Source organism: Xenopus laevis, chromosome 8S (assembly GCF_017654675.1).
Source record: "Xenopus laevis strain J_2021 chromosome 8S, Xenopus_laevis_v10.1, whole genome shotgun sequence".
NCBI classification, from domain to species: Eukaryota; Metazoa; Chordata; class Amphibia; order Anura; family Pipidae; genus Xenopus; species Xenopus laevis.
Window position 1 is genome coordinate 88,423,566 of NC_054386.1, and position 144,179 is coordinate 88,567,744.

The following is a 144,179-nucleotide window of genomic DNA, read 5'->3' on the forward strand; positions in this document are numbered from 1 at the left end:
TTATTCCTAATCTTTCAGTTTGGAGTCTCTCCTGTTCATCATGCAAAAGTGCGAACAAAGGGCAGAAAGAACTGTATCCAGTTTTTGCCTTCATAAATGTATAAAGGTGTCATTTCTAATTCATTTAGTTTATTTACTTCTCTATTATCAGCTGATCCTGTTTGCTTTCATAACAATAGTGCCATATAAGGCAGCGAATCATTCCAGAAGGCAGGGGTCAATTGGGAAGGCTGATGATTTGAGCGATTTCCACCTTTAAGCATCAATGTCTGCCATTGGCAATACTCCCTCCATTTAGGTAAATGCGACTAAGCTGCCAACAGAGGAAGAAGCTTTGATTGGTCTACGTGGAGAATCAGACTAGGGATGGACCGAATCAACTATTTTGTGATTCAGCTGAATCCCTAATCCTTCATGAAAGATTCGGCCAAATACTGAACCAAATCCGCATATGCAAATTTGGGGAAAGGAAGGGTTAAAGAGACCCACACTGTTACACATTTTTAAACTTCCTTGCTGCTGTGACAAAAAGTCGCATGGTTTTTAGGATTCACATTTGTTTTGGCCAGGCACTTGGATCCTGCTGAAAAAGGCAGAATCTTGGCCAAATCCCAAACTGAATCCTGGATTCGCTGCATCCCTTCATCAAACTGCTTCAAACTAACTTGCATTTATCTTAAAGGCGGAATTGGGATGTTTACAAATGCCTTTGGTAGAAGGAAAAATATCCAAAAAAAACTGGATTAACGGTTTATTTTTAGCGGGTCTTGGGAAATTGTGCATCCAATTCTGGTTACGCTTTAGTGCCCGTGGCACTTCCCATACATTGTGTATGAGTTGTTACAGTGAACTTTGTTAGATAAGTGTGGGTTGTGGGTTTAAAAAACAATAACACTGAAACATGTTTCCCTGATGTACAAAGCAGGTGTAATGTATATGTATAACACTCTAACACTTTACTAAATACCCAAGCTCTAAGGTGTTTGGGTATTTAGTTAAGTGTTATAGTGTTTTGTCTGTAAAAAGAGGCGGGGATGGCAATGTATACAGTACTGTGATACTTGAATGTAAAAATTGGCTTTTAATGGCCAGCTGTGAGTTTGGTGTGCATTATAGTAGATGGGTTTGAGTAAGTAATATTATGTATGTGTATGCTTTGTGCTCCAAAATGTCTGGTGTTACAATATATGCACTTGCATACAATTACACGGCACATAGGGACCATGTCTGTATTCATGGAATTTATTTTTGGCCATAATTATAAACAAGTGGATCTTTCCCCATTCAAGGAAAAAACGTGGCCTGGGTGCCAGCAATCTGATCTGATGTGTGCCCAGGACCTTATAATGCACCAATGCAGTCCTCGCCCAACAGGATATTCAAACCTGCCTGATAGATATGTGGGCAATTTTTACCCAGATATCTGGACCATTATTAGCCAGATATTGGTCAGGTTCCATACACAGGCCTATAAGTTCCAACACTGGAGAGGCTGTGTCAACAGCTTTAACCAGCCTGCATTCATCAAGAAAGGCAAAATCAACAGTTGTTGTATACCTTTGTATGAGCACCTTAAAACTGGCCAATCACAGACTTATAAAAGCTGTTTAGTTGGACCTTCCAGACCAAGTCAACAACTTATAGGCCCATGTATGGAGCCCTTGAGAGGTCCTACCCAGTTGATATTGATTGGGCAGAGTTGAAAATCCCATCAGAACAGCACTGATGGGTCCCCTCTTGACGGGTCTGCGTAGGCCTCCATAATGATCCAGTTTATTTGTCCTAGGGCCAGATGATTGGATCAGCCTATTTTCACCCATCTTGTTGGTGGCCAAATAGGCCAAAAACTGCTACAGGCGGACATGTATTTTCACCTTTAGTATTATAATTGCGTATTCTAAAGAATCACACAGATTTTTACAGGGTATAAGAACTGAATAAATGTACATGTACAGAGTATATGAAGCTTTTTTCATTTTTTGGGTGTTTCTGGTTGGAAACTGGTTAACCTTCTGCTGGGCAGGTTAGAAAATCCTTTTTAACACTGGCAAACTCATGAGATCCTCTCCTGATGGTTCTCTTTAGACCAAACTGTATGATCTGTTTGTTGGCCTAGGGACCAGTGGTCAGACCTGATGGGCCCAGGGCTTGGGTGCCCAAATTGAGCAAAAATCAACTAATTTGGTGAGGATTCCACTTTAGCCTATTCTTGGCATCCCACAAGCCAAATGAGGCTAATGTGATCATTTTGCCAAAGAAAACGTATAGCAACAATGTGCTATGGGCTGGCAGTATCCATAGTTGTGTGATGAACATAAAAGCAGCAGGTTCTGCAGTTATTTTGTTATGATATGTGTCCCTATTGTAAATACAAGCCCAATACAAGTGCGTAAGACATTCAGCGTGTGTAAGAAGGTGATTGAGTTGGTGTGCATGAAAAAGTGTATTTTGTTTATTTTATGTGTAAAGTGAATGTGAGTGCTGTGAAATGTTGAAGTGATAGAGAAGTGTTAACAGCACATGCACAGTAGATGTTAAGGGGATGGGTAGATTAGGGATAGTATATAAAGGGGTAAAACACATTCATGGGTGTTCAGTGGATGCTTCTGAAGAAAAGTAGATAGTGATAAGGCTAAAGTAAAGTATAAGGCTAAAGTAAAGTACTAGGTACTGTAGATAGTGAGTTGGACACTAGCATGGGTAGCCATCACCCCAACAAGGAGTTAGTGGCTTAGGAGCCAAGGCTTTGCCAGTGAGGGCCGGAGTGTTAGGGGGAACACGGACATCCTGAAGGAGGGGCGCATGGAAAATCCTATCTGGAGTAGGCCAGAGGGGCATAGGACGTATGCCGGACTGGTAGGACCAGAAGGTGGAAAAGTCCTACCCTAAAAGGTCAGTGGTGCACTGCTGTGGTGTCAGCCCGACTGAAGTAGGGAGGTGGTAAGTCACCCTGGAAAGGGATGTTCCTGTGTCTCCAGTTACTCTGTGTGATGGGTTCGCTATACGAGAAGTGATTGCTCTGCAGGAAAGGCCCTGGAGCTCAGCCGTGGGTAAAAAAGCAGCTTTAGAAGTCTGTAAGCAAGTACGGTGCCCAAAAATATAATGTGCCAAAACATTCTTTTTGGGTTAGAGAAGTGGGTAGAGTCCTGCAGCTGGTTAGGTACCCGTGGGTCACCCGCAAAAAACGGGTACCTTTGCAAGATGGGGGTAGGATTTTCTGGTGCAGGTCTGAGGATTTGCGGGTTGGGTTGAGGATCTCATCTATATTTCTTATTGTATGTTATGTTCTCTATATTTTACTCCTTTTAAAATTTCAACAAAATATTTTTCTGTCTCCAACCACTTCTGATGATGTCACTTCCAGTTCGCGGGCTGTAGGGTTGGGTCCGGGCCTCGGCCTCAAAAATTGGTTCTGTGCAGGACTCTGGAAGTTGGCAGTGGAAAAAAATGAATCAGTTTTGTATTCTGTGCACACCAGCCCCTTGAATAACAAGTCTGACGCACGAAGCAACCAAGCACCATGCTTCTCATTGAGAAATGAATAGAATGTTGCAGGGATGAACTTGAATGAAACACAGCAGTGCATGTTCCTATATGTTTGCACACATCGCTTCTCCTCTTTCTTTCTCTGCTGGCTGCATCTACACACAGTGGCTAATCTCCCATTGAGCCTTTGCTATTTAGGTAACAGCCGGTTAAAGAAGATCTCCCATAGATTATAGGATTGTCTCAGCAGGACCTACCCTTCATTATCCTCATTAACTTTAACTCTTCTTCTTCTGGAGTGGCACCTGCTGAGGTGCCAGATAGTGGCTGATATTGGGTTGGCCAAGTCATTCTGGCACTAAGGGGCCGATTCACTAACTTCGAGTGAAGGATTCGAAGGTAAAAAACTTCGAATTTCGAAGTTTTTTTTGGGCTACTTCGACCATCGAATGAGCTACTTCGACCTTCGACAACGACTTCGAATCGAATGATTCGAACTAAAAATCGTTCTACTATTCGACCATTCTATAGTCGAAGTACTGTCTCTTTAAAAAAAACTTCGACCCCCTAGTTCGCCATGTAAAAGCTACCGAAGTCAATGTTAGCCTATGGGGAAGGTCCCCATAGGCTTGGCTAGCTTTTTTTGATCGATATTCGAAGTCGAAGGATTTTAATTCCTAGTCGAATATCGAGCGTTAATTAACCCTTTGATATTCTACCCTTAGTGAATCGGCCCCCAAGTGTATTGCTTTTAATTTAAAGAGATAGTAAGTTTGTGACTAGTGCCACATTAAAACCAGTTTTGTGAAGGAGAACTACCCTTTAAAGCAGGGGTCCCCAACCTTTTTTGGCCCAGGAACTAGTGACGCGCCGGCGTCCAGTTCGGAGGCCCAGTGGAAGACTGTCCGCGGCCCGGCGGTTGGGGATTTGTTTTTTATTGCACATTTTTATATGTATTTAAGGTGTGCTGCATGTAAGCAGAGCTTTTTGTACAGATGGAGGTACAGCATACTACAAATGGGACCAAGGTAATAGGGCAACCTACTATGCCAGTACAATTATATCTGGTTAGGTATTTACTAAAGCACGGATGGGATATATACAAGGTGTGAAGTATACACATTTCCTTCAATGCCAGATAAACCTGCTTGGATGACAGCGGGATTTAGCACTGTCTTCTAACACCGTCTCATCCCTTTTTACTCCTGTTAACTGCAGTTATTAGCAGAGGGCTTTAATTATCCGGTGGCAGTTCAGTATAGGTGCTGGCTTGTTTTGTTTGTGCATCTGACAGCTCTGCTCCTCCTTCTAGTAGTAGAAACCTGACAAACCTTAAAGGGGATCAAAACCCCCAAAAAATGAATTGATGTAAATGTACCCTATTTTTAGTGGTTTCTGAGATATTAGCAGATTTAGACCATTTGCTACTGCTGTTTGGTTTTAGACCTCTTTGATAATTGTACAATAAGGAGCAAGATCAGCATAAAGCTCTTTGGAGTAATTTAAAGGGGAACTATTGTGAAAATTAATATTTAATATAAGCTTCCTTATACTGAAGTAAGAAACTTGCTAAATTCAATCAATTAAAAATTCTGTACTGTTTCTGAAATAATAAAGTTTATCTTCACTATTCCTATCTCAGTATCTGTTTCTCTTCATTCTGTCTTCATGCAGTAGTTGGGTGATGATGAATGATCCAATATATCTTATAGGGGGGCTCCTTTCCTAGCAGATGAATTAGAGCGTATTCAAATAACTGATTCCAGTACAAACAAAATCTAACAAAATAACTGCCTTTTGCACAAATTCTGCATGTAGAGAGACATGATGTCTGGTGATTTTAATAGAGTGAGCTCTAATACATCTTCTAGGGCAAAAGGAGCCCCCCTATAAGATATATTGGATCTAACTGTCAATGAATATCTGACGCCAAACTGCTGCATGAAGACAGAATATAGAGAAACAGATGCTGAGAGAGGAATAATGAAGTTTAACTTGATTATTTCAGAAACAGTACAGAGTTTTTAATTGATTATATTTAGAAAGTTTCTTATTTCAGAATGCTAAAGCTAATATTAAATTTAAATTTTTGCGATAGTTCCCTTTTAATGACATTACAGAGATGTTAGAGATCACACTGGGTTATAAATTTTTTTTTTTTTTTACTATGTGTCCTTCTAGTGTCCCTCTGCCCTGCAGCAGCCGCCTGGTTAATTATTATCAAAGTCTGCAGGTTTCACACACCTGAATATTCCTGTCCAGGAGTTTCTGTTTTCCATTCACTGGGTGCAAGCGAAATGTCTGGCAATGTCACAAGCTTTGTTGTCTGTGGGAGATTTTTAGGGGATCTCCCCCCAGAATTTAAATCATAAAAGTACAGTACATATAGATTAGAACAGCTACAATATATTCCTTCTTCTAATCACCCGACAGTGTATGTTTGTTACATCATAAGCTCCTTAGAGCCATTGTCTATATCCCACGTGCTCAGCAGTGCCCAATTTTATTAGCATAATCATTGAAAGATTAAAGGAAAATTATACCCCCAAAATTAATACTTAAGCAGCAGATTAAGCAAATATTGCCCTTTTACATCTCTTGCCTTGAACCCCAATTTCGTGATGGTCTGTGTGCTGCCTCAGAGATCACCTGACCAGAAATACTGCAGCTCTAACTGTAACAGGAAAAAGTGGATCATGTGACCTAACATGTAGGGGCACATTTACTTAGCTCGAGTGAATGAATAGAATAAAAAATACTTCGAAATTCGAACTTTTTTTCGACCATCGAATTGGCTACTTCGACCTTCGACTACGACTTCGAATCGAACGATTCGAACTAAAAATCGTTCGACTATTCGAAAGTCGAAGTACTGTCTCTTTAAAAAAAACTTAGACCCCCTACTTCGCCAACTAAATCCTACCGAGCATCAATGTTAGCCTATAAGGGAAGGTCCCCATAGGCTTTCCTGACAATTTGGGATCGAACGAAAATCCTTCGATCGATGGATTAAAATCCTTTGATTGAACAAATAGAGCTAAATCCTTTGACTTCGATATTCGAAGTCGAAGGATTTAACTTCGAGGGTTAATTAACCCTTGATATTCGACCATTAGTAAATGTGCCCCGTATAGTTTGTGTGCACCGTGAATCATACGATCCCACGGTTCCTTTTTTTTACATTTTTTTTGAAAATGATTACCTATTTACGATATTTATGATTACCTACTATTTAGAATTATCCAATGGCACATAACTACTAAAAAAGTATATTATTATGAAAATGGTTTAGTTACATGAAGCAGTGTTTTACATATGAGCTGTTTTATGCAATATCTTTTTATAGAGACCTACATTGTTTGAGGGGGTATAGTTTTCCTTTAACTAGGACTAAGAAAGTGAAAGAATGAACTAGTTGGACAGTACCAATGCCATGTTGTAGGGATACAGAAGGGACGTGTGCCAGGGAGAAAGTGCAGCAGAAGAGAATTGGTTTCCTGTATAAGGGAGGGGGGAGAGCAAATTCTCAGCACTGGGCTCCAGTCTCACTGTTTCCTCGGAGTCTCCGCCTGCAGGGAGTTGCTCTTACGCCCAGTACTCTCAGCAAACGGTCCTCACTGTCTGTCTCTCTGTGACACTTCCTGCTTCTCTCAGGGGAGAGCGTGTGAGTTCTCTTCACCATTAGGATTTATGATCATCTAGGAGACTGTGGACACCTGTTCGGCAGAAGAACTGACCATTACCCTGTAAGCTTTATTGGATCTCCCAACTGTAGGTAAATCCTCTCTCATCTCTCCTTTTCCAGCTTACATTTATTTATCCTTTTTCTCCTTCTTCTGAGTGGTTTGTTATTTGATGTATCCCTGAAATAAATCCCTATGATTGCTATGAAACAGACTTTACTATTTACTATATGTCCAGCCATTTACTTAGCCCTTCTAGCCAGTCTGGGCTGAACCTTTGCTCGGTTTGGTCCTATAGAACCTCTGTCAGGACCAAAGCCGGTCAATACATCATCTGCATTTTTTAAATTTGCCTAAAGGCGCGGCGAGTGACGTGTGCTGGGATTTGCTCTATTTGCAGAGGTGTTTTTCAGGTTCCGCCGTCAGCCGGGTCTTTCTCTTTTGAGATACTGTTTGTGTTGTGGGCAGGTGTTTCAAAGAACACTTTGATTCTGCTAAACCACTAGATAGGGAAGGTAGAACCTGCTTCTCTCTGACTGGGGTGTAATTCCCAGCCTCCTCCACTAACTAATGACACTGACAGTAGTAGTTTGTGGCAGTTGGAGAGAAATCCATTGGTGTAACTAGATGTTACTGGGCCCCATAGCAAATTCAATTTAGGGCCCCTACACTCCTGGGCCCCATTGCAACCACAGGGTCTGCTTCCTCTGTAGTTACACCCCTGGAGAAATCACTACAAATAGGGTTTCCACCTTCACTAAAAAATATTACCGGCCAGTGGGGGCGGGAACCTTTTGGGCGGTCCGTGACGTGGAAAGGGGGTGGGGCTACGTGGCGTGCCGCAAAAGAGGCGGAGCAACATCGCAGAGATGTCCACAGCGCTGGAAAAAAAAGTAAATTCTGTGCGAATTGGGGGCAGGCCAGGGGCTTTTTTAAAGGGTATTACAAATTACCGGCAACTGCATTGCTGGTAAATTTGTAATACCGGCCCCGGCCTTGGCAGGTGTTTTACCGGCAAGGCCGGTAAAATACCGGCCGGGTGGCAACTCTAACTACAAGTCCACTGAAAACTTGTGAATTCCTGCTAGGAACCCAGAGGGTTATACGGTGGCACTAGCAGACTTACTCGAATGTGGATACATACACAGATCTATGGGCATGGGGTTAGTAACAGGTGTATGTATATCCTGCCTTTGTCTCTTATGTTGTAGATGTTGGCAGGGAAGGGATGGGAGGGTATTAAGGGAAGAAAGGGCACTTGTTTGCAGGAACACAAACCCATTAATGGTACTTAGCATTTTGTACAGTAGTTGGTTAACCCTATGTTGTCACGTGACCAACGTTTGCTTGTTTATTATTAACTCTGTAGCAATTAAGTGGCTGTAGCCTTGTGTCTTGGCAGCACTTAGTAATCCGGTGTCACTGATAGTTGTTCAGTCCTTAAGGGGATACTGTCATGGGAAAACATGTTTTTTTTAACTGCTGCTCCAGCAGACTTCTGCACTGAAATCCGTTTCTCCAAAGAGCAAATAGATGTTTTTATATTTAATTTTGAAATTTGATGTTAGGCTAGACATATTGTCAGTTTCCCAGCTGCCCCCAGTCATGTGACGTGTGCTCTTATAAACTTCAATTACTCTTTACTGCTGTACTGCAAGTTGGATTGATATCACCCCCCCCCAGCAGCCTAACAACAGAACAATGGGAAGGTAACCAGATAGCAGCTCCATAACACAAGATAACAGCTGCCTGGTAGATCTAAGAACAGCACTCAATAGTAAAATCCAGGTCCCATCGTGACACATTCAGTTACATTGAGTAGGAGAAACAACAGCCTGCCAGAAAGCAGTTCCATCCTAAAGTGCTGGCTCTTTCTGAAAGCACATGACCAGGTCAAAATTACCTGAGATGCACCTACACACCAATATTACAACTTCAAAAAATACACTTGCTGGTTCAGGAATGAAATTTTATATTGTAGAGGTAATTATTTGCAGTGTAAACAGTGTCATTTAGAAATAAAAACGACACCATAAAAATCGTGACAGAATCCCTCTGCCGGTGATGAGCACTTGGAGAGCCTCCAGACTTTGTTGAACTTTATACTTCCATTAAAACTTCCATTGCCCTTATATTGTTTGAAAAACAAGTATATTTTATTGAATGTATTTAATTTCATTTATTTATTCAATGTTTTGTAACATCATAATGGAACACATACAGGTCACATAAAACATTTTTAATCTGGCCTGATCAGTGTCCAAATCAGAAATCTGTCAAATTGGGCAATTGTTTTGGTTCCTTAATCATTGATAATTCAGTATAAAAAGGGCCAAAGTGGCACCTATGCTCTGCCTATGTCTGTGCAGCGTTTTCTTAGCTGCCATTCTCACAACTGTGCTTACACTGAGCTACTGAGCCCAGCTTCGTCACATCAGTGATTTTTCCAATTACCTGCATCTCCCCATACTTCAATTACTCTTCTCAATCACTGGCTCGGATGAAAGGTATTTAAATTGCATAACAAGCCACAGGGGGTCCTGGTATATAGGGGCTGGCTGTGACATCGTCATTTTTCAGGTCTACGGGTCAGGGCACACGCTCAGATTCGCAGAGATTAGCTGATTCTTCAGGGGGACTAATCTCCCCGAACTGCCTCCCCGACGGCTATAATGTAAATCGCAGGCGAGATGGCACTTGGAGTGCTTCGTTTTCCGAAGTTGCCTCACGACGAAAGGCAGAGATTTGACGCCATTACTTTCTAGCCGGCAGGAGGCAGTTCGGGAGATTAGTCGCTCCGTAGAAGAGGAGATTTGTCACCGGACATTATTATGCTTTATATATAGGGCTGACTATTTATATTACAGACAAAATGAATTCATTTCACCCATCCCTACCCCAGTGGAGCATATCATTTCCATATCACTGACGCACAAGATCTTTTATCCTTTTCTCTTTTTCTTTCTTTTGTTTATTTTTTTTAACCCTCTTTATTGACGACGACATTCGCTAAATATTTCTACCATTTCACCTAAATACCTTCACTCTTGCACATTCAGCCTGTTTAGCTGGGGATAATTAATCATGTGCCTCACCACACTCTATTGGTCCTGCTTTCCCTCTGTGGGCTGATTCACATCCTATACATTTGCTGATGTGCCAGAATAGTTTGGGCAGGCGTTTCTACTGGCTGTTGAGTTGATTGTCACCGGTATTTTAATAATTAACTAATCAGATTTGCTGGAGAGATATTCTAAGAAAAAACAGACTGAAATAATTATTTAAGCTTAAAATAGTATTTGTATAGTAGTAAGTTAAAATAGCATATTAGAATGCTTTCATATTATTCTAATGGTCAGGGCACACAGGCAGATTAGTGGAAATTAGTCGCCCGGCGACAAATCTCCTCTTCTTTGGGCGATTAATCTCCCCAAACTGCCTCCCGACTGGCTAAAATGTAAACTGCCGGTGGGATGGCACTCGGAGCGATTTATTTTCCGAAGTCGCCCAAGTTGCCTGACGAGGAAACTTCGGGCAACTTCGGGGAAAACGGATCACTCTGAGTGCCATCCCGCTGGCGATTTACATTTTAGCCGGCGGGGAGGCAGTTCGGGGAGATTAGTCACCCTGAAGAAGAAGAGATTTGACGCCAGGCGACTAATCTCCCCGAATCTGCCTATGTGCCCTGACCCTTAGCTGGCGGGGAGGCAGTTCGGGGAGATGTCGCCCCGAAGAAGTGGAGATTTGTCACTGGGTGACTAATCTCCCCGAATCTGCCTGTGTGCCCTGACCCTAAAGCTGTAGTGGCACACACATTATTTGGCATTACTTGCATTACCTGCAAATGGCTACCTAAATTATACATTTCTTTCCACAGACAGCACTCCAAATTCTTGATTAAAATTCGCCTTTATATATTCCATAATATGCTTGATAAAGAGTGGAGTGCCACTCGAAACGTTGCATACCTATGCTGCCCTAAGATGGAATAAATAAAGGCGAATTTTAATCAAGAATTTGGAGTGCTGTCTGTGGAAAGAAATGTGTTCAAGCTATAACCTTGGTGAACAGGTTATTTGACGTGCACCCATACCTTGGAAAAAGTAAACTACAAAGTAAGTGCGGTTTGCCTGGAATTTTCATACCTAAATTATACTACAGAGGAAACTCTTGGCCAGGCAATGGCAGCAACCGCTAATGGTCTTTGGTGCAATTATTTGGATCCTTGCCTAGCAATCACCCCAAACTATTCGTGCAGTACGTGTTATGTTTGCCTAGGGATTAGAGCAGTGATCCCCAACCAGTAGCTCGTGAGCAACATGTTGCTCTCCAACCCTTTGGATGTTGCTCTCAGTGGCCTCAAAGTAGGCCATTATTTTTGAATTTCAGGCTTGGAAGCGAGTTTTAATTGCATAAAAACTAAGTATAGTGCCAAGTAGAGCCTCCTGTAGGCTGCCAGTCCACATAGGGGATAACAAATAGCCAATCACAGTCCTTATTTGGCACCCAAGGGACTTTTTAATGCTTGTGTTGCTCCCCAACTCTTTTTACATTTGAATGTGGCTCACGGGTAAAAAAGGTTGGGGACCCCTGGATTAGAGGATGGCTGTAGTATTGTCTAGCAGCTGTGCATTATTATCTGTTATTAGAGGTCATTGGACATGTTATTAGAGGTGTGAGACAGGCCTGTGCAGGTGCATGCTTGCTTTTGCTTTCACTTGTCCTCTGTCTGACACCGCAGATCAATGTTCTTTCATTAACACAATAAACACAAAGCAGACGGGGACTTGTCCAAGGGCTCAAGGTTAAGAAACAGAGCAGGATGCAGGAAATGTTCTTGTGTAATTCAGTGTCTAGTTGTGCCCAGGAAACAATGATATACTTGTATCTAGAGCTCATGTGGGACTCTCAGAGATTTTATGGCACCCAGTCAGCCTACTCCATATAGACAATTGAATTGAACTGACAAGGATTGAGTGCGTCACTTATGCTATTGTTGAACTACAAATCAGGCACCTGAGGAGGTTTTTGTGGAATGCTGGGTGTAAGCTGACAAAGACTGACGCAATAAGAGATTCTTTGCACCGCCTGCTGAATTACTATCCCTTATATTAGCTTCTTGGAAACCAACCCATTCAGTAGACTGTGCTGCCATGTAGCATGATACTGTAACGCTGTCCATGTCTCACATTTGCTCCAGAAGAGAAAGACATGCTGCAGGGTGGAACTGGATGATGTGTTAACTCTTTGCCTGCCAGCAACATTGAATCTACTTCACTGGCAAGAATATTGTTGTGACGCGGAGTCCGTTTCCACATTCCATTTAAATGAATGGCAAAAATACATTGCTAGCCTAAAGCCTAACTGAAAAAGTAGGATAGAAATGTTGTACATTATGTTTTGGGCTTCTGTACCAGCCCAAGGCAACCATAGCCCTTTAGCAGTAAAGATCTGTGTCTCCAAAGATGCCCCAGTAGCTCCCCATCTTCTTTTCTGCTGATTCACTGCACATACTCTGTGCTGCTGTCACTTACTGAGCTTAGGGACCCACTCACAATATACAGTACACATAGAATAGAAATGTCACAATATAAGGCTGATTAGTAATTAATACACATAATTACTACATGGCAGCACAGAAACCAGTGCAATTAGCATCAGAATTTAATAATCAGCCCTGTAGCATCATCTTATATTACAGGGGAAGCTCATTTTCTGCTGGATAATTAGTGACGAGCCCTAAGCTTAGCTTCTCAACAGCCAATCAGAGCCCACTGAGCATGTGAGTGTCACAGACACTTTCCAAGATGGTGACCCCCTGTGACAAGTTTGAAGTCCTGGATCATTGCTGCTATTGACAAGCTCAAACTTTAGGCTGGTGCAATAAGTTCACTATATAAAATATGGCATTTCTAGCCACATTAGTTTTTAGGGTTTAATGCTCTAAATTAAGAGTGCTAAAAAAAAAGTGCATTAGGCAATGTTTCTTTTTTAAACTTGTTCCAGTTTCATTTGCTCCCCCCTCCCATTATTTGTGTAGTGATGCATAGAGTAAGGGCAAGAAGATAGGGGGTGGCATATGAGCGCCCCCAGAATATTATTCAAAAGGAGCTAGTGAGCCCTACACTTGCCTCCAACTTATGATAAAGTACAGCCATGTGCCTGAGCATTCTGAACTCTGCAGCAGATGTGATGTAGTATTGCTGCTCAAGGGATTGTTCACCTTCAAATACTTTATCCATTTCAGTTGGTTTCAGATTGTTAAACAGAAATAAAGACTTTCCAATTACTATTTTCTATTTGTGATCGTTTTTCTAATATAGAAGTGTAAAGTCTCATTTTTCACCTTCTAAAGCAGCTCTGGGAGGGGGGGGGGGTCGCCGACTCTCTAACTGTTCTAAACTGATACATTTAGTTAATACATTTATTATCTTTGTCCCTGCTGAATCCTTTAGTTCCAGCTGTCAGAAATGATACAATAGTCGGTAATATTCCCCAGATACTGCTGTAGCAATTCATTGTATCGATGAAATGTAGCAAATTCCAACAGTTCAGGATCTGCTCCTGGATCACTGAGCTGACAGACTAAAACAACAGAGCAGGGCCGGAACTAGGGGTAGGCAGAGTAGGCACATGCCTAGGGCGCAAAGCTGGGGGGGCACCAGGCACGCACCTCCTCTGTCGCCTACCCCCAGTCCGGTGCCCGACTCTTTGTGGTTTTTACGTCTTCTTGCGCTCCTGCGCATGCGCGCAAATGCATTTCTCGGCAATTTGAGCATGCGGACATTCATGCCAATTTGTGCATGTGCAGAAGCGCAAAAGAAGTAAAAACCACTACTTTTCTTGTGCATGTGCATTTGAGCGCCGCGTCGGCCAGCTTGCCTTGGACGCCTGTGCGGCGTGGCCCGGCCCTGCAACAGAAACAGGAACTTTACATTTTGTGAAAACGGTAAAAAATAAAAGATGGAAAGCAATTGTGTATGGGGAACAATCTGAAAACAAATGATCTGAAAGGTATCACTCTGATTCAGACTCATCTTCCCAGACTGTGGCTTGAGCTGCATCCCCACTCCCTGCCTACAGATGGATCACCTCTCCTGCAGGTTCTCAGCTTATGGGAAATACTTTGCCTATGAGTGGAAACCACACCCTGCGGCCCCAGTGTTATCATATACACAGTGATACTGTTCAGACAACTCCACATTCTTTCCCTAGAAACCCCCCAAGCAGGGCCGGATTTACAAAGCGGGCAGCCCTAGACCCACTACGTTCGTCGCCCTTGTCCCCTCCCCTTTATTCGTGCAAATCATCTGGACTGGAGCAATAGGGACTGGCACACAGGAAATTTAAAAAATCATTGTATTTCCAGTGCGTCCCCAGTGTCTTTGAACCAATGTGGGTGTGGTGGAGCAGCATGCTGCCCCCCTAAAATCCTGACGCCCTAGGCCCAGGCCTAGATGGCCTTTCCTCAAATCCGGGCCTGCCCCCCAAGATCTGCACTAACAGACCTGGGGATTTATAGTTTGCAGAAGCAATACTGAAGAAGTAAAACCTTTTTTTTTTTAAATCTATCATAACATTGTCTCTGCATGCTATTTATGATTATGCCATAGAAGTATTTGCCCAATGCTTTTACACTACCTATTGGATCCCCCATGTTCTTCTATGAGGTGGCTGCCATATTTGTGCAGCAGTAGTCTGTTTGTATTAGGTTGGCAAAACAGTCAAGTTTAGAAATTTCAAGTAACAATTACTGACATAAGTAGCCTTAACAGTGAAAAACGCATACCTCCCAACATTTTGAAAATAGAAAGGAGAAAATGATTTTGACCCGCCTATTTTTGTGGCCACACCCCCTAATGACTATGTTCATTTTACAAAATTTGAACACATTTCTGGGGTTTTTATATGTTATTAATGTTTTGCTAATGAAGGTGAATGTTATAGAATAGTGAATTCTAAGCAACTTTTCAATTGGTCTTCATTTTTTCTTTTTTTTTTATCGTTTTTGAAATATTTGCCTTCTTCTGATTCTTTCCTGCTTTCAAATCGGGGTCACTGACCCCACTGGAAACAAACAAATGCTCTCTAAAGTTACACATTTATTGTTATTTGCTACTTTTTATGACTCGTCTTTCTATTCAGGCCTCTCCTATTCATATTCCAGTCTCCCTTTCAAAGCAATGCATGGTTGCTAGGGAAATTTGGACACTGGCAACCAGATTGTTGAAATTGCAAACTGGAGAGTGGCTGAATAAAAAGCTAAATATCTCAAACCTCAAATAATAAAAAAATAAAACCAATTGCAAATTGTCTCAGAATATCACTCTGTACATCATACTAGAATGTCATTTAAAGGGGTGGTTTACCTTTAAGGTAACTTTTATTATGTTATCAAATAGGAGAAGGAAAAAGTACCCCGCTTAATCAATCTAATTCAGCAGTCACTTATATATATAAATTATTCCAATATTTTAGTGATAGGGAAATAGAAAAGACCTGCCTATCTTAAATTGTTACAATTGTTTCTTTGCTTATCTTAAATTGTTACAAATGTATCTGAGTGCACCTGCCACTGATTCTGGGCTCTCTGCCAAAAGCCAATTAGGTTTTAGAAACTTTGTATCTTTTTCTGGCTGTTCAGTGCAGGAGATCAAAAAGAAAGTCTGGACATTTCAGTAACAATTCAGGAATGCGGGCTGAACCGTTCAAAATCTGAACTGTCCCGTGAAAAACAAGACAGTTGGGAGGTTTGAAAACGATCAACATGATCTATAGGCAACTGTCAATGTACATCAATATTCTGAAGAGTAGTCTGTATCACTTTAATAACTGTGCACATTAAGTTGGTGCTGTGTGCAAAAATGGGTCCTGGCCATAGACCCTTCCTGCGCACCTGCTCCCTGCCTGCGCACCTGCTCCCTGCCTGCGCATCTGATCCCTGCCTGCTTTGAACCTGCTTTGTAAATGAGCTAAATTAGCCTAGGAAGTGGAATGAATACGTCTGGAAGAGATTTGTGGATTAGGAGACATTCGCATGAGAACGGGGGGCTATTCTGCAAATGAATTGCCCCCAGTTTGCATTACAACACACAGTATTTAATCTTCTGTGTAAATGAAGGATTTCCATGTCAATCCTCTGCTGCCAAAACAAAGCTCTCTGGTTAGAGCTCACCCATACCAGTGTGACCCTGCGCTGCCTAATATGCCCTTGTAGATTTTTCCTCTAGTCTTATGTAACACTATTATTTTGTGTAAATGTTTTGCCAATATGAATCATGATTCTGTGGGTTTTGCTGCAGCTCGTTTAGCATTTCCTCTTTTGTACAAAGCACAATGTAATATATATATATAATACACAAAAGCCATGAATATCCTGTAAATTATATCCTTATAAACGGTGAGTTCTGATGTAATTTCTGTCACATGACTCACTTAAATTTGTGTATTATAATAAATAAAGTACCCCCAGTTGCAAAATATGAGGATATTAGAAGTTACCTCGGCCTTCGGTCTTGTGTTTTTATATGGTCATGAAACTCCTCGGTAGCTTATAATATCCTTATATTTTACAAGAGGGGGTACTTTATTCACTATATCTGTGTCTTTTCCTTCCATGGCTGCCCTCCCATCACTGGGAATAGTTGCCAAGAACTTGTATGACAGTTTGCTGCACCCGCCTGATTTATGGTTCCTCCCCATATGCGATATTGCTATGCCTGCTAAAAATAACATTAGTTATAGGTGTAACAACAGAGAGAGTGATAAGTGTCTCATCCTTTATCTACAGACATCACTTTATTAGTGTGGATAATCCCAGGTCTCAGCTGGCAGTTTGGCAAGAGAGAGCCTCCTGGAAACTGAGCCGGCTCCACCCCATTGCTTCATTACATGCCAAGCACTTTGTTTTCATGCCCAGCTTATTAAAGAGGTGGTTTACCTTTAAGTTAACTTTTAGTGTGTTATAGAATGGCCAGTTCTAAGCAACTTTCCAATTGGTCTTCATTATTTATTTATTTGTTATAGTTTTTTTTTATCATTTGGGCAGAACTCCACGAGTCTTTTTCGTCGGATCGACGCCCGCTGACAAAACGTACGTGGCAAGTCAGATGGAGTCGCACGCATCAAGATTCTAAGTGGACTGAATAAAAAGTCGCAAGTAAAAACTACATCACATCCGATGCGACACGACTGTCGGATGTGGACGCAGAAAGCAGCGTCTTCATCCGACAGTCGGACCGTGTAGTTGTTACCTCCTAATTTTCATTCAGTCTAATTATATTTTGATGCGTGCGACTCCATCCGACTTGTCGCGTGAGTAGAAGTCCAACACTGTTTTTCGTCGGATCGACGCCCACCAACAAAACGCACGCATCAAGTCGGATGGAGTCGCACGCGTCAAGATATAATTGGACTGAATGAAAAGTCGGAGGTAACAACTACACGGTCCGACTGTCGGATGAAGACGCTGCTTTCTGCGTCCACATCCGACAGTCGTGTCACATCGGATGTAATGTAGTTTTTACCTGTGACTTTTTATTCAGTCCAATTAGAATCTTAATGCCTGTGTCTCCATCCGACTCCATCTCCGTGCGGTTTGTCAGCGGATGTTGATCCGTCGGAACTCGCGGAGTTCTACCCAAATAATTAAAAAAGAACTATAACAAATAAATAATGAAGACCAACTGGAAAGTTGCTTAAAACTGGCCATTCTATAACATACAAAAAGTTAACTTAAAGGTAAACCAATAAGCTGGGCAAGAAAAAGAAAGTGCTTGGCATGTAATGCTCTGATGAAAAATTCTCGTGGAGTTCAACCCTTCGTTTTTTAACTATTTCCTGCTTTCAAATGGGGTCACCGACCCCATCATAACACAAATGCTCTGTAGGGCTACACATTTGTTGTTATTGCGTCTCCTTTTATACAGGCCTCTCATATTCATATCCCAGTCTCTTATTCAAATCAATGCATGGTTGCTAGGGTAATTTGGATCCCAGCAACCATATTGCTGAAATTGCAAACTGGAGAGCTGCTGAATAAAAAAGCTGAATAAGTCAAAAAACACAAATAATAAAAAATGAAAACCAATTGCAAATTGTCTCAGAATATCCATCTCCACGCCATACTAAAAGTTAACTCAAAGGCAACTCCACATCTGTTACCCAAGCTCTAGAATGCTCCATGGGTAATATATCCAGAGACAGAGCATGTGATTAGAATGTTATGCACTTGAGCCTAGAGAAATAATGTATGTGCTATGAACTGGTCCCCTCCAAAAGTGCAACTGAAACTCCCAAGAGCTGTAAATTGCAATCCAAAAAAACAACTACAGGGCTGCCAGCACAAATTGACTATTCCCTAGAAATAAGGGACTGCAGGCTGGGACAAGAGAAACCCAGTTTATTGCCTGGGAATGTTGTATATCTTATGTAATTTGGCAGTGCTGACTTGTATAGTATGTGTGAGTAATGGTTACGCCTGTGTGAGTATTACACAACAATGCAGCATGCTACAATAACTGACCTGCTTCCACTTGGTGCCAGAGCATTGCTGGTTGTGACCGCTGATCACTATACTTGTGTGAGATCCCAGTGAGGTTAAACACTGCTCATGCCTGGGGCCTTTTATAATAATACCAGAGCATTACCACCGGGATTCCAGAGTGTGGCCTTTTTAGCTGCTGTGTGCTACAGATACTAGCATCTTTTAGCAGCTTATATTGTAGAGGATGCTGGGAATTGTAGTTATACAGTGAATAAAGTACCACCTATTGTAAAATATAAGAATATTATAAGTCACCGAGGAGATCCATACCCATATACAGGTCATGGAACTCCGAGGTTACTTCTAATATCCTCATTTTCCAACAAGGGGTACTTTATTTATTATAATACACAAGTTTTAGTGAGTCATGCGACAAAAAAATGACATCACGACTCGCCGTTTATAACTGATGACATCACTAGTCACCGTTTATAAGGATATAATTTACAGGATATTTATGGCTCTTGTGTATTATATAGTAAATAAAGTACCCCCTCTTGTAAATTATATAGTGAATAAAGTACCCCCTCTTGTAAAATATAAGGATATTATAAGTTACCGAGGAGTTTCATGACCATATAAAAACACGAGGCTGAAGGCCGAGTGTTTTTATACAGGTCATGGAACTCCGAGGTAACTTCTAATATCCTCATATTTTGCAACTGGGGGTACTTTATTTATTATAATACACAAATTTCAGTGAGTCATGTGACAGAAATGACATCAGAACTCACCGTTTATAACTGATGACATCAGAACTCACCGTTTATAAGAATATAATTTACAGTATATTCATGGCTTTTGTGTATTATATAGTGAATAAAGTTCCCCCTCTTGTAAAATATAAGGATATTATAAGTTACAGAGGAGTGACATGACCATATAAGGCCGAGTGTTTTTACACAGATCATGGAAATCCGAGGTAACTTCATGGAAATCCGAGGTAACTTCATGGAAATCAGAGGTAACTTCCGAAGGTAACTCCTAATACCCTCATATTTTACAACTGGGGGTACTTTATTTATTATAATACACAAATTTCAGTGAGTCATGTGACAGAAATAACATCAGAACTCACCGTTTATAACTGATGACATCAGAACTCACCGTTTATAACTGATGACATCACTAGTCACCGTTTATAAGGATATAATTTACAAGATATTCATGGCTTTTGTGTATTATAAGAGTATATACATATACCTTGTACAAAAGAATGGTTTATAACATTAGCAGACAGGAAACGTTACTCCTCCAGTTTTCCCTCTACTCCCTTTGCAAACTCCTTGACCTTTCCCAAGAAAATTCTGTGCATAGACTTTCTATGGTTCAAGACACACACAGATAAGTGCTGTAAAACTTTGGTGACTGCACTGAATATTAACAATATTGCACTAGGTTCTGTTATTTGTTTTAGTTCAGCGAGTGCAGCCGAATCACTGGTTGGGGATTGCTGTTGCTAAGTGATCAGATTCTGTCTTTTTTGAGAAGCAGAAGGATTTGGGAATGTGTGTGTTTGTGGGAGGGGGCTGAATTGAGTCTGTTTTGGGAATATGAATGGAAGCACATGAAACCTTTTGTAGGGAGACACCATGGAGCTGCCGCAACACTTGCCTGTGTGATATTAATGGGTGGGACGGAGAGGGTGCCCTGACGTTTCCTGTAACACGAGGGGGAGGAGCGAGAGCATGCAGGTGTGTAAATGTATCCACACCTCTCCTGGCTCACAGCTCCCATGTAAGGACAGGGTACTGCAGATGAAACTGGAAGGGATCAAAATGTTTGATGAACGAGGGGGACGATTTGAAGGACTTAACCGCAGGCTCTCAAGGTTATTTGGTAAGTGATATTTGTCCTGGGATTGCCTCTAGCAAGCGGATGGTAGGGTTTAACTCCCGTCTCAGACAGCTGACAAGCATGGGATTTGCTATAATCCTCTAAATAGACATTGTGCCGACCAGTTATAGTCCTTGGAAGTTATAGTTGTGCGTGGCCTTTGCTTTTGTGCTGCTGAGTCCAACACGGTAGAACCATCATCGGAAACCCTTAAATTGGATCATAATACTTTTGTAAGGAAAGTGCTTATTGGTCAGATTCCCCTATACCTCCCAGGCCCTCAGCAGCTGCAGTATTTTATCTTCTTATTCCACTGAAGCCTGCAGAATATAATTCTCCTTTTTTTGGAAATGTAATATGGCAGCTTCTTTTCACTACTGTAATAACAATCCACTTTTTCTACTAAAATAGAATTCTCTGCCCTCTGGATAACTTGTATCTCTTTTCATAGATCTGGAACAAAACAGTGTAATCACTGCCATAAAACCATCTCTGAACGGCAATAAAAAGTAATAAGTAACCTGAATGCCATTTATGTCTGATCACGAGACATACGGGAAATAAACTGCTCCATCAACGGGAAGCAATTACCTGTTGTCAGGTTTTATTATAATGATTTTATTTAAGATGCAATCCCATTTATTGTAGTGGAATTGTGTTAAGTTTCCTGTACTTCCATTCTCTCTCGTTCCTTGGAATTGTAACAGACTGTCGGAACCTCAAAACGAGTCTGTGGGCAGAACTTCCTTCCATTGAATAAACTCTTTCCTCTATACATTTATAAGTGTAGCTACCTGTGGGTGCTGCCATACTGTTTATCTGAGCACTGTCTGTCACTGAGGAGTCATAAATAGAGACTGTAAGTGCTACATACCTCCCAACTGTTACATTTATCCAGGACAGTCCTGATTTTGACAGCTGAATCCGCAGTCCCCTAATGTTACTGAAATATCCCAACTTTCTCTTTGATCTCCTGCACTGAACAGCCAGTGCCATATGCAAATTAGGGGCAGGAAAGGATAAAGTGGAAAAAATTCATCTTTTGTGATGAAAACTCAGGTGATTTTCTTACCCGCCCCTAATTTGCATATGCAAATTAGGATTCGGTTCGTCCAGGAACAAGGATCCCGAACCGAATCCTGGATTCGGTGCATCCTTAAAGGGATACTGTCATGAATTATATTCAGTTTTGAAATCTGACATGGGGCTAGAGATATTGTCAATTTCCCAGCTGCCCCAAGTCATGTGACTTGTGCTCTGATAAACTTCAATCACTCTTTACTGCTGTACTGCAAGTTGGAGTGATATCACACCCCCTCCCTTTTGCCCCCCAGCAGCCTAACAACAGAACAATGGGAAGGTAACCAGATAGCAGCTCCCTAACACAAGATAACAGCTGCCTGGTAGATCTAAGAACAACACTCAATAGTAAAAACCCATGTCCCACTGAGACACATTCAGTTACATTGAGAAGGAAAAACAGCAGCCTGCCAGAAAGCATTTCTCTCCTAAAGTGCAGGCACAAGTCACATGACCAGGGGCAGCTGGGAAATCGAAAAAATGTCTAGCCCCATGTCAGATTTCAAAACTGAATATAAAAAAATCTGTTTGCTCTTTTGAGAAACGGATTTCAGTGCAGAATTCTGCTGGAGCAGCACTATTAACTGATGTGTTTTGGAAAAAAAACATGTTTTCCCATGACAGGATCCCTTTAATATAATTACACCAGTAAACCCTCAAAGTAATGCTGCTCTGAGTCCTTTGTAAAAAGAAACAGCACATTTCTTTCCTTCTATTGTGTACTCATGGGCTTCTGTATCAGACTTCCTGTTTTCAGCTTAAACCTCCAGGGTAAATGCAATTATACTGCAGTTAAAAGGGCACAGGGTTTGCTGTTGGAACTGGCAGTAGACATTGAGAATATAGATGTTTATATTTGGCAGGTTCTGCTCTGTTTTATTGGTAGTGGAACAGAAAGGCTGTCAGTGTGCAGGAGTTGTAGAGGCCCATCATACCCTGTAAATGCTGTGCTGGCACTGGCACACACTTCTTGCTTGCACTTGCCCTGTTCCCTCATGTATTTTCCTATACACAAGGTGACGTGAGTGTTCCCTTTCGTTGGCCAGGCACTAAAGCAAAAACTGGTTTGACTCTACAGTATTCATTAGGTGTTTCTCTCAGGGTTAAACAATGTTCTCTGCCACCATATTTTGGATATGGAACTCTGGTTTTCTTGCTTTTCAAATGCTATTAAAGGAATGCTGGGGAGGGGTGGGGGTATTCAAACAAACTCCAAGTAATATTATATATGTTGCTGCTAGAGCTTAATTAGATGTGCTGTATTTCCGCCTTACAGAGGTAACCATATTGCACTATTATTCTCCTAGGCAGGAAATCCCACCCTAATAATTCATGTCCAAACTCAGAGAGAGTAACTTCATGTATCTGTCTCAGTTATTGACAGTGGGATCTGCCTCATAGACTGTACACCCCGTTGAGACAGCTCAGGGCTTATTTATAAACAATGGGCAAAATTGCACATGGGAAGTAAGCCATAGCAACCAATCACTGATTAGATTTTTTAAGACAGCTGCAGGTTGAACACTGAAAACAATCATCTGATTGGTTGCCATGGGTTAATGCCCAGGTGTAAATTTGCCCCTTGTTTATAAATGAGCCCCCTCATGTCTAATGAACTACTAGTTTTTAGATTGACCAATACTAGATATACTAGTTACAGTTTTCTTTGGCAAACCACTGGGTAAAATGCCTGTTTACTGTGCTAGATTCTCCTGGAAGCCTGTATTGAAAGTTCTTTAGTGCAAAACTTCACATGAACACTTATTCAATAAAATCAATCTTTATGTATATTTGTAACCTTTGGGGTCAACCTTAGCCAAATCTCAGACCACAGCTTTATGGTAACCATGATTTCATGTACAATGTTATTTTTGACCAATACCATGCATCAAGATTCACTTGAAAGCAAAGAGTTAAAGGAACAGCAACACCAAAAAAGGAGGGACAGTCATTCAAGCACAGGATACACAGTAGATAACAGATAAGAACTACTGGCTAATGGCTGCCCCCATGGCTACACAGCAGCTTGTATATATAAACTATAGTAGTACTTATCTGTTATCTACTGTGTATCCTGTGCTTGAATGGCTGCCCCCATAGCTACACAGCAGCTTGTTTATATAAACTAAAGTAGTACTTATCTGTTATCTACTGTGTATCCTGTGCTTGAATGGCTGCCCCCATAGCTACACAGCATGCTGCTCCTGGTACTTTAAAGGGGAAGGAAACCTAGTTGGCGCAAAAACCCTCCCCCCTCCCATGTGTTACCCTCCCTCCTCCCCCCTGGTCGACCCGTCCCGCTGGGCAAATGCCCCAACTTGTTACTTACCCTTCTGCGCAGGTCCAGTCCAGGGAGTTCACAGACGACATCTTCTTCCACGCGATCTTCTTCCTGCTTTGAACGGCGCATGCGCAGTAGTAGCATTTTGCCGGTACGATCTACTCCGCATGCGGATCTGCGGTGCATGCGCAGCAGATCCGTACCGGCGAAATGCTCCTACTGCGCATGCGGCAAAACGCCGTTCAAAGCAGGAAGAAGATCGCGTGGAAGAAGATGTCGTCTGTGAACTCCCTGGACTGGACCTGCGCAGAAGGGTAAGTAACAAGTTAGGGGCATTTGCCCAGCGGGAGGGGTAGGCCAGGGGGGAGGAGGGAGGGTGGGCAACACACGGGAGGGGGGGGAGGGTTTTTGCGCCAACTAGGTTTCCTTCCCCTTTAAGAGCGAATTTCCAGGGGAGGGGAGGCAGCAGCAACTGCTGCTGCCTCAGGCGGTGGAGGGGCCCGGATCGCCCCTGGATGCATAAAGCAAATTTGAAAATGTCTATAATGTTGGTATCTGTAACCCTATTGGAAACACTTGGTGAATTCCCATAATACACATACGCACTGGCTGCCTTTGGCATTTCTGGGCCCCTTTAGTCTGGAGCAGTGGGCTGAGAGTGTCTGAATCTGGCCCAATGTATTAGTTATGTGTATATGTCAGCGTGGGTAACGCACACAGAGCAGCTTCAGTAACAAACTAAGCCCACAGCTTGGGGATCTGGCCAGTTCAACGCATGCTTAAAGGGGAATATAGGGAATAACTTTGCTGCCTGGTCTAATAATGGAGAATCTAACGCAGCACCTGCAAGGCCTTATGTCCCTGTACTGGGCGCTGCTGTACAGTGTATGTTATGTAGCAGCTCAGAGGAGAAGTAGTTTCACTTCCGAATTCGATCGGTGCCATTTGCCTCTGTGTGCCCTGCTGCACCATATGGGGTGCCACAAAGGTGATAGACCATTTTAATACAGAATTCATGTTTAGGTTGCTTTCTTTGTTCAGGGAAAAAAAAATCTTAACCAGACAAAGATTACTCTATACAAATACTCATGGTCAGGAAGAAAGAGCCGGGGGGTTGTCCTTTTGTGGCTCCTGCTACAGAACCAGCATTGTTTCTAATGGCTAGCTAACATCCAGTCAATGCTGATTAAATACGAGGCACTGACAGTGGGATGGTCTAAGTGGTAAATGTGGGTTTTTTATGTAAACATTGGTTAAATTGTACGGCTTCTACTGCTGGTTCCTTAAAATTGTTTGTTGGTCTCCGAATGATCTGATCTTTGTATGATCCGGTTGGGAGCATGGACAGCCAACCTGAGTTTGTTTTGAGCAAGAATAGAATGGGTGAAGGGGACAGAAGACATGGCTCCATAGATCCACTAATGCTTTTTTTTACATTTTTTGTTTTTTTTTAAAGCTACTGCACATAGAAAATACCCTATCTGTATAATAATTAGGGATGCACCGAATCCAGGATTCTGTTCGGGATTCAGCCTTTTTCAGCAGGATTCGGATTCAGCCGAATCCTTGTGCATGGCCAAACTGAATCCGGATCCTAATTTGCATTAGAGATGTCGCGAACTGTTCGCCGGCGAACTTGTTCGCGCGAACATCGGGTGTTCGCGCTCGCCGGAAGTTCGCGAACGTCGCGCGACGTTCGCCATTTTGGGTTCGCCATTGTTGGCGCTTTTTTTTGCCCTCTCACCCCAGACCAGCAGGTACATGGCAGCCAATCAGGAAGCTCTCCCCTGGACCACTCCCCTTCCCTATAAAAACCGAAGCCCTGCAGCGTTTTTTCACTCTGCCTGTGTGTGCTGAAGAGATAGTGTAGGGAGAGAGCTGCTGCCTGTTAGTGATTTCAGGGACAGTTGAAAGTTTGCTGGCTAGTAATCGTTTTGATACTGCTCTGTTATTGGAGGGACAGAAGTCTGCAGGGGTTTGAGGGACATTTTAGCTTAGGTAGCTTTGCTGGCTAGTAATCTACCTTCTACTGCAGTGCTCTGTATGTAGCTGCAGTGGGCAGCTGTCCTGCTTCTGATCTCATCTGCTGACTGCTGCAATAACAGTAGTCCTTGTAAGGACTGCTTTTATTTATTTTTTTGTTGTTTTACTACTACTACTACTACTACTATAAGAGCCCAGTGCTATTAGTCTAGCAGTGTTGGGGAGTGGGACTGGTGTGCTAATCTGCTGCTCCTAGTAGTTCAGCAGCACCAACTTTAATTTTTTTTTTTTAATATTCATTTTTTTTTATTTTACTTTTTTTTATTTTACTACCGCTGTAGTAGTGTATAAGTTGACCTTTTAGGCATTATTTGCCCTGTAGGCATTATTTGCACAGTGTTTTCTTCAACCCGCCATCTAGCTGTGTGACCTTGTTCACATTCTGTCTAAATATCCATAATATTACCGTCTCCAGAAAAAACACCGGAGTGACTTTTTTCAAGCAGCCATAATATATTTTACGTAATCCGTATCCACCGCTGTAGTAGTGTATACGTTGACCTTGTAGGCATTATTTGCACACTGTTTTCTTCAACCCGCCATCTAGCTGTGTGACCTTGTTCACATTCTGTCTAAATATCCATAATATTACCGTCTCCAGAAAAAACACCGGAGTGACTTTTTTCAAGCAGCCATAATATATTTTACGTAATCCGTATCCACCGCTGTAGTAGTGTACACGTTGACCTTGTAGGCATTATTTGCACAGTGTTTTCTTCAACCCGCCATCTAGCTGTGTGACCTTGTTCACATTCTGTCTAAATATCCATAATATTACCGTCTCCAGAAAAAACACCGGAGTGACTTTTTTCAAGCAGCCATAATATATTTTACGTAATCCGTATCCACCGCTGTAGTAGTGTATACGTTGACCTTGTAGGCATTATTTGCACACTGTTTTCTTCAACCCGCCATCTAGCTGTGTGACCTTGTTCACATTCTGTCTAAATATCCATAATATTACCGTCTCCAGAAAAAACACCGGAGTGACTTTTTTCAAGCAGCCATAATATATTTTACGTAATCCGTATCCACCGCTGTAGTAGTGTATACGTTGACCTTGTAGGCATTATTTGCACACTGTTTTCTTCAACCCGCCATCTAGCTGTGTGACCTTGTTCACATTCTGTCTAAATATCCATAATATTACCGTCTCCAGAAAAAACACCGGAGTGACTTTTTTCAAGCAGCCATAATATATTTTACGTAATCCGTATCCACCGCTGTAGTAGTGTATACGTTGACCTTGTAGGCATTATTTGCACAGTGTTTTCTTCAACCCGCCATCTAGCTGTGTGACCTTGTTCACATTCTGTCTAAATATCCATAATATTACCGTCTCCAGAAAAAACACCGGAGTGACTTTTTTCAAGCAGCCATAATATATTTTACGTAATCCGTATCCACCGCTGTAGTAGTGTATACGTTGACCTTGTAGGCATTATTTGCACACTGTTTTCTTCAACCTGCCATCTAGCTGTGTGACCTTGTTCACATTCTGTCTAAATATCCATAATATTACCGTCTCCAGAAAAAACACCGGAGTGACTTTTTTCAAGCAGCCATAATATATTTTACGTAATCCGTATCCACCGCTGTAGTAGTGTATACGTTGACCTTGTAGGCATTATTTGCACAGTGTTTTCTTCAACCCGCCATCTAGCTGTGTGACCTTGTTCACATTCTGTCTAAATATCCATAATATTACCGTCTCCAGAAAAAACACCGGAGTGACTTTTTTCAAGCAGCCATAATATATTTTACGTAATCCGTATCCACCGCTGTAGTAGTGTATACGTTGACCTTGTAGGCATTATTTGCACACTGTTTTCTTCAACCTGCCATCTAGCTGTGTGACCTTGTTCACATTCTGTCTAAATATCCATAATATTACCGTCTCCAGAAAAAACACCGGAGTGACTTTTTTCAAGCAGCCATAATATATTTTACGTAATCCGTATCCACCGCTGTAGTAGTGTATACGTTGACCTTGTAGGCATTATTTGCACACTGTTTTCTTCAACCCGCCATCTAGCTGTGTGTATTATCGTTTCCAGAAAAACCAACTGAGTTTTTGTTGTTGTTGTTGTTTTTTAAAAAATAATGCCAGGCAAAGGCAGGCCGCCACGCAGAGGCCGTGCTAGGGGCCGTGCTGCTATGCAATCCTGTGGCCCTAGCAAATTGCCCAGTTTTAAAAAGCCAATGACCCTGAACTCCCAAAATGCTGAAGAGGTAGTTGACTGGCTTACACAGCACACCCCATCCTCTACCGTTTCTAACTTTACCACAACATCCTCCTCATCCTCCACTGCTATGGCCACCCCACGTAACACTTCCTCCACCACCGGTGCCCCTTCTTCACTGGGGTCAGAGGAGTTATTTTCCCATGAGTTTCTTGAACTGAGTAATGCGCAACCATTATTGCCAGAAGAAGATGAAGGAGATGAGGACCTTACACCAGATTTAATTCTGGCAGAGAACACGACAGAGATGGACATAATGAGTGATGAGGAGGAGGTCCCCGCTGCTGCTTCCTTCTGTGATGTGTCAGAAGAAATTGATGCATCTGAGGAGAATGATGATGAGGAGATTGATGTTTTGTGGGTGCCTAGTAGAAGAGAGCAAGAGGAGGGTAGTTCAGATGGAGAGACGGAGAGTCAGAGAGGCAGTAGGAGAATAAGACTTAGAAGAAGCAGGGAGGACAGCCCGCAGGGATCAGTAGGGCAACAACATGTATCGGCACCTGTGTTCAGCCGGCCAACGCACCCGCCATTGCCGCCAATGCCGCCAACTTCTACTGTTACCGCCAGATCGCACACTTCCAAAAAGTCAGCAGTGTGGGATTTTTTTAATGTGTGTGCCTCTGACAAAAGCATTGTAATTTGCAATGAGTGCAGTCAGAAACTGAGCCTTGGTAAGCCCAACAGCCACATAGGTACAACTTCTATGCGAAGGCACATGAGCGGCAAGCACAAAGCACTTTGGGAGCAACACCTCAAAGGCAACAGGCAAACTAAAAGCCACACTCCTTCTGGTCCAGCATCTTACTGCTCTACCTCTGCTCTCCTTGACCCGTCTGAACCACCCTCCACTCCGCCTTCCACCTTGACCACCTGTTCCCATTCCCAGTCATCTGCCACCAGCCAAGTTTCTGTGAAGGCCATGTTTGAGCGTAAGAAGCCAATGTCTGACTGTCACCCCCTTGCCCGGCGTCTGACAGCTGGCTTGTCTGCACTCTTAGCCCGCCAGCTTTTACCATACCAGCTGGTGGACTCTGAGGCCTTCCGCAAATTTGTAGCAATTGGGACAACCGCAGTGGAAGGTACCCAGCCGCAATTTTTTTTCTAAAAAGGGAATACCACACCTGTACCAACATGTGCAGAGCCAAGTTTACCGCATCTCTGTCACTTAGTGTTGGGCCAAAGGTCCATATGACTACTGACGCATGGTCCTCCAAGCATGGTCAGGGCAGGTATGTCACCTACACTGCCCACTGGGTGAACTTGGTAATGGCTGGGAAGCAGGGAATGGGTAGCTCAACAACAACAGTGGAGTTGGTGTCACCGCCACGGATTGCACGCGGTTCTGCCACCACCTCTACTCCTCCATCGCTCTCTACCTCGTCTTCTTCTTCTTCTTACTCTGCTGCTGGGTCCTCCTTCTCCTCCTCCACACCTGTGCACCCCCAGCTCCCCCTAGGCTATTCGACGTGCCAGGTACGCCGTTGTCACGCTGTCTTGGGGATGACGTGCCTGGAAAGCAAAAACCATACCGGATCTGTACTCCTGTCATCTCTGCAGTCACAGGCCGATCGGTGGCTGACCCCACACCAACTGCAGATCGGAAAAGTGGTGTGTGACAATGGAAGCAATCTGTTGGCAGCGTTGAGACTAGGCAATTTAACACATGTGCCCTGCATGGCACATGTGTTAAATTTAATAGTCCAACGTTTTGTCTCCAAGTACCCAGGATTCCAGGACGTTCTCACCCAGTCCAGAAAGGTGTCGGCCCATTTCAGACGTTCCTACACAGCCATGGCACGCCTTGCTGACATTCAGCAGCGCTACAACATGCCAGTCAGGCGTTTGATTTCTGACAGCCAGACTCGCTGGAATTCAACGCTCCTTATGTTGGAACGTCTGCTGCAACAACAAAGGGCCGTCAACGAGTACCTTTTTGAACTGGGTGGTAGGACTGGATCTGCACAGCTGGGGATTTTTTTCCCCCGTTACTGGGTGCTTATGCGCGATGCCTGCAGGCTCATGCGACCTTTTGAAGAGGTAACAAATATGGTCAGTCGCACCGAAGGCACCATCAGCGACCTAATACCCTTCGCTTTATTCCTGGAGCGTGCCGTGCGACGAGTGACAGATGAGGCTGTAGACCAGCGTGACGAGGAGCTGGAAGCGCACGATTTCTGGTCGGAATCACCAGAACGAACCCAGGCACCTGCTGCAACGCAGGGAGAGGTGCCAGAAGTGGAGTCAGAGGAGGAAGGTGGCTTTGTGGAGGAGGAGGAGGAGGACCAACAGGAGCAGGCTTCCCAGGGGGCTAGTGGTGACCTTTTGGGGACCCCTGGTCTTGTACGTGGCTGGGGGGAGGAGACCGTGGATGATGCAGTCCTTGATAATGAGGAAGCGGAGATGGATAGCTCTGCATCCAACCTTGTGAGAATGGGGTCTTTCATGCTGTCATGCCTGTTGAAGGACCCCCGTATCAAGAGGCTTAAGGAGAAGGACCTGTACTGGGTCGCAACGCTACTAGACCCTCGGTACAAGCATAAAGTGTCAGAAATGTTACCAACATACCACAAGTCCGAAAAGATGCGGCATTTACAAACCAGCCTGCAAAACATGTTGTACAATGCTTTTAAGGGTGATGTCACTTCAGGAACTCATCAACATTCCAGGGGCAGAGGTGCCAGTAATCCTGCCACGAGCACACCTGCAAGGACAAAGCCCTTTGGCCAGTCTGTAACGTCAGACATGCAAATGTTTTTCTGTCCAAGGCAGCGCCACAACCCTTCTGGATCCACCCTCAAAGAACGCCTCGACCGGCAGGTAGCGGACTACCTGGCATTAACTGCAGATATCGACACTCTGAAGAGCGATGAACCCCTGGACTACTGGGTGCGCAGGCTTGATCTGTGGCCAGAGCTGTCACAATTTGCCATGAACCTCTTGTCTTACCCAGCCTCAAGTGTGCTCTCAGAAAGGACCTTCAGTGCAGCAGGAGGGATTGTAACTGAGAAGAGAACTCGCCTAGGTCACAAAAGTGTCGATTACCTGACCTTTATTAAAATGAATGAGGGGTGGATCTCGGAGGGTTACTGCACGCCGGAAGACTTGTTCTGACTTCTATGCAGCTGTCCTTCTCTTCAAGCCTCATGACTCCACACACAGCTGTCCTTTAGCGTCCTCCTCCTCCCTCCGCCACCGTTACAAACTAGGGTGCAAACCCTACTGGTTTAATTTTTTCTGGCCTCTGTGCTTCAGTGGCTGCAACCAAAAAAACTGGGCAAACAATGTCTACAAGGTCAACGTATGGCAAAAAATGACTATTTTCAGCATTTATATGGCATATTTTTTCTGGCAACTGTGCTTCAGTGGCTGCGTCCAAAAAAATGCATATTTTCTGCATTTATATGGCATAATTTTTCTGGCCTCTGTGCTTCAGTGGCTGCAACCAAAAAAATGCATATTTTCAGCATTTATATGGCATAATTTTTCTGGCCTCTGTGCTTCAGTGGCTGCAACCAAAAAAATTTATATTTTCAGCATTTATATGGCATAATTTTCTGGCCTCTGTGCTTCAGTGGCTGCAACCAAAAAAATGCATATTTTCAGCATTTATATGGCATAATTTTTCTGGCAACTGTGCTTCAGTGGCTGCGACCAAAAAAATGAAAAAACGACGTTGACCTTGTAGGCATTGTTTGCCCAGTTTTTTTGGCCGCAGCCACTGAAGCACAGAGGCCAGAAAAATTATGCCATATAAATGCTGAAAATATGCATTTTTTGGTTGCAGCCACTGAAGCACAGAGGCCAGAAAAATTATGCCATATAAATGCTGAAAATATAAATTTTTTTGGTTGCAGCCACTGAAGCACAGAGGCCAGAAAAATTATGCCGTTAACGACGTTGACCTTGTAGGCATTGTTTGCCCAGTTTTTTTGGCCGCAGCCACTGAAGCACAGAGGCCAGAAAAAATATGCCATATAAATGCTGAAAATAGTCATTTTTTGCCATACGTTGACTCAACGTATATGGCAAAAAATGACTATTTTCAGCATTTATATGGCATATTTTTTCTGGCAACTGTGCTTCAGTGGCTGCAACCAAAAAAACTGGGCAAACAATGCCTACAAGGTCAACGTATGGCAGTTGTTTAAAGAGAACAGTAGATTACTAGCCAGCAAAGCTACCTAAGCTAAAATGTCCCTCAAATCCCTGCAGACTTCTGTCCCTCCAATACAGAGCAGTATCAAGCAGATTACTAGCCAGCAAACTTACTATCATCTGTCCCTGAAATCACTAACAGCTCTCCCCCTACACTATCTCTTCCAAGCACACACAGGCAGATTTTTCAGATACATTTTTGCCCTTGATCCCCCTCTGGCATGCCACTGTCCAGGTCGTTGCACCCTTTAAACAACTTTAAAATCATTTTTCTGGCCAGAAATTTTTTTTTTAGATGTTAAAGTTCGCCTTCCCATTGAAGTCTATGGGGTTCGCGAACCGTTCGCGAACCGCTCGCGTTTTTGCGCAAGTTCGCGAATATGTTCGCGAACTTTTTTTCCGACGTTCGCTACATCCCTAATTTGCATATGTAAAGTAGGGGTGGGAAGGGAAATCACAGGAAACAAGGTAGTAAAAACATTTTTTCTGCCCCTCTCGGATTCGGTTCGGTATTTGTCAGGATCTTTCACAAAGGATTCGGGGCCAAATCCCAAAAAGTGGATTCGGTGCATCCCTAATAATAATGTGCCTAAAACCCTAAATATCTCTATCTTGGATAAATTGCTCCATTATTGTATAATATACTAATATAGCTTGAGATATGAGTATTTTACTATTTAACTGGAAATAAATATTTTTTATTTCAATAAATTGTATTTTTATTGATAAAGATTGGGATTTTTTTAAGAGCGCTATTATCAAGTTTATTTCATTTTAATTAATACCTATCTTTATATCCCGACTGGTTTAGATACAGGTATGGGACCCGTTATCCAGAAACCCAATATCCAGAAAGCTCCGTATTACAGAAAGGCTGTCTCCCATAGACTCCATTTTAACCAAATAATCCAGATTTTTAAAAATGGTTTCCCTTTCCTTTCTCTGTAATAATAAAACAGTAAGTTGTACTTGATCCCAACTAAGATATAATTAATCCTTATTGGAAGCAAAATCAGCCTATTGGGTTTATTTAATGTTTACATGATTTTCTAGTAGACTTAAGGTATGGAGATCCAAATTACAGAATTACCCATTATCTGGAAAAACCCAGGTCTGGAGTATTCTGGATAACAGGTCCCATACCTGTATTTGGCAGCTCAGTAAGTAATTCATTTTCCAACTTTCAATTCATATGTCCAGTAGTTTATTTACCGGCTAGTTTGCAAATTCCTATACTTGTGGGTCAATAGCTAATGTAAATTGTTAAAATGACTAATATGTAGTCCTGTGTTCGGCCAAAGCAGCCGGAATCCCTCTGAGATATCTGTCATACTTTAACTGTCAGAAACAAGCCATGTCATTTCCCCACCGGAAGAACCAAGAACACTTTACTCCCGGCTCATACCAGACTCTCAGAGCCCTGGGCAGTAGCGGGATTACAATGCACGCAGCTGGGCTTCTCCCGTACATTTAGAGGAGCCAAAAATCCTTACATAAAGACACCCATTTAAAAAGTGTGAACTCTTCTAGTCAAAAAATCTTAAAGTGCACTTATGAATTTATCCACATGATTGGGAGCTGCCATGATAGCAGCCTCAACAATGGCACTTTTCTGTGCCGGCAGCAAATTCTGCAGAGTTGCTTTGGCATCAGATAAGGCAAGAAATGTGTCCTGCATAAACAGACATGGAATGTTTTGTGTACTAAGTAGGTTATACCCTTAGGGGCAGATGTATTAAGGGTCGAATATCGAGGGTTAATTAACCCTCGATATTCGACTGGCGAATTAAAATCCTTCGACTTCGAATATCGAAGTCGAAGGATTTTGTGCAATTCGTTTGAACGATCAAACGATTAAATCCTTCGAATTGAAGGATTATCCTTCGATCAGAAAAAACTTGGAGAGCCTATGGGGGCCTTCCCCATAGGCTAACATTGACTTCGGTAGCTTTTAGGTGGCGAACTAGGGGGGTCGAAGTTTTTTCTTAAAGAGACACTATTCGACTATCGAATAGTCGAACGATTTTTAGTTCGAATTCTTCGTTTCGAAGTCGAAGGTCGAAGTAGCCAATTCGATGGTCGAAGTAGCCAAAAAAATACTTCGGAATTCGAAGTATTTTTTATTCTATTCCTTTACTCGAACTTAGTGAATGGGCCCCTTAATGTCCTCTGTCTAATTAAAAGCAAACACTTGAAATATAAAGCCTGTGTAGGGAAATGATATACATGGATGGGATACGTTATCCGGAAACCCATTATCCAGAAAGCTCCCAATTACGGAAAGGCCATCTCCCATAGATCATTATAATCAAATAATCTAAATTTATAAAACAAAAATGTCCTTTTTCTCTGTAATAATAAAACAATACTTGTACTTGATCCAAACTGAGATATAATTAATCCTTATTGGAAGCAAAACCAGCCTATTGGGTTTATTTAATGTTTACAAGATTTTCTAGTAGACTTAAGGTATGAAGATCCAAATTACGGAAAACTCCAGGTCCAAGCATTCTGGATAACCGCTCCCATACCTGAACTGGATTTCCCTTTAATAGCTGCCAGGACTACAGGCACTCAATGTTTAAAAGGACAGCATGTCTAGCCCATGAATTCTCAGTAAAGTCACTAAACTAAAAGCCAGCAGACAGGTGAATTAATGAAACTGTCTGCTCCTCGGGCAGACAAAAATGTTGATTACTCAGACTGAAATTTTTTTTTGCTTGTCTGTTATTAAAGTATCAGGGGGAAATGAATGTTCCTCAATGCAGCACTTTCTTGCCCGGAGCCTATGCAGAGCACCCAGCAGATCCACTTGCACCTCCACCACCTCCTGCCATGGGCTTTTGAAGGCAAAAAGGATAATAAGAGCAAAACTGTTCAGCCTGTCCTGTCAGGATTAAAGTGGTTGTTCTCCTTTGAGTTACTTTAGGGTTGTGACACACGGGCAGATTCGGGGAGATTTAGTCACCTGGGGACTAATTGCCTCTTCTTCTGGGCGACAATCTCCCCGAACTGCCTTTGCGTGTCTTCCCGTCGGCTATAATGAAGAGTCGCCCTCCGCTAAAGCACACGCGGTGCTTCGTTTTCCGAAGTCGCCCGAAGTTACCTCACGAACAATCTCCCCAAACCTCAGTTTTGTCGCCCAGGCGAAGAGGCGATTAGTTGCAAGGCCACTTAATCTCCCCGAATCTGCCCGTGTATCACAATCCTTAGTATGATGTCGAGAGAGATATTCTGAGACAATTTGCAATTGGTTTTCATTTTTTATTTGTGTTTTTTTTAGTTATTTAGCTTTTTTTTTTTTTATATAGCATCTGTCCAGTTTGCAATTTCAGAAATCTGGTTACTAGGGTCCAAATTACCCTAGCAACCATGCATTTATTTGAACAAGAGACTGGAATATGAATAGGAGAGTCCTAAATAGAAAGATGATTAATTAAAAGTAGCAAAAACAATACATTCGTAGCCTTACAGAGCATTTGTTTTTTATACGGGGTCAGTGACCCCCATTTGAAAGCTGGAAAGAGTCACAAGAAGAAGAAGGCAAATCATTTCAAAACTATAAAAAAGAAAAAATGAAGGCCAGTTGAAAAGTTGCTTAGAATCAGACATTCTTTAACATATTAAAATTAACTTAAAGGTGAACCACCCCTCACATTCTTGCTCTCCTGCCCTGACAACTGCTGCATTCACCTCGGACTTTCAGACACATGGAAGGATAAAGATTGATGGGAAGATACTTTGTGTAGCGCACTTGCTTTGGTATTCCAAGGCTGAACTAATAAAAACATTTCTTTCCAGTTATTACATAACATGTTACTGGATTTGCATAACTTTGTCCATAAAAACTGTGTACAAAACAAGCTGGTGTCCTTGGTGTAATGCTTGGCTTTTTAAAGGGGAAAAAGTACATTGAATGAGTTTTTAGAATTATATAGAAGCCGCAATGACTGCCCTATACATAACGGGTGGAGCTAACTGAGCTGCATTGTCCGTTCCATAATTCTTGTCTATTTTCTTTCACCTAGAATCCCCACGTCTGTCTGCCACATCCTCAAGCAGTAATGAAAAGCTCTCCAGTTCATCTTCCATCTGCTCTGATTCAGATAGGCCCCTGAGTCTCTTCTCTACAGAGTCCACGGGCTCTTTACGTGAGAGCTGTGACTCTTTTGAAGATAACAGTGACGCGCCGCTGGGTAACGGAACGTTGGTTCACAACATGGAACTGGTGACCACAGCAGCAGAAAGCCTACAGGCCACCTACAGGGAGATGCAGAACGGTCTGAAGAGCAACCACTCACCCAACAATAATTCTGCGAATCGACGTGCCCGCCAGGGGTCTAGGTCCCTTTCTCCATTTGGTAACAAGGTCAACGCCATTGCTCACAAACTCAGCTATGTGGAACGGGTGGTTCTGGAGATCAATGACACTGAAAGGATGTATGTCCAGGATCTGCGCAGTATTGTGGAGGTATGTGCAAAGATCCAGTAGTGACTTGGGTGATGATATTTTGATGGTTTGGCAGAATAATTTAGTTATTGTTATTGACTCTTTCTCATTATTTGGCCCTATGTTTGTGCAACAAGATCTTTAGCTCGTTCACATTACTGTAAAAATAAATAAAACTGTGAGATCAACCCATGGGCTTCCGCTAGAATAGGAATCTGCTTTTAATGCAGTCAGAATTAGTGGAGAGTGGTAAGCATGATTGCTGTGTAGATACATAAGGGTCACAAGTATGTAGAGTAATAGTCCGTATAGCCATGGACTGAATTAAACAACCAAAGTAACACCAAAAAATGAAAGTTTTATAAAGTAATGAAAATATAATGTAGTGTTGCTCTGCACTGGTGAAACTGGTGTGTTTGCTTCAGAAACTCTACTATAGTTTATATAAACAAGCTGCTGTGTAGCCATGGGGGCAGACATTCAAGCACAGGATACACAGTAGATAACAGATAAGTACTACTATAGTTTATATAAACAAGCTGCTGTGTAGCCATGGGGGCAGCCATTCAAGCACAGGATACACAGTAGATAACAGATAAGTACTACTGTAGTTTATATAAACAAGCTGCTGTGTAGCCTTATGGGCAGACATTCAAGCACAGGATACGCAGTAGATAACAGATAAGCACTACTATAGTTCATATAAACAAGCTGCTGTGTAGCCATGGGGGCAGCCATTCAAGCACAGGATACACAGTAGATAACAGATAAGTACTACTGTAGTTTATATAAACAAGCTGCTGTGTAGCTATGGGGGCAGCCTTTTAAACACAGGACACACAGTAGATAACAGATAAGTACTACTATAGTTTATATAAACAAGCTGCTCTGTAGCCATGGGGGCAGCCATTCAAGCACAGGATACACAGTAGATAACAGATAAGTACTACTATAGTTTATATAAATAAGCTGCTGTGTAGCCATGGGGGCAGCCATTCAAGCACAGGATACACAGTAGATAACAGATAAGTACTACTATAGTTTATATAAACAAGCTGCTGTCTAGCTATGGGGCAGCCTTTTAAACACAGGACACACAGTAGATAACAGATAAGTACTACTATAGTTTATATAAATAAGTAGTTGTGTAGCCATGGGGGCAGCCATTCAAGCACAGGATACACAGTAGATAACAGCCCAAGCTATAGGGGCTACTCAGCTTTTATATAGTGTCAGTACAAGTGAGCCATCAATACATAGATCTATAAGTAACTGACCAGAGCCATTGCATCTATTATACAATGACTCGTATGCCTTTTGTTTCTATAGGAATACCTGGGAGCAATCATAGACAGACAGGAGGATCTCCCCATAACCCCAGAGCAAGTCAGTGCCCTCTTTGGAAACATTGAAGATATTTATGAATTGAACAGGTGAGAGGTTTATTTGTCTTCCTCTGTCCATTACCTCCATCAGAATAAAACACTTTGTGACATTGAATAAACAGTTATTTTGGGAAAGATTATTGATTAAACATTTTATTTTTCAAAGAAGAAATATATATTCTGGGAGTGACGTGATTCTATCTGTGATAATAATTTATGAGCAGTTCTTGGATCTCATTGTTCAGTTGTGACCTATGGAAGATTTCTAGGGTCTCTATGAAGGAGCCACGTGGAGGAGGAGTTTAGGGCAATGGTACACTGTGGGCGTGGCCACTGCAATTTCTAGTTCAAGGCCGAGTGACAAAACACCCACATAAACTCATTCGGCTAAACTTGTAATCACTCTGACCCTGCCAGTGTAAGGTATAGGTGTAGTGTAATGGCATGGTCAAAGTGATTACACAGCTTTATTGAAGGGTTTTTGCAGGCACTTTGGTGCTTGTCCATACAACCTTTGCTTAAAGGAGAATTCAACCCGTAGTTTAAAAAACCCTCCCACAGCCTACCTGCCCCCCCGGGCAAAGTGCACAAGGTAAGGCATAGTCAGTAGGGACAGGACTAGGCTAATGTTCTAGTGGTCCAAAGGTAGACTCTTAGTTTTTTCTTGAAGAGATTAAGAGAGGATTCCTTACGGAGGAATTCAGGGATGGAATTCCAGAGTTAAGGAGCAGCAAGATAGAAGGGTTTGAGACGAGAGGTGGCAGTGGAAGTGGATGGTGTGAAGAGAAGGTGGCTCTGAGAAGAGCGGAGAAGAACCAGGAACGTATAGTGAGACAAGAGAAATAATGTAGTGGGGAGCCGGCGCGCTGCGTGTGACGTCACCGCCGGCGCGCTCCACACCAGTCTGCACCTGTTGGGGGTTCAAGTTGAATTTGAAAACCAGGTGAATTAAATAAATTCCCATTGGATCTGCCTGGTTTTGGCAGGCCCTGCCCTGCCCCCCCCCTCTGGCAGCTTTAGGGCTCTTACTGACGAGTGTTTTCACCTGCGCTCCCCTGCATTCCGTTTTTCTGCGTTCATCCGCAGGGGAGCGCAGGAATAGACGCATTACATTTTTTCGATTGGGGCTGTTCTCACACAAGCGCATGTAGGCGCCGAACGCAGGTTGAGACGCAACATGCTGCATTTTTCCTGCGTTCGGCACCTACACGCGCCTGTGTGAGTACAGCCCCATTGGAAAAAATGTAATGCGTCTATTCCTGCGCTCCTCTGCGGCTGAACGCAGAAAAACGGAACGCAGGGGAGTGCAGGTAAAAACGCTCGTCTGTAAGAGCCCTTATAATAGAGGCATTCAGGACTATGAAGTGCACTTATCACTATCACCTGGCGGCACTTACACACAGCAGACGTCAGAGCAGGACACTGGGACAGCAGAGAAAGAGCAGCTGCAAGGAAGGCAACAGAACAGCAAGTATCTCTGACCCACCCTGCACTGCTTGTTCATTGGTTTACTATGGTTCTGGGGTTATTTATACATGGAATTGCCACGCGCCATTTTGATATAAGTGCTGGGGATATTTATACTTGGAATTGCCACCATGCTATCTTGTTATGAGTTCTGGGGGTATTTATACATTGAATTGCCACCATGCCATCTTGCTATGAGTTCTGGGGGTTTTTATACAAAGAATGGCCACCATGCTATCTTGCTCATAGTCTGTACAGAGAGATCCCAGAAAACTATGGCAGCATAGGTATTCATTGAAATATCTTCCTTTAGAATTGGTTAGAGTCACAGCACAACAGAGTATTGGGTTAAGAATGTCAATAATGTCACGTGTCCCCTATTTAATCAAATGCAGCTATATCTACTTACTAAAGCTAGTTATATTGACTGGCAGAGAGGAGTATTGATGCAGTGATGGGTTTACATATAAATACCATAGGTGCATGAGAGGATTATGGAAGGAAGGAGCTGTGCTACAGTAAATTCTGTAAGGGATTAAAATGGGGTTTAAGCGGATTGGCCCAGGGAGACAGAAGAAACGACTGGGCCCTGGTTACACATTCCTTTCCTGGGGGATTAGGCATTTAATTCAGGTGAGAATTAATGGTTTTTTCCCCCATAATACAGCATGATTTAGGGTAGGACTCCAAGGGCGATTTCTGTACAATCCCACGCGCTGCGCAAAAATGCCAGCGTCACTTCGGATGCGACGGAAGTAAGGTAATAGATGGAAATGTCGGAGGAAGTGTCGCGTCGGATCAACGCTGCAACACCATCTGACAAAGCTATTACTTACCTTATTTCTGTTGCATCTGACGTGACGCCTGCGTTTTTGCGCAGCGCATAGGATTATGCGGAAATCGCACGAGTCCTTCCCTTAGGGACCAATACTTAGGGAATCTGCCTGATCGTCCCACTAGCTGACCAGGCAAATCTATTCCAATTTTCCCATTAATGTGGATGGCCATATAGCATTGTTCTACTCATTTAGCCAATGACTCAAGCAGCCAGATATGAACGTGGCAGCTGGGGAGCCTCTTGCTCCTTGGCATTGCCTTGTACAGGTATGGGACCTGTTATACAGAATGCTAGGGACCTGGGGTTTTTCATATAATGGATCTTTCTGTAAATTTGGATCTTTATACCTTAAATCTACTAGATTCATATAAACATTAAGGGGGTTATTTATTAAAGTCTAAGGGGCCAATTCATTAACTTCGAGTGAAGGATTCGAAGTAAAAAAACTTGGCTACTTCGACCATCAAATGGGCTACTTCGACCTTCGTCTACGACTTCGAATCGAAGGATTCGAACTAAAAATCGTTCGACTATTCGACCATTCGATAGTCGAAGTACTGTCTCTTTAAGAAAAAACTTCAACCCCCTAGTTCGCCACCTAAAAGCTACCGAACCCAATGTTAGCCTATGGGGAAGGTCCCCATAGGCTTGGCTAACTTTTTTTGGTCGAGGGTTAATCCTTCGATCGTTGGATTAAAATCCTTCGAATCGTTCGATTCGAATGATTTAATCGTTCGATTCGAATGATTTAATCGTTCGATTCGAATGATTTAATCGTTCGATTCGAATGATTTAATCGTTCGATTCGAATGATTTAATCGTTCGATTCGAAAGATTTAATCGTTCGATTCGAATGATTTAATCGTTCGATTCGAATGATTTAATCGTTTGATCGAACGATTATTACCTTCGATCGAACGATTATTCCTTCGATCGAACGATTATTCCTTCGATCGTTCGATTGAAGTATTTGCGCAAAATCCTTTGACTTCGATAGGATTTTCATTCCCAGTCGAATATCGAGGGTTAATTAACCCTCGATATTCGACCCTTGATGAATTTGCCCCTAAATAAACCCAATATCTTAGTTTGGATCATGTACAAGCCAATGTTTTATTATAACAGACAAAAAAGAAATTATTTTTATAAATTTGGATTCATTTTTTTATAATGGAGTCTATGGGAGACAGCATTTCCGTAATTTGGAGCTTTCTGCATAACCGCTTTCCGGATAAGGGATCCAATACCTGTACAGAAAGCAGGTGTTCTTATGTTGAATTATCTCCCCACACAGGTTTTTGGTGGGATCAATTGATCCAGACTTTTTACAGTGGTCAACATAAATGGACCATGAATCTGATTTTGGGACCCAGGTCAACCACTGTCTATAGTTTAAAATCAGGTGAAATTTGCATCACTGTGACTTTCTTTGTGGGACTCTAATTATCTACATTTTTTTTAATTACTTTTGCTCCAAGAGGTCCAACTTAATGGACTGGTAGCCAGGTAGGTAACAGAGGAGCCGTTTAATGCACTGCAGTGCAAATCATCAGTGGAATATAACAATGCATGTATCTGTGTGTGGTTTGATAAAACAGCTACCGTTTTGTGTTTTCTATCTTTCCCTGTGGTTCCAGATTATTATAATCGCTTATATTTGTGTTCAGAACTGTTTGCATGGCTGATCTGCACTTGTTCCTTGGTCTTTTTATAATGCATGGACTGTCTGTATTTCATTTGCTTTAAAGCCAGTGGCACATTGTGATTTCCAGCATTTTGTTGCCTTTAATGATAAATATCATGCGTTTACTTATGCAGCAAACGGCTGCAAGTGCAGGTGCAATTCGTAATGAAAGGCACATAGAACTGCTCCGACTCACCGCAATTCAATGTGTTGTAGCTGACAGGGTCCGAAGATGCATTGGCCGAGTGCAGGCGTCCCACACAAGTATGGAGGAAGAAGATGGAGTTCCGAAATACCGGGCAACCAAAAAAACCCAGTATCTTTATTTATCAATATTAAAAGAAGGGATGCACCGAATCCAGGATTCGGTTTGGGATTCGGCAAGGATTCAGCCTGTTTCAGCAGGATTCGGTCGAATCCTTCTGCCAGGCCGAACCAAATCCAACCCTAATTTGTATATGCAAATTAGGGGCGGGGAGGGAAATCACGTGACTTTTTGTCAGAAAACAAGGTAGTAAAACATTTTTCCCCTTCCCACTCCTAATTTGCATATGTAAATTAGGGTTCGGATTCGGTTCGGTATTCCGCCAAATCTTTCACAAAGGATTCGAATCCGAAATAGTGGATTCGGTGCATCCCTGATTAAAAGACACGCAGCATACTTGGCTTGACACATTTCAGGCGCTTCCACCTTTAATCACAAGAATATTGTCTATGATTAAGTGCGGAAGCACCCGAAACACGTCAAGCCAAGTATGTTGCGTAACTTTTAATATTGATAAATGAAGATTATGGTTTTTAAATTTGCCCAGTGTTGCGGAACTCCGTCTTCTTCCTCGATGCAAATGCAGGTGCAAAAGCTTGTCAGGCAAAATAGGATCATCACATTTGTTCCCCACCATCCAATCTGTTGACTGCCGCAGTAGGAAAAATATTGGAAATTGCCCCCTGTGCCATAGAATTACCCCAGTCTAGCAGGCAAAAAAGCAATGGGATTGTTATATATATATATATATATATATATATATATATATATATATATATATACATACACAAAAGGCCCTCAGCTCGGGGGAGCAGACCAATCCGTATACAGAGAAAATAGAAGCTTTAGGGCACTCTAGGAAGCCACATATAGATCAGACCAAAAATAGGTTAATTAAAAATAAAGAATTTACAAAAAAAATAGAAAAAATCTTTATTCAAACAATTTCAAACGCATATCATTTCCCTAAAACATTGTTACACAAACCTAATATTTGACTTTTGTTTATTCTTCACTAGTGCAAGTTGTGCTGTTTTGGCCTGTATATTCTTTAAGCTGTAGCATTTTAGTCATATTGTGTGTATATTGTAATATACAAATAAAATGACCTATAGAAGGAGTTGCATCACTATTCAGTGCATGTTCCATGGTATATGTTGTGTTTAATATGCTTTATATAATGAATAGAGAGTCCTACGTCCAGACACCTCTTCTTAAGGAGCAGATTTGAATTAGAAGTGTATTCAGTCTTAAAGGGATTCTGTCATGATTTTTATTTCTAAATTACACTAGCACTGCAAATAATTCACTCTACAATATAAAATGTCATTCCTGAACCAGCAGGTGTATTTTTTTTAGTTGTAATATTGGTGTGTAGGCGCTATCTCAGGTCATGTGGTTTCAGAAAGAGCCAGTACTTTAGGATGGAACTGCTTTCTGGCAGGCTGTTGTTTCTCCTACTCAATGTAACTGAATGTGTCGCAGTGAGACCTGGATTTTTACTATTGAGGGCTGTTCTTAGATCTACCAGGCAGCTGTTATCTTGTGTTAAGGAGCTGCTATTTGGTTACCTTCCCATTGTTCTGTTGTGAGGCTGCTGGGGAGGGGATGATATCACTCCAACTTGCAGTACAGCAAAGAATGACTGACACAAGTCACATGACTGGGGACAGCTGGGAAACTAACAATATGTCTAGCCCCATGTCAGATTTCAAAATTAATTATAAAAAAATCTGTTTGCTCTTTTGAGAAATAGATTTCAGTGCAGAATTCTGCTGGAGCAGCACTGTTAACTGACGCGTTTTGAATTTTAATTTTTTTCCCATGACAGTATCCCTTTAACATCACAATTTATGTACATGAAGAGTAGACCTGAGTTACTGTATGTGGATGGCTGTTCAGTCTACCTCAGGGTCTTTGAGGCCAAATGATGCCCATGAGTTATTGCAACTTTGTCACAGGCAAGCTCCTTTATAGAATGTAGCGCCATACTAAGTAATTACCCATCTAGTGCCTCCGGTATTATCCTGACTCACACAGCAAAGCCATCTGTACAGGTCAAGCCCTTTAGACACTTCACATGAATTATAGGGGAGAACCACTACAGCTGACCTGCTTTTCATGTTGACTTTTATATATATTGCAGTGAGCTGCTTCAAGACCTGGATAACTGCAGGAATAACCCCGTGGCCGTGGCCAGCTGCTTTGTTGAAAAGGTCAGAGTGGGAAGAAATGACATGAAAAAGGACTCGCAGCTCCATACAATGCTGCCTTAGTTTGTGTGCTTTGTGTGTAGCTGGGGTAACACAAGCAAACCAAAGAATCCATGCAATAAGAAAAAGAACATGGCTGATTCCATATCTGAGGGATGCTTAGTATTCAGGCTCAACAAATCCTAATACATATCATTCATTTGAGTCTATAGTCTGCTACTAGCAGTTTAGTTCCTTCTAACCATATCCCTGTTATGTTATGGCTGCTAGTGATTTGTATTCTAAAAAAAACCTAATTTTACCTTCTTTGCAGAGTCAGGACTTTGACATCTATACCCAGTACTGCACCAACTATCCCAAGTAAGTGTGTGCTTCTGTACAGTATATTCACTGTATATGCAGGACCGCCATCAGTAATCGCAGGGCCCCATACAACAAAATTTCCTGGGCCCCCTGGGCTGTGCCCACCGCAAGCCCCACCAACAGGTCCGCCCCTCCCCACTCCCACAGGTCTGCCCCCCACCACACAGTAAAAAAACAAAAAAAATATTGGTGGCTAGGGTTCCCACATGTTAATTAAAAGATTTGTGGCCAGGGCCCCCCCATTAAAAAATATTGGTGGCTAGGACCCCACATGAGAAAAGAAAAATTGGTGACCAGGGCCCCCCCCACATTATGAGAAAATTGGTGGCCAGGGCCCCTTAAACATCCATGCCTTCCTGAAGTCAGCAGCTCTCAGAAAGATGGGGGCCCAGCTAATCAAGTAAGTGTGGCGTGGCAGGGCCCCCCTTACCCTCGGGCCCCCTACAACTCTCCCCCCTGTCCCCCCCTGATGGCTGCCCTGTGTATATGGCAATGATCCAACATGGCCTCCTTGAGCAGAATTCAATAGGGGTAGCAGAATTAAACCCAAACCCTGATCAACCCTCTCCATTCCCTCCATCTTCTATTTTGTATTTAAGTAGATTAATCCAAGACTAAGTGGTCATGTGGTTTCTATTAGACAGTCAAGGGTGTTGCAGATACAAAGAAAGGGTGTGGGAGAGATGTTTCACTTGTCTGGACAGGCGTTGGGCAGACAGAGAAACAGCGTTTACATTTCGGGAGAATCTGGGAATCATTTATCAACACTGGGAAAACTTGCCCATGGGCAGTGACTCATGGCAATCAAATTGCTGCATTCATCGTTCTACTTTCAGCTGCTATGGGTAACTGCCCATGGGCAAATTTGCCCAGTGTTGATAAATAAGCCCCATAGGTTCACTGGGAAAAATATCAAGCAAAATTTGTCATGCAAAAGTGTCAGGTGAATGCCTTGTATGCTTTCTAATTGCAGCTCCACAGATTTAAGGTTTTTACAACTCTTAAATCTAAAAGCAACCTTGTTTATGCCCTTATCCCCATGTTCCTTGCATGTGTGGGTGGAGAACCAACTTGTGGATTGGTTAAAATGGCAGATAATGACTGTAGTCCAAAGTTCAGTCCCCCCAGGTGCTATTGAGCTACAGTCTCAACATCTGGCATGCTGGGAGTTGTAGTTTATCAGGAGTCCTGGAGGTGGGCATGGGCCATTGCTCAGGGACATTTCAACCTCTGTCACATGGAAGCCAATGGCTCTCCTGGGCAACTGCAGGTTCTGGTGCACCAGTGGGCTGTATGCTGTATTGTAACATTTGGCTATAAGGCATTATTACATTGATAACAACTCTATATTAAATACAGGGCCTTTGGCTGGAAGTCATGCAGTCAGTGTAAAGCTTCTCTCCTTCATGTTTCCATCTCTTTCTAGTTCTGTGGCCACCCTGACCGAGTGCATGAGGAATAAAACCCTGGCCAAATTCTTCCGGGAGAAGCAGGAGATGCTGAACCAGTCCCTTCCTCTCGGGTCCTACCTCCTAAAGCCAGTGCAGAGAATACTAAAGTATCACCTCCTACTGCAGGTACTCGGCACCTCGGAGCTTCAAGGGAAAATATATGGCAGGATAAGCTGGCGTTACTAGCAATGCACCAAATCCTTTGGGATAGATTTGGGCAAATACTGAACTGACTCCTAATTTGCATATGCTAATTAGGGGAGGGAAAGGAAAAAAGCGTGGACAAAATATTTGACTTCATTGTTTTGTGATGAAAACTCACGTGATTGCCCTTCCCATCGCTAATTTGAATATGCAAATTCGGATTCGGTTCGGCCAAGCACAAGGATTTGGCCGAATCCTGCTGAAAAAGGCTGAATCCCGAACCGAATCCTGTATTTGGTGCATCCCTATTTAAAACGGGACACAAAGCATTCAAAGCACATTTTCCCTTTTGTACGGACAGTTAGGTCCATAAATATTTGGACAGAGACAACTTTTTTCTAATTTTGGTTAGGCTGCATGAAAGTAAATACAGAGGGTGCACTGCAAGGTGCAAGTCACTCATAAGCATCAAGAATAGAAAGGCGAGATTGGACTTTGCTTAAAAAAACATCTAAATAATCCAGCACAGTTCTGGAAAAACATTCTTTGGACAGATGAAACCAAGATCAACCTCTAGCAGAATAATGGCAAGAAAAAAGTATGGAGAAGGCGTGGAACAGCTCATGATCCAAAGCATAGCACATCTCTATAAAACATTTGGGAGGCAGTGGGCTGTAATGGCTGCCAGTGGCACTGGGACACTAGTGTTTATCCATCATGTGACACAGGACAGAAGCACAAGAATGAATTCTGAGCTGTTCAGAGACACTGTCTGCTCAAATCCAGCTAAATGCAGTCACATTGATTGGGAGGCGTTTCATAATGACCCAAAACATACAGCCAAAGCAACCCAGGAGTTTATTAAAGCAAAGAAGTGGAATATTATTGAATGGCCAAGTCAGTCACCTGATCTGAATCCAATTGAGCTGCATTTCACGTGTTGAAGACTAAACTTGGGACAGAAAGGCCGACAAACAAACAGCAAGTGAAAGCCACTGCAGTAAAGGCCTGGCAGAGCATTAAAAAGGAGGAAACCCAGAATCTGGTGATGTCCATGAGTTCAAGACTTCAGACTGTCATTGCCAGCAAAGGGTTTTCAACCAAGTATTAGAAATGAACATTTTTTTTTCAGTTTTTTTAATCTGTCCAATTACTTTTGAGCCTCTGAAATGAAGTGATTGGGATCAACTGGGATCCTGTTTGTCATATGGATGAAATGCTTGTATAGACTGCCCACTGCAGGAGTAAATCTGCACTGGATGCAGCTCAGTGGGTTTGGTCTGTGTAGCTGCACCTGTATTGTTTGGAAACTTTCTGAACTGACTGACATGTGACATGGGGAATGTCTAAAATACATTTCTCTGATCATAACAGTGATAATTGCAAATGGTTTCCTGAGACAGAGGGGCCCCACGTCTAAACCTTCACATATCTGACTTATAAATTAATTGCATATGATAAATGGCTGTAATAGTTATTTGCTTTCCTTCACGATCATCCTAATTGAGGTTTGGAAAGAGGACTCTGATGTAGGTCGGTGCAGCACAGATGGTGTAAGTCAGGGATGCCTAAAAAGTAGATTGGGATGTACCTGTATATACCAGTAGACCTTTAGCTGGTGATCAGTAGATCAAAAAACAAATTGTCTAAATTACCCTTCTGTTTCATGATTTTTATTCAGATATTTATTATGTTAAAGGGATACTGTCATGGGAAAAAATTTTTTTTTCAAAATGAATCAGTTAATAGTGCTGCTCCAGCAGAATTCTGCACTGAAATCCATTTCTCAAAAGAGCAAACAGATTTTTTTATATTCAATTTTGAAATCTGACATGGGGCTAGACATATTGTCAGTTTCCCTGGTGCCCCAAGTCATGTGACTTGTGCTCTGATAAACTTCAATCACTCTTTACTGCTGTACTGCAAGTTGGAGTGATATCACCCCCTCCTTTTTCCCCCCAGCAGCCAAACATAAGTACAATGGGAAGGTAACCAGATAGCAGCTCCCTAACACAAGATAACAGCTGCCTGGTAGATCTAAGAACAACACTCAATAGTAAAAACCCATGTCCCACTGAGACACATTCAGTTACATTGAGAAGCAAAAACAGCAGCCTGCCAGAAAGCATTTCTCTCCTAAAGTGCAGGCACAAGTCACATGACCAGGGGCAGCTGGGAAATTGACAAAATGTCTAGCCCCATGTCAGATTTCAAAATTGAATATAAAAAAATCTGTTTGCTCTTTTGAGAAATGGATTTCATTGCAGAATTCTGCTGGAGCAGCACTATTAACAGATTCATTTTGAAAAAACTGTTTTTTCCCATGACAGTATCCCTTTAAGGTTACACAAGAAATATATGTTTGTTAAATATAGCAATATACAGTACAATGTTTACAGTACTGTACATTCTCTCAATATAATATTTAAGTAATATTTTCCATGGAACATAATGCTAACAATGCTTTTATGGCTGTAGAACAGGGGTCCCCAATCGCCAGGCCATGGCCCAGAACCGGGCAGCGGACAGTCCTGGACTGGGCCGCCAAACAATTAACGAATTGGACGCCGACCCCCTCCCTGACCCCCCCTCCCGACCCAGTCCTTGGAAAAAAAATTGGCTCTTTTTTTGGGCCAAAAAAGGTTGGGGACCCCTGCTGTAGATCATAATGGGACAACATCACTAAAAGTAGATCTTGCATTAGTAAAGTATCTTGCATTAGTAAAGTATGGGCACTCTTGGTATAAGTGTTGTTGTTGTTTCACTCTGCAGGAAATAGCAAAACATCTTGATGTGAAGGTGGAAGGGTATGAGGTGGTGGAGGAGGCTATTGAAACCATGACGGGAGTAGCCTGGTACATCAACGACATGAAAAGAAAACATGAACATGCTGTGCGACAACAGGTACACTCCCTGTAGTCATAGACTGACCTTTGGGCAAAGTGGGATACTACCAGGAGTAGTAGAGACAGGTGTCTTGTGCCTCTCTAATTGCTACCTTTATAACTACTAGTATCCTCTACTAATTAACAACTTGGGGATGGTGGGAGATGTAGCTCAACAGTAGGAGACTATAGGTAGCCATACACTATAAGATCCGCTCGTTTGGCAAAGTCGCCAAATGAGTGGATCTTAACCCAATATGCCCACTAACGGCTGGGCGATATCGGATGAATCCGAACGATCGGATTCCAATACTATGAATGGGCTCCGACGGGTCGCAGGATTGCATCAACTAGCCGATGCGGTCCTAGATTATACAAAAAAAATCAAACTTGACCGATCGATATCTGGCCAATTTTTGGCCTGATATCGATTGGGAGGACCCGTGAGGAGCCCCCACACATGGGCAGATAAGCTGCTGAATCGGTCCGATATTGACAGCTTTAATCTGCCCGTGTATGGCCACCTTTACACTGTTGTTCAATGATTTGGTCCAAGTATGAATCATAAACTCTTAGCTGTATGTGTCAAAACTGGCATTACATTAGTGCCCAAGTGCTTTATGCCAGGCACGGGCAGACTAGAACCCTAAGCTTATTTTGAACAGCTTGAAGCTTCTTTAGTGGTTTATAGGGACAACCACTAAAAGTTCCTCCAGAAAATAAAGCAAAAGGTAGTTAAAATTACAAGTACATTTATTAGGACATTAATAGTGGAGGCCTAGTGCATTTCGTGCCTGTTGGGGCTCACTCATAACCCTAAGCTACTTTTGAACAGCACGAAGCTTCTTGATTGGTTTATAGAGACAGTATCCAAGGTGAGCAACTTAGACCTACTGTATATACTAACATATTGCCCCTCTGTGTGATCTGACAGGAGATCCAGTCTTTGCTGTTGAACTGGAAGGGTATAGATCTCACTGCATATGGAGAACTGGTGCTGGAGGGAACATTTCGGATCCAGCGAGCCCGTAGTGAAAGGACATTTTTCCTTTTTGATAAGGCCCTGTTTATCACTAAGAGACGTGGAGAACACTATGTCTACAAAACACATATCCCGGTGAGTAATTATTGCTTTTCTTTTCAATGCTGCAAGTTCTTATCTGCTGGTGGAAAGCAAGTTCCCATCTGTGCATCTAAATGTACAGTCATATATTGCTGTCTATCAATTAAGGGCCCAAACGCTATTCCTACAGGCAGCAGTTATTTGCTTGGTTATCCCTAGCTTTCCTATGTTAATAACTATATATTGCAGTGTTCAAGCTTGATGCTGATTGACAGTGCCCGGGACTCCCTCTGCTTCAGTGTAACTCATTACAAGAACAGCAAACAGCAGCATAATGTGCAGGTAAGCATTTGCATTTGCAAAGATCAAGAATGTTTAATAGCACCAGCTAGCCCTATTCAGCAGCTGTGTAAATTATAGGGATGCACCCAATCCACTATTTTGGAAAGATTCGCAAAATATTTGGCCGAATACCGAATCCTAATTTGCATATGATAATTAAGGGTGGGAAGGGGAAAACACTTTTTACTTTCTTGTTTTGTGACAAAAAGTCAGGCGATTTACCTCCTGCCCCTAATTTGCATATGCAAATTAGGATTCAGATTTGGTTCGGCCAGGCAGAAGGATTCGACCGAATCTGAATCCTGCTGAAAAAGGCCAAATCCTGGCTGTATCCCAAACCGAATCCTGGATTCAGTGAATCGCTAGTAAATTACAGCTGCTAAGGCAAAGGATTGGAATGGACAAAATATCAGGCTCCATTGTGTTACAATATAAAGGTGTTTAAATGCTTCTGCACTGGGTTTTCATTATTACCAGCGTGGGGAAAAAGGTAGTTTTTATAAGCTATAAACTATGGTGGAGTGTGTATAAATTAGGGATGCACCGAATCCGAGATTTGGCCTTTTTCAGCAGGATTCGGATTTGGCTGAATCCTTGAGCCTGGCCGATCCGAATCTGCATATGCAAATTAGGGGCGGGAAGGGACTTTTCATCACAAAACAAGGAAGTAAAACATTTTTTCCCACTTTTTCCTTTCCTGACCCTAACTTGCATATGCAAATTAGGATTCGGTTCAGTATTCACAAAGGATTCAGCCGAACCCATAAAAGTGGATTTGGTGCATCCCTAGTAGAAATAAATACCCTATAAAAGTCCTTAGCAATGAAAAACCTTGCCAGGGTCTGAACCAGGCAACCACAGAGAGCCTCACAACAGTCACTGTGGGAGTGGGAAATACACGGGGGGCTTTGAGTAGTCCTCTGCTTAATTCTCTTGCACGGCCACTGAAATTGGTGATTGCCCCCAACGTGACGCTGCTGAGCTCCTCTGCCAATGCTCCGCTGATACAGGCTAAGAACATTTGTGCAGTTACTCAATCTCTCATCTCCAGGCCAAAACCGTTGAAGAGAAACATGTCTGGACCCATCATATAAAGAAACTTATTTTGGAGAACCACCATGCGATTATCCCCCAAAAGGTAATGTGTCTGTTTCCTTATCTTTCGGAAAGCATTAACCCTTTAACAATTGGGTATTTTTTTCAGTTCATCTTATGTTAAGGGGAGAGGCTTTAAAAGACCTTTTTAACCTCTTACAGCTCCTTAAGGATTTGTCTAGACCAGTGGCTCAGGGGTTAACCACCTGTGCTAGATGCTTCTTGGGTCAAAAGGAGTTTCTCCTGCCCCCAGTAACTCTGGGACTATGGGAGAAAACAGCAGCATCCCTAATCTTAGCACCGTGATAGGATGCTCCACTAGATCTCTAGTCTATACCCTAGAGCCCAGGGCAAGGACAGTAGTAGAACATAGGACATAGACATGATTCTGATTGGTGGAGACACTTGTATAGGAAAATAACCCCTGAGCGACACGTCCTGCATTGACCCTTTCTATGTTCAGGAGCTGCTTTTTAAAACTTTTTTTTTTTTTACCTTAAAATCTCTTATTTCAATGTTTTAAAAGATGGAGTGTTTATTTGTGTAACAGTGTTGATTCGAATCTCTCCATTTATTTCAGGCCAAGGAGGCAATACTGGAAATGGATAACGTGTGTAAGTCTGATCAATCACCCTCTTGCAGCTCAGGAGCCTGTATGAAATGGACTTTGTCTTGTTTGGATTTTCAGCCAGGGCAACAGGGTTTTTTTTTCTCCATTTACTCTGGTGTCTCCCACACTCCAAAAATAAAGTGGCAGATTAATTGGCTATCGATAAAATTGATCATAGTGCATGAATTTGACAGGGCCATATAGGAACCGGATGCTTAGGATGGCAGCTTTAGGGGGGAATTCCTCTGGGGTATGTATGTGTATATATATATTATAGGACCCTTATCCCGAAAGCTCTGAATTATGGGAATCCCATCTCCCATATCCAAGTAATCCAAATTTTTAAAAATGATTTCCGTTTCCTCTGTAATAATAAAACAGTAGCTTGTACTTGATCCCAACTAAGATATAATTAATCCTTATTGGAGGAAAAAACAGCCTATTGGGTTTATTATGCTTATATGATTTTCTAGTAGGCTTAAGGCATGAAGATCCAAATTACGGAATGATCTGTTATCCGGAAAACCCCAGGTCCCGAGCATTCTGGATAACTGGTCCCATACCTGTGTGTGTGTGTGTGTATATATGTATGTATATATATATATATATATATATATATATATATATATATATATATAGAAGTAGTAGAGATCGCACTCGCAGGTCTTAGGTATAATAAATAACTTTTTATTGTGAACAATGGCTGACGTTTCGGCTGATACAACAGCTTTTTTCAAAGTGAAAAATGTGTCAAACAAACGGAAATAAATACACAGTGGCGGGAACAAAATCAAAAAATGTAAAAAAAAGGGCCGAAGGCAGAGGAAGTGACGTGTGAATGGCAGCATAAGTGAAAAAACAACATACGTAAAAAACAAAGGAAAAAACAAATGAATGGGAAAAGAGATCAAGTGTATATAGTGTATCAAGTGTATATATACATATATATATGCACCTGTCAAATAATTCCTGCTGTGGAGCAAATTGTATGAGGTAGAAGCAATTTATTTGTTTTTAGTGTTCTCATTAGTCTGCACTGTGCCATAGCCGGGTGTTTTCATGTGTTTCTCAGATAAAGGAAGGTACAAATACAGCCCGGAAAGGCAAAGGAAGACCATTGAGCCCTCGGTGACCCAGCGCTCAGGACGCAGACAGTCTGGTAGGATCCCATTTCTAATCTTTTTTTTTCTTCAGCACTATAGACTCCTGAGCTAAATGTACCGCCCTACGTAAAACTCTTCTAGGCTCCATCAACCAATTATATCACTGTGCAGCCTGTAATCGCTAATTTATGGTTGGACCATTAAGAATTGTAGACTGACATATTTTCATATAACTTCCTTTAAACTGTTGCAAAAGTTCAGCAAATATATACATCTGACTGTGCAGACTTCCCACCCAGCTTTTTTTGGCTCTAGGGATTTTTTATTGTACAGAGAGAATAGAAAATATTAGATTTTGACCCAGTGGGTTACAGTGCCACCTTGTGGCATACAGATAGGCCCATATAATGATTGTTTAAAAAAAAAAACAACTAGAATGTAAAAGTGATAGGGATGCACCGAATCCAGGATTTGGTTTGGGATTCGGCTAGGATTCAGCCTTCTTCAGCAGGTTTCGGATTCGGCCGAATCCTTCTGCCCTCTGAACCGAATCTGAATCCTAATTTGCATATGTCAAATTAGGGAAGGGGAGGGAAATTGCGTGACCTGTTTGTTAGAAAACAAGTAAAAAATGTTTTCCCCTTCGGTTCGGTATTCGGCCGAATCTTTCGCAAAGGATTCGGGGGTTCGACCGAATCCAAAATAGTGGATTCGGTGCATCCCTAAAAAGTGAGCCTATATTTCATTTCCGCAAACTAAAAATAATATTCTGGTTGAAGTAAGATCATGTTTGTGCACTTATTCTGTATTTTCCATAGAATAATGTTTTGTTTTGTGTTTTTGTACTTAGAACCTTCTAGGGATGCACCGAATCCACTATTTTGGATTCGGTTGAACTCCCGAATCCTTCGTGAAAGATTCGGCCGAATACCGAACCAAATCCTAATTTGGATATGCAAATTAGGGGTGGGAAGGGGAAACCATTTTTTACTTCCTTGTTTTGTGACAAAAAGTCTCGCAGTTTCCCTCTCCGTCCCTAATTTGCATATGCAAATTGGGATTCGGTTCGGCCGGGCAGAAAGATTCGGCCGAATCCTGCTGAAAAAGACCAAATTCTGTCTGGATCCTAAACCAAATCCTGGATTTGGTGCATCCCTAGAACCTTCCAAGTCCGTAGAAAAGCAGTTGAATGACAAAGGTAAGTATCAATCACATGTACACTGTGTATATTATTATTATTATTATTATATATATATGATTTTTTTTAAAACATATATATATATTAGGATGGACAAAATAATGGCATGTAGAAAAGGATGATGTCTTTGAAGGAACAATATCACAGAAGCTGATACACTGGGCAGCCATATTTAGCTAATATATAAGCAGTATGTATCTGCTAAGAAGAAAAGTTCTGATGATTGGATCACTTTTATGCATGAAGCGATGGCAACTGACACGCTTCGTCCAGAATATCTTTTTTTTTTATCCCACAAAGAAAAATCTTTTCAAGGAATCCTCCTTTATGCCACTACAACATTGTTCAGGACTTATATGACCAAATTTCAAAATAAGTTGACACAGTTCAGAAAGATCAATATATTTTTAGGTGTTTCCATGATTTTGTCCACACTATACTTACATTTGATACCCACCCACACAATTGCATGATGCAGTGTAACAAGTTACAATTTCCATTTCTAAATTATTTTTTTTTCTTTTTCTTCTTTGGGGGTCTAAAGCAGGATTAAAGGTAAGAACCATTTTCATTCCATTGTTTTAGAATAAAGGGACACAAAATATAAAATAATGTAGGCACTAGCCGAAACAACAAAGCAAAACCAAAAACCTACTCCTGGATGAGTTTCCATCTCCACTGGTGAGATATACTGTATATTGGGGGCAATGGAGATTTAATATGTGATGAATAATAATAATGGAGATTTAAAATGTGACTGTCCGAGATCTTATGACTTACATTTGGTTGGATATTGTATCTTCCGATTAAGACAATGTAACTTATTGTCTTAATTATATTGTGTCTTTGTATAAGTATTCCTTTGGGGTTATGGTTTCGCTACTATTTGTGATTGTTGCCAAGTGATGGTAACTATGTCATGGAAGATTTGTGTTTTTTTGTTAACTTCCGTTATGTGCTGTCTCTGTCTAATGACATGTTACTCCCTACACTGTCCCATGTTTATTAGACACATTGTGGTTAGTGTTTTTTCACTTTGATGAAAAATTAATACATTAGTCTCCTCAATAAAACTGTTCTTCTGCTATTTCATCATTTGTTCTTTTACATTTTATACACACACACACACTCACACACACACTCACACACTCACTGTCACTCACTCACTGTCACAAAACTCCCGGTGGGCCCAGGTGTCAGTGGGCCTCTTGCTTCTAACCATTTAGCCTATTTCATGGTCATCCCCTATTTCTTTATGGGAACAAAGAGGTTTAATAATGGAAGAATAGAGTATAGTTTGTAGAGAAAAGAGACTAGGAGAATAAAGAGGTTGAGTGAGGTTCCAATAGTTTAGAATATGGGCCCTCAGCCTAAGGTTTTCTGGTGGGCCCCTGGCATCCCAGTCCGACACTGTGTTTTTAATGTATTAAATAAAAATATGGATTCTCAACTTTTGTAACAAATCCTGGTGTGCACCTATTTTTTTCCGAAGACTAAATAATACAGCTTTTTATAGAAGCACACGGGTTGACTTCAGTGAACGGTGTGCGGAAGGTTCAAGGATTGTGTGTATATGTGTATGTATATCTATATATATATCTATATATATATCCTGCAGGTGCTTTGCATTATCCAGCAATACATATGCACATAGGTGTAGTTTGGCGGCATCTGTTGAACCAATGGTAGAAAATGCCTAATTCCATTCCTTTGGTTCAGTAGGCTATAGGAACACAAAAGGAACATAAACTGTTTTGTCATTCTGTGCTTTATATTCAGGGGCAATTCTGGCCATTTTGCAGCCCGAGGCGGCCTTCCTTCTGTGCTCCCCCCCACATCATTCACCTTTTCAGCTATGGAGTCGAGTCGGGGGGTCCACAACGCAGTGCAGAGAATGCAATTGCGCTGTCTACACTAGAAGAGACGAATTTCCAGGTTGAGAAATGGAAATTCGGCTATTAAAGTTACCAGGAGCGGTATTTTTGCAGCCCCTGGCAACCAGGGGGGTGCTGCGGCCTGAGGCGAGTTTCTCAACTCGCCTCATTGGTGAAGCACCCCTGTTTATAATTACTGCTGATTTCAAGTGTATATTGTAATTTCAAGTGTACAATTTGTAATTGAAAAGGGTAAGGGCAAGAGAAATGTGATTTTGGGGACCATAATCATTGCCATTGGTTAGTCTACAAGTTAGAAGTCCTTGCCTTGTTGGTGCCAGAGCATTACATCAAAAGGGCAGGTAGGTTAGACCATTGTTCTCCATGGTAGGGATGAGACAGTGGCACTATATCATGGGGGTCACTTTACATGGTGTAAAGATCTAGACAAGAAGAACCTGACCTACATGGTGGATATCATAGCAGAGTTGTGTGGTTGGTCAAGGCCATTGAGAACTGTGTATGACCTTCTGCAACTGGAACAATTTGTATTGTGCAATATCTTGGCCCAATACCTAAAAGAAAAATCCACTTTGTGTGTCCAGCATGCAGGCAGTGATGGAGATCTTGAGGACATCTCACAGCCTTGTAATGGCAGCTTTGAGCAGCCGGAGGCTGAGGGAGAGAAGGAGAGTCCTGTCCACACACAGCTGAGTAGAAGCTCGGTGACAGAGTTCAGTGCCTCTGATGAGGAGGAGATACAGTTGGGAGATGATGATGATGATGATGAGCAGGTAGCTGATTTTGCCAGCTCCCTACTGGCTGTCATACATTGCTGGCACTATAGAGCCAAGACTTTGCTTTATACTTGGGGCACTCCTATGGTGAGGGTCTTTCTGTTATCTTTCTCCTTGTCTAGCCATCCAGTAACTTAATTCAGCCTTTACAGTGAGCAACTGACCTAAATAAAACCGTAATTCGTGCTAAAAGGAACCTGCATGGCTTTTTTAGTTAATTAGACGGTTCGTATCATCTGGTGTGATAGATTTCTGCATGACTTTGTGTATCCACATAAAGAACCGCAAGTGTCAATTAACCGCATGACCTTAACAGCTAAAGAATTGTGAAAAAAAGCGAGGCAAGTTTGTTTGCTTCATTAAATAACCTTGTGTTTCATTTCCATATAACATACAGTCACAAACCCCTTTCATACCATATGCACTAGCTTGCCACAATGGGGCAAAAACATTATTTGGGCATGAGAACATAGATACAGCCTTATTTCTAGTCTTTGATTCAGCAGTACCATATAACCTGTCCTACATTACTCCATTGGATGGCGATTCCCATAGACCTTGTTCAGAGAACATTCTTACCATGTCCTTCCTAATTATAATATTGGCGTCAAGATGTTTGCTCTCCCAAGTTTTGGACCAAAAAGGAGAATGTCTATCATTTTCTATCATAATATTCAATAAACTCTTCCATGAGAAGTTGAGGTGCTCTGATTTGCTTGATGCAGGATACTGTAGCCATCATTTGCCCTGGCTTTGTTGATAAGCAGTGCATATGGGTATAATGAGGACCTCTATTGACCAGCTTAACACAATTCTTATTTGTTTTTCTTACAGACTAAAGATCCTGTGCAGAGAGAGGCACCAAAAGGCTGCAAGAGACAAAACAGCCAGTCATGTGGGAATGCAGAGAAGAGGAGGAGTGTGGACGTTTCATCTGGGCATCAAGAAGTAGGTTACTTAAAGGAACATAATCACCAAAAAACTGGTGGGTTTGCTTCAGAAATTCTCCAATACTATTTATAAACAGGCTGCTGTGTTTGGGGCATCATGCAGCGAAATGTAGGGTGCTGATTATATGTAGCTGTGTCTTGGAATTATCATAATTCATATGTGATACTGTATTTTGGGTGGCACAGTAGAGCTAAAAGCCATAGAGCAAGTGGTTGGAGCTTGTTAACTGAGAACATAAGAACATCCAGGCTCAATAAATCGTTGGACTAGATGGTTGATGGCTTTCACAAACAAGAACCAGCACCGCCCCAGTAGCTTTCCCTCTTACTGTAGACTTATTGATATGCAAGGAACTCCTCAGCTTATTATTGCAGTATGCCATTAATATAAACCCATCCCACGGTCAGCCATTTTTCTTAGATAAGTACAAAGGCAACAAGAATGGCTTCAATAGGGCCAGCAGTAGGGGTAAGCAGCCGAAGCAAGTTGCCTAAAGGCCCCAATACACGGGCTGATAAAAGCTGGCGACAGACCGAGTCGGCAGCTTATTGGCCCGTGTGTGGCGCCATCCGACGGGCTTCCCTGATCGATATTTGGGCAAAAGTCGACCAGATCTCGATCGGGCGGGTTAACAAATCCCGTTGGATTGCGGCCGCATCTGTGTGTTTATGCGGTCCCCCTAGGGCCCACGATCGGATCAGCCCGATATCGCTCACTTCAGTGTGGGCATATCGGGGAGAGATCTGCTCGTTTGGCGACATCACCAAACAAGCAAATCTCTTGGTCTATGGCCACCTTAAAAGACACAAAGGTAGTGGAGGGCTGGACCCTGCATTTTAGAATCCATGATTTTAGAATCCTTGAGCAGTGTGTGGGGAGAGTAGGAATAGAATAAGGAGGTGGCGCACAGAGGGGTCAGATGAGTGCAGAAGACTTGCATTGGGCCAGGCTGTGGTATTCAAAGCTAGAAGAGATGTGACTTTACTTCTCTGTAACATTGCCACCAAAATTACTGTAAAGAATGCAGGTAACTGTAAATATCACTAGATATTTTGCTTTATACTTGGGGCACTCCTATGGTGAGGGTCTTTCTGTTATCTTTCTCCTTGTCTAGCCATCCAGTAACTTAATTCAGCCTTTACAGTGAGCAACTGACCTAAATAAAACCGTAATTCGTGCTAAAAGGAACCTGCATGGCTTTTTTAGTTAATTAGACGGTTCGTATCATCTGGTGTGATAGATTTCTGCATGACTTTGTGTATCCACATAAAGAACCGCAAGTGTCAATTAACCGCATGACCTTAACAGCTAAAGAATTGTGAAAAAAAGCGAGGCAAGTTTGTTTGCTTCATTAAATAACCTTGTGTTTCATTTCCATATAACATACAGTCACAAACCCCTTTCATACCATATGCACTAGCTTGCCACAATGGGGCAAAAACATTATTTGGGCATGAGAACATAGATACAGCCTTATTTCTAGTCTTTGATTCAGCAGTACCATATAACCTGTCCTACATTACTCCATTGGATGGCGATTCCCATAGACCTTGTTCAGAGAACATTCTTACCATGTCCTTCCTAATTATAATATTGGCGTCAAGATGTTTGCTCTCCCAAGTTTTGGACCAAAAAGGAGAATGTCTATCATTTTCTATCATAATATTCAATAAACTCTTCCATGAGAAGTTGAGGTGCTCTGATTTGCTTGATGCAGGATACTGTAGCCATCATTTGCCCTGGCTTTGTTGATAAGCAGTGCATATGGGTATAATGAGGACCTCTATTGACCAGCTTAACACAATTCTTATTTGTTTTTCTTACAGACTAAAGATCCTGTGCAGAGAGAGGCACCAAAAGGCTGCAAGAGACAAAACAGCCAGTCATGTGGGAATGCAGAGAAGAGGAGGAGTGTGGACGTTTCATCTGGGCATCAAGAAGTAGGTTACTTAAAGGAACATAATCACCAAAAAACTGGTGGGTTTGCTTCAGAAATTCTCCAATACTATTTATAAACAGGCTGCTGTGTTTGGGGCATCATGCAGCGAAATGTAGGGTGCTGATTATATGTAGCTGTGTCTTGGAATTATCATAATTCATATGTGATACTGTATTTTGGGTGGCACAGTAGAGCTAAAAGCCATAGAGCAAGTGGTTGGAGCTTGTTAACTGAGAACATAAGAACATCCAGGCTCAATAAATCGTTGGACTAGATGGTTGATGGCTTTCACAAACAAGAACCAGCACCGCCCCAGTAGCTTTCCCTCTTACTGTAGACTTATTGATATGCAAGGAACTCCTCAGCTTATTATTGCAGTATGCCATTAATATAAACCCATCCCACGGTCAGCCATTTTTCTTAGATAAGTACAAAGGCAACAAGAATGGCTTCAATAGGGCCAGCAGTAGGGGTAAGCAGCCGAAGCAAGTTGCCTAAAGGCCCCAATACACGGGCTGATAAAAGCTGGCGACAGACCGAGTCGGCAGCTTATTGGCCCGTGTGTGGCGCCATCCGACGGGCTTCCCTGATCGATATTTGGGCAAAAGTCGACCAGATCTCGATCGGGCGGGTTAACAAATCCCGTTGGATTGCGGCCGCATCTGTGTGTTTATGCGGTCCCCCTAGGGCCCACGATCGGATCAGCCCGATATCGCTCACTTCAGTGTGGGCATATCGGGGAGAGATCTGCTCGTTTGGCGACATCACCAAACAAGCAAATCTCTTGGTCTATGGCCACCTTAAAAGACACAAAGGTAGTGGAGGGCTGGACCCTGCATTTTAGAATCCATGATTTTAGAATCCTTGAGCAGTGTGTGGGGAGAGTAGGAATAGAATAAGGAGGTGGCGCACAGAGGGGTCAGATGAGTGCAGAAGACTTGCATTGGGCCAGGCTGTGGTATTCAAAGCTAGAAGAGATGTGACTTTACTTCTCTGTAACATTGCCACCAAAATTACTGTAAAGAATGCAGGTAACTGTAAATATCATGATAATATGCAATTTTATATGCAGGCAGCAAGGTGACCACTTGGGCTTCACCAACTGGAGCACTAGAATGAGAGTTAAAAACAAAAGCTTTCCTACCCAAAGATGGAGGAATTTTGAATTACATAGATTTAGTGAATGTTGATCAACTTGATTAATCCAGTTGCTGCTAGTTACACAATGGCTTACAGATTCTCAGCCAGTCCTGTAGGTAAGATCCAGGTGCTTGCTTTAGGATTTTGAGGGGATCGCTAGGTTTCTAAGACTTTATGTTACTAATTTATCCATATTTGTCTCTCTCATTACTTCTGTATATGAAATGAATAAGGAGAATTCAGTGCCAGAAGAGATCTACAAAGCCGTGGTTATCAGCTCTTCTGAGAATCAACAATCCGTCCCCTCGGAAAATAGAGAGACAGAGAAAGATGAAAGCTCAGCTCACCCAGAAGTCCATGAGCAAGTGGAGAATGAAGAAGCTGAAAGTAGAGAAGACTCAAAGACTTTCAGCAGTGAAGAAGAGGAAGAGGAGGCACCAGCCCATGAATCGACAAGTATCCTCCCTCCTTCTGTTTTGGACCAGGCCAGTGTCATTGCGGAGAGGTTTATAAGCAGCATATCCAGGAGGAGCAGCATGGCTTTGGATGATGGGAAAGTCATTGGCTACATTACCCCCAGATTAACCAGCCGCTGCAGTAGTTTGATCAATCTGAAATGTACTGACACCATTATTTATCAGAATGGTACAAGTGACTTCCCAGAACATTCTAGTGATACTGTTGTCGATATTCTCGACGCCACTCTTAATAAGGCAAACTCTGCAAGCACGGAGAATGTGTTTGAAGAGAGGCCCGCATGTAAGAGAAGGGACTCCATTCTCTCCATCCAAGACAGACAACTCCTTGACAAAATCAAAACTTATTATGATGATGCAGAACACCAGGATGCATCTTTTAGCATCAAGCGCAGAGAGAGCTTAAACTATATCCCCACTGGACTTGTTAGAAACTCTGTATTTAAGATTAACAGCCTGCCCCGATTTGATACTGCCCAGAGTTCTTTATCAAGGCAGAGAATGTCTAGTTCTTCTAGTAATACCAGTAGACACACTTCCTTGACAGATCCAATATCTAGTGAGCCAGAACAGGTAGGAACCCAAAGTGAACTGATGGTGGAACCAGCCACAAATGGTGTGTCAGACCATTCAGCACCCATTACTGATGAAGAGTTCCGGGCACCAGATGAAATGATTAAAGTCTGGGACGAGATTGAAAAGGTAAATGCATGGAAAGAGGCCTCAGCTGTTGCAGAAGCCAACGGTAGTGAAAGCAAAGCACACAATGACCTTGAAAATCGTGTGGAATCTCATGAACCGCTGCTTATACTGGAAGACAGTGATCTGAGTACTATAGCAGAGGAATCCCCTCTTCCTACACCAGAAAGCACCTCTCCTAAACATTTCGGATCTGTTCTGAGTAACACAGGTTTCAATGAGTATAAAACACCTGGGAAGTTACACTCCAAGATAATGCAACTGGCCAACTGCATGGACGAAGACATGTCGGAGAAGATGAAGAACAAGGTGTATCAGCTGGCCAGGCAGTACAGTCAGAGGATCAAATGCAACAAGCCAGTACCACAAAGGCAACTGAAGGAGATCGAGGAGGATCTCAGAAGGAACAGTCTGCCTGCTGTGCAAGAGGAAAAACAGAATAAGAAAGGTGAGACTAATGCCTTTATATGGTGGATAACACCAAGGTTTAATAAGGTAAATATAGGAAGCTTCTGTGTCTATATGGATGTGTTTAACATGATTTGAATATAAGATCTGTCAGAATGCTTAAGACCTGGGCTTTTCTGGATAAGGGGTCCTTTTGCAATGTGGAGCCTAATGCCTTAAGGCAGGGATCCTCAATCTTTTGAATCCGTGAGCAAAATTCAGAAGAAAAACTAGTTGGGGAGCAACACAAGCATGAAAAATGTTCTTGGGGTGCCAATTAAGTGATGTGATTGGCCATTCGGTAGCCCCTATGTGGACTGGCAGCCTACAGGAGGCTCTGTTTGGTAGTACCCCTGGTTTTAGTACAACCAAAACTTGCTTCCAAGCCTGGGATTCAAAAATAAGCTCCTGCTTTGAGGCCACTGGGAGCAACATCCAAGGCGCTGGAGAGCAACATGTTACTCACGAGCTACTGGTTGGGGATCACTGCCTTAAGGCAACTAATAAAGATGTAAAAACACACTAATAGGATTGATTTATAGGGAATAATGGAACATTTTGTAAAGTATAAGGATGTCTGAAGTCACCTGGGAGTTTCACGATGTATAATGTCGAGATATTCTGATACAATTTGCAATTATTGTTTTCATGTTACACTTTTAAGTTTGCCCTGTAGCAGTAACCAATAAGATGTTTGCTTTTGAACAGGTGACTAGTTGATTCTACCTGCTGATTGGCTGCTATGGGTTACTGCTCCTGGGCAAACTTAGTGCCGTTTATTACATTACCCCCTTAGTATATTTACACTGAGACTTAGGTGTACATTACTAGTAGTATCCCTGCGGGCTTCATTTACATGGGTAATTCCCCCAAAAAGGCAACTTTTCGGCTGTAGCACTATTGTGGATCCCCCAACAATTTTAACCAGGGTCACAGAGGACTTTATTCGCTGCATTCTGTACTAACTGATTACTTTCTTTCTCCTCTAGAGAAACGCAAGGCAATATTGTCACTCCCCACCTACGATAGCGTTATACTCCACGAGCATGCTCCTACAACTCCAACATCTGCCTTGAGCAGTGACAAATCCCCCAAGCATCTGTCCTTTTCTACATCCAGTGATAGCCCAGGGGCCCTTTCCCCAGCGAGGGCCGACTGCAGGAGCCCTCTGAGTCCAGTCAATGCAGAGAGATTTCATTGGCCCGACGTCCGAGAGCTGAGATCAAGGTACACAAGTGCAGCCAGCTCTAGTAAGGCACCTCCAGTCAACAGGAACCAGTCTGTGCCAGAAAGAATAACCGTGCCCAATGTGAAGGGCCCTCGTGAGGTGCAACGTAAGGATGGAATGAGTCTCTCTTACAGCATGACCATGAAACACATGGAGAATATCAGTGGCAACACTATGGACTCAACACACAATAACAAAGTACAGACAAAAACTGAGCCTCCTTTACTGAATAGTAAACCTGACCCACTACTGAGCTGCGCAAAGGCTGGGTATTATGTCAGTGCCGAGGCTCCGCTGGACAATAACAAAAAAGTTATCGTTATGCAAAAAATCTCTGTGCCCACAGACTCCAACGGCTCCTCCACTAATGACCTGGAGAGCAATGTATACGTTCAGATCAGGTCTCCCACCAGCAGACAGAAGATCTCTCTCAAAGCTGTGATTGAGCGATGCAAAGCCTACCAGGAGTCTGAGGAGTACCGATCCAGGGAAGAGGAAACCACTGAATGCACTCAACCAGTTCCTCACCAAGGGCCCAACCCCGAGAGACAAGTGGCGTCAAACTGCGATGGAAACCAGCAGAACAGAGTCAAGAACTTGAGAGAAAAATTTCAGACTCGGCACCACTCGTGTAGCTTGAAACAGTCGGAAGTTCACTAATCTGTACGGAACATTTCCATGGATAGTTGGCTCTGGTATAAAGTTCAGAGAAGAACACAAAATTCCTTCTAGCCACTACCCCTCTCACATGGGGGTATATTTATCAAAGAGTGAAGTTCCGCCACTCTCCATTCATTTCTATGGGATTTTAAAAGGTGTTTTAACCAAAGGGTGAACTTTCACCCATTGATACTCTTTTAAAAATCCCTTAGAAATGAATGGAGAGTGGCGGAATTTCACTGTGGCGATCTCTAACTTCACTCTTTGATAAATATACCCCCATGGTATCTGTAGGGCTGCTGACTGGCATCACTTCACTTATCCTAGCGGCACTTTATATATTGTGGATTTTAACCTCTTTATCTGGGGACCATAATAACTTCTCAGTTCACTAGCTGGAGATGTACAACAATGCCTACATGGAAATTTCTACATTCCTAATTTGTGCTTTATTGTTTCTTTTGTAATGACTATTTAACCCTCCTTTTACTGATCCCCAGCACCTCATATGTACAGCTGAAGGCAACTGAAAAGTGGGGGTTTCTCATCAGTGCTTAGAGTCGTTCTGTGTTTTTTGTGCTATTTATTATGTTGTGGTTGATCTAGATTTTAATATTTCAGGAAAATGAATTTGTAATTTTTTCTCTGTAATGTAAATATAAGTCACTATAAAGCTCTTTGCGGTAAACTCTGGCTGGGGAAATGTGTTGCTTCTTGGAAATAAGGCAGTAAATGCTTGTGCTCATGATTTACACACACAAGAATCACATATAGTTGTTGGCATATGTCTCTGCTAAGTAAAATACAGATCTGTACATCACTTTATCCCATTGAAGGCCCAAGATGGTTGGTAGCGTGTTCCAGTCCCACTCATTACAAGTAGTTTCATTTGCTTGTACTTTAAATGAAAGTACTCTCTATTCCTAAAAATGGTTTGCGTTACTTCTTTATAAAGGTTCTGTAAATCAGGAGAAAACCCTGAGCAATAACTTGGACTTTCTTCAGAGCCTCCCCCGCTACCGTACCACAAGGGAACCCCTAAATATTGTAGTTGGCTGAACCTTGTAAAAAGCAGAGTGGGGGGGGGGGTTGGTGGCCCTCATTTGTTCCCACTTCAGGTCTCTCTCTGCCCACAGAATTAATTATAAGAATACTGGTGCATATCAACATATACTATATGTAGATGTTGATATGCAACTGTATTCTTATAATTAATTCTTAGTTATTAGCACAGGAGGGGTCCCTTCTCTCACTTAGCAGCACCATCTGATTTTATTAAAGTGTTTTTAATATACCTTGTGATTCATTGGCACGGTTGTTTATAAACACTGCCATTTTATTTATATGCAGGTTGATGTAAACATTTGATTAGGATTCAGTTGGTACAAAATAATATTTTATTGGTAAGATTCTAGCGATCTGTATTACAGATCATTCTGTCCAAGTGGCTGCACAGATCATAGAAGCCGTGGGATGTGCACATGGTTATATGCTTGTAAAATACCAAGCTTGACAATAAAGTGGCCTAGTTTGGTACTCCGGTGCTAGTTTTAAAGGCTAATTATTATTTCAAAAAGAGGACAACAGGTTGACGTAATAGGTAAGGCAATGGGTTCAGGGAAGAATTGTTGCCTTGTCCTTAAAGGACAAGGAAATTTAAACTAAAGAAGTAGCTAGAAATGTTGTACATTATGTTTTGTGCTTCTGTACCAGCCCAAGGCAACCACAGCCCTTTAGCAGTAAAGATCTGTGTCTCCAAAGATGCCCCAGTAGCTCCCCATCTTCTTTTCTGCTGATTCACTGCACATGCTCTGTGCTGCTGTCACTTACTGAGCTTAGGGAGCCACTCACAATATACAGTACACATAGAATAGAAATGTCACAATATAAGGCTGATTAATAATTAATACAGATAATTATTAAATGACAGCACAGAAACCAGTGCAATTAGCATCAGAATTTAATAATCAGCCCTGTAGCATCAGCTTATATTACAGACCAACCTCATTTTCTGCTGGATAATTAATGACGACCCCTAAGCTTAGCTTCTCAACAGCTGCTCAGAGCCCACTGAGCATGTGAGTGGGAGCAGCTGGGAAACTAAAAATATGTCTAGCTCCATGTCAGATTTCAAAATTAAATATAAAAAAATCTGTTTGCTCTTTTGAGAAACTGATTTCAGTGCAGAATTCTGCTGGAGTAGCACTATTAACTGATGCGTTTTGAAAAAAAAAACATGTTTTCCCATGACAGTATCCCTTTAATGTTTACATGATTTTCTAATTGACAAGGTATGAAGATCCAAATTACGGAAAGATGTGTTATCCGGAAAACCCCAGGTCCCGAGCATTCCGGATAACAAGTCCTATACCTGTAGGTATGGGTAACTTAAAATAAAAACTTTTACACTTGTGTCTTTTTGCTCATTTTCTTCTCTTGCGGTTTATTTTAGACTGGTAAAGTAAAGAAAACCAAATGGATAATATGATATAGAGCTGAATCACATGCTACTGCAGTGAATTATAAAATGCTTACCATGAAACAAGTGAGCCGGCATCACAGAAGCAGCAATAAAAACGTAGCGTTCTCTTTAATGAACAAACTGTAAATGCCCCGACAGGACACAGAATATGTCCAGTAAAACTCCTTTACATCTGGACAAAATAACATCTCAGCAGCAGCAGCGATGCAGTAAATGAAAGTTTAACCATTTGCAGCCATCCAGCCCAGCAGGTAATGCTCTATTGTTTATTGCCAGTGATGTGGCAGGTAGACAGGGTCTGTGCTCCTTTACTGCACCCATCTCTTGTATTAGGAGGCCGACTGGTATAAGGAAAACAACTAAATCAAGTCCATTATTGAGCCGCACTGCTCTTTTTATTTTTACTCTTCTTGTCTTTCTTTTTCAGTCCATCCATATTCGCCCGGAGGAGGTTGGAGTAGGCCTAGAACATAAAACTATAAGTTACAGAGGGCCAGCACTTTAGTCTTATGTGCTAGCAGAGATAAAACATTGCTTTATGCCCTTTTCTATGCCTCTCCCTACCCAAATATGCAACCCTAGTCTTGCATACGTAGAGTACTGTGTACCAGACCTGCATTTATTAAAGGGCTACGGTCATGGGAAAACATGTTTTTTTTTCAAAACACAATCAGTTAATAGTGCTACTCCAGCAGAATTCTGCACTGAAATCCAATTCAACAGATTTTTTTTATATTTAATTTTGAAATCTGACATGGGGCTAGACATAGTCAGTTTCCCAGCTGCCCCAGTCATGTGATTGGCCAGCACTTTAGGATGGAACTGCTTTCTGGCAGGCTGTTTCTCAATAGAAAAAATCCAAGTCCCTCTGTGACTCCTTGTTAAGAGAAACAACAGCCTGCCAGAAAGCAGTTCCATCCTAAAGTGCTGGCTCTTTCTGAAAGCACAAGACCAGTCAAATGACCCGAGATGCACCTACACACCAATATTACAACTAAAAAATATTCCATACACTTGCTGGTTCAGGAATTAAATTTTATATTGTAGAGTGAATTATTTGCAGTGTAATTTAGAAATAAAAAGCATAAAAATCATGACAGAATCCCTGCCAGTTGCTAGGTGCTTAAATGTTTAAACATGCTTAAACATGCCCACTGAAATCCAAAAGACGTCAGCAGAAATTAAAATTATTTGCATCCCATCTAAACATTGTTGTTATGGTTTACTTATACACAATTATAAGCTGAGCTTTAACAATATTATAATTTGCAGCGTTCTGGAAACTTACCATTTGGAACTTGTTGACTTCTTTTGAGCTGACCTGGGGGAGAGTAAAAAGAAAGGTTACTGAAGCCTTGCTATTATGGGGCAACAGGTAGAAGGAGTAAATAGGAAGGGCTCTTACCACTGTGCTGATTTTCTTCTTTCCATCCGTCGCTCTCAGAAGGCATTTGTTATCTGCTGGTTCAAAGCTCTCAGACTGGCCTTTCCGGGGAACTGGCTTCGTTCGACCGTCATCTTTTGGAAAAATAGTCTTAAAGGGTAATTGCACCTTTAAAGGGGTTGTTCACCTTCTAAACATTGTTTCCAGTTTGTTTTCGGGGTTGTTCAGCAGAAATAAATACGTCTTTAAAATGTTCAAGTTTAAAGGAACAGTAACATCAAAAAAATGAAAGTGTTTTAAAGGAATGACAATATAATGTACTCTTTCCCTGCACCTTTAAAACTGGTGTTTTTGCTTCAGAAACACTACTATAGTTTATATAAATAAGCTGCTGTGTAGTAATGGGGGCAGCGATTCAAAGGAGAAAAGGCTCGGGTTACACAGCAGATAAGCTCTGTAGAACATAATGTGCCATATAGCCTTTTTTTCAATTTCCACCATGGCTACACAGCAGCTTGTTTATATAAACTATAGTAGTACTTATCTGTTATCTGTGTATCCTGTGCTTGAATGGCTGCCCCATGGCTACACAGCAGCTTGTTTATATAAACTATAGTAGTACTTATCTGTTATCTGTGTATCCTGTGCTTGAATGGCTGCCCCATGGCTACACAGCAGCTTGTTTATATAAACTTTAGTAGTACTTATCTGTTATCTACTGTATATCCTGTGCTTGAATGGCTGCCCCCATGGCTACACAGCAGCTTGTTTATATAAACTATAGAAGTGTTTCTTTAAATTATTACAGTATAGTGTGATGTGGACATGGATATGCTGAGAATTTGTAACCTTAGTTTTAATTCATGATCTATAATTTATTACACACAATTGAGGGTTACATTGGACTTGTCATTTACTTGAACGTTAACATTTGATTCATCCATATGTAAAGCTACTGTTACTTACATTTTTTTAGTGTAATATAAACACTCCCAGATGTCCGGCATTTCTGGAACAAACGTGTAAGCTCTGTGAGAAACTGGAAAAGAGGAGACAAAACAGCAGAGGTTAAAAGACTGAATGCACCATACTTCTGACATTTACCAACATTGGGGGGCTTCTGCTTCCATATACTGGATCAGAGACAATCCAGGCTCCTGTCTAGGTTCTGGGTTAGAGTCCTACACGGAACCAATTTCTAAGACCCGGACCCTGCAATCCGCAGCCCAAACCGCGACCCGCATATTTATCCACTTTGAAACGCTAGCCGACCCACAACTGACTTATCCGCAACCCGACCAGCAACCCGCCGGCCTCCATCAAACGTGAGGTGATGTTGCGGCAAACCAGAAGTGACATCATCAAACGTGGCCGATAGTCGAGAGGGACAGAAGCGCGCCGTGTGATGTAAGAGAGCTGTGCTAGAAGTCAGATGGGAGGGCGAGATGAGTGGAGGGAAAGCTGCAGGGAGAGAAGCTGCTGCAGGAATAGACCTGCAAGCTGACGCGGCTGAAGCGACTCTTGGCTAGTTTTGGGCTGGTTTTGTAGCCGACTTTGGCTTGTTTCGAAAATAAGACCTGGCCACCCTGAAGTGCATAGTTGAGAAAAAAGATTCACCTGACACAGCCAGTTAGTTCTCTTATAAAACTGCCACACACATGTCCATGTATAAGCAACAAGGAACTGGACTATAGTGAGGCTGCCCATAGGGAAAAGGACTATTTGATCATGAAACTCAGCACTTTATTTATATCTCTATAAATATATGGGGTTTAGTTATCCCTGAACTGCACAAGTGGGAATTCCATATACTGAGCCCACACTAGGCTGTGCCCTGGTTACCCCAAAGCCCATAGTAGTGAATATAGGACAGAGGCTTCTCTGTGGGCTCCACTAGGCACCAGCCCCCAATACAATCCCAACTGGCACCACCATTATTATTATTATCATGAAGATAAATATGAACAAGATTCACACACTCCAGCTTTCTGAGCGACACAGGCCTCAAACCTGTTGAGAGACCAGACCCTACCAGTACATGTATGTAGGTATGTATGTATGTTGGTAGGTAGGTATGTATGTAGGTAGGTATGTATATAGGTAGGTATGTATATAGGTAGGTATGTATATAGGTAGGTATGTATATAGGTATGTAGGTAGGTAAGTATGTATGTATATATGTAGGTAGGCAAGTATGTTGGTAGGTAGGTAGGTATGTATGTATGTAGGTAAGTATGTTGGTAGGTAGGTATGTAGGTAGGTAGGTATGTACGTATATATGCAAGTAGGTAGGTAGGTAGGTATGCAAGTAGGTAAGTATGTTTGTATGTAGGAATGTAACCAGTACCTGTAATTCCATCATGTTCACATTCTGGCCCTCCCACAGCCATGACTTCTTCTCACAGCAGTTACTGATAAACTACAACCCCCAGCATCCTCTACAAACAGCGGAACAGGATTTCAGCAGCAAACATAAAGCAGACGGTTCTCTGGCAATTATCTATTACGCAGAGCTCCGACTCTATGTCTGTTCCTTTCTTCCCTCCCCTCACTAACAGAAACCCAGGGCCCTCTCCCAGACCTGCTCACTCTCCAACAGAACCATCTTGTCTCAGCGATGAGCTCAGCATTCACCGGCGCCGGAAACACGTATCCCTTTAGCCGCACTCACGGACCATAGAGGGGAGCCGGGCAGTGTAGAGCGTCCGGTGATAGAGCGTGCGGCTAGGAAATTCCAACGCAGCCCTAATCAAAGTTTTCCAGCGCCCTCTGGCGGCCGATAGAGTCACGTTCGCAGCCGCTGGGACATGGCCCTTTGCAGGTAGTGGCAAGTTTAACATCTCCTGCAGCTTCTTGATACTTGGAATTTCAGCTTTGGCTTATCCCATGTTCACTTACTGAGGGGGGAGGGGAATGTCGGTGGTCCTGGCAACAACTTGAGCTGAACGCGCGTCATTAAAGACGACTTGGAATAACAAATAATGTCAAACGATTCTTCTGTGAGTGCTCTCTGGAGTCGTTTTGCAATTGACATTCATTATTCTTTTTCCTGGTTTCTAGTCAAGCGAAGAGCAGTTTTTACAGTGTTGCTATGAGGAAAGTGTAACAACAGCGCCCCCTGCTGTTCATTTCAGTCACTGACTACAGTAGAAAAGTGTGAGACCTCAGAGACGTGTCCCTTCCTCCAAACACCCACATTATCACTGGCTCCTTCCCTATCCCAGTGTCACACTCAGGCAGCTAGGCAAGGAAGGCCAGTATCTGGGGAAAACCCAACCCTACCTTAAAGGAGAAACAAACCCTCCCAACATTTTGGAAATGAAAAGAGGGACAAGCCAATTAAGTTAGAAACATTGTGTCTTTTTCTGGCTGTTCGGTGCAGAGAAAGTTGGGACTTTTCAGTACAAACGGAGGACTGCGGGTTGAGCTGTCAAAAGCAGGACTGTCCCTATGAAAACGGGATAGTTGGGAGGTATGTCTTAATTATAAAAACTACCCAGGACCGCCATCAGGGGGGCACCAGGGGTACTCCTGTATCGGGCCTGGGCCTGAAGGGGGGCCCGGCTGTGCTGCACTTTTGAAAAAGCCAGGCCCCCCTTAACTGAGCTGAAGCCGTGCCGCCTCTTCTGTCCCGAAAAGCCTAACAGCTGAGGTGCCGAACAGCTGAAGTCCCGAAAGCGGCAAAAAGACTTGAAGTCCCGAGGCGGCGAAAAGATCCGAATCGGCGAAAAGACCCAAAGTCGGAAGGGGCGAAAAGATCAGAAGTCCTGAAGTGGGGAAAAGCCCTGAAGTCACAAAAACAGCTGAAATTGTAGTCTTGAAGCTGCGAAAATACCCAAAGCCACGAAAGGAGCCGAATCTGAAGTCACAAAGCCATGAAAAGACCCGAAGCCACGAAAGATGGCAAAGTTGAAGCCCTGAAGCTGCCACTAATTTTTTTTAGAAAAAAAACTTTTATAGGGGCCTTGGTGCCACAGTTTTTTTTTAACTTATAAGGGGGCCCTGACCATCAATAGATTTTTATAACTTGTGTGTGTTACCCCATTTTAGCGCTGTGTGTAACTGTGGTGTGAGTGGGCAGAATCTGGATGGGGTTGGCAGGGCCAGGGGGCCCCAAAAATGTCGTTGTATTTTCTAATGGTGGCCCTACCCTACATAGACTCCCCCCTCCCTGCTCCCCCCCCAACCCAGCTGTTACATTCGGTACTCTTTACTTACCTCTCTTTGCAGATTCGGTGCAGCGGCGCTCACTGGCACCATCTTCTGGCTCTTTGGTAATCTCCGGGTCTTCTTCTGGTGCTTCGGCAATTTCTGTCAATTTCGACGCATACCCAGTTGTCAAAAACCCGAAGACTGCTCCAACTGTGCATGCGCCGATATGGCACTTACTTCCCAAAGAAGAACGAAGAGAAGAAGATGGTGCCCTTGTGCTCCGCTGCGCTGAATCTGCAAAGAGAGGTAAGTAAAGAGTTAGGGCCATTTACTAAAGGTAACAGCTAGGCTGAGGGGAGGAGCAGGGAGAGGGGTTGGGGTTTTTTTAATTAAGGGTTTGGTTCTCCTTTAAAGGTGGCCATAGAGGCACCGATAATATCGTACAAAACATATTTTCGTGCGATAATCAGTGAGTATATGTTTGGAGACGATCCAACCAATATCAGAAGAAAACTTGGTTATCAGTCAGCTCGTCGATCGGGCTGGCTGGAAAATTTTGATCGGCGCCTTTGAAGGCACTTGTATATCAGCCATTGTTAGTGCTGAATCATCAGATAGAGGTAGACTGGCTTTGGAGTGGCTGCTGTAAAATGCGTTAGACACTCACTATTTAATCTATTAGATGTGGCTGCTACTAAACGGATGAGGCTGCTGGTCACAACCATACTAGTGTATATTAAGGTACCACCTAGTTCCAATAGGAATAATACAACAGATAGTGCTCTGCTGTAATCTAGGCAGTACAACGGTAAAACTGACAGTATACGTAGTCCATAGCTTCAAATATTGCCCAGATTGTTTGCTTGAAGTCTGTCCTCATATGCAGCAGTTTTTCATGCATTATACTTGGTTGCCACCAGATGTCACTCTGTATCTAAAACATGATCCGTCAGCACAGATACCTGTCATAGGTACAGTTCCTTGAAATGAGAGTGGCAGTTTTTTTTTTTTTTTTTTTTACTTTCATGGATTTAATAGCTGATATGTCTTAGTGTAAATTACAGACGCTCTTATAGGTGCGGAGACAGTAACCCAGAACCTAGACAGCAGCCTGGATCTATAGAATATGGGAGCAGAAGCCGACCCTCAATGTTGGTAAATGTCACAACTATGGCGTATGGAACGCATATTAGGACATCATCAGGGGAAATCCATCTCCTGTATGCGATTTCCTATGCTAGAGGAATGCAACGTCGCCTGCTTTTTCACTCACCCCTCCTCAAAGCAGATGTCAAACCTGGCTCCTCCCTTCTCAGCTGTCAGGTCCTGCTCCTCACCCCTCCCTCCTCAGCCATCCGTTCTGGGTCCTCACTCCTCCCTCCTTAGCCATCTGTCCTCGGTCCTCGGTCCTCCCTCCTCAGCCATCCGTCCTGGGTCCTAGTTTCTCCCTCCTCAGCCGTCAGCTGTAGCTCAAATTTGACTGCTGCAATTAAAAAACCTAAAACGCCTATTGGCTAAAAGGAATGGCAAGAACAAGCAACTATAATCAGGGCACAGGGCTGAATATGCACACCCTGAGGAGTGAGGAGCAAGAGCTGATGACTGAGAAGGGAGAAGCTAGGACCCAGGACGGATGGCTGAGGAGAGAGGAGCGAGGACCCAGGATTGATGGCTGAGAAGGGAGGAGTGAGGAGCAAGCGAGGTGTGACATTAGCCTCAGAGGATGGGTGAGTAAAAAAACATGCCATGTTGCATTCCCCTTGCCTAGGACAGCGCATACAGGACAACGATTTCCCCATACGATGTCCTAAAATGCGTTCCGCAATGGTGCATTCCTGTAAAGTCAGCACTTGGATTTCGGCAGGATGGGTTAGTGACTGTCAGATTGCAGATTTTGAGACTGGCAAGTGTATTGCAAGCTCAGGGCCTTTTGCTGATATGTGCAGAGGCGAGTGCAAGAGAAGTCGGTGGGGTAGCCGAGCGGCACAGCCTGGAGGAAGCCGCTTCCTGTTATGTAGATACTCACTGCCACTGAACAATGAGGGGAAGGGAGACTTGCTGCTGCAGACTGCACTGTCTGCCTTTATAGGAAATGTAGTTGTTTTTATTATACAGACAGGGGCTGTATCCCCAAATTGTGTACACATTACAAATTCAGTTTTGGCAGAGGACTAGTATAATTGTTATGAAACAAATATGTTGCAAAGCTGATTAAAATACTCACTATTGAGATGCTAAAACTTTAGGCTGTGCAATAAGTTCAGTATATAAAATATGGCATTTTCAGCCACATTCGTTTTTAGAGTTTAGCTCTCCTTTAAACTTAATTGCAAGTACATTGTCTGTAAATTTGTAATACCAGCCCTGGCCACATCTGTATTTTACTGGTTAGACAGAAATACTGGCCAGCGGGCAACTGTACCTGGCACTGAGACGGTATAACTGCTTCCCTGCTTGTGCCAATGACATCCGAGTAGCTATTAATTCGGTATCATTCGTGAGTTAGACCTTATGGGAACAGCTGTAAGATATATTGTGTGCCTCAGCAATAAATTAGCTTTGTATTTTTAATAAACACTGGCGCCCACATTTATTGAGCACAGCAAATGCATGTGAGAATCATTGTGGAAGCGCCACTCCAATCTAAAAGCGAGAGACAGAGAGAGAGTATGCACTCCTTGTAACACACGCTCTGCTGGAACAGTCCAAAGAGACACGTCCTGATAGAGCAACTGGCTGCCTCTCTAAGGCTCTCTCTTTGGCTAACCGTTTTAGGCTAACAGGTAAGAGACACCCAAACACAAAGCCAGAGGCAAAGCTGCCTTCCAGCCTACAGGGAAGCAAAAATCCTGGGGAGTCATGTCAAGAAGGAAAGAGAGAGCATAAATCTAGGATGTGCTTTGCCAATGGTTATTGGAAAGAATGCTCATGCTCGGAAACCATGTGTAGACAGGGCCGCCATCAGGGGGGCACATGGGGTACAAGTGTAATGGACCTGAAGGGGGGGGCAGCAGTGCTGAACTTTTCGAAAGAGCCGCCCCCCCCTTGACAGCACCAAAGCCGTGCCACCTCCTTCCGAAGTCCCGAACAGCCAAAATGTGGAAGTGCCGAAAAAGCCGAACAGCTGAACTCCCGAAGCGCTGAAAAGACCCAAAGTCATGAAAACAACCCAAAGCTGAAGTCCTGAAGTGGTGAAAAGACCCGAAGTCACGAAAACAGCCAAAATTGAAGTCCTGAAGCGCCGAAAAGACCCGAAGTCACGAAAACAACCAAAGCTGAAGTCCTGAAGTGGCAAAAAGACCCAAAGTCACAAAAACAGCCAAAATTGAAGTCCCTCTGAACACCAATGTGTGTTTTTTTAGTTTTTTTGACTGTATTTTTATGTATTATTTTAATATTCTATAGGCCCCTGCCACCAATGTTTTTTTTAACTATTCTTTGGGGCCCCAATTTTTTTTAACTTTTGTAAGGGGGCCCTGGCACCAATGTTTTTTAAAAAAAATATTCTTTGGGGCCCCATTTTTTTTTGACTTTTAAGGGGAGCCCTGGCGCCAATGTTTTTTTAAAAAATGTTCTTTGAGGCCCCAATTTGTTTTAACTTGTATGGGGGGGCCCTGACACCAATGCTTTTTAAAAATAAACTTTTATGGGGGGCCTTGGCACCAATATATGTTTTTTTTCACTTATAGGGGGGCCCTGGTCCCCAATAGCTTTTTAGAACTTGTGTGTGTGGAGGGGTTACCTTTTTTAGCGCTGATGTCTGTGTGGTCTTTTTTTTATTTTTTTTTTATTTATCAAACGTTTATTTGACATGTAGATAATACACGAAAACAATAAAGCTGTGAACATTCACATTATACATATCATCGCAAAAAATTACAATCCTCCAGATAGGTAGAGATATATTCAAGCAAATAGTCAAAGGAGGGTATATACATGTTATAGTAAGTAAAACTACTGCAAATAATAACATATTGAAATTATAACAACAGTGCATTCCTGGCATGAATTAGTACTCCAATCCTATTCCGTGTCGGTCTGTGTGTGTGACTAGGTCTCCCAAAAACTGAAATCCCACATAGGGGAAATATGGTCAGGTCTTATCGTATCCCTAGCAGGCAATATTAAGAGGTATTGTCTGAGGCAGCAAGAAATTGTTTCCACGGCAGCCAAATTGAGGCATATTTGAGATAACTATCATGCGAAAAGGCAGTTAACTCCTCCATCAAGCATATCTCATTAACAAGCGTATACCAGTTAGAAAGCGTCGGCGGAGCTTCCTTCCTCCAATGCATCGGAATAAGGGCTTTGGCTGCCATCAAGAGCTGGAGAAGGAGGATTTTTTTTGTCGTATCTTGTGGTTCATATCTATAATATAGGAGTACAGAAGAGGCATCTAAAACTACTGGACATTTAATAATCAATGAACATGTATCTGCTATTTGTGCCCAAAAGTTCCCAAGTTTTGGACAGGAATACCACAAATGCTCCAGAGTACCGGTACCTGCACTACATCTCCAACATTCAGCAGACGGTATCAGGTTAGCTTTATATAGCACTACTGGTGTCCTATACCATCTTGCCAATAGTTTAAATGAATATTCCTGGAATCTATTGCTGATCGAGCATTTAGAGACGATAGTAAAGATTTTGCCCCACTCCGCAGGAGTAAACTGCATGCCCAAGTCCTTTTCCCATGACGATGTGTATATTGGTAATTGAGCATATTTACTATCTCGAATCATCCTATATAACAGTGATAGAGAATGTCTAAGATCCATATCCAAATTGCACAACCTCTCAAAAGCAGTTAGCTTTCGACAAACAGCGGAAACATCAATCTTCAAGGATTTCAGAAAGTGTTCCACCTGTTGCAACCTCCAAACATCCCCCTGTTGCCACAAGGCCCGATTACTTCTCACTACAGGGACAAGATCTCGAGCAGAAGGAAGGAAGCTCCGGACGATTAGATTCGAACAGCCAAACGCCGTCCTGTAACCAGCATCAAGCATTCCAGGCAAGAATTCAACATTATTTCTCAAAGGCAGCATCGGTGATGGATAGGGAGCAAAAGTGTATCGCTTATTAAGATGTTGCCATATATCTAAACAATTGTGAATTAATAAGTGAGATTTAGCCTCTTTAGGAAAGTTGGTGCCCTTATTCCAGACAACACCTCTCAATAAGCCGCCTATCCATCTATCCTCCAGGTATCTCCATTGAACCATGGAGTTAGTCCTAGTGTATTCTAAGACTTTAGCTAAAACACCGGCTTGATAGTAAGTTTCAAAGTCAGGCACATTCAGACCCCCCTGTAGTTTTGGCCTATAAAGAGTAGAGCAGCTAATCCTACTTCTCCCACCATTCCACACATACAGCGAAATCGCTGCGTTAACTGCTTTAAAGTAAGAACGGGGGATAGGTATAGAAAGCGCATTAAATAAATATATAAATTTGGGCAGGATCGACATTTTAACCGTATTAATTCTTCCATTCCAAGTTATACGTTTCATCTCCCATGATTTCAACAAGCCAGAAACCTCAGTCAGTAAGGGTGGATAGTTCCTCTCAAATAGCTGGTGTGGGTCCGGTGTAATTTTAATACCTAAATATGTAATAAAGTCTTCCTGCCATTTAAATTTATATCTAGACCTCAAAGATGTGAATAGCGGGCGTGAAAGTAAGATAGGTAAGGCCTCCGACTTTTCCATATTAATTTTATAATTCGAACAGACACCATATGTCTCTAATTCTGTTAAAATAGAGGGAAATGACTTAAGTGGATTAGTAACCATCAACAGTAGGTCATCTGCGAAGGCCGCCGCCTTAAATTCCCTACCATCGACCTTCAAGCCTTCAATATTGGGGTTATTCCTAATACCTATAAGAAGGAATTCCATGCAAATGACATACAAAAGTGGCGATAAGGGACAGCCTTGTCTAGTACCATTTCTAATATCCCACGTCGCAGAAGTTAAACCATTCACCCTGACTTGTGCCGTCGGGACCGTGTACAGTGCCATAATTTTAGATATGAACTCTTCAGGCAAATTTATAGCCTTCAGTGCTTTAGTTAAAAAGGCCCAATCAATACGATCGAAGGCCTTTTCCGCATCAGTCAATAACAATATGGAGGGTATCTTCAACCTCTTGCCCCACAACAACCAATTAATCACCTTATTTATATTTTCCTTAGCTTCCCTACCCTGAACGAAACCAACTTGGTCTCTATGAACAATTTGGGGCAATAATGGTTTCAAGCGTTGGGCCAGAATTTTAGCGTAAAGCTTAAGATCCACATTAAGTAGGGAGATGGGTCTGTAACTACTACAAAGCGATAGATCCTTCCCAGCCTTAGGAATGACTGATACATGGGCCAATAAAAATTCTCTATTGGGAGGGTGGGAAAGTGAGAGATCGTTAAACAATGAATGAAGTAGGGGGAGTAGGTCCGCCTTAGTAAGTTTATAAAATTTGGGAGTATACCCGTCAGGGCCCGGGGCTTTACCTAATTTGAGAGATTTAATGGCTTCGCCAATCTCGTCAACATCAATTGGTCTAGTGAGCGTGTGAAAGCTATCAGCGGAAATGACCGGAGGGCTATTCCGTGACAGATAATCCTGAGTTGTTCTGGATTTCGTTTGCATACATAAATTCTCAGAATCCTGCAAGTTATAGAGTTTTTCGTAGTAGCGTTTAAATGTGTCAGCTATATTTTGAGGGGTCATCTGAGTTTTACCTTGGGAGTCCCTAATTTGGCAAACAAAGGCATTGGCTTGTTTCCTTTTCAAAGCCTTAGCTAAAAATTTCCCCGGTTTATTACCAAATTCAAAATACTTTTGCCGAATTCTAGAGAGGAAGAACTTGGTTTGATTGTTCGAATAGGTATGTAGCTCCAACCGAGCTGTGGTAAGTTGAGTTAAGAGATGTTCTGTTTGATGGCGTTTATGTTCCAATTCAAGGACATGTATACGGTCTATCAAAGCTGCCGTACGTGCATATCGCTCCCTCTTCAATCGTGCCCCATGTTTAATCAATAATCCTCGCACAAGACATTTCAGCGCCAACCAATTAGATAAGGAAGAGGTTCCACCTAGTGTAACATTTGCATTGTATTCTTGTATTGCTTGTTTTAAGTCAGAAATACATTGTGGGTCGTCTAATAGAGTATCATTTAACCGCCATTTCCATGTACCAGATGGTTGGGTAGGGAGTGAAATCTGCAGTTGCGTCATCGCATGATCCGACCAAATGATATCATGGATCTTAGCCATTTTCACCATAGCTAAGTGGAACTGGGAAATAAAAAGATAATCTATCCTTGAATAAACATTCTTAGCTGCAGAGTAAAAAGTGTAATCTTTATCAGAGTTATGGGTATATCTCCAGGTATCTATTAGGTGGCATTGATGCAATTTCTTTTTAGCCTTATTTAAGGCCGAGTAAGGTAGATATGAGGCACCCCTGGAGTTATCGATAGTCGGATTTAAAGTAAGATTTAAATCCCCACCCAAGATAATCAATCCCTCCGCAAAGGCTTCAATTTTATTTAGGAGTTTGATTAGGTAATTAACTTGGTTGGTGTTTGGCAGGTAAAGACAGCCCAAAGTACATTTCTGTTGGTGTACTGTCCCTTTAACAAGAACGTATCTCCCCTCGACGTCTTTCAGTTCATCCTGCAATTGAAAAGCCAATGATTTATGTAAGCCTAGAGCTACTCCCTTAACCTTACCCTGCGGGTCATTGCTATAAAACCAATTGGGAAATTCACTATACTTCTGTAAGAAAAAATCAGTGCCTGCAAAATGGGTTTCTTGCAACATAACAACATTAGCTTTTTTATGCACCATTTCCCGCATGATTTTACTTCGTTTCCCAGGGCAATTCAACCCATTAACATTAAGGGAGCATACATTTATCACCTTCGCCATCGCATAGGTACAGGTGTGACCAAATGGGGGAACCAGCCATGACCATTATGCTGTGTATAGAATCGACATCCAGCCCACACAAGCCGAACAACAGGTGTTCCAGGAATAAAAGCAACATAAAAACACATCACCAATAACATCAACTAAAAAAGAAAAAAAATAAGCAGTGAAAAGGAAAAATATAAGGGGGAAAACAGTGGTAAAACGTATGGGGCAAACTACTTGACTCCCTAAATAGGGTCAAAAATCGGCAGGTACGCCCTGTACAAGTGAAGTCCCGCAACTCAGACCTTCGAAGCATATAACAAGAGAAATATAAAGATATAAAATATAAAATATACCAGTCCCGAAGTTGAGAAACTTTAACCATTGAACAATTCACGGGGAAATTCCAAAGAAAGAGTCAAGTGTCCGTTGTAACTTTCTTCTTTTCCGGTGTTTGTTTAACTTTCTTCTTCTTATTTTTAGGCGAGGAGACCAAGGACCAGGAATCCTTCCTCACGAGCTCTGGAACTGAAGGAGAGTGGCAGAACTGCTTCCATTCTTCAACATCAGGTTCATCAATACCACACGCTTGGCAAAATGTATGCAGATCTTCTGGGCCCGTCAGCGTATTCGTCTTACCCTCTTTCGTAACTTGTAATCCAAACGGATACATCCAGCGAAACATGAGGTTGTGTTCCTTCAACTGTTGCAGCACTGGCCGAACCATACGCCGTTGTTGAAGGGTGTGCCAAGAAAGATCTTGTAGAATAATAATCTCCGATCCTAAAAACTTAACCGGCTGTTGTTTCCTGGCCTTTGTCAAGATCTCCTCTTTAACTTGAAACCGCGTCAGGCAACAAATAATGTCCCTGGGTTTGTCAGTGGGGAGGCCTTTTGGTCGCAGGGCTCTATGTGCTCTTTCCATGTCAATAACATGGGTATCAGATACATTCAGTATTTGTTGAAAGAGGGTCACAACCGTTGCATGCAGGTTACTCCCATCAGGCAATTCTGGAAGGCCCCGGATACGGAGGTTATTCCGTCTCCCTCTATTGTCAATATCCTCTAATCTGCGTTGCAGAGAATAAATCTTTTTGGCATAATGAGCATTCGCCATAGCAAGCGCTTCAATAACAGTGTCTGCAGAATCACTCCTGTCTTCTATTTCTGCGACCCTAGAGTTAAGCGCAGTCATCTCAGTTTTAATACCGCAACCTCCTCCTTAACAGTACGCTTTATCTGCGTCATCATATCCTGCAAGTCTGCTTTCGTCGGCAGTGATTTCAAATAAGTCAGAGTAGTTATATCAGAACTCACCGACTCACTATCTGAATCAGTTGCAGAGCCTCTGGCGGGATGAGACGCCATCTTGGAAACACCCGCAGCTTTCTCACACTCCGATGGCGTAAAGAATTGCTTCAGTAGGCGTTGAGATTCGGTATGTTTCTGCGTTTTCTGTGCCTCCCCACTTTGGTCTTCCGGTTTACCGTGTTTCCCCATGATAGACGACTGGACCGGATGCTTCGAAGGAGTCTGCGACACGGGAGCTCCTTCACATTGCTTCCACCTCGCTCGGCAGTTGGCTCCGCCCCCCGTCTGTGTGGTCTTTTAACTGTGATGTGGAGTGGGCTGGATCTGGGGCGGGCCCCCGGAAATTCTGTTGTATGGGGCCCCGTGATTTCTAACATCGGCCCTGTGTGCAGATCACCAACATGTCAGATTTGTACCTAAAACTCTTTTGTAGCTGTTGCTCCCTGGCAATCAGTGTGAAAAATGAATCAGGCTCAAAGTAATGTCCTGATATGTTGATACTTTAACGAACTTAAAATAAAAAAGAAAACATACTCTGAACTGTTTTCCATTTCTGGAGTATGTTACCCTCCCCTGTGCCATACAGCTAATGCCCTCTTGTCATACAAAAAAACGAAGTAAATAGCATAGAAAGAAACCATGTCATTGCTGTCAATCTTGACCTGTTGGCTTAATAATTAATTCTGCAAAAACAGTAGGAAACTGACACTTTGTATGTAGCCAGCGCATATGTTTTCAGTTGCAGGTTGGTGATCTGCTTTAACTGGTTCCTTCCCGGTCAGCAGGATAACATCCATCAGCTGCTGCTTTTATTTGCACAATTCTGTAACATTTAACTACCTAAATACACCAGTAAACCCTCAAAGTAGTGCTGCTCTGAGTCCTCTGTCAAAAGAAACACGGCATTTCTTTGTTTCTATTGTGTACTCATGGGCTTCTGTATCAGACTTCCTGTTTTCAGCTTAAACTTCCTTGCCCCGGGCGTGAGCATGCTCAGTTTGCTCCTCTCTCCCCCCCCTCCTTTCTCTGCTGTAATGTGAGCCAAGAGCTATAAGTGAGCAGGGAGAGACTCAGGCAGGAAGTGATGTCACACCAAGCTAATACTGCAGCTGCTATCCTAAACAAACAGAGAGCTTCTAGAGCTTTTTAATTTCCTTCTCCTTTAAACCTGCAATTTATCTGCCTGTATATGGGGCACTCTGATGGACCTACCTAACTAATGTCTGGCCAAAAATTGGCCTGATATTAATCGGACAGGTTTCAAAATCTCTTCAGGGCAATGAGCACATCTGCTTGTTGATGCAGTTCTCATTCCAGCAGCCTGTATCCCCACCATGATCCAATTGTTGGCCCTAGGGCCAACCAACTTTATCAGTCTAATGTCATCCGCCTCAAGGTGGGCATATAGGGGAAAGATCTTTCAGTGTTTGGCCAGCTTAAGTGTCAGAATTGATGTATGGGGCCCTAGCCTATGAGCTGCCATGTGCAAAACTGCATAGATTTGCTGTGAGACTATACATATCATAATAACCAAACAGAGATGATTACAATGAGCTGCCATGTGCAACACCGGTTAGACTGGCCGCGAGGCCATGCATAAAAAAAATATTGCTCTGTAAGGCTACAAATTTATTGTTATTGCTAATTTTTATAAATAATCTTTCTATTCAGGCCTTGTCTATTCATACTCCAATCTCTTATTCAAATAAGTGCATGGTTGCTAGGGTAGTTTTTGGACCCTAGCAACCTGCAAACTGGAGAGCTGCTGAATAAAAAGCTAAATAACTCAAAAACCACAGATAATAAAAAATTAAAACCAAAGGCAAATTGTCTCAGAATATCACTGCCTACATCATACTAAAAGTTAACTCAAAGGTAATTAACCCCATTTTCTGAAGCCAGATGTGCGCACTTACAAGAATTGCCCAACTCTGGTAAGTCATTTTACAAGCTGCAGTTTTGCCTAATCACCCATATCACATACACATTGCCATCACCATTCATTTGGCTACACAATTAATAATCTCCACTTGTTATCAGCAGATGTGCTCTCCATGTGAGAGGTGTTATTTCACAGTTCATATAGGCTTAATCATTTTACACTCACGCTGCTGTATTTTATTTTATTATTAATCTCTCTTCTCTGACACTGCGAATCTCCTTCTTTTTATTGTGTCTGCTGATTGGATTGGCTGGGATTTGTATCTGGCACACAGACAGCACACGCTGTGCCAGAATTAGTGTTGGCACATTGCTCCGTATCAGAAGTGGAGGGGCTGATCAGCATTGTGGATCACATTTTGCTTGTGCCCTGCAAATTGGCACTGAGCTCCGGCACCACTCCACTGAAAGCTCCACTCAGTATGGTTTAGTGATTAGATATATGGATAACAGCCTCCTCCCCACCTGTTTCAGGCTCTGTTTATTAAGGTTTAAACTCACAATTGTCACTAAAAATAATAATCAGTTACTGCTGCCAGAAGATTTTAACACTGCCAGTGACTTGATTATATGGGGTAAATTTTAACCATTTACAAGCAATTTCATAATTTTATTAAGCCAATATAAAATAAAGTTCAGGTATGGGATCTGTTATCCAAAAAAGCTCTGAATACTTGCCATTGGGTCCTGTTTAAAGGATAAGTAAACCTTTAAAACAAGTGAATGTAAAATTGACGAGAGCTCTTTTGTCATTTACCTTCATTATTTATTTACTTTTTATTCCAAGATATTAAGGGATACATGCAAATATCAGAAACCTTTCTCAAATCTTTCCTAAACAGAAGAACATCAAAGCAGCCTCTTTCTTTCTCCTGACAACTTCTCTGACTACTTGGTGGTCGGAATGTCAGAAACTGACCAGCAGGTGGCGCTGTTGTAAAAAAATTCATTCATATTAACAGTAGGGAGCCCATTTACTTAGCTTGAGTGAAGGAATAGAGGAAAAAAACTTCAAATTTCGAATGTTTTTTTTTGGCAACTTCGACCTTCGACTTCGACCTTCGACTTCGAATCGAACGATTCAAACTAAAAATCGTTCGACTATTCGACCAGTCAAAAGTCAAAATACTTAAGAAAAAACTTCAGCCCCCTAGTTCGCCACCTAAAAGCTACCAAAGTCAATGTTATCCTATGGGGAAGGTCGAAGAAAAATCGTTCAATCGATGGATTAAAATCCTTCGAATCGAACGAATTTTTCGCTCAATCGTTCAATCGAATGAATACCGCTAAATCCTTTGACTTCGATATTCGAAGTCGAAGGATTTAACTTCGACAGTCGAATATCGAGGGTTAATTAACCCTCGATATTCGACCTTAAGTAAATTTGCCGCTACATGTATCCCTTAAAGGAATAGTAACGCCAAAAAAACGTTTTAAAGTTCTTCAAATACTCTACTATAGTTATGCAACCAAGCTGCTGTGTAGCCATGAGGGCAGCACTGAATACGCAGTGCCCTTTCTCCTTTTTCAGCTTGGAATCACTGCCCCCATGGCTACACGGCAGCTTATTTATATAAACTTTAGTTGTGTTTCTGAAGCAAACACACCAGTTTTACCAGTGCAGCACAAACAGTACATTATATTATCATTCCTTTAAAACACTTTAAATTGTTGGTGTTACTGTTCCTTTAAAGAAGAAGGAAAAGCATGTTATACTTGGGGTGCCAACCACACATTGAACCCTTTTTGAGTCATTTTGCTGTTATCCAGAAATCTCCAAATTATGTGACGGCCATCTCCCATGTTAAGGAAATTATTGTTTTTTTAAATGTTCTTTTTCTGTAATAATAAAACAGTACCTTGTACTTGATTGTAACTAAGCCACATAAATCCATATTGTTGTTGGCAAAACTGTTGGGTTTATTTAATGTTTAAATTATTTTTTTACAGAAAGATCCCTTATCCAGAAGAACCGAAACAGGTTCGAAACATTCTGGAAAATAGATCCTATACCTGCATTATTATGTCATTTTTGTAGCACCAACATATGCTTTACATTGCTTTATAGAGATAGTATATAATTCCCTGCTCAATAAAGCTCAAAATCTATGGTCCTTATTGCATTTAAATACAGTTTGGCCAATTTTATCAGAAGCCAATACCTGTATAGTTTTGGACTGTGGGAGGAAATTGGAGTACCTGGAAGAAAACCCATGCAAGCAAGGGGAGAGCATATAAACTGCCTTGAACCTAGGGCCCCAGCCAGGGCTGGAACTAGGGGTAGGCAGATTAGGCACAGCCCTAGGGTGCAAAGATGGGGGGGGCATGCACATACCTTCTCTGCCTTATGGTCTTGCTCCCAGCTGGTCCCACCGTGTACCTGTATTTGACGTAAAAGAGACTACTGCCCTTATAGCAGAATTATACTAGATTTTTCACATGATCCGCTATCTAGATCCTAAAAATATTTTAGCAGAATATTAATCAAGTTTGCATGTGGAGGATAATAATTATGCAAATAAATATTTGTTTGGTGTTACAGGTTCTTTCATTTACTCAGTAGGCCCACTGGCGTAACTAGGTGTTACTGTGCCCCGCAGCAAATTTAATGTAGGATCCCAAAATATTAGTAAGTTGACTTTTTGTAGCATGATATATTGAAAGTGATCATTACTGATGGCTTTACTGGACTCTTTATACTCCTGGGTCCCCCTGCTTCACTTCACTTTTTAATAAATATACCCCCAAGTTTGCTCAGGAGCAGCAACCCATAGTAACCAATCAGCAGGAAGCATTTAGTGGTCACCTTTTTAAAACAAATGGGTTACTGCTCTTGGGCAAACCTGAGGGGTTATGTTATAAAAAGCACTAAGTTTGCCCAGGAGCAGTTACCTACTGTATAGCAATCAATCAGCAGGTAGAATTAGCTTGTCGGCAAACAAACTTAGTCCCTTTTACTACAAATGGGGTACAAGTGTATTTTATGTTTAGTGTAGTATGATGTGGCTAAAGGGGTCACAGACCTCCATTTGAAAGCGGGAAAGAGGCATAAGAAATCTACGAAAAAAAACGAACTGAAATGATGCCCGGTATAGAAGATTCTATTAACATACTAAAAGTTATCTTAAAAGGAGAAGGAAAGCTAAGGAAGCATTTTATTGCCAATAGATTAGTTGCAATAGTGCAAGCTAGAATGTTATATTTATTCTTGGAATGTTTTACCATACCTGAGTAAAAAGCTCTAGAAGCTCTCTGTTTGTTTAGGATAGCAGCTTCAGTATTAGCTTGGTGTGACATCACTTCCTGCCTGAGTCTCTCCCTGCTCACTTATAGCTCTGGGCTCATATTACAGCAGAGAAGGGGGGGGGACGCAAACTGAGCATGCTCAAGCCCTGCCCTGGAGGTTTAAGATGAAAACAGGAAGTCTGATACAGAAGCCCATGAGTACACAATAGAAGGAAAGAAATGTGGTGTTTCTTTTGACAGAGGACTCAGAGCAGCATTACTTTTTACTGTTGTACTTAATTTCTCATCATTATAAGGCACCATTAAGGGGCACGACAGTTTGCCAACCATAATCTGCAGTCTTGCTCACTCCTTGAGAGTAAGGAGTGAGCATCTATCCTGTACAGCACTGTCCCTTACCCCTCTCTCCCTCTCAGCCAGGCTGCCTCCAGATAGAGCCAGTGATTAGTTAGTGCTGACTCTGCAGAGCTGTCAGACTGTAACCGAAGCAAGAAGCTTTCCAAGAAAAGGCTGCTTTGTGTTCCACTGACAGCTGGAGATGCGATTAACTGCAGGGGTCTCACCTTTAGGTCAGAGTCAGGGAACTGTACTGCTTAACCCTTTGCTGCCACCGAGTTTACATGCAAACGCCAACCACATGTGTGTGACTTGTCAGCATTACTTTCTGTGTGATTCATATCCCCTAGGGCCCCTTGTAATTTTCTTCTTCATGAAGAATATCCTCTGTGCTGCTGCTGCATCTGCCAAGGCATAAAAGGCATTGCTTCCAAGCATGTCCTCAGTGCACCCCAGCAATGACGAGCTCAGTGAACCCCCACGGGAGCAATACTGACAGTTTCACCTGTGCTAATAAAGGTTACCGCCATGCACCTATCCATGTATCTCTTGGAAACCTATTCTTCTGGGGGCACGGCCGAGGGCAGCTTTGGAAATTACTGAAGTGTTCATTCCCATCAGAGAGTTGCATGGCCTGAAATAAGGTAAAGGGATACACTACACTAAATGCCCTTTGGCCTGTTACAGCAACGAGAATAAAGGGCCACAGCACCTTAGTGTGTTATATACTTTCACATTTTCAATATTCCCTTGTACATAGATGAAAGAAGGTGTTAATCTCTTTATGAAAGCTCAAAAGACTGATTTAAAGGTAGTTAAGGGTACTGGCAATGAGGCTGGATCTGGGCAGAACTTTTCATACCTACCAACTGTCCCTTTTTTGGAGGGACAGTCCCTCTTTTGACAGCTCAACCCGCAGTCCCTCATTTGTACTGGAAAGTCCCTCTTTTCTCTGCACTGAACAGCCAGAAAAAGAAACAAAGTTTCTCACTTAATTGGCTTTTAGCAGAGCCCAAAACAAGTGCAAATAAGATACTTTGTAACAATTTTGAGACACAAAAACACAGTTTAGATAAGGAGAAATATTTTCAAACTTTAATAACCTGCCAAATTTTGTAAAACAAACATGGTAATTAGTGGGTGAGGTCACAGAAAGGGGTGTGCTCAAAAAAATTGCTGCGCTACGTGCGGAAAAAAAAATTGTCCCTCTTTTTACTTTCAAAATGTTGGGAGGTATGCAATAGGGGTGAGTGTTGATGAGGATGTGTATGTATTTACTGTGTATTACTCCCTTCCCTTTAGACTGTATGCCTATGCATAGGGCCTTCCTCACCTTTTTGTACCTGTATTGATTGTGTATATAACTCCATATGTTCTATATATGTAATTCATGTGATTTAGTTGTATAATCACATTTACTTTACAGTGCTACGCAATATGTTGGTGCTATATAAATACATGTTAATAATAATAATATACAGCATATCAATGCTCTTAGATATAGCAGATGGTAGGGCTCAGAAGGACCAAGCTGGGGCCAGTGACGAAACTACGATTCCACCAGGGCCCTCACCCACTCAGGGCCTGGCGGATGCTCACACTGGTGCAAATCTACTAAGGGAATTGCATTCGGAGGGGGGTACCTGATACATGGTGTGCACCTGGGCTCAGGAACTACTTGTTCCGTTAACGCATGCAAGTAAATGTATCATCTTCTAAAAGGCTTTGGGTGATGGTTCAGCTGTCATGGGTTTACTGCACAACTTACATGGAGTAGAAAACGTTTTTTGTCAAATTCCCTTTCTCATATAAAGGGTAAGTAAGTAAAGCAATAGGCTGCCCAGTCCTGTTTGGGGTTCCTGAGTTTGAAGAAGCTAGATCTATTGTTCATGAGAAGTCTGAGGTTTGCTATAAAAAGGGATTAAATACTAACTCAGTGCGCAGTTGGAGAAATTTTCTGCTTGGCGACAACTGCGCATGCGCTGAAACTCACGACAATTGCCGAAGCGCCGGTCTCATTCTGAAGGTTACCAAAGCGGCTAAAGATGGCGCCCATGAACTCCGCTGGACAGAATCTGCATGGAGGGGTAAATAAAGATTTAGGGGCATTTTCCTGGAGGGGGCAGCTAGGCTGGGGGAGAGGAGGTAGGGTGGGGGGTAGAGTTTGTTTTATTAAGGGTTTGTTTCTCCTTTAATGAAATCTGTCAGTAGTAACAGACATTTTTAAAATATGCAAACTGCACTGGTATCTGCAGAATTCAGATGCAGCCCATCAGTGTTGTTCATTATAAACTCTCCTGCTGCTTGCAAGGGCTTCGTAGAGTAGATATATCAGTTGATAAATGAAAGCCTCTGTTATGTATGTAACACTATAATTCTATTACTCACTAGTGTTTTCTCCAGAGAGCTTCTTGATGGTCTTGCCTGGTACTTTTTGTTTGATTGAAGACAGGATTTCTGGATCTGTTCCTCGCCAGATGTTCATGTGTGTGTGTGTGGGGGGGGGATCACAGGTCGTGTTTGTGGAGCAGGGGCCCAAATATAGTTTTTAAAGTCCAAGAAGCGTAGATTAGACTCCTGAATCTAAGAATCATAAGTTCTATACACAGGCCCTCCTGTGCATTCTTTGCACTAAAAAAATCAAAATTGTCATTTAAAAAACAGAAATTCATCTAGCAAAGGTTAGGCTTTTTGTTAAAGTGTCACCTTGCCTTATCTAACATTTGGGGCATGACGGTAAAAACACTCCAATTTTGCATTGGCCTGGTCCTGACATCATTATCTCACTGCCTACCCTGACCCTTTGCCTGGTCCTGACTACCTTATCTAACATTTGGGGCATGATGGAAAAAAACCTGCAATTTTGCACTTGCCTGGTCCTGACTTCATTATCTCACTGCCTGCCCTGACCCTTTGCCTATGTCAGGAACTTACCGAGGGGACGACAGGGACGCCTGTCGCCCCCTCGACGGGGACGCCCGTCTCTCTCCTCCGCCGCCGATGCGGCTAGGCCTCAGGCGCCGGCTCCTATGGAGCGCGCCGCGCGCATGCGCAGCAATTAAAGGGCCAGTCACGCTGGAGCGATTGCGCAGGCGCTGGCGCTGATTCGCCAGCGTCCAATGGCGCCAAATTCAAATCTTTAAATGGCCAGCAGTCCTTTTGTGCCTTGCCCAACGTAGGATCTGTTTATTGTTCCTGGGTGTGATTATTTCTGAGATTCTTGTTGTGACCTTTGGCTATTCCTGATTACTGTTTGACTTCCGCCTGCCCTGATCCTTTGGCTTGTTCCCGACTACTCTTTGGATTCCGTTTTTGTACTTCGACCCTGTTAGTTGCTGACCTGGCCTGTGACCTCGACCACTCTGCTGTTTACCGATTTTGTACCGCATTCCGATTGGTTTCGACTTGGCCCGTTCCTGGACTTTGTTTAACTTTACGTTTAGTTCCCTTGCTCGCCCAGAGTTCTTCCCTCAGTCTCCTCACTATTAAGTCCTGGCGGCATCCGAGTAGCGGAGGGCTCCACCCGACGTGAAAGGCGGCGGTTATAGGCCGAAGCGTGAGCCGAGCCCGGGACATTGGGGTTTACTCTGGGTTGTGGGATACCGAACGTTACAGCCTAGTCCTGACTACCTTATCTAACATTTGGGGCATGATGGAAAAACCCTGCAATTTTGCACTTGCCTGGTCCTGACTTCATTATCTCACTGCCTACCCTGACCCTTTGCCTGGTCCTGACTACATTATCTCACTGTCTACCCTAACCCTTTGCCTGGTCCTTACTACCTTATCTCACTGCCTGCCTGACCCTTTGCCTGGTCCTGACTACATTATCTCACTGCCTGCCTGACCCTTTGCCTGGTCCTGACTACATTATCTGGTCCTTAGTACCTTATCTCACTGTCTACCCTAACCCTTTGCCTGGTCCTGACTACATTATCTGGTCCTTACTACCTTATCTCACTGCCTGCCCTGACCCGTTGCCTGTTGCTGACTCTGCCTCTCCTCCTCTAATTCTTGTCTTTTCTTCCTTGTGTTGGCAGGGGTCTACTGCTTTACTAAAGCAGCTCCTGATATATTTTCTAAAATATATATTTCTTCTAATTTTAATTGTTGAAATATGATTGCTGATATATTATCTTTCTGTTAAGATACTTGTAGGATCTATGCAGCATGTCCTCAGTCCCCTTTTCTTTGATGCAGAATGTATTCTTGGTATTTACTAATCCCCAGCCACTGATCAGGTGCAAATACAGTTGAGCACTATTAAATAACTAAGGCCCATTGAGTGCAGTGGCTTCAGATCGCCAGCTGTCCCTGCGCGCTAACTCCTTGTTTTGAGTACCACGCAAAGTTTACACAAGGTCGCTGTAGAGTTAAACATGCTCAGCCTGAGTCAATACAGCCATGCTGAAGTAAATAAACACGCAGGCCAGAGCCCAGACAATGGGGCTCACGGTGAATTAATAAACTCGAGTTCAGTCAAGTGAGACAGAATCTGGCTGCTGTCCCTGGCTCCCAGCCACAAACAATTATTAGTAGACAGAGCCAAAAGCGACTTGGCATGAGGAGCCCACAGCTGTAAGTGATGTGACTGGGCCAACACAAAACTCAGAACACACTAGCAGTGTTTGAAAACACCCGTGAGGATAATGTAACAGCACTGCCCTGAAGAGCTGACAATCGAATTGCTGCATAGAAAGGGCAATGGTGTAACTGCATACAGTAGAAGATGTGGGTTACACTAAAGAGGCAAAATGTACAAAGAGCCAACCAAAGTACATTGGTAATTGTAAGTTATCACATACATTCCTTAATAGGAAACTTGACTATTTTAAAGGACAGTTGTTTCTTGCTGTCTGTTTAGTTGAAACTGTCAATAAGTTGGTAAGGAGGAAAAATGTGCCTTTCTGAAATGTAATGTCTATGCTGATGCAGATGCAGACACAGTGTACGTCTAAATAACATAATAAATTAGATGATATCATTCCCACCATTACCCATTATGTGTTATTTGTAATGGGAACTCAAATGCCAATTGTTTGGTCTGTCGCACATCCCAGCTGGGCTGTTCACAACAACAGGAAAAATGAAAAGCTGTTTGACATCTATAGTTCACAAAACAATGCAGAATTCCTAGTAGTGCCGCCATCTGAATTCACAGGGCTCATATGACAACATTTTCTGGGCCCCCACAGGAACATGTGCCAGGTGCCATTAGTGGCCAGGTATTTAAAAAAAAACATTTGGACAGCATTGGTGTTAAGTGGAACTTACTTTTCATGTATCTTTGGCTCCCTTTATCGGGTTCAGCTCCTACTTTGGCAGCTTCAAGGGGAACCTGTTTAATCCAGAAAGTACAGCACGGCTGGGCTCGCATTAACAATTTAAAAGAACTGGTGCCTCCAGCATCCCCTGATGGCAAACCTGAATCCTAGTTGCTGGCCACAGAGCTAGGAGCTCTATGGCTGCTATATCTAGTGAACAGTACAGTAACTGTATACAGTTGAATATCCAATTAGAAGAGTTTTTTCCATGCTTCAGGACAATTGTGAGGCCCCTCTGATCTCACTGTTTGCCTATTATGTTGCTCATTTCATTATTCTAACCTGAAACTGCTGCAAACTAGGCTAATTAGGCATAGTTAATGTCTGAAAATGCACACAGTGGGATATTGGGGCCAGAAAAAGATAAAACGTTCTAAAACTTAATTAAAATAAGAGGCTTTTTGGCAGAGAGCCCAGAACACTGAGCACCTGCTCTTAGATACGTTTGTAACAATTTAAGATAAGCAGGAATACAATTGTAACTATTTGAGATAAGCAGGTCTCTTGGGGAAACTGACACAGCTTAAAGGAGATGTAAACTTTAAAAATAAAAAAAAACCTATATATGGTATCAGGGTACCCCATACTGCAGCATATGCTAGGCTAAAACTTAATCAAGAGCTACCTAATGTTCAGAATGTACCACGCTTCATCTCACTTCTTCCTGACAGGCGCCATTTTTCAAATATTCAGACAGGAGCTGCAGTCCCCTCCCACTGCTACACGTCACACAGGAGCTCCTCTTCCGTATCTCGCCAGGCATGCACAAAAAGCTCAAAGTAGATAAGGAGACAGTGGTGGAACTACAGGGGGAGCAGGGAGTGCCAATGCACCAGGGTTCACACCCCCTTAGGGCCCCCCGGCTGTTTATACATCCATGTAGCTGGCATGAAGATAGCTTCTGGAGGGGGATGGGGGCCCAGCGCCAACTTTCATAACCTGCCAAATTTTGTATAACGACATTATAATTAGGGGGTGTGGCCATAAAGTTGGCATGGCAAAATAATTTTGCCACTCTACAGGTGCCACAAAGTTTTATCCTTTTTTCTGTTTATCAAATGTATGTATGCCCACACCCCCTCATAGATCCAGTTGCCCATTCACTCACCTTCCGCCAGCCCCTTGCCCCCAGTTAGTACCTTAGACTTACAGGTCTCGGTTGATGAGGGCCGGGGCCCACCAGGTTTTTTCGCAGTCTCCCGTCTGCCTAGTTCAATCCTGGTTACAGTGGTGACAGGGCAGCCTGGAGATTTGACAGCCTTTTAAATTTCCTACTAATTCCCCGTGTCGCTCTCGTCTTTATGATATGCCCTGCACACAGATCCTGGCCTATTGATGTGCACGAAAATAATGTAAAACATAGGTCACATGTCAAGCGATCTGAGAGATTCTGCGGTATTTGACACAAAAGAAGAAACTGATTTTAATTTAAATTGATCTCATAGAATATTGAAACGGGCATTGCAACAGAAAAAACGGGAGCAAATATATATATGCTGTCTTTTTAAAATTCTTATGGGAAAAAAATACAATTGTTTTGTTTGTCATTTTTTTTTGGCCAGTAGAAATGTACCAAATCATCTCTAGTTGACTGTGTCAGGTCATAAGGTTAATGGATTCTCCATTTGTTTTGATGCGAGCTTAGCCAAGAAAAATATTGCGCTGATAAGGTAATAAATCCCTTCGCATCCACATGGCTCTAGTATAAAAATGCTCCTGTGGCTTGTGCATGGGGTCATTCCTGGTGTCCTACTGAGATGTGTCTCTGTCTGCTGGCCTTTATCTTATAATTGCTAAAATCACATAGGGGCTGCGCCATGGGTTAAGTTTCCAAAAACTCCTTCCAGAAGGGCTATGATGATGAATGAAATGTCAGGCTGACATTAAGAGATAAAATACCCTGTTGTTATTAAGCAGCAGGTTAATTATAGTTGAAGACAATTGGCATGGAATTAACATCAATGAAATAGTCACTGCTCTGATAGAGTTTTGCTGTCTACGCTACATCTTACATTCCAGTTGGTACCAGTGAGTGAAAGGGCAGTGACACACGCTAAGATTCGGGGAGATTTAGTCGCCCAGCAACAAATCGCCTCTTCTTTGGGGGACTAATCTAGTTGAAAAGTCTTCCCGCCGGCTAAAATGTAAATCGTTGGCGGGATGGCACTTGGAGCGTTTCGTTTTCAGAAGTTGCCCGAAGTTTTCTTGTGAGGCAACTTTGAGAGACTTCAGAAAACTAAGTGCTCCGAGTGCCATCCCGCTGGTTTGATTCTAGCTAAATCTCCCCGAATCTTAGCATGTGTCACTAGCCTAAAGGCTTGTAGTAACTAGGGTTGCCACCTGGCCGGTATTATACCGGCCTGCCAGGTAAAAATGATGGCTGATCCCAATGTTATTAATAGGGAAAAAAGATAAATATATAGGAAGGCCAGTATTTTTTTTCCAGAAAAGGTGTCAACCCTAGTAGTAACTGATGGCCTGATGAGTGCATTGAACTGCAGTTATTGGATAGAAGTGTTACATTCAGTTCTTTCCCTGTTCTTGTGTATCAGCTTCCTCCATTTAGTCTTCCTTCATTTCTGTGCCATCTTTGCTACCTCAGTTTTTAGGACCCATAAAACCTTCTTGCAGTATAGCATAGATCCCTAGACTCTCAGCCAACCCTCTGGGTGGGGGGGTTAGTAGAACTTCAGTTGGAATAAGATATAAGGGGTAATTTATGGCCACAAGCTATTAGCCACAAAGTTCAGTGCAGATGCACCACAAGAGTTGGACACACATATTACTCTCATGCTGAACACCAGAAATGTTGCAACTGGACCAAGAAAACTTTCCATTTACAGTAAAGTGAGCATGCAGTTGCCTTAATGCATCACCTGCAATTATGTCACGTGCAACTGCCCCCAGCGACTGCAACAATGCTGGAATTCTTGGAAAAAAACGGTATTGTGGGAAAAAAACATGGCAATGCACTTTGCACACTGGATCTGTGGTAAGTAAATTACCCCAATAAGCGTGGTTTGCAATACCTTTGCAATACTAGATTAAGGTCACTGTTAAGATAATGTTGGACTGCAATCCAAAAGTCTGAACCAGTGACCCCCACCCAGTGTCTCTTGAACAACATGTTGCTCACCAACCCCTTGGATGTTGCTCCCAGTGGTCTCAAAGCAAGTGCTTGTTTTTCGATTCCAGTCTTGGAGGCAAGTTTTGGTTGCATGAAAACAGCAGACCCTCCTGTAGGCTGCCAATCCACATAGGGCTACCAGATAATATGACAATAACATCCTTTAAGTGGCACCTCCAGGAACTTTTTTCACGCTTGTGTTGCTTCCCAACTTTTACATTTTTACATTTGCATGTGGCTCATGGGTAAAAAAGGTTGGGGACCCCTGGTTTGAACACTTCTGCTGAAGGATATTCAGTGTAGATATAAATGACAAACTGCTCTTTTTAAGTTAGTCCTTATTAAAATGATATATTAATATTAATCAGTTTGACAGAGCTACCTCTGGGGCCTTTTGCTTTAATGTGCCAAAATGGGAAAAATATGGACTGCATAATGTCAACACGTGCTATTAAACACGTTTGCTTTCAGGAGCTAACATAGCTGCAGGGCCCTCACTTCCACCCACTAAGTAACCTGCTCAATTCCCATCCCATTCCATCTGGTTGGGGCAATTTAGACATTTAAATGTGTGGCCTATTTGCACTAATATCTTTCTTATCTCCAAGTTCATGTGATCACCGCACATGATGATGTTTTAGTAAACAGATGTCCATGCTCGGACTGAAACTCTGGCTGCTGTAAGATGCCATAGACACTATGGGGTAAATTTATCAAAGAGTGAAGTTCCACCAAAAGAGTGAAATTCCACAGCTCTCAATTCATTTCTATGGGATTCTGAAAGGCGTATTTATCAATGGGTGAAGTGAAAGTTCCCATAAACTTAATCCCATAGAAATGAATGGATAGTGGCGGAATTTCACTCTAATGGCGGAACTTCACTATTAACTTCACTCTTTGATAAATATACCCCATATTTATTGGGCTGGTGGGGCTATTAGGGCCTCTGTGTACTTGGAATGTCAGGACTTATTTTTAAAAGGGAAAACACAATTTTTTTGTAGATAAAAAAACCTTGAATTTTTCGAGATTTACTGAACCCTGATGGTGTTAAAAGTCCGAATAAAAAAGTACTCCCATTGTAGTGCTTTTATTTATGGATATGGAAAAATGGCAGCCCTGGAACTTTCATTGAAATTCACAGCAGCAAAAAAATGATTATGTTATTGAATAGAATAAACTGGAGTTATATATTGTTTGTGTGATAAAGTTTGTTGCTTTGGCAAGAACCCAAAATACATTTATCCCCTTCCTCTGCGGGCCTTGTTTATCTTTTGTATCCGAAGACGTAATGGTTGGCAGAAACGTTGGGGCACATTCACCAAGCTCAGGTGAATGAATAGTATTCACCCGAGTCGTTTTTTGTGCTCCTCGACTATCGAATTGGCGTAAATTCGCCTGAGTAGAATGATTCGAATAGATCGAGTGAAAAAACCCTGCGACTATTCGCCCATTCGATAGTCGAAGTACTGTCTCTTTTAAAAATACTTTGACTGCCTACTTCGCCAGATTAAACCTACCGAATTGCTTTAAAAGCCTATGGGAAAGTCCCATAGGCTTTTTTTCTAAGTTTTTGCTTGAATAAAAAGGCATTCGATCGAATGAAAATCCTTCGATCGAATATTCGATCGCTCGACTATTCGCCGGGCAAATATTCGCCCATTCGACTATTCGCCAGCGCGTAAATTCCCCCGAATTGCCTATTCGATTCTATTCCCCAGTCGAATTTCGAGGGATTTAACCCCTTTCGACCCTTGATACATCTGCCCCTATGTGTTAAAGCAGAGGCAGTTGAATGCACATTGTTACATAAACAGGTGTGGAAATGATCTGCTGTTCAGTAGTCACTAAACCCAGAAATTGCCTCTTGTGTGCTTTGACCTTTGAAAAGTAGTTGTTTAAAACCTTATATGAAATTTACCCAACTGCCTGTAAAATGTGCCCAGTCACCCTGACCAGCACCGTGCTTCTACTGAGCTTGGGATGCAGATTGGGATAAGGCTAAGTGGATATAGGATGGGAATGCCACTGTCATTGCATAGATCCCAATGATAACAAATAAGGCAGTATCTCCATCTGCATATAACCAAATACCCGTATGTTTGTCTTATAGGGAAAATGCAACAGTTTGGAATGGTTTCCTAGGACCCTACCCTTACTGTTTGCTTGCAAAAGGGGCTTCTGCGACACGTGTGCTTGTTATTATCTCAGTGCCAATGGCGCCAGTCACAAGATGCTTTGTCCCTCCAGGCAGTCGATGTTGGATGGAAAGTGATACTAGACTATTTCTACTTCTGTGCAGCAAAAAATGTCAGCTGACTTTGTCACAGACCCACTGATGGCTGCCCAGAGGGCGAACATCCAGAAAATGAAAGAGATGGAGAATAAAGATTGAAATTCTGTGTAACATGTGGAAGGGGATTAGGATGTGAGGGGATGACCATAATGCTGCCATAGTGAGGTACAAAGTGTGCAGCTTGCCATACATCTTGAGATACGCTCAAACTGGCACAAGCTATAGTGCATCCCTGCTAAGTCCAAAGGGGAGCAATTTTGTGCCCTTGCATTGTGGCAGTAATAAATGAGGCACTTTATTCTCAGAACTAGCAGTCAGCACTAGCAATACTAAAATGGACAACCCAGATTCAAACAGTGTCAGTCTGGGGGGTCAGTGGCCCATCAGGGCTGCAACTATATGGGTCCCCACACAATTGCTGGTCCCGCCTCCCAAGTCATGAGGTCCTCCACATGCAGTATCGGACTGGGATGCCAGGGGCCCACCAGAAAACCTTAGATCTTGGGCCCACTGGAAAACCGTAGACTGTGGGACCACTTTTCAAACTATTATTCCTCCTCTCTTCTCTCAAACTCTTTATTCTCTTAGTCTTGTATTACTTACTTCTACTTCTACACTATATTCTTCCATTATTAAGCATTTTTTTCCCCACAAAGAAATAGGGAATGACCATGAAATAGGCTAAATGGTAAGTAGCAAGAGGCCAACTGACACCTGGGCCCATCGGGAGTTTTCCTGGTATCCCGGTGGGCCAGTCCGACACTGGAAATCAATGTTAGCCACTCCCTGTTTTTAGACCACACCCACTTTAAACCACACCCATGTTACCACACGACCACATCCACATTAATAGCACACCAAAAAACCAAATGGTTGGTGCTCACTGCAGGGAGGGATGTTACTCATATGTGAAAAGTGTTAAGTCCATATGCCTCCCCTGTGTATAATACAGTATCCCCAGCATATGATTAAACACCTTAGGGTTTTAGTTTCAAATGCTAACAAACCCCCAGAACAAATACCAGGCTTGTGTTCAATAGGGATCATAGGACAGGCAGAGTATGACACACACAGAGGGAGTATAAATCAGGCAATGTATGGCGCACACAGTGAGCATAGGGGAGGCAGAGTATGACACACAGCTTGATAAAGAGTGAAGTGCCACTCGAAACGTTGCATGCTTATGTGGCCCCAAGATTAAATAAAGGCAAATTTTGATTAAGAATTTGGAGAGCTGTCTGTGGAGAGAAACGTGTCAAAGTCAAGTCACTGCATGTTAACAATTTGCCAAATCTTTCACCTCAATTTCTTGCCTCTTGAAATGCATTTTTAGAACAAAAGGAAAATGGCCATTTTAACTGCTTGGGTTGTATCAAGGACCAGAACCCCCAGAACAGCAGCCTATCAGGTAGCACCAGTTCAGCCATAATGTTTAGAGTGGTCCCACTAGCACCTTTACATAGTGGCCCCCCAACCTTTCCATAAGGGCAGGCAAGCTAAAGCAAAATAAGTGGCTGGGGGAGTGGTACCATACAGCTAGCCACTTGAATTGTAAAATACCAGCCAGGGCATGCTGGGGGTGGGCTGATGACATAGAAGTGTTGGAATAGTGATGTAAGTGGTAGAGCAATTACATTAATGGGAGTGGGGGTGGCATTACCAGCCAGATGCCAATCTTATATGCAACAAACACCCCCCACAGCAGGGCTGGATTTCTATTGGAAGCCAGGATTCTCCGTTGTCACCCAAGGATCACACATGTGAACCCTTTGTTCCTACATCTGGAGAACGGGACAGAGTGCTTGTACAGCAGGGTCGGACTGGGGGGCCTGGGGCCCACCGGGACTACTGTCCAGGGCCCCCTCCGACCCCCCTACCGTGATGCGCGCCTGCGTGACGGCCCAGCTCAGGGCTCTGTATGAATGTCGCTGCGCAGATTTAAAACAAAATTGTCGGGAGAGGGCTCTAGCCCGGCGGGGGCCCATTAAGGGTCGGGGCCCACCGGGTTTTTTCCCGGTTTCCCGCAGGGCCAGTCCGACACTGTTGTAGAGTCAAATAACCCACAAAATCTTCTACGTGCCTAGTCCCAAATGCTCCAGAATAGCATGTCGCCTATTCATTTGTTCCACCCTAAGCCTGGGCCTTTGTGGCCACCGTATCAGTCACATGGCAGTGATTGGGTTTTTGTGATAATAATGATATTTACAACACTATTCCATAAGCTGCAAGAATGGGCCAGTTGTAGCCAAGAAGCCCTGTCTCAGAGAAAGGCCTGAGCTACAGAGAACACATCAGCTAATGCAAAATAAACATGTTCCCAATGGGTGTTTGTCCTGCAGTGAAAAACACACAAATATTCCACCTAAAAATGTAGCCACTTGTTATTATTTTATTTTAATACACAACAAAATAAGATTTGTACCTTCATTCATTGTGTCTATTGTAGAAAATATTTACAGGCATATTAAAGAGCTGTGCAATGATTTCTTTAAGCACAATAGAGATGTAGCATTAGATCCTCTCCTGTTCTGTACAAACGTGTGTGTATTGGGATGGGGTTAATGTCTTAAAACGGACACCGTCTATATAGTCTGATTATCCTCTTTCATTTTAGGGCCCCCCTAATCAGATCAGTCAGTATCCCACTGGGCCCTCTATATCTCTTGCTCTCCCCCCCCAGAAGATGTGGGGTCACCTTCTTCTAAATTAACACCCTGCCTAGAGCTTGTAGCACTGTGGACTTAGCACTATACTCAGCCACTATCACAGGGGAGAGGGGGTCCTGTTGTGGATCAAAGTTTGACCCTAAGGGGGGCCTGGCTGGATAGCGCAAATGTATGTAAATTGGGTAACTTACGCTAAAACATAAACTAAATCTTAAAGGGGTTGTTCACCTTTAAAAACTTTCAGGTCAGTTGTTATCAGATCGTTCACCAGAAATAAACATGTACTTTTCATTTTCTATTTGTGACCGTATAAAGTTTATTTTTTTAACGTCTTTCTAAACAGCTCTGGGAGGGGATTCGCTATCCCTTTAAATTGTGAATCTCACAGAAATAGGGAAAGGCGCTTAAGGTGTTCCCGTGTATTTTATTACTGAAGTCATTAGAAAATAAAGCTGGTATACTTTTATACAATGGTTTATTTTTTTTTAACAATATAAACAAGGGAAAAAAAAACATTATAACGTTATCAATGTTTAAAGGTCACACTGATTCTAAGGGTCTGGCCACACGGGCAGATTCGGGGATATTAGTCGCCAGGTGACAAATCTCCTCTTCACAGGATTACTTCAGTGCACTGCCCAGTTGTTTTAGTGCAATGGTGCTTCTTTCCTCTTAGACTTCACCGCAAGTCTTCAGCAACATAGAACTAGTAAAGTGAGGAGAGCAATCCAAGGCAGAAGATCTGCAACAATAATCTCCCCGATCTGTCTTCCTCTGCCTTCCGCCGGCCAAAATGTAAATCGTTTTCGGGTCGCCCATAATTGCCTCACAAGGAAAGGGCTGCCGTTATTCCATTTTTTATTTTGAACTCCTCCTTCGACTTTGGTTTTTATCTCGGGAGAAGTGTCATTTCTGCCCTTTTCTTTTTCCATTTCCATTTCCATATTCTTTTTTTCTTCTTCTTCTGATCAACTTCCTCTACTTGCGTTTCATGAACTTTCTTGTTCTGTTCATCTGCTTCCACTGATAATTCTGGTTTTCGTGGTTTTACTACTTTTAGTAGTTTTAGTAGTTTTAGTCGTTTCTTCCCACCTACAAGATAATATTGATTAGTATAACGTGTAACCACCCCCCATACTGCTGAGCCTTATACATAGTGGATTGTGGTTGTAGATTGGAAGAGTGAGGAAAATCAGGTTTAGTAGGTAAAGTCGGCAGCAGTAGGACAAGATGATAAAAGTAAGAAAACGATGTCAGTGTTACCCTACATGTAGTTCTTTAGTTCTGGTTAGAGACCAAAACTCTGCTCCATTATCTTAGAGGCTGGAATTGTATGTTTTAATTTTATATATTATATATATATATATTTTTGCTTAATTTAAATTCTTATCCTTTTTATTATAAAGCTGATATATTTAACCTTTATCTCCCCCTTTCACTTAGTTGTACTTACTTTCCTTTAGCTCTTTATCTGTTTCCACACCGTTCTCAGGAGGTGGATTGGTTTTTTTAGTAAAAGGAAGATATTTCCTCCATTTTTTCTTTTTTTGTTTTGTAGTGGTGTCTTCGTTCATGTGCTGTGATTCAACTGTAAAGAAAAGTTTAATTAATTAATGAGGTTACTATGATAATGGGCAAACCTTTGCTCCATGGAAACCCATATTAACCAGTCAGATTTGTGATTTAAACAGCAGATCAGAAAATAGTAACTGCCGGTTGATATGGGTTACTGGATCTCAAGTTTAAGGGGGTTATTTATCAAAGTTCGCATTTATCTCAATATTTTCTGCTAAAAACTCCGATCAAATCCGCTCAGGTTTTTATGCTTATTTATTATTACATTTTCCCAGAAATATGCTTTGGGGGAAAAGTCAGATTTTTATAAAAAAAAAAATCACAATTTTTCGTGATTTTTTTCTTCTGAGTTTAGTAAATAACCCCCTTAGAGTCTGCTGTTTTAGCTGTTGGCTGACCAAAAATAACTCCTCTTCCCCTTCACTCATCTTAGTTTGTACTTACCATCTATAATCTCTTTATCTGTTTCAGCACAGTTCTCTTGAGGGACATCCGTTATTGTAGCAGATTCTGATATTTCTCCCACTTTATTGTTATTTTCTTTATTAGGAGTCACTTCATTTTCCTTAGAGTTCCCTTCTTCTCCTATGTGTATTTTTACTCCTAAAAAGTAAAAGTTTAGACATTTTATCTCTGATTTTGCTTTACCGCAACCTATAATAACCAGTCAAATGTTTACTCTCAAACAGCACATTAGACCAAAATGCTAACGGCTAATTGGTTGTTAGGGGTTACTAGATATATTATAATAGATATTAATAATTATATAGTTGTTTATTGCACGCTCATTTTTGTGATGATGACTGTCAGTCAACTTCAGTTTAGAGAGCCTTCCTAATCACTCCAGCAGCCCTCCTATTTGTTATAATGCTTCTCATCAGTCCTGGATATTCTTACTCTATAGGGGCATTGCCATTTGATCTATATGAACCCATTTCAGAGATTTATTGGGGAAAACCTTCACAGACAAAAATAAACAGACAGAATTTTACCTGGTACAACTACTTGAAGACTCCGCACCTCTTCCTCACGTTTTTTTAATTCTTTCACATGCTTGTTGCTGGGAAAGAAAAGATAAAATTATTTGTTTGTGGAGAAAAAAAACTGTGTATAGAAATCTTAAAGGGGAGCTAAACCTCAAAATATGAATTTGTGTAAATTTATTCTGAGAACCTTTAATCGTGGTTTCTGAGATATTCAATTTCATGCTGATTGGCTTGGCTCAACAGCAAAATGTTATAAAGACCAGAATATAGAAATCACTACATGTACTGTATAGCTTTATATAACAATCTTACTATGGCAATATATTTCACTTAGAAGTTGAAGAGCAATAAAATGAATGTTAGGGGGTTATTTCTCAAAGTCCGATTTTATCTCAATATTTTCTGCTACAAAATCAAATCTGCTTTGCTTTTTTACGTATTATTTATTATTACATTTTCCCAGAAATTTGCTTTGCAGGAAAAAAAATTCAGATTTTCACGATTTTTTGGGGATTTTTCACCCGAAAACTCAGATTTCTTATGTTTTTTTGCCTGAAGAGTCTGAATACTTCAGAAGTATTGCACATCAAAAAATCATTGGGACTCCCATTGACTTACTTATATGCAACCTCGACAGGCCTGAGATGCCGGATTTTCTAATTTGGACTTTTCCATCCTCGGGGTTTAATAAATTCCAAAAAGTTAAATTTTATAAGAAAAAATATCACAAATTTTTCAGGATTTTTCCATTCACAGTTTAGTAAATAACCCCTAACTGTTTATCTATAGGGGCTATAAAATCCATTTAAGCAGTATGAATAAGTCCAAGGTTTGCCCAAGGTGTGGTAACCAACCAAATAGCAGATAGCATTTACTGATCATCTGTTTAAACTGAAGATCTGGTTGGTATTGTAGGTTACTAGACCTGGTGCAAAAATTAGTCGAACCCCAGGATTCTCACACTATTTTTAAAAAGTCAGTATCCCTTTAAATAACTCACCAGAAACGAATGCTTAATGCCAGAAGTCCAATTATCAACAAACTAATGCATGCTCCAGCCAAACGGATATACGGTTTAGGGATCTCTAAAACTAGACAAGAAAATAAGTTAATGAAGAGTATGAATGTGTAAGTGCTAGAAATATGTAGAATAGGTTTATCATATATCACTATAGAAGTGTAGGGCTGAGAGAGCATTTGTCCTGAGATACCAGAATAAAGAGGAAATGTGGTTGGTGGAAAAAGCAAATGGAAAAGGGAAATATTAGAGTTTAGTGAATAATTATATAATGGAATTAACACAATCAATTGAGAGAATAGGAATAAACAGGACTAGAAATAAAATGTACAAATAATTTAAAATGACAGGGAAAATAGAAGAGGTGAAGAAAAATAGAAATACAAATAAAACTAACAGAGGCCCATTATGTATTAATGATTAGGGTTATTGCAAGTGACATGTAATTGGCATGTTTCAATAAGTTGTGCAACTTTACCTAATTGTTTCATAGAATCGGATGTAGTACAATCTGCCTTCTGATCACTGGGTCCTGTAAGGAATAAATACCATTAGTTGAGACATTACAATTAGATGAATACAATGAAAATGAATTAATATATAGATACACACAGTGGCGTAACTATAGAGGAAACAGACCCTGTGGGGTGAACCAGAGAATAGGGGGTCCTGTTTAATCTTTCATTAAAGGGTGATTTTCTTTTCATTAAAGGTAAGGGCAGGTCGGGGAGATTAGTCGTGCGAAGTATAAGCGATTTGTCGCTGGGCGACTAATTTCCCGAAATAGCGATGTGTGCCCTGGCCCTAAAGGGTTTTCATTAAAGGGTGATTACAGTATCTTGTGCATTGTGCCTTTATTACATTTATTGTTATATAAACGTAAAGAAAAAAACATACAACAAAATTCCCCTGTGCCACAGTTACAGCTCCTTTTCCTGACACCCTCCCACCTTACTATACACACTACTTCTCACTTACATCTCTTCCCAAAATAAAAAAGATAAATCTGACAAAATAAACATCATTTCAAAATACATTAGGGATACATTACCATCCAGTCTCCAAACTGGGAAGCCCACAGCAAAAATAATGAAATAATTTAATAATAAAGAAATAAGAATTTGAATAGAGAATAAACAAGCCATGACTGTCTCATTCACTCTTCTACTCCAACTGACAAGTGAGTGGTTAGAGCTCAGGATACAGGATGGGGAAATGTCACTGGGCATTGTGATGTCATAATTAACACTGTCAGGGCTGCAGTATGACCAGTAACTGGCACAGTGCAGTTAATAATGTCATGAAAATAGTTATAAGAATAATAGCTAAGGATAGTTTGTGCCAATATAATACATTTATAATTATTTCAATATCGATTTAGTTATATCTTACTGTGTAATGTTATAATAATATTACATATTTAATCTTTCATTAAAGGGTGATTACAGGCTCTTTATAACATATGTTGTTATATGAAGAAAAAAACATACAAACAAAATTCCCCTGTGCCACAGTTACAGCTTCTTTTCCTGACACCCTCCCACCTTACTATACACACTACTTCTTACTAGGGATGCACCGAATCCACTATTATGGATTCGGCCGAACCCCCGAATCTTTCGCGAAAGATTCGGCCGAATACTGAACCGAATCCGAACCCTTATTTGTATATGCAAATTAGGGGTGGGGAATTTTTTTTACTTCCTTGTTTTGTGACAAAAAGTCAAGCAATTTCCTTCCCCACCCATAATTTGCATATGCAAATTAGGATTTGGATTCTGGTCGGCCAGGCAGAAGGATTCGGCCGAATCCGAATCCTGCTGAAAAAGGCAGAATCCCGAACCGAATCCTGGACTCGGTGCATCCCTACTTCTTTCTTACATCTGAAAAATAAATATAATTACCATCCAGTCTCCAAACCGGGAAGCCCACAGCAAAATTGATGAAATAATTTAGAAATATAGAAATAATAATTTGGATAGAGATTGAATAAGCCATGACTGACTTGTTCACTCTTCTTCTCCAACTGACAAATGAGTAGTTAAAGCTTGGGATACAGGAAGGGGAAATTTCACTGGGCATTGTGATGTCATCACTGGGCATTGTGATGGCATAATTAATATTGTCAAGGCTGCAGTATGGCTAGTAACTGGCACATTATAGTTAAAGAGGTACTGACACCAGAAATTAAATATTTTTTTACAAGTATCATAATGTTTTCTTTACACGTGCTTCATAATTTAATTGATTAAAATGTATTTTACATTTAATTTTAAAAGGATTAGTTCAATGTTGTTACATAACTAACCTGATTCCCATGTTCCAGTATAAAGGATCTGCCATATTTGTGCTGCAGTAGTCTTTTAGGGGGAATTTATCTCAATATTTTCTGCTACAAACTCCGATCAAATCCGCTCAGGTTTATTTATTATTACATTTTCCCGAAAATTTGCTTTTACCCGAAAACTCTGATTTTTGCCTGAAAACTTCGGGTATTGCACACAACCCAGCGCACATCATAAAATCATTGGGACTTCTCCCATTGACTTATATGCAACCTCAACAGGTCTGAGATGCCGGATTTTCAGATTCTGACTTTTCCATCCTCGGGTTTTAATAATTCTGAAAAATTCATGATTTTTTAAAAGTCAGATTTTATGAACAAAAAAAATCACAAATTCTTCGTGATTTTTGCATTCGGAATTTAATAAATACCCCCCTTAGTGTTTGTGATTTTAACTAACAGGTTGAAAAGTGACAGGCAGATTTTATGTGCATTGATGGGCCCATGCTCTGCCTGCCAGTGCACACATAAGAAACATAGTTGAATTGGGTTTAAAAAAAGACCAAAGTCCATCAAGTTCAACCCCTCCAAATGAAACCCAGCATCCATACACACACACACTGACACTGAGCCCTCCATATACTCATAGAAACTATATATATATATTCCCATATCTATACTACTGTAGATTTTAGTATCACAATAGCCTTTGATATTATGTCTGTCCAAATAAATCATCCAAGTCCCTCTTAAAGGCATTAACAGAATCAGCATCACAACATCACCCGGCAGTGCATTCCACAACCTCACTGTCCTCACTGTGAAGATCCCCCTACGTTGCTTTAAATGAAGGTTCTTTTCTTCTAGTCTGAAGGGGAGGCCTCTGGTGCGGTGATCCACTTTATGGGTAAAAAGGTCCCCTGCTATTTAAAAGTAAAGGTGTAGTGTTTAGTTCTGCTCCTACAACAAAATTAAATACCATAGTCCAGAAAAAAAGTTATATTGTGGTCTCATCAAAAAGACCCCAGTCCAAGGGTTGCCAATTTTTGGATTTTTCAATATAGATTAGAAGAGACCCAATAATAGTAGTGCAGTAGCCAAAATAATTATAAAAAGTAAAAAATCTTTATGAGGACATGTATAGCCTAACGCGTTTTGGGCCAAATGGATACTTTAAGTGCCCATTTATAAAAACACCACATGTGACCTCGTCCTAAAAGCAGCTGTTAGAATTAATACAATAGTTGATAATATTACAAATATACTGCTACAAAATGTATCCGCTAAATGTTCAGAACCTGTACCTGGATTACTGAGCTGCCAGACTGAAACACCAGAGATAGCATCAAGTTTTAACATTTTGGAAAAACAATAAAGAAAAAAAGACAGAAAGCAATAGCAAAAAGTCTTTATTTGTAGCGAAAAATCTAAAAACAACCCAACTGTAAAAAGTGTTTGGAAGTTGAGCAACCACTTATGTAGACGCATAGTCAGTCATTCCTAACATAAGTCATAACATAAAGGAAACTTATGTCTTACAAAATGAAGTTCAATCCTATAAGCAGCAAAGAATGTTCATAATAAGTGAGCAAACGAATGCCCTGTTTAGTGTTTCTGCTATGCTGCAAGTGGTTATTAGAATTAACTTACCTGTTACCCTTATTGATCTGTCAGTGAGCTGAGCCAGCGGATTCCTGTGCCAGCTGCACGGGCCCAGATCTCATCAAGGTTTGCCCTAAATGCACTGGCCCAAATGCCTATTTGAGGAATACATGGCTCAATAATAAGTTTATTTTTGTCTGTAATGTTCCATCATATTGCACAGGAGCTAGGGAATAACCTATTGGTAGGGCTCAAAAGCAAGAGGCTGTCCCTAGCCTATAAGCTACACCAGTGCTGTCCAACTTCTATGGTACCGAGGGCCAGAAGTTTTCTGTTCTACATGGTGGAGGGCCGATAACAGAAGCCAGCAGTGTCGGACTGGGATGCCAGGGGCCCACCAGAAAACCTTAGATCTTGGGCCCACTGGAAAACCGTAGACTGTGGGACCACTTTTCAAACTATTATTCCTCTCCTCTCTCAAACTCTTTATTCTCTTAGTCTTGTATTACTTACTTCTACTTTTACACTATATTCTTCCATTATTAAGCATTTTTTCCCCATAAAGAAATAGGGAATGACCATGAAATAGGCTAAATGGTTAGAAGCAAGAGGGCCACTGACACCTGGGCCCACCGGGAGTTTTCCTGGTATCCCGGTGGGCCAGTCCGACACTGTCCACATGCAAACAACACATCCCCGCCGATACCCCCGTACCTTGAATTTATCATTTGTGGCCGCAATTTGGTGAGGAGAGGAGAGGACATTTAGTCTCAGATGAGGACCAAGTCTGGGTCCCACTTGGTTTTCCCCTAGCGTCTCACTGGCCCAGTCCGACTTGGATTCTGACTTCAATAACAATTATATTTATACATACAGTTGTGTTCAGAATAATAGCAGTGTGTTTACAAAACTGAATGAAACTCAAAATCCTTATAATAGCTTTTATTTCCATACGTACAAATGCATTGGGAACACTGCACATTCCATTCAAAACATGAAGAAACATTTATCAAATTTGTGTTCTTCCTTTACAGAAAGTGAAGAAAATGGAATATTAGGCTGTTCCAAAAAATAAATAAATAGCAGTGTTTGCTCTCTTATTTACAAACTCAAACATTCACTGTATAAACTGAAAAATGTTTCAAGATTTTGCTTTGCTTTGAATCACTGAACTAACACCATAGTATGAGAAACATCCCCATATCATGATGCTTGTGCCACCATGTTTCACTGGCTTCACTCTGTACTGTGACTTGAATTCAGTGTTTGGGGGGTCGTCCGACAACCTGTGTCTGCGGCCCCTAGACCCAAAAAGAACTATCTTGCTTTCATCAGTCCACAAAATGCTGCGCAATTTCTTTTTAGGCCAGTCAGTGTGCTTTTCTTTCAACAATGGGACTTTGCTGGTGGCTTCTTGCCAATAGTTTGGCTTCACATAGTCGTCTTCTAATTGTAACAGTATCACAGGTAACTTTACACCTTCTTTGATCTTCCAGCTGGAGCTGAGTCTTTGCCATTTTTGTTATTCTTCTATCCTTTCGAATGGCAGTTTTCTATTTTCTTCCATGTCTTCCAGGTTTTGGTTGCCATTTTAAAGCACTGAAGATCATTTTAGCTGAGCAGACTATCATTTTCTGCACTTCCTTATATACTTTCCCCTCTCCAATCAACTTTTTAATCATGCACATTTGCTGCCTTCCTTCCTTAAATAAGGGCCACAATTGACACCTGTTTTTCACAGAATTAATGACCTCACTAATTGAATGCCACACTGCTATTATTTTGAACACTGCTATTATTTGGAACAAGCCTCAATTAATGATTCAATGACACAGAATCAGCAGCATGCATCTTTTGACTGTTGCAGGCCCGGACTGGCAATCTGTGAGTTCTGGCAAATGCCAGAGGGGCTGCTATAAGGTCCCATAGAAAGTCAGTATTTAGTGGGCTGGTGGAGGCTGGTTGGGCCTCTATGTGGGCTGATTGGGCCTCTGTGTAACTGAAATGCCAGGGCCTATTTTAATTCTCAGTCTGTACCTGGACTGTTGGGTCTGTTGGTTTCTATTGCTCTACTAATCCTATTTGCCATGTACAAATATAATTTCTACCAAAAACAGTCATTGATCAGGTTAGTGATGTCAGACTGGTATTATTTTGAACACAACTGTAACTTTAAAACTACTGAAAATGTTTCCATATAATGAACGTAAATTGTAAAGTTGCTTAGAAAGAAAGTGATTTGACAGTGAGAACAGTGAAGTTGTAGAGTTCTCTCCTTAAAGTGATTGTATAGGCAGATCCATGAGATAGATTCACAAAAGGGTTTCTAGCAAGGGAAAAATACAAGGCTATGAAATTAACACTCCTGGAAACCAGAAAATTATCTGGTTGCTATTTTGGATTCAAGAAGAAATGTTACCCCCTTTAAAATGGGTTCAGATGTTTTTTTTCCATGTTTCTCTGGATCAGCCAGAAGTTTGCTTTATGGACGAGTCTTTTTTCAACCTCATCTGTTATCTAATTGTCAATATCTGTCTTCAGCAATGCTGATTATTCAGATAAGAAGTTACAGTCTGAGATGGTTTCAGCCAGTCTCCTGTTCCAAATGGTGCGGAGAGAGTCTGTGCTGTTACTGGGACACTACTCGCAAGAGACAGGCACCCAGTCTAAACTGCCATCCTCTGGTTACACAATAACACTGGGTAGCGCCGCTTTGTGCCTTCACGACAGTTGCTATTATGATTTTTCCTTCGCCTGTAAACAAGGTCAGTGCTAACCACAAAGGGTGAATGTCAGGACTGACACATCATCACCATAAGGAAGGTACGTGACTCCAGCAAACCGAGAGCACAGAGACGGCTTTGTTGTTTATTCTGAGTAAAAGCCCCATCAGAAAAATGTTACCAAGTGGCAGTTTAAGCTGTAGGGCCTTTCTCTTCAGCCAGCTTGCAAGTCAGAAGCCTAGTCACTGTGTTTTATTGTGTGTGCCTGCCCCTACTCACTCAAGATACAAGTTGTAGCAACTCATTTCCTATTAAATATTAACAGTATGTGACTCAGTCTGAGTAATCAGAGAGTTCTTGGTCTGAGTGATCGGAGAGATCTTGGGGGCAAATTTACTAAAGGGTGAAGTGGCTTGTGCTGGCGAAAATTCACCAGCGTGACTTCATTTCGGAACATCGCCGATTTAATAACGGTCCCTGTCGTAACTTGGACGAATGGACGTAACTACGCAAATTCACTAAGATGCAGATTTTACTGAACGTTACCTCTTGCGCCAGACTTGCCTTCACCACCTCAGACCAGGCGATGTGAAAAAGATTAGATAGGGCTTCCTCAAATAAATGGTTGAAAATTTTTCTAAGTCCCAAAAAACGCTGGCGACTTTTCCTTTTTTTCAGGGTGATAGGCTGCAAAAGAGAGTACATTTTTTTTTGGGGTACCCGGCTTCCCCCCTTCATTTTCTAAACAGATGGCACATAAACTATACACTGGGCTCATGTGTAGGGCAATATAACAACTTTATTTTCTTTTATTTAGGTTTCCCGGGCTTGTGTAGTTTAATGTATTTGCTGCAACATATACGTCCATTGAACTTTAACTTCCCGCCATATGCAAATCAGGCAACGCTAGCGCAACTTCGCTTTGCTTGGCGCAGTAATGCTAGCGCAACTTCGCCAGCATTCGTTGCCCTGGACGAAACTTCGGATTTTAGTGAATTAGCGTTGTCCTGGCGAAGTGTTGCGCTGTGAGCAAAGCCGAAGTCTGAGTGATCAGAAAGGTAATGTTTGCATGTAGAAGCACAGCAATATCCTGTCTCATGCAATGACTAGTGTCTTTACCATAATCACACACACATTAAGGTTAAAACAATTTTTTTCTGGGTTTGTATAAACATAACCTTGTTGGTCTCTTGGTCTGTACACTCCTTTAGGGTTATTGCACCTGAACTGTTTTGAATTTTTGTGCCAGTATATGTTTACGAGTGACATATTTTGACATGCCAAAAGTTACTCAAGCACTTCCTATTGAAATTAGAGTAGTCTGGGCAATTTCTGGTGTTTTTAAACGGAAATTATTGCCCTTTTACATCCTTTCCCATGAGCCCCCCAATTTATGATATTCTGTGTGCTGCCTCAGAGATCACCCGACCAGAAATACTGCAGCTCTAACTGTAACAGGAAGAAGGGTGGAAGCAAAGGACAGAACTTTGTCTGTTAATTGGCTCATGTGACTTAACAAGTATTTGTGCGCCTGGTTTGTTTGTGTGCACCGTGTATCATATGGTCTTACAGGGTGGCCCTTAGTACTTAAAATGCCAATTTTATATTATGGAGCACCCAATGGCGCATACTACTAATAAGTATATTATTACAAAAATGGTTTATTTGTATGAAGCAATGTTTTACATATGAGCAGTTTTATTTTTATAGAGACCTACATTATTCAGGGATATCATTTTCCTTTAAGTAAAAGGGGACCTGTCAACCAGACATAAAAATCTGACATAAAAGTCCTTTTCAAGTGAAACATGAGACTCATATTCTTTTGTTCAGTAAAGCACTCATTCATGTTATAAAGGGACCAGGCAATCACTTTCCATTCTGCACTTTCTATATGTCACTGCACTCCCACATTCCCCTCTGTCTTCAGCATCTATAATTGTGTATCCTGTGTATGGGCATCAGGTCTGCCATTCTGGCACATAAACCAGATTTTAGCATGCTACAAAGTTTATTATTTCTTCTTAGGGTGTCAGGTCAGGTCCCCTTTAAATAATTGCTGTTATCTAAGGCTGAAAAAACATTTTATTTTTAAAAAATAATTCAAGTCCAGGGTGGTCATTGTATTGATTTAAAAACTGCCACCTATCTGCCCAGGTACACCTTCAGTTCACCTTAAAATAGGACTGTGCCATCTGAGGAGGGACCCTCTTCATCAGGGTCGGCCTGGGATTTCTGTACAGGGCCCCACTATGAACTCCCCTGGTGCACGCTTCCCCCCCCCACACGCCACTGAGCGTGTGCTCTTGTGCGCACTTCATTTTTTCATTCGGTCGTGGCAGGAAGCCACCTGAAGATCGCGGATCTGGGTCGGCGGTGGGTTTTTTCCCGGTGTCTCACCAGCCCAGTACAACCCTGCTCTTCATCCTGGTCTTAAGAAAAAATTTCCAATACATTGAAACGCAACACATAAGATTTAGGTCTGATGTTTTTTATTTTTATTACAAACAGTAGCAGGTAAGGATATTAAAAACACAAGAGGACAGTGAATAAAACTAAATATACATAAAAGAATGTACAGATATAATGCACTATTACCCAAGCAGTGGATGTCCTGACTGCACACATAACTAACCAGTCCACCCTGGAACTTTATATAGTGATTACTCTCAGCTTCAGGCCTCAGGCCCTAAAAACAGGGCACATTTATAAATTACCCTTAGTAAGCGGGTGGGTGGTAGAAGCACTAGTGGCTATTTGTGAGGCCTGAGAGAGCTGCATTTGAGAATTCCTATGGTACAGAGTAAAGTCCCAGGGCAGGAGTGATTAATGCATTGCTACATGATCACCGGGTCTCTCTCCTTTCATGGTAAATGTGAGAATGTGCATGTCAGAACCATCCAGTGTTGCAGACAACATACGATCACAAAACAAGATATTAAGGACGCAGAAAGTTTCAGCCTAAGGCACTGAGGTGTGGAGACGATTGCCATCTTACAATGCATTCAGTGATTTTCTTTGGTAACGACAGATTAATTACAATTACAAGTAGGATTTATTTACAGTGAAATCTCTCCTGACCCACCAGGAGGGGTATCAGTTTATCTGCTTTAATATGTACAGTTGAATGACCATCAATACATGCATCTCTGCGCTGCTAGTGCTCTAGAACCGGGATTTATACCATGAAACCCTCACGGACAACTTCCAATATTCTTCAAGGTATAATTGAACATTGTGCCAAAGGTTTAGGGGTCGGGTTTGTTGCATACCCAGTTTTCTATGTAAACCCATGAATACTAACGAACGACTGAAAATCTATCCCAATTTATTGTTACTTTTTATTACTCATCTTTCTTTTCAGGCCTCTCCTATTCATATTCCAGTCTCTCATTTAAATAAATGCATGGTTGCTAGAGCAATTTGGACCCTAGCAACCAGACTGCTGAAATTGCAAAACAGAGCGCTGCTCGAGAAGAACTCGATAACCACAAATAATAAAAACCAATTGCAAATTGCCTCGGAATACTACTTTCTACATCACACTGAAAGTTAACTCAATGGTGAACAACCCCTTTAAGGCTTGTGCAGAATATTTAGCCACATTGTGGTAAATTGCTAGGGGAAATGGGCATCGGCCGTAAAGAAATGAGCCCTATTGTCCGTTATTAAGAAAATACGATTTTCTATATTATAGTGACTAGTGATAAAAAGTCAGCCAGTCCCAAATCCTAACCTGCCCAATCCAGTCCCCGACCTGCCTATAAATAGAAGGAAGGCAGGGCAAAATAAGGTCTTAATGTTGCCATACACGGGCAGATAAAGCTGCCAATATTGGTCCTTTAGACCAATTTGGCAATTTATCTGCCGACGGGTCTTCCCGAGCGATATCTGATCACGATATTTCCGCCGACCGACCCGTCGGAGCCCATAGGGCCGAATGTTCAGATTACTCTGATATAGCACTGCCATTGGTGATATATCGTGAAAGATCCGCTCGTTTGGCAATGTCATCAGATGAGCGGATCCCTTCATGTATGGCCAGCATTAGGCAGGGAGAGCAGAAGGATAAGCTCAACCTGAACCTACCTGCCTCAAGTAAACACTATGTGAATGTTGGCCCAAACAAACATTTGTTGTTATTACTACTTTTTATGACTCCTCTTTCTATCAGGCCTCTCCTATTCATATTCTAGTCTCTTATTCAAATCAGTGTATATTTAGGTGGACCTTACTTCGTTTTAACCTTTCCTTCTCCTTTAAGACCCCCTTCACATGCTCCATTGCCCATAAAAACAACATCCCTTATTAACTGGTCAGGTCAGTGTAATACACATGCGAAGTCCAGTGCATGACACATACAGATAATGCTATCAGAGCATATTTTGTACTATTCAGATGACTTCCTTTCGCCAGCGATAGTACAGTTTGATAACCTATACTATACATGAGAACCCTCCAAATGCGTAGTAACCAATAAACAAGAGGAAAACATTAATCATAAATATCCTAACAAAAGGTTATAGGATCAAGGGATGCGTAAGGAAGTTCTTATTCACAGAAAGGGCGGTGGGTTAATACATAAAAAAGCCTCCCAGCAAATAACCTTCTAGTAAAAATAAAATCATAACAAGGTAAATTGGCTCAGAATTTAACAACTGCAGGAAACAATGGCAGGTGAACTGGGCATTGTCTGGTCAGCTAAGCAAAACATTGTTCAGATCCAAACAGTTCCGTTACTAGGGTGCATGCACATAATGTCCTATACCAGGGGTGTCCAAACATTTGGCTCGCCGGGCCACATTGCAAAAAGAAAAATTTTCTGGGGCCACACATGAAATACACAAACAAATTTGATTTGTAAAAGTAAAGGAAATACACAGAAAAGAACTACAATGCCAGTTGGATAACCAGATGGAGCTATACACTGGAATATGGGACACCTGGATATTAAATATACGTATTATTATACTATTATTACTAACTGGGCAATGGGCGGAGTCCCCCCTCCTACTATTTCCTCGGGAAACAAGTGTTTCAAGATGGGCCACATTCATATGCATCTTGGGCCGCATGTGGCCCTCGGGCCACAGTTTGGACACCCCTGTCCTATACAAACTGACTTTACACCATACTAATTTCAACAGATAAATAAATGCATTATTTGCAACAACTGCGCTTCCTTCCTCACGCTCTTGAAAAGAGAATAAAATGTCATGTCAATGACATGCAAAGGAGACCTCCCACATCACTCACAACCACCATCACTGTAATGTAATAAGCAAGAACCGTAATGGAAACCTGGAGTTTCATCCCTTGAATAGTTTCTGTAAAGTAAAATGAAACATAACAGGGCTCGGAAAGGATCGGGTCCCTCTGGTTTATTAATATTTGCAAATCATTTACAGAAGGGGAGTGAGGCAGTCTCATACAGTCATCTTCCTGGATGACTTGGTTGGGCTAAAGAAAGCTTTTTGTCCTGGGCTTAACTCAGAGATAGGACAGACCCGATAAATCTGAAGAAAAACTACTGCAATGATGGAATTCTGCATGGACAAAATGCCCAGACTAACACCATGCTGAAAAGTAGCAATTTCTGACATCCCCAGAAATAAATATCAAATTAAGCCTTACTTAAGCCTCTATGTAAGATATACATGGAAAACCGGATGTCTTGCCTAATGGTCAACTGTGAAATTGCTCCGACTGTCTTCCATTATCCTGACCCAAGACTTACCATTAAAGGGTCACTACAACTAGAATGGAGATCAACATTGATGGCATCGTTTTAGGGAAAACCTTAATGAGAGTTCAGTTTACAGCCCTGTTTGGCTTGTCACGCCTCCAACATGCTGCCGAAACTGCCTTCTGCTAACCCTTCAAAGGGGTTCTTACTAATATGAAGGCTAAGGAGGTGGTTAGGAAATCTGGGGGGGGGGGGTGTCCACTTACAATAGACAAGACAAAATTAGGAGAAGAATATAAAAAAAGAATAGCCTACAGTTTTGTTGCTGTCCTGAGTCAAATATTTCATGTTCCTGTAATTTAATATCAAATTAAAAACTGATCATTCATAGAAACCTAAGCCTATAATAATACTCATCAACTACAGTATACTGTCTCATTATTCTTTCACAGTCTCTCTTAAATCAGTTTTTCTTACTGATCACCTAAATACTTTCCTGAGCTTAACTCTACTTGTTCCCACCTTTAGGGTCAAGGGACACGCTCAGATTCGGGGAGATAAGTCGCCCGGGGACAAATCTCCCCTTCTTCGGGGCAACTAATCTTCCCGAACTGCCGATGGAACTCGGAGCGATTCGTTTTCCGAAGTTTCCTCGTGAGGCAACTTCGGAAAGTTGTTCCGAATGTTGTTATAATTCAGGGCCAGAATGACAATTAAATGGTACTAGGGAGTCTCTGGAATCTCTTCAGAAGAACTGAGGACAAGCAAGAAAGAGATGTGATGTGTGTAAATAAAAAGGGGAGACCAACATTATGAAAAAAAGATTGGAATGGTAAAGGAAGAGAAAGTGAGGCAGTGGAGAAAAGTGAGTGAGATAGGTCACAATATTTTGGTTCTGGCGTGAAGATCTCCATTGGACCTCTGGTTTTCATCTCACAGCACGAACCCACACGGCCCCTTTAAAACCCACAATCTGCCATTAGTCCAGTTTGGTTTGTGTATGTGAGGTACATAATTAAAGCATACAAGAAAAATCAAAAAGTGGATTTATCAGTAGTCTCAATGAACAGATGGTCGCATAAATGATTAAATTGTCACTTACCAGATGGTGTTATTAATGCTCTTCTATACATTAAGGGTACTCCCATAAAATATGGTGGTGTTAAATGCAACAGATAACCAACAGTGAAATGTCGAGTGCAAAGGGACAAACATCTGCTAGTCGCAGGAGGTTGCTATCTTTCAACGAGAGCTGGGGGACAGAACCTGGCCACATGCTAAGACTAAATTATACTGCCATTATACTAGCATTCCTGGGGCAACACGTTGCTCTCAACAAATCACTGGGAAATGTCAATGTTTTTCTCTGGATAAACTCACAGGTACAACATAGTAAGGGGAAGCTACAATACAGGCCGACATTTTGTATGTTAGTGTTTGACTGACAAAATGTGTTTTGTTCTGCAATACATTCTTTTCCCTGTATCACAGGCAAACATATTCTCTAAGGAAAACTGTTAATGGTAAATTCACATATTTTCCTTTCTCTCTCTGGATTTTAATACAAATATTCCTAAGTGGCCTAGTTTTTAGTCTGTGAGGGGAGTATCTGTTGTTCTGTCCCATGCTTGCTACCCAAACACCATTAGGTCGGGAGCCATGTGCAAAATGAGCAAAGATTACAGTGATTGCCACTGCAATATTCTTACCTTCAAACTGACTTCCTGCTCAAACTCTTCAATGTCCAGGCTACAGCCTTTAGTTGCCATAGCCAGATTTTATTTTGCCCAGTCTATAAATTCAATGAAAAAAACATGGAAAAGAAAATTCAAAATCTTCCTAACGCTATTGATAATTACATTATACTCCTTGATTATTTATGTCCACGCATCACAATGCTGCATTAGTGATGAATGTTCCCTCTCTGAAGAAACATCGTAATTGCCCAGAAGAGAAATCACAGACAGATTAAATGCCTCTTTTCCTTTAAGGTATGTACTGTATATACCTTCTAATTTGGGAACAAATGATAATTGTTTAACCCCAAAGTCTTTTTGTTTATTCATTAGTACTAGATGCACGGATGCCATGTTTGTGCTCAACCTTTTATCAAACTTCCAGCTCCTCTTACTTTGCTTGAAGACATTCTGATCATCCGGATGGCACATTTTTGCAGTTTATCAGTGTGAAATGCACACATACTTGCCATGAAATGTACTCAAGTTCAATACCCTACTAAACTGCTCTTCTATAATCAGGATATTGGATACCCTTTACAGTGTTGGAACAGAATTCCCTGCCGTTGTGCTGTAAAAGGTGACAGTTCTGGGGTCTTTTCCCGGAGCCTGTGCAGGACCATATGTGGTTTGCCATTTCTGCAACAATTCTCACCTCTGACCCAGCCCAGCTCTATTCCCCTCCGGATGCATTACCAGGTTGCGGAAGAAGATTAAGATCTGAGACCAAAATTGATTTCTGTTCTGTTGAAGCTGCAAAGACAAAGGAGATATCAGGGTTAAAAACACAGAAGCCAAAACTCATAGATTTACAACTACTGTTAACGACTACCTCCAGCATCCCCCAATAGCCTTTATATAGTAGGATATGTTGGCAGCTCAGGGATCAGTTCTTTCTTAAAATGACTTAAAACTGCTTTTATAGAAAATACCATTAAAAAGGCTCTGAATTTTTTTTCAAAAGCATGGTTTTTATGTGCCAAAAATATGGTTTATGAAGCAGCACAACATACCTGTTGCATGCTGAGACAATGTGGACGAAGACCCTTTCCCTACTTTCCTAATTTATCCCTGGGCCCACAAAGACTAATTTATGGTAAGGGGGCTAAGGATTAGAGTACCATACACCTGTTTGTGTTCGTCAACTCTAGTGTGGTATATTTGCTACGTGAGGTGCAAGCTGCAGCATTGTGATGCAAAGGAGCCTTGTACTTAAAGGGGTTGTTCAACTTCATATTAACTTTAAGTATGATGCAAGAGTCATATTCTGCGAAAATTTGCAGTTGGTTTTACTTTAATATTTGTGGTTTTTAAGTTATTTTGCTTTTTATTAAGCAGCTCTCCAGTTTGCAATTTTAGGCTCCAAATTGCCCTAGCAACCGTGCCCTGACATGAATAAAAGACTGGAATATAAATAGGAAAGGCCTGAATTGAAAGATGAATAATAAAAAGAAGCAATAACTATAAATATGTGCCTTACCGAGTATACATTTTTAGGTGCGGGTATTCATGAGTAGCTGCAGGCTTCTGGGCACCAAAATAAATTGCAAAAACCTGCATCTGCTCCAGGAATATGGCCCTCTGTGTTCACCCCCCTTAGTTGGGCATCATTCAGTAACAGGGTCAAAGGCTGCCCTTGCTGTTGTGCACCTACAAATCACAGCTATACCCTTGCCATATGTTTAGTGTGAATCAGCATTAAAGGGATACTGTCATGGGAAAACATTATTTTTTTTAAAATGAATCAGTTAATAGTGCTGCTCCAGCAGAATTCTGCACTGAAATCCATTTCTCAAAAGAGCAAACAGATTTTTTTATATTCAATTTTAAAATCTGACATGGGACTAGACATTTTGTCAATTTCCCAGCTGCCCCCAGTCATGTGACTTGTGCCTGCACTTTAGGAGAGAAATGCTTTCTGGCAGGCTGTTGTTTTTCCTTCTCAATGTAACTGAATGTGTTACTTCTTAGATCTACCAGGCAGCTGTTATCTTGTGTTAGGGAGCTGTTATCTGGTTACCTTCCCATTGTTCTTTTGTTTGTCTGCTGCAGAATTCTGCTGGAGCAGCACTATTAACTGATTCATTTTGAATTTTTTTTTTTTCCCATGACAGTATCCCTTTAAGGAATTACACATTCACATTATTCTACATACATCAGTGCACCTGCACTTGTGATACAGTATTGTTACATTATGTCCACAATCTCTCAACTTCTTCTTCATGGGCTTAGAAATTTATAGTCAGAGGATGGAAGCAACAGGAATAACAGAGTGCTAATTCCTAGTACTGCTTCTAAATAGAATGAAAGAATTGTCACACAAAGAAGGGTCAGGGAATGAACTCCCATAATCTACTCTCTACTCTCTTCAGAAGGGAGAATCTGTCTATCTTCTACTACTATTGCTTTGAAGAACTAATAAGGGTTCAAATATGAAGTGAAACCATTACTCCACAACTGTGGTGTTCTGCATGTTCAAAGCATTATAGTAAACAAAATCTGTTCGCCTACTTATTGGGTTCCCAAAATATTTGTGTGGCTACAATGTGCCGCATAACGGGATTCAGAATCTGCAGTTATTTATATTACAATTAATTTTATTTTTATGGCATATACAGTAATAAATAAAAAAAATGTAGTCACGCTTACAACGTCCCATCAGCCAGCGGGTGCTGGACTGACCACAGAGCTAGAGCTCCAGACACAGGACTTTTGTTCTGCTCTTATGTTCTCTGCGAGTGTTCTAGAGTCTGAAGCCAAATGCTTTTTCTGACAGATAAATCACTAAACTTGTCAAAGGCACAGATGCACTTGTAACAATACAATTTCAGCATAAACCTCTATCCCTGTAGGCTTCCAAGCCCGCTAAAAAAAACCTTGGGGCTAAAGGTTTGGGGGGGGGGGGGGGGGTGATCCATCTGTAAGTGATTTGACACTGTGAAGGTCTCAGGGTTAATCTTGAATTTAAACCACACTGCTGAGGCAGCTAAACTGGGATTTTATACAAAACAAAACATAACCATCCTCCCTCTTATGCAAACATCACCCAGATACATTTGACACAAAGCCATAAATAATGGGCTCTGGAGATTTTCTCAGTGGCTGTAGCCAGTTAAATCACTATTTTATTTTGTATATATTCCTTTTTATTTCTTTCTCCAGAGTTAGTCAGTCATTTGAGCAGAACTTTGGAAGATTAATAGCATTCTGTCCATTTTTTTTTTAAAGGGACGCTTAAGGCAATGGCACACAGGGTGATTTCAGGCATTTGGCAAGCAGAGTTTTTTCCTCGCTAAAGGCGAGGATTGCCTGACTAAGTATCAAGTGATTTTCATAAGGGCAATGGAGGCTGATTTTAGGGTTGTGATAATACTGCAATTTTAGCAAGAGGAAAAGCAGTCAAAAAGCCCCCCCAAGTGCTATTGTACTTTAAAATACTAAAAAAAAAATGACCATTGCAACAAGGCTAGAAAATGCCTGTGCATGGCTATATGTAATGGGTACAGTTGTTCCTCATAAGCACGCACCTCGTTTCCATAACTTAAAGGAAAACTATACCCCCCAAACAATGTAGGTCTCTATTAAAAGATACTGAGTAAAACAGCTTCATGTAAATGAACCATTATCATAATAATATACTTTTCTAGTAGTATGTGCCATTGGGTAATCATAAATAGAAAATTGCCATTTTAAAAAATAAGGGCCGCCTTATTTATCGTAAGATTCACTGTACACACATACAAACCACATGTAAGGTCACATGAGCCAATTAACAGGCAGAGTTCTGCCTTTTGCTTCCTCCCTTCTTCCTGTTACAGTTAGTGTTGTAGTATCTGGTCAGGTGATCTCTGAGGCAGCACAGATAGAGTCACGAAATGGCGGTTCAAGGCAAGAGATGTAAAAGGGCAATATTTATGTAAATATATATTCCAGTTTGGTAAGATTCTTTAATATGTCATTTAATTTGATATAAACTATCTGTTGCTTAAGTATTCATTTTGGGGGTATAGTTTTCCTTTAAATGTGACATGGAAGTTACAGTAAGCCTAACTTTTCTATAAGGGTTATAAGGGTAAGGGCACATGCTAAGATCCAGGGAGATTTAGTCGCCCGGCGACTCTTCTTCGGGTGGATAATCTCCCCGAAAAGCCTTCCCGCCGGCTAGAATCTAAATATCCGGCGGGATGGCACTCGGATCGCTTCATTTCCGAAGTCAACCGAAGTTTGGAAAACGAAATGCACCGATTGCCATCCCGCCTGCAATTTACATTCTAGCCGGCGGGAGGCAGTTCGGGGAGGTTAGTCGTCCCGAAGAAGAGGAAATTTGTCGCTGGGCGACTAGTCTCCCCAAATCTGAGCATGTGTCTGTCCTTATAGGAGAAGGAAAGGTTAAAATTAAGTAAGCTTTATCAGAAGGGCCTATATGAATACACCAGTAAACCCTCAAAGTAATGCTGCCCTGAGTCCTCTATCAAAAGAAACACAGCATTTCTTTCCTTCTGTACACATGGGCTTCTGTATCAGACTTCCTGTTTTCAGCTTAAACCTTCTTGCCCGGGCATGAGCATGCTCAGTTTGCTCCTCTCCCCCCCTCCCCTCTCTGCTGTAATCTGAGCCCAGAGCTATAAATGAGGAGGGAGAGACTCAGGCAGGAAGTGATGTCACACCAAGCTAATATGGCAGCTGCTATCCTAAACAAACTGAGAGCTTCTAGAGCCGTTTACTCAGGTATGGTAAAATACATAATAAATATAGCATTCTAGCTTGCACTATTGCAGCTAATCTATTGGCAATAAATGCCTCTGTAGCTTTCCTTCTGCTTTAAGCTGTATAAAGTGATTTTTATCAGGGTCGGTTGGGTTATACCAGGCCTACTCCCCACCAAACAGTCTTGGCTGTCCATGGTGACCTGTATAGTAGACACTCATACCATTTTTCCAGTGTATCAGCAGATTTCCCCTGAAAATTATTCTACCTCCAGTGCTCACATTATTTTAGTGAAAGGCAGCATATTGTTATGTTTCCTGGCAAGGAAGTAAGGCATATAAATATATTCTCACTTTTATTATGCAACAGATTATTACCTCCCCCTCACCCGCTCTGCTTCGAGAGACGTTTACTTCAGACTATTTCCCTTGCTACTTCAACAGACGCTTCCATTAACACTTCCCTTAATTGTTCTGTGGCTTCTGTTACGATTGTACATAATGAACGGACTACCATATCTATAAATATGCACGTTCCTTTGTTCAATTAATGAGCACCGCTGTCCTTAAGAACACTTCTGTCCTGGATGGAGGTTGAGCACGTGCGGTGTTTGAGGAACGGCTTAAATGAAATACTGAACATGGCTTGCGTATAGAAACTCCAGCTATGGGGTTCATAACATAAACAACTCATATGAGCTGGACAGGAAGTCTAGTCTGTTGCCAGGAAACCATGTCAACACCACACAGAAACCAAACTGTGTACTTTCCAGTCACCTGCCATTGTCTTTTCCATGTGTATGGCAGCATTTACCGTACACTGTTTCATTACACATACACCAGAGAACAACAACTTTGATAACAATGTATATAACAAGTTAAATAGAAATTAAAGTACAGTCAAAAAGCATATGTTGCCAAAAGGAGAAGTGGGCCGTTCATCTGATTTTTGGAGAGTAATGTTGGATGATTTGCATTTGGCCTCTATTATGCTTTTTTTCTTATTATTTGGAAGTAGAATTCAGACCAATTTCTGATTTATAGGAACCAGATTTGTATTATTATCATTTACATGTCTTATCTCTTTATTAAGACCTGAATGATGAATTCAACCTGTGGATTTGTTAGGCAACCCCACTATCCCTTTCTTGCAGTTCCTCTTAAGGGTAAGGGCACACGCTAAAGCTGGCCATAGACGCAACGATCCGATCATACAAATCGTGGATTCGTATGATTTTCGGACCGTGTGTGAAGAGTCCCGCCATTTTTCGTCCGGTGGAGATCAGTCGTTTGGTCGATCGGACAGGTTAGAAAATATTTGTAGGCTGCGGGGAGACTGTCACTAGCTTTGTCTATCGTCCGATTGCTGTCAGGGGCAGAATATTGGAGAATTATTTAAGTAAATGAGCCTTAACACACTTGGAAACCTTCAATGTCATTTATGGGGAGAATTACAATATTCTGGAATGGCCGTCACAGTCCCCTGGCTTATTATGTGTACATAAAAGCAGATAAAGTAGACAAAAAGAGGACAACCTTACATAGAACTTGTGTAATAAATCTGCAGTGAGCCAAAGCAAAGCAAGAAACATATTACAAGCAAGAAAAGTTAATTCTTCCTGGTCCCGACAGTTAGCTTTCCCCTTGGATCAATAAGCAGTCACCTTGGGACTACAACAGCTTTACTGCAGAACAAGCTTCTGAAACTATTTATGTTGTTCCCAGGCTTACTTAATAGCAGTAATGTTGGTTTCTTGGAAAGAGTCCTGACTTTACATGTAATGAGCAGGGACAGCCAACTTGTGCATATCTAGTTGCATATCTACAAGACTGTGGTCAGCTAGTAGTTTTAGTTAAGTTTAGTGACAGTTTTAGTTTGGCAATAGCTAGGGTGCTACGGCTACCAAACGTATATACAGGAGACACAGATCTGATTTATAAATAGTAGACTTTTAAAATGATTCAATCCAGAGATGTCCATCCTGTGGCCTTCTAGCTATTGTTGTTCTAAAACTCCCAGCATCCCCTGAGTTAAAGGGGGGTAGGCAAAAGAAGACTATTAACAAATCAGCTTTTTTAATCATCTGGCATGGCAGCAGAACAAAGTCTTGCATTTTGCGGGTTAAAGTAAATAATGAAAAAGACATGATGCTTACAACATATTCTGGTGCCCTGAGGGTGATCTCAAGTCAGGGCTGCTGGGAGCAGTAAAAAAAACGATGTAAGGTGCTGGCAATGCATTGTGGGAAGTAAAATATCTCATGACTCAGAATCTAAATATAGAGAGCGATATAAACAGGGAAGGAAGGACAGCCACAAAACACACACGGCCATGCTGTCCCTTGTTTCACTCATGCGATCCCTCCTCTTCACCTCCCCCTCACTCTCGGTTCCCCCTCCCTTTTTGTCTCTCTCACCCTGTCCAACCCTTTGCTCTGTAGTCTCACTTGCAACTTAAGAAACTATCTATTTTGCACATGGTTGGGCCTTACAGAGAAGTACATGTATGGTACCATTTGGATGACTCTCTGCAGGGTTGGATTGGCCTGCCAGATGATTTCCTGGTGGGCTCCAATCTGGGAAAAGTCTCATTAGTTCATTCCTATTGCTAGCATACGCCTACATAATCTTAATACTATTTGTCACTGTCTCCATCTAATTATTATAAGAGTGAGCGCTGTTTGTCAGACTCTCTGGTGTGCCCCAGTAGGCCAGTATGACACAAAATGTTTGGAATGGAGCTTTGGCATCAGGTCCGGACTGGGAGTCAAAATAGGCCCTGGCATTCCAAGTACACAGAGGCCCAAATAGTCCTCCACCAGCCCATAGAAATAGAAATATAATAATGGCCTTTCTCTGCACACAAAGAAATATATCTTATAATAAGGCTATTGTATTGGAACGTTACACTTAATTTAGTTTTTGCAGAGCAGCCATTTAAAATCATGAGGGCGCCATACTAGCGAGCAGGGGCCTCCCCCTATGGGCCAAAATTATTCGTACACCACCAGTTTGAGCCCCTGAGTGCTGGGCCCTGTCAACCAAGTAGAGATTGGCACAAATATTACAAGTAAATTTGATAAAAACCAAACTGAAAAGTTCCCTAAACCATTGTCTTGTTACTCAACCATGCCCTGATAACCTAAACCTGTCCACTCGCCCACAAGCCTTGTCCCCATATGGACCATGAAACGTACCAGGACATTTCTTCGGCTCCATTTTAAATGGGGCCCCTGATAAGGTTTAGCATTGAATCCCAGCAGTTTTTCAAGGATTTAGTGGATTGTCAAACTGTTGAGTTGGCTTCAGCTGAAGTAATAGGACTTTGCAGCTCTGGACAATTGAACATTTAACTTATTTTGTTTATATTATAGTGCTAATTTTTTGTCTCAAAACTTAATATGCAAATCAAGGTTTGGACTTGTTTGGGCATTCACCTGAATATTTTGCAGATGACTTGCTAATGGCTTGAATCCAAAAATGATTTATTAGGGGCATCCCAATTGTATTGACTGTATTCTTTTTCTTGTGGCTTAATTGGATCACAATTTTAAATGACAATCACAGTCGCATCTAACGAAAAAACTAGAAGCTGAAAGTACAACCAATTGGTCCAAATACGGATCACACACACGTGTGTTTGTAGAAGGCCTTATTTTATCAAAAAAACAAGCGTTTTATGCTTTTTTTTTGGCTGTTTCTTAGGTGAAAGGCTTCCTGTTCTGCAACAACAACCCCTAAACTGTTTCCAATGGTTTCCAAGACTGTAACTGGTGATACTTTCAGAACTGTCTCCATCTGCAACTTTCATATCAACATATTCTGTCTGGAATTGAAAACAGGTAGTTCCATTCTGGTGCATGGATGCCCTGTACCAAATACAACACACTTACAAACTGTTCTGGGTCCCACAGAAACTGTCAGGATCCTTGTGGCCATGAGATGTCAACTAGCCGTGGATAATAAGGGGTGGTTAAAAGTTCATGAGTCTACTGTCAGTTTTTATGGGAGCCCAACGTGTAAGAACTCACAAGCCACACCCACTCCAACTTGCCAACCTCAGTCTGCTCCACCCTGTGCTTCAGAGACAACTCTATCTGGGGCCAGGGAAAAAAAGGAGGGAGTATGGCTGGGCGAGTGTGGTGTCCGTTTGCTTTCACCATCGCTGTGTTTTCATTTATTTTTCTTTTATTTGGCCACGTTCTGTCTTCCACCCCCCTCTCTATTCCCTGACACAAAGTCAGAGGATTAAATAAACTGAGAGAAAGGAGTCAGATTTCTGTAAAACCTGTTCTGCCACGCTGCTCCTTGACATAGGCTATACCAGAGGGAAAAAAAACAAAAGTACAAAAAAGTAAATAGAGCAGTAAATGAATGGTATAATATGAGGTAATAGCTGTGTGGAAGAAATAAATGGCAGTAAGTGACCTAACTGTCAGTTTATCAACTTAAACAGTACATAAAAATATCTGACAATTATGAGGAGGACACGATCCTTCACTACAAAAACATGATTGCTCCAAAAACTAGGTTTGTTGCTAGGGTAGGGCAGATTGAGACAGCATTATTTTTATAAATATGCTTCTTATAGTGTATAAAGAGCAGTGAAAATTCCCTATGATCTCTGCTTTCACTCTTTGACAAATAGAGGGCCTGCTGCCAGTTTATGAATGAGTAATACAGGTATAGGATCGCTTATCCGGAAACCCGATATCCATAAAGCTCCGAATTACGGAATGGCTGTCTCCCATAGACTCCATTTTATCCAAATAATCCAAATTTTTAAAACGTATTTCCTTTTTCTCTGTAGTAATAAAACAGTACCTTGTACTTGATCCCAACTAAGATTTAATTAATCCTTATTGGAAGCAAAACCAGCCTATTGGGTTTATTTAATGTTTAAATGAATTTCTAGTAGACATAAGGCATGAAGACCCAAATTACAGAAAGAGCCGTTATCCGGAAAACCCCAGGTCCCAAGCATGCTGGATAACAGATCCCATACCTATAATAGTATTTGGTAATTTGCTTTCATCTCTGTTCAGTATGTGACTCGGCCAACTATAATCTCTGCTATCCTGATACTCCTTTGGCCATATTTCTACCCTGTTCTCTAGTTGTACTTCACTTGAAAGCTGTGGCCAGATTGAGGAAATTTGGAGCTGGATTTAGAACGTCTTTTTCCTCATAGAACTGAATCTGGTCTTCGGTGTTGGAGTGCCATCTGTGCTTAGTTTGCACTTTACTGGCCAATTAATCAAGTGTATGTGTTTAACTGCCCTAAATATTGTCTCTTTGTCTATAGTCACCAACTGTTCCTAATTGCAACTGGCTGTTTATTGCTAAAAACTGCCAAGCCCATAACCTGGGAATATTTTGGCAATCCATGGCTGACAAGGAAGATTGGTCTGTCAGAATCTTTCCAGCAACAGTTAATTTGGAAGTTGCTGGCAACAATGAACGCAAAGCATATAACCACTAACACTCGTGTCACCTTATCACCCAAATATAGGTGTAGGAAGTGAAGGAACATTGGCTGCACCCACAAGCTGGAACTAATATTTGCATTTAAACAAAGTCTAAGTTTTGTGTTTGTTGTAAGTGTCAGCCTTCTTCCATATAAATATACCCTCTCCTGATCATAATTAATTGACACTGTATACATTCTTTAAGTCCTAGATTTAATAACATTTAAATAGAATCCAATTTGCAAGCTGTTTGGTGGTGCTTGGAGTAATGCTATGACTGTAGCAATAATTGCGAGGTAGTACAATCAGGTTACTCGCTGTATCAGCAAAAGAAAATATCTTCCTACAGTTTGTGATGATAAAATGACAAACCAATAAACAATTTACCCAACCTATTATGAGTACTGTTGTTTCTAAGGGGGGGGGGGGGTACGTTGTTTAACCTGCTTTGAGATAACAATGAGGGTAATTTTCAGTTATGTTTAGAGGTGGCTGTTTCTTTTATTTGGTACAGCAACAGTAGAGCAAGAGTTGGGTCTAGGGAGGGGGACTTTAAGAGGCACATTTATCAAGGATCGAATATCAAATTAATGTTAGTTTTTGTAAAACTCCCATACATTTCAAATTCGACTTGTCTAAATTTATTAATGAATTAGAATTTTTAATACACAAATTTAAACAATCCAAAAACACGAATAGAATTCTATTTGAATTCAATCAAACTAGAGCAAGAGTAGAGTTGGGTCTAGGCAAATTATTCTGTTATTATTAAAAAAAAAAGAGAATCTGCTTTTTTATGGGTACTGTTTTGTACAAATTTTATTGCATGAGCGCATAACGAAAAGCTGCTCTGAATTGCTCATTATGCGCATGCGTGTGACGTCACATGTGACGTCCCATTTTGCAGTATTTAACCTTCTCTGTGTTTATATCATATTTTAAGAGCAGGACCCTAATGTGTCCCTGTTGAGAAAAGTGTGTTGTGGTCTGTGGTGGAACAATGATCCAAACATTTATCTTGACCTCTTATTCTTATAACAGATAGAAAAGGTAATAAATTACTCTCTGCAGATGAAACCTGTGAAACTGGTCTCCAATACACTGTAGTTTGCGGGCGATCAGATGCTCAGCACTCTGTTCTTGCCTCCTGTTCTCTACATCTTCTCCGAAACGGACAGGAGAATTCAGAGGGAGATATAAAAGGTATCCTGCATGTCCTGGAACACAAAGATACACAAAGGGAAACCTTTGATACGATCATTGTGCACAGTAAGCAATTTGGAGTACTTTACACATGAGAAGAGTATCAAACTACTTGATATATAATGTTGAAGGCTGCCTTTTATTCCTTTTGACCTCAAATCTGTCACTGGCACTCCAGCTGAATACATCAGTTACTTATAGTGCAGCTTTCTATAACTTTGTATATTACTGACATCTACACTTTGACATTATAGAAGTTTATTATTGTCAAATCTTAAAGTACCATTTTGCTTATTGCGCCTCTGCCATGTTTTGACCCCAACATTAAACAGATTCGCTGTTAGGGAAGTTATGTCAGTTTCCCAAGTCCAGCAACCCTAAACACTGTAAAGCAACTAGTGCTCTTTGATCTTGGTTTGCAAAAGCAAACTTCTGGGTACTCGAACTATGTGCATTCCACAAATATTGAGTGCACTAAAATCAAAACATGTGCATATATAATGGGCACACAACATATGGGGAATGTTATTTGAAGCATGTCAGTTGCACGGGTGACTAAATTACAGCAGCTCCAAACAGCTTAGGTATGATCTCAACAGATCAGGGCAGTTGTACTAATTCCCATGTACATTAGCCTTAATTGGTCTAAGGTTTGCACCTTCAGCTTCCAACTTACCTGGTCCATTCACTGCTAACAATAACTTGTGTATGACAGGATTGTCACTTGCATCTGCGCAATACATAGCTACACATGCAATAAAATGTGTACAAAACAGTACCCAGAAAAAAAAGTAGATTCTCTTTTTCTAATAATAAATAATAACAGAATCATTTGCTTGGGGGGCCTGGATTGTTTTTTCCCAGAATTTCCTCTACACATTATTATCCCAACCTTTCTGGCACTCAGACCAGGCTGAGTTTTGTAATACACAGTAAGAGAGTTCAGTCAGTCATGCTAAGCTGGGGATTGTGCGATCCCCTGGTCCAGTGTGACTGCAGAATTAAGCCTGCTTGTGTTTTAAAGCCCTCAGGTTTCCCAAAACATACTTTTGATTATAGCCTTATCGCTGACTTGCATGCGTTGCCTTAAGATGGCCATATAAATAGAGATCCGCTCGTTTGGCGATGTCGTCAAACAAGCGGATCTCTCCCTGATCTGCCCACATTGAAGTGGGCGATATCAGGCTGATCCGATCACGGGCCCTAGGGCCCAACGATCAGATCATAATGCATCCGATACAGGCGGTCGGATTGAGAGACCGCATAAACGCACAGATGCAGGCCGTGATCCAACGGGATTTTTTAACCTGCCCGATCAAGATCTGCCCGGTTTTCGGATGGCCCCACACACGGCCCAATAAGCTGCCGTCTAGGTCTGTCGGCAGCTTTTATCAGCCCGTGTATGGGGGCCTTTAGGCCACTGCTGGACAGGGTATTTTATATGCAGGCTGAGAATCAGATGATCTGAAGGCCTCTTCTCTCTCCTGTGTCTGCACGGAGAGGCACTGTATTGGCCTGGGTGCAGACACATGAAGAGGATTTTGCTCCAAGTATACCGTACTTTTCGAGACTAAATACACTTGTGTGTGTCTGCACCCAAGCCAACACAGTGCCTCTCAGTACCGACACAGGAGGAAGCAGAGGCCATAAGATCATCTGATTCTCAGTCTGTGTTTCTATGTATCCTCGTCTGGCAAAAGCCTTAAAGGAGATAGAAGTCCTGAGGAGCCAACCTATATCTAAAACACCTGCCAAGGCCGGATTTACAAATTTACCGGCAATGCAGTTGCCGGTAGTTTGTAATACCCTTTAAAAAAAAAAAAGCCCTTGGCCTGCCCCCAATTCGCGAAGAACTTACCGGTTTTCCAGTGTTCTGGACATTGCCGCAATGTTGCTCCGCCTCCTTTTGCGGCACGCCACATGTCTCTGTCCCCTTTTGAGTCATGGACCGCCCCCTTTTTGTGCCCGCCCCCCACCGGCCATCTTTTTCAGTAAAGGTGGCAACCCTAGAAACAGCATATTTGATTTTATCTCCCTTCTACCGCACAAGCCCAGTTAGAAACTATTTGCCACTCTTGTGTTTATGCACAAATTGGCAGTGAAAAATCCTGGAAGCCAAATTGCAAATGATGATCAAGGCAAGCATCCAGTTTTCCTAATTGGAACCACATTATTTTCCATTTTTAGTTTACATCCACACGATCGTTGTCCTCTTCCAGTTTTGTGTTTACAGAGATCTTTTGATTTATTAACGTAAAATAAGTGCATTCATTTAAGGAGCTGAATAACAAACAGATTTACACAGACTGTACGACTCACCCATTTATTTTATGCCTGGCTAAGCAATGTTATTGCTGAAACAGACACTTTAGTATAGGATGCCTCATCCTAAGAGATAGAAGCTATCTATCTATCTATCAAAAAACATTGAACTAGCAAATTATTGTGTAAAGAGTGATTTCACTCTTTATTGTGTAAAGAGTGATGTCATATCATAAGATATAATATCTGTTTATTGAAAAGCCATTTAATTTTCAAAAATCACATTTTCTGTGTACTTCCCCTAATGAGGGTCCATGAAATTCAGTAGGAACAACAAAGTTTTACATTGCAATCCTCTTCTCTATAAATGCCTTTACCTGTCCCCCTATCGTAGACAGGGGGACATCCCTACTTTGGAAGACAGATGCAATTGGGAAATTTGAAATTATCTTGCCTTAAAGGGGAAGGAAACCTAGTTGGCGCAAAAACCCTCTGCGCAGGTCCAGTCCAGGGAGTTCACAGAAGACATCTTCTTCCACGCGATCTTCTTCCTGCTTTGACCAGCGTTTTGGCGCATGCGCAGTAGGTGCATTTCGCCTGTACGGATCTACTGCGCATGCGCCAAAAGTCACAAAGTACTTTTGGCGCATGCGCAGTAGATCGTACCGGCGAAATGCTCCTACTGCGCATGCGCCGGTCAAAGCAGGAAGAAGATCGCGTGGAAGAAGATGTCGTCTGTGAACTCCCTGGACTGGACCTGCGCAGAAGGGTAAGTAACAAGTTAGGGGCATTTGCCCAGCGGGACGGGTAGGCCAGGGGGGAGGAGGGAGGGTGGCCAACACACGGGAGGGGGGGGGGGGTTGCGCCAACTAGGTTTCCTTCCCTTTAAGGCAAGATAATTTCAAATTTCCCAATTGCATCTGTCTTCCAAAGTAGGGATACCAAATGCAGCAACAGTTTAGGGCTACTACCTGGTGGTTAATTTTACAGTACAGGTAGGGGATCTCTCTTCCGAATACCCAATATCCAGAAAGTTCCTAATTATAGAAAGGACATCTCCCATAGAGTCCAATGTAAAGCAATGAATTATAATGTAAAAGTTATTTCCTTTTTAATAATAGTAATAATAATACTCCCATAAAAAGGCTTCAGATTAAAGAACCTTCTTCTTGGTGGTAACTAAGCTGCATGAATCCATATTTGTGGCAAAACAATCCTATTGGGCTTATTTAATGTTTTAGTTATTTTTTAGTGGTCCCATGGTACAGTGATCAAATAACAGAAAAAAATCATCTGGAAAACGTCCCACGTCCCGAGCATTCCAGATAATGGATATCATACCGGATTAGTAAAAATTATACCTCATGCCAATGTTATTGCTGAAATCTTACTTTATTAATAGATCACACATATCCAATAGTGTAGTTGTTTGTTGCTTTATATTGCTAGACTACATTTCCAACGCTGTGTGCTGGGAGTTGTAGACAAGCAAAATTTGAGTGCAGCATCAGTGTTATGGAAGGTAACAATATCTTAAAACCTTCTACCCTTTTCTCCAGTGGCACACTGCACTACTGCAAGGGAAATAAGTTATTGTACACAATGCATGAAATTATTAAATCTTGAAAACAGAGGCCAGTATCATACTTGAAAAAGTCTATGGAATCTATGAGATTCATGTGGGATTGAAGCATTAAACATACGGTATATCTCTGATAAGGCCTCCTTACCATAAAAAAGTCTTTGAGGAGTTTCAGACACCCCACATGGTAGCATGATGTCCTGAGAAGGTGACCCCAGAGTCTGTGTAGCCTTGTCCTCGTTGTCTGTGCCCCTGCATCCAGGGCCACAACAGTGAGAAAATGGGAAGAGGTGAAAGCGGCCGAGCAGGCATGTGTAGGACTGGCTCTGGTTGAATAATGAGGAGGAAGTTATGGTCTGATCTGGGTATCCAAATGCATCAGGATAAAACACATCATCATCTAACTCATCCATGTTCAGGTAACTCTCCTGTTCCATTCTAAAAAGCAATACACACGTTAAGGCTCCAGTTTTTCATCAAAACAGGTTGGCATTGTATGCCCCCACTTCCACCACTTTTATGGCACCTCAGAACCCCAATTGGAGTGGACCCACCCTTTATGGCAAGTCTAAGTACACCAACTACCCAAGCAAATTCAAAGCCAACCCCACCCCCCATCTTCTGATACAGGAATGCTTAGCTATTCTTAAGTACAAAAAGCAGAGATGTATAGAAGCGAGCATTGTTTTTGTCCCTAGGTCTTTGTTTACATCAGAAGTAAATGATTAATAGGACTTTCTGTGTGTGCCTCTGGTTTGGATGCCTGCCCAATGACATCATGGCATGACCTTCACCCACCTGTAGCAAATAAACCCTGTCCCATTATTATTATAAGCTTAAGTCATTTCCTTTGCACTGCTAAAGGTATATAGCTTTATTTTACTCTCATCATACAGGCAATGATGATAATATATAGTGCCTGATTTCAATCTGAACTAAAATTATTTCCCTTTATTGGAGCTTCCCATGTAGATCGGCTATAGCCTGTATTCAAAGCCGAGTGTCAGCCAGTCCTAAGGGTTCTCCCCAGAAGCACAGTAGGATGTGGAAAGCCAATCGCAACTCTGCCCTCTCAAAAGATCAGTTTCCTTTCAGGTCTGCCATTCTACACTTCAAAGTAATATTTGCTGAAGGGAAGGTAGCAAGCACAAGGTGGCAAAGCCGGTAAAAGTTCATGTAAGTAACTAATCCTGCTCCACTGGAAAGACTTCCAAGCTCCAACAATTGGTGAATGGAAGCAACTTGTGAACACTAACTTAATTCATATAAAAGCAATTTATATTTCCAGAAACTGCCCTAGTAAATTCGAAGCAATTTGGGCAAAATGGACAGCTCTGGATACCCCGGGAGTGTAATTCATATGGGTCCTATCTTACATGTTTGTATAATGTGATAGTAAGGTGTATGTGATAGGTTACTTATTTGTGATTGAGTAGACTCACCTAATAACCTGACAGTATAGCTAATCCACCCCATGATGGACACTGACTCGATTTTCAAAAGCACCCTGTTTAATTGTTGGAAGCGGTTAAAAGGCGCCTGTGAAACATAATTTACATGCAAGTGCTCACCATTAGTTGCCCTTTATCCTCTGTTTTTTGCACTGTAATGATCTCAGAATGCCTTCTAGTGAATATGATGACATGAGCTTGGTGCCAAAGTTCAGTAGCACAACTGTGCCCATATGAACAGGAAGCCAAAACCCAACAAGTTACTTACAATTACATGCAGGCACTTGTGGGCCTACAAGTAAATTAATGGCATCTTGTTATATGTCTATATGTGGGGTTATTACACTGGTACCCTAGCTGTAGGCGGCAAAAGTTACAGTCTGACCACTTGCTTCATAACGTGGAGGCTTTCATACTGGGGCAAATTAATACTGAATGTCAACCTATGGCTTTCCATTGTCTATACTGCAGCCCCCAGAATAGCTCAAATGGTTCTTCATATGTATGCCTGTGTTTAAGGTGGAAGTGCAAACAAAAAGTGGAAGGATACAAAATACAAAGGGTAAGAGGGGATAAAAAGAGAAAAGGAAAAGACGTTGAAGAGTGGGGTGTAAGAGGAGAAAGAAATGAGAGAAGTGGAGAGAAGATATGGGGGTAGCTGAGGTTACAGAAGAAGAGAAAAATGAAGCAGCAGAAAAAAGAGTGAGAGAAGTGGAAAAAAGTGGTAGAGAATGGAAGGAGAGAAAGAAAAAGGATAAAAAAAACCCTATTTGGTAGCCCCTATGTGACGCTCTGTTTGGTAGGACACCTGGTTTTTATACAACTAAAACTTGCCTCCAAGCCTGGAATTCAAAAATAAGCTCCTGTTTTGAGGCCACTGAGAGCAACATCCAAGGGGTTGGAGAGCAACATGTTGGTCACGAGCTACTGGTTGGGGATCAATGCTATCGAGGATGTAGGGGTGTAAAATAAGTAGGGCCAATTCTGGGCCCCTGAATGCCCCCTTAACACTTACCTTTCCAAACTTGAGGTTGAGGGGAGGCTGCATTGCAGCTTTTGTGGGGCACTACTGTGTGAGTCAAGATTCTCATCTTGCCTTATGGAGATAAGGGTTAAGAAGGAAAAAAAAAAGGGGGGGATGGACCATTAGGGGCACCTGTGTGTTTATGAGTTTTCAATTTTAAAATAAAGGCAAACAAAAAAAATTGGGGATTTTCCACTGTGTTTCTAAACCGCTGGGTACAGCAACATTGACAGTCCTGATGTAAACATTTGACACAAAAACTGCTTGTGTTTTAGTTTCTTTAAAAAAAAAACCAAACAAAACAAACTAAGGAGGCAGCTACTGGAAAATACCATCTCATATCAGTGAACTTACACTGTGGTTAAACAAGAGGTTTTGCTCGTTGGCCTTGGGCTGTAAACTCTTCGACCCCCCCCCTCCGCTGTGTCACTGTTTGTTTACCTATGGGGAATAGGTAATAATAGGACACAAAGTCCACACGTAAAGGAAAATTTGAAAAAAAAAAAATGTTGCCATGACATAACCCAAGATTCCCAATCTGCAGATGTGGGTTGTAAGTATCCACCAGCTAGAGGGATGTGAATTACAATATTTTTTTTTTTTTTTTTAACAATTCTTTATTTATCCATCAATGTATGAAAGCAGTTACATATCTGGTATCAGAAACATTACCATGTAATTACAATAAAGATGTTACACTTTCAAGCAGTAATGTGAATAAAGCAGTAGAAGACAAAGGTATGAAAGTTTTACGTATCCGACAGTAGAAGCGTCATCATGCAATTACAATAAGGACATTTCACTTTCAAGCATCAATGTGAATAAAGCAATACAAAAGGAAACAGAAAGAAAAAAAAAGGAAAACAAAGAAAAAGAAAACCTTTAAACATAATAAAAGGATAGCAGTCTTGGTGTTTGTTGTCCATTTTCTATAAGCCTTTGATTTGTTTATTTTATCGTGTTATGTAGTTTCAATAAATCTTAATCATGAAATGGTAAGAAATGCTCGCAATCTTATGTATTTATCGGTCTCCGTATGAGTATCACGGTGGATTCACCACTGGTTCCCACTCAATCCACATATCCCACACTTTATGAAATTTCTCCGGACAGCCTCGTCTCATGTAAGTAAGTTTATATAAAGGAATGGATCTCTCAACCAGACGTTCCCAATCGGTAAGTGTTGGGCCACATGGAGATTTCCACTTCATGGCTATTGCCTTCTTGGCATACACACACAATATGGATAGCAGAGTCCTATGTGCCCTCATAGGAACCTGTTCTTCTAACCTATGCAGTAGCAATACCTGGGGATCCCTCCAGAGCGGAATACCAATCCTATCCTGTATCTGACGTAGAATTGACTCCCAATATTGTTGTATTCTGGGGCAGTCCCATACCATATGAAAGAAACCCGCTGGTGAATGGGAACACCTGGGACACCCCGGGTATACATTTGGGTGTAACCTATGTAACCTCTGAGGGGTAAGATAAACACGATGTAAGTAATTTAACTGCGTCATTCTATCTTTAGTGCTTATTATACCCTCAAACAGCCCCTCTAAAACCTCTTCCCACGTTTCAGTTGTTAAGTCGGGGATATCCTGCTGCCATTTTACTATCAATTTGGTTAGGGTCGAGCTGCACTTTTGTATCAGTTGTTTATAAAAGCAGGATAAAGGTTTGTTCAACTCCTCGTTATGTACCCCCTGATCTATAATGTTTGGAGTGGTCTCAATAAATTGGCCCTTAAATTGAGCGGTCACAGCATGTCGGATCTGTAGAAACCTAAAAAACATGTTATTGGGTAAGGAGAATTTGTCCTTCAGTTCCTGAAAAGTTAACAGTTTGCCTTCAACTATTACGTCTGCTATATATTTGATACCATGTCGGGCCCATATCTGTGGGTCTGGGATCTGCTTAAAATGGGCCAATTGAGGATTACACCATAGAGGGGCAAACTTTGAGCAATGATGGTCTGCCATTGGGTAATATTGTAGCGCTGAGTTCCAAACTGTAACCGTGGTTCTCATCAGGGGAGTTACCTTATTGGAGTAATTAGTGCCCCTATAGAGTAAATTCCTAAGTTCTTCATAGGACCCAACAACCTGAGCTTCTAAAGTAACCGCTGCATTCCGCAGGGGGGTAATGGCCCATTGTCTTGCCACCACCAACTGAGCAGCCACATAATACAAAAAGGGATTCGGAGCCGCCAGTCCCCCTTGAGTAGTAGGGAGTTGCAGTGTGGTAAAAGCTAGTCTTGGGGAGGCCTTGTTCCAAAAAATGGAGATCAATAAGGATTTTAGCTTAGTAAAAATAGGTTTCTGTATCAGTACGGGCGTTTGTCTGAAAATATATGTTAATTTAGGAAGTATCACCATTTTAACCAAATTAACTCTACCTATCAAAGATAGTGGCAGCTTTTCCCACAGGTCTCGTTTTTTCTCCACAAGTTTTAGGAGTGGTTGCATATTCAGCTCACAATATTGCGATAAATTCGCACTGATCCACACCCCCAAGTATTTAAATTTGTCGACCCACTTAAGTCCCATTGTCTGTGTTGCAGAATTGGCTGGACGCACGTCGATGGGAAACAAAACTGATTTTGCCCAATTAATTTTTAGACCCGAATAAGCAGTGTGTTTGTCAATAATCTGTAAAGCGTAGGTGAGGGCCCGGTGAGAATTCGGCAAGTACAATAATGTATCATCGGCATACATGGAGATAGTCTCCCTCAGGGCCCCCAGTTTTAAACCTCCTACCCCTGGTGAATCTCTGACCCGGCACGCCAAAGGCTCCATTGCGAGAGCAAATAGCAAGGGTGAAAGGGGGCAACCTTGCCTAGTGCCCCTGTTTATTGGGAGTGACTTGGATATGTTAATATTAGTTCTAATCCTAGCCACGGGATTAAAGTATAATGCCCGTACCCAGTCAATGTAGGCACGGCGTATCCCTACTCTTTCAAGAGTGGCCCACAGGTATTCCCACTCCACCGAATCGAACGCCTTCTCGTTATCCAGGGAAGCTATCACTCTGGTACCCGAGTTTTCATGTTGAATTGCAATATTTGTAAACAACCGTCTGATATTTATGTCGGTAGAGCGACCGGGCATAAATCCAGTTTGGTCTGGAGAGATAACTTCCGAAAGATGAGGTGCCAATCGCATTGCCAACACCTTTGCCAATATTTTGGCATCGGTGTTGATCAATGATATAGGTCTATAGGATGAGCATTCTAAGGGGTCCTTGCCGGGCTTGGGGATCAAGACCATTAATGTTTCCCTCATGGAGTCAGGGAGGGCTTCACCGCGCTTTACAGCATTATACAGCTGCATCAAAAAAGGGGCTATGGATTTGACATGCTGTTTATACCAATCTATTGGTAGGCCATCTGTCCCAGGAGTTTTGCCAGCAGGAAAGGCTGCAATGGCCCCTTCAACCTCCGATTGCGTAATGTCAGCTTCCAAAGCTGAGGCCCTTTGGGCATCAAGCATTGGTAGATCTGTTTCACCAAGGTATTGTTTAATCTCCTCCGGAGAGGCGCCCAGTTTTGAAGTATATAGTTCAGTATAATAGCCCAGAAATCTACGATTTATCTCCTCCGGGGAAGACACTATCCCTCCCTGTTGCAATTTTATTGCCGGAATAGCTGTAGAGGTTGTATCGTCTCGCGACAGAATCGCCAACATTCTCCCATTTTTGTCCCCAGATTCAAAAATGCTGGCTCTTTGGTAAAGCATGCGTTTTTTGGTAAGTTCCAACTGTGCTAGCTTGAGAGCACATTGGCTATCCTGCCATTGTTTATGGGTGAGGTCATCAGGTTGGGCAATATAGGCAGCTTCCTTATCCAGGGCCTGTTGGGTTTTTTGGTCTATATCAGCCTGCGCCATAGTCGTTATTGCTTTAATATTACTGATGAACTCACCTCTAATATATGCCTTGAAGGCATCCCAGGTCGTGGCTAGAGGGGTACCCTCATTGTTCAGGGCTAAAAAGGTCTGGATACTGTTGTGTATTGTTACATTGAGTTGTTCGTGTTTGGCCCAGTACGGACTCAGTCTCCATAGCCTATCTGCCGGGGTAAGTGATGTCGACAGGGACAGTAGAATTGGAGAATGATCCGATATACCTCTAGTAAGTATATCAATGTTCGTAACCCATTTATTCACCTCTACCGAACCCAAGGCCACATCAATGCGGGACATATTATTGTACCCTGGGGAATAACAGGTATACTGTCTACCAGTAGGATTCCGGACCCTCCACAGATCAACCAAGTTAAGCACAGAAACCCAATTTTTAAAGGCTGGGGAACTAGTCCTGGGAGGGTGGAGTTTGTCTAACTCCGAATTGGCTATTGCATTAAAATCTCCCAACAGAAGAAGGGGCACGTCTGGAAATGCCAAGATCTTCCCTGTCAGCTCTGCAAAAAACTCTTCAGTGGGAGGGGGTGGAGCATAAATATTGGCTAACAAAATAGACTTCCCCTGCAGAGCCCCATGGACAAATATATATCTCCCATAGCTATCCGTAATCAGCTTTTCTATAGTAAAGGAACAGCTCTTATTCACTAAAATGGATACTCCTCTGGAGTAGTTGGAGTAATGGGAGTGGTACATGGCACCCAACCAGGGCTTCTTTAATGACAGCACCCTATCTCTCAATAAATGAGTCTCTTGTAGGAGAATGATCTGGGGTTTGTACTTTCGGATAAAATCAAACACCAGCCTCCTTTTTATTGGATCCCCCAAACCCCGTACATTCCACGACATAATTTTAACCTGCGCCATAGTTAACCCTGTCTAGATAGTGTGAGATAATATTGGACCTCGTACTGGAAAGGACATGATGCACCGTTACCCAATTAACCTTGCGGACACTGTATGGAGCACCTTGACAATAGCTATCACAATTAGAAAAAAAATAACATTCCCAACCAACCCTTTCCCACCCCACCCACTCCCTCAGAACATTTAGAGTGAGTTTTCTCCCAAAAAGCATAACCATAACAAAAAACTTGCACTTAGGGGTTAGTGGTCACCTGGAGTCGCACATAGGACGTCCTCGAACGTGGGGAAATTGTGTGAATGACTGTCCTGCATACAAACTGAAAAAAAAAAAACGACCCAGCTCCAAGCATCCGAGTCAAGTACTGAGTAGTGAGATAGTCACTGTATAGTAGAAATGAGTCAAAAAACAGTGCCCTCATTTGTATGTTCACCGTCCCACGTTTTTCCCGTTTTTGACTTCTGTTGCTCACATCCATCTCCCGATAGGTAGGTGTCCTTTGAAATATCGTTCCCGCCGTCGGTATCCTCTTCTGGAGCATCAAGGTTCCCGTCTCGGTGAGCCGCACGGTCTGTGTTCCAGCCAGGCAATAACCTCTTCGGGAGTTGCAAAAAAGAAAGTCTTTCCATTATCAGTAACACGTAGTTTTGCCGGGAAAAACATAGCATAATGTATTTGTTTGTATCTCAGTTGTTTTTTGGCCTCAGTAAATTTGGCCCTTTGCTTCCGCACCTCAGTGGAAAAGTCAGGGTATATCGAGATTCGAGTATTTTCAAAGTGTATTTCACCCGCTTTCCTAGCAGCCTGTAGTACTGCATCCCTGTCTCGATAGTTTAGCAGACGCGCAATAATTGGGCGTGGCGGGGTCCCCGGTGGTGGTGCTTTACCCGGTACCCCTGTGCGCTCTCTCCACAGTAAACGCTGGCGAAAATGTTGTCTGGCGGAAGGTATCGCACAGCCACTGCTCAATAAACTTTTCAGTATTTCTTCCTTCAGCTCTTTCCGGGAGACCTAATATCCTAATATTATTCCGCCGGAGGCGGTTCTCCAAATCATCCGCCTTATTTTCAAGCTGTAGTAATAGCCTTTCAGTGGTGGCAACCCGGCCTGGCAATGGGTTTGTAAGATCCTCAAGTTCACCAACCCTTCTTTCAGCCTCCCCAGTTCTCTCCCTTAATTTCTGCACGTCATGTTTTAAGATTGCAAAGTCCATTTTTATTTCATCAATCTTCCCCACCAGTGTAGTGTGGTTGGAGGTTATAGCATGCAGGACTTCAGTTAATGTAGGTTCTGGGAGTGGGGGAGGGGTTCCTGGCCCAGGCGCAGGAGCGGTGGAACAATCCATGCCTGACCCCATAGCATCGTGCCCTGGTGCCTGATCAAGTGCCAGAGGTGTACTCAGCTTACTGGGGAGCGGGTCCCTTGCATATTGGGCAAGCCGTTTCGCCGCCGTGTCACTCACCCCTTTCACCGCATCCATGCCGGCGCATTCAGGAGGAGAGGCGGCGCCATCTTGGGAGGCCATAATCTTAGCGCTGGATCTCGTCGCTGCTCGTCTTTGACGAGTCTTCCGCACCATCGGAACCCGGGTGAGTGCGCTATGGGAATTCCCCCTGCAAGAGGAGAACAACTGTTGGGCGAATTTGCAGGATTATAGCAGGGTTTATGCTCCCCGTTCAGAGCTCCTGATCGATGCGACCTAGCTCGCCTCCATCCAGGCCACGCCCCCCCGTGAATTACAATATTTAATCATCATAAGGAGACAGACATTTGTCCCCTATAAAACTAAACCCTTTCTGTAGCCCCTTCTAAAACCTCTCAGTTCTAGAGACAAGCCTAAGGGCAATGGCACATGAGGAGATTAGTCGCCTGCAATAAACCTCCTCTTCTCCAAATGCTTATTGTAGATCACTGGTTGTAAAACATATACGGTGCTTGGTTTTTCTGAAGTCACTCAAAGTTGCCTGGCGAGGAAACATTGAAAAAACAAAGTGCTGCATATGTCTTACCAACGACAATATACAACGACGGTGGGAAATTTTATGGAGGAGATTAGTTGCCCGCAAAAATAGATTTATCTCAGACCATTCAACTACAAGTGAGGGTAGTATTATTATAAATTATGTACGGCCCTTCCACTGAGCACAGGAGAATTATCTGGCGGAAACATGGAATTCTTAAGAATGCTGTTGCATTTACTTTACTTTTGCTTTCACTGGAACCAAGGATCCTAGCACAGGCCATGCAAAACAGCCCCAAACCACTTTTCCTCCTTCACAAAACTTTTGAATCAACACTAGCCTTTCGGATGGCCACACAGTCCAATTGAAGCAACCATTACATCACTTCAGGCAACACTCAGCATGTTGATGTTTGGGTACCATGCAGCTACTCGCCAATGCAAACCCAAATATTTGTTATGCCCACATTCCTTCCAGAGACTGTTTTGAACTTGACAGTGAATGATCGCCTACAGGCTTCCGTACACAGTAGTCCCTTTCTTCAAGTTTATGAGTCATAAGTCACAGAACTGTTGTTGCTCCTTGATGTTTCTGGATCTAGTAGCTTGTTGTTGGAAGGTGCCTTTCTACGACAGTGCCAGTTTGACAGTAACTGATCTCTTTGGTTTGTATCCACATCACTGCCAGTGTATTTTGCTAGAGATTACATGGCAATTGTGGCTTAATTGTGCAATTTGTAGCCCTGGTTCATTCTACTCACATGACCAGCACAGTGTACTGAGGAAGTGAGGGCTACATTAGAACAAATACCTGAAACATTAGTA

The 144,179-nt window shown here is 41.9% G+C and overlaps 4 protein-coding genes across 13 annotated transcripts in view; 1 reads left to right on the top strand and 3 right to left on the bottom strand.

Annotated features, from left to right (window-relative positions):
• Positions 1 to 7,091: 7,091 nt before the first annotated feature.
• Positions 7,092 to 65,812, top strand: LOC108700315 (pleckstrin homology domain-containing family G member 3). 9 transcript variants are annotated; one of them, XM_041575375.1, is made up of 18 exons: positions 7,092 to 7,261; positions 36,381 to 36,823; positions 38,132 to 38,235; positions 44,588 to 44,657; positions 44,968 to 45,014; positions 46,444 to 46,594; positions 49,385 to 49,516; positions 50,432 to 50,614; positions 50,810 to 50,902; positions 51,954 to 52,040; positions 52,578 to 52,611; positions 53,680 to 53,766; positions 55,453 to 55,463; positions 57,388 to 57,666; positions 58,414 to 58,527; positions 60,357 to 60,470; positions 61,843 to 63,232; positions 64,221 to 65,812. In XM_041575375.1, the coding sequence occupies exons 2-18, from the start codon at positions 36,572 to 36,574 to the stop codon at positions 65,117 to 65,119; spliced, it is 4,047 nt and encodes a 1,348-aa protein (XP_041431309.1). In that variant the 5' UTR covers positions 7,092 to 7,261; positions 36,381 to 36,571; the 3' UTR covers positions 65,120 to 65,812. The 9 variants fall into 9 exon arrangements, with proteins under 9 accessions (XP_041431309.1, XP_041431310.1, XP_041431311.1 ...); XM_041575376.1 differs by having other exon boundaries at positions 7,092 to 7,257; XM_041575377.1 differs by having other exon boundaries at positions 7,092 to 7,232.
• A 1,249-nt stretch (positions 65,813 to 67,061) lies between these two features.
• Positions 67,062 to 71,592, bottom strand: srp14.S (signal recognition particle 14kDa S homeolog). 2 transcript variants are annotated; one of them, XM_018232157.2, is made up of 6 exons: positions 71,448 to 71,498; positions 71,333 to 71,363; positions 69,952 to 70,024; positions 69,007 to 69,119; positions 68,890 to 68,922; positions 67,529 to 68,064 (listed from the first exon to the last, which is right to left on the bottom strand). In XM_018232157.2, exons 2-6 carry the CDS (start codon positions 71,345 to 71,347, stop codon positions 67,975 to 67,977), a joined length of 324 nt encoding a protein of 107 aa, XP_018087646.1. In that variant the 5' UTR covers positions 71,348 to 71,363; positions 71,448 to 71,498; the 3' UTR covers positions 67,529 to 67,974.
• Positions 71,593 to 101,781: 30,189 nt separating this feature from the next.
• LOC121397798 lies at positions 101,782 to 105,514 on the bottom strand. Its single transcript, XM_041575392.1, has 6 exons — positions 105,358 to 105,514; positions 104,862 to 104,952; positions 103,868 to 103,935; positions 103,320 to 103,478; positions 102,754 to 102,888; positions 101,782 to 102,392 (listed from the first exon to the last, which is right to left on the bottom strand). Exons 1-6 carry the CDS (start codon positions 105,368 to 105,370, stop codon positions 102,190 to 102,192), a joined length of 669 nt encoding a protein of 222 aa, XP_041431326.1. The 5' UTR covers positions 105,371 to 105,514; the 3' UTR covers positions 101,782 to 102,189.
• Positions 105,515 to 133,922: 28,408 nt separating this feature from the next.
• The window catches only part of bmf.S (Bcl2 modifying factor S homeolog), a 17,905-nt gene continuing 7,648 nt past the window's right edge, over positions 133,923 to 144,179 (bottom strand). The window contains 1 exon segment of the mRNA NM_001097948.1: positions 133,923 to 134,569. Coding sequence (NP_001091417.2) covers positions 134,191 to 134,568 — 378 coding nt within the window. The 5' untranslated portion in view covers position 134,569 and the 3' untranslated portion in view covers positions 133,923 to 134,190.

What these genes read in the sequence shown, in the direction of transcription:
- LOC108700315 (XM_041575369.1), top strand. Translation starts at nt 20,403, where the DNA reads ATGCAGGTGTGTAAATGTATCCACACCTCTCCTGGCTCACAGCTCCCA. An exon ending in CCAGCTGCTTTGTTGAAAAG is followed by an intron (nt 44,658 to 44,967) that starts GTCAGAGTGGGA and finishes CCTTCTTTGCAG; the next exon opens with AGTCAGGACTTTGACATCTA. An exon ending in TCTACAAAACACATATCCCG is followed by an intron (nt 50,615 to 50,809) that starts GTGAGTAATTAT and finishes TATATATTGCAG; the next exon opens with TGTTCAAGCTTGATGCTGAT.
- LOC121397798 (XM_041575392.1), bottom strand. An exon ending in TCTTCAAGTAGTTGTACCAG is followed by an intron (nt 103,479 to 103,867) that starts GTAAAATTCTGT and finishes TTTACTTTTTAG; the next exon opens with GAGTAAAAATACACATAGGA. An exon ending in AGATAAAGAGCTAAAGGAAA is followed by an intron (nt 102,393 to 102,753) that starts GTAAGTACAACT and finishes ATTATCTTGTAG; the next exon opens with GTGGGAAGAAACGACTAAAA.
- srp14.S (XM_018232157.2), bottom strand. An exon ending in TTATATTACACTAAAAAAAT is followed by an intron (nt 69,120 to 69,951) that starts GTAAGTAACAGT and finishes TTTTTCCAAAAG; the next exon opens with ATGACGGTCGAACGAAGCCA. An exon ending in AAGTCAACAAGTTCCAAATG is followed by an intron (nt 68,065 to 68,889) that starts GTAAGTTTCCAG and finishes TTTATGTTCTAG; the next exon opens with GCCTACTCCAACCTCCTCCG.